This window comes from Anas acuta, chromosome 21 (assembly GCF_963932015.1).
Source record: "Anas acuta chromosome 21, bAnaAcu1.1, whole genome shotgun sequence".
Taxonomy (NCBI): domain Eukaryota; kingdom Metazoa; phylum Chordata; class Aves; order Anseriformes; family Anatidae; genus Anas; species Anas acuta.
In genome coordinates, this window is record NC_088999.1 from 1,824,585 (window position 1) to 1,966,342 (window position 141,758).

Consider the following 141,758-nt stretch of genomic DNA (forward strand, 5'->3'; position numbering starts at 1 on the left):
TTTGCAAGACCGCTTGCTGTTCCATTTCTCCTAAAACAAAGGCGACAAATAACACTCATTTATATCTGAAAACAACCCAGGTGTGCTTGTGCAGAGCTTTCCTCTGTTCCTGACCCAGTTTCTTCTGCTCTTCCTGGCTGAAACAAATAAATCTTGTTACCCCTACACGCTCAGTCAGTATATCACAGGTTGTATAGCTTGCAGCTGTTCTCACTGTATCTGTGCCGAGGTGTGGGTAGCTCAGCATGCAGGTGTTGTCTGTCTTTTCACACCTTCATTTCCTTTGAGCTCTTTATTCTTTCATGTCTTTCATAATGTTGGACTCTTCTCAGCAAGGATTCAAGTTTATAACCTGCTCATACATAACAGCCTGCCTTATCTGCAGGCATGGAGTGGAGTTTGCAGGAATGTTTAACAAAATGAGCTGGAAGTATTAGTGTGACTGCAGCTCAGCAGGAAAGCACACTAAAATCCTTTGACTGAACTTGAGGGTTTCTTCTCTAATAACTCATTTTGTGCAGGGAAATGTTATAAATTTAGGCAGAAATTAGAAGCTTAAGTATGTGAATATTTCTTCATTGACAGTTAAGCAAAGACAGTATAAAAATTAGCTGTGAAGTGGCCTCTAAATGAAAAACCCACTTACAGCTACATCAGCTAGTAGGAATAGAGTGTAAATGATTTTATTTCAAGGAAGCAGAGAGTTGTATTTCTGGAGTTTTGACTGAATTAAATAGAAGTTCAAATTATCTGAGAACTGAATTAACTGGAAGTCACTCTATTTCTCACACTTTTCATACAGATGAATAACCCAATCATGTAAAACCTCATAGAGCACTTACAGCAGGATTTTGCTCCCTTTAAGACTATACGAACAAGGAATGATGTGTCTTTTTCCATGCAGTCCACTTTGAGAGATTTCACACTCCTTACATGATACACTAATTACCAACCAATGAAGGTAGCATACATGTATATGCATTCAGAAAGGAATTGAAATTCCTTAGCTTCTTGCCTCTTCTAAATTAGAAACTAAAGGGTAGAGGAAGAAGAGGAGACCACTTGCAGAGTTAGGCTCAAAATGTTTGTGTCCATAAAAATCAGGGTAAGAGAATGGAAGACGTTTCAGACTGGCGTGTCTTTGAAATGACTACATTGTGGAGCAGCTATCATCCTTCACATGGGATAAAGAAATGCCACCCTGATAGTGCCAAGCTCTTCATGGGGTCTTCTGCTCTGTTCTAATTTCTGTTCTAATATACCTGCTACCCAACATAGCCAGATGTTTTGCAGATACTCAGGATATTGATGAGAAGGTGTTAGATCTGGTAGCTCAAACCCCATCCAGATCCTAAACAACCACAGCAGTTCATATCACATCCTACATGTATTCCTGTTACCAGCACGCAGCCAGAAATGCTGGTAGAGGCAAAGCCTCTTGTTAGAGTTCTTTGACTTTGGGCACCGACCACAAAAGCCCAAGCTGACACTGACCCCATGGATCTCCCACCTCAGCTGTTTGCAGGATGTATCTCCAACCTGCAGTTGATCTGGGCAGAGCCCAGGCTCAGCTGCTTCTGTGAGCTTTCCTTGCAAGCTCAGTTTTATTCCTGTAACAGTCCGTTCAAGAATCTCCCAAGAGCAGTCTTTCTGTCTCGGAGTTCAGCGCCAACATGAATTTCCTTCATTCTTTCTGGAGTCTTACTTTCCGCTTTCCTTTCTCCTTCCTCTTTCCTTCCTCTTTACCTCTTTTCTCTCCCTGCCTGGCTTGCTTGGAAAAGATTTACAAAAGCATTACTGTGTGATCTGGTCTTTCTCAGCCATCCATGCGGGCCTGAAAACTCTTCTGTCATTTGAATTCTCACACCCTCTGATCATGCTGGTGTCCTCTCATGCCAGTTCCTCCATTTCTTTTGCACTTTATCAGCAGAACTCCTTCTGCATGTGCTGAGCTGTGCTCAGCTGTCCTCCAGCCAAGGTCAGGTCCCCATTTCGCACACATTGCTGTGTTAGTAGTATATTCTCTCCTGCTGACAGTCACATATGCTCTGCTCCTAAAATGGAAGAAGGATGCTACTTTTTTTTTCCAAGTCAAAGGAACCTGAGGGAAAGTGACGCTTCAGTGAGAATCTGTGTCATCTGTTCTCTGCACGAGAGAGTGATCCTGTCAGATTTATGTTGTGGACTGAAACATGGACATCTGATCTCACCCCTTAACTCTGCCAGAAATCTTATATGACTTTCAGCAAAGTCTCTACCAGAAATCTTACTTGGCTTTCAGCTGAAGTTTGAGTCTTCATCCCTAGACCACCATCTTCAAAGAGGCAGGCCACAAAATTTTGGGAGAACCCAACTTTCTCTCAGTACTGCTTGACTGATACCCTGAAAAGTATTTCTTATACATTGACACCTGTTTGCAGCTCTAAGCCTTTCCCTACACTGTTGGGAAAAAGCAGCTCCTTGGATAGAGCTGAATCCTGCACTGAGGTGAGACTGCTCCCAGAGGAATGGGAACTCTCAGTGTTCTCCAGTTATCCAAAAATCGCCTTTGCTACCAGGCAGATAGCGAGACAGGGAATTTAATCATTACAATGCAAACACTGTCAGTACCAGTTTAAAGATGGGTACAGAAATAATTAAATTTGCCACCAGAGCTTTAAATTAACTCTACGTGTGTTGTTTCCTGTGGTCAGCTGGGACCCTTACACAACCATGTGTCTATTCTAGACAGAATCATAGAATAACAGAACATCCAGGTTGGAAGGGACCCACAGGGATCATCAAGTCCAACTCCTAGGTCCCAAAAAGACCACAAAAAAAAAAAAAAAAATTCAGACCACATGTCTGAGAGTGTTGTCCAAACACTTATTGAACTTCGGCAGGCTCGGTGCCATGACCACTTCCCTGGGGATCCTGTTCCATTTCCCAACCACCCTCTCGGTGAAGAACCTTTTCCTGATATCCAGCCTGACCCTCCCCTGTCCCAGCTCCATGCCGTTCCCTTGGGTCCTGTTGCTGTCCCCAGAGAGCAGAGCTCAGCGCCTGCCCCTCTGCTCCCTGTGAGGGAGCTGCAGGCCGCCATGAGGCCTCCCCTCAGCCTGCTCTGCTCTGGGCTGAACACAACAAGGGACCTCAACCGCTCCTCATATATCTTCCCCTCTAGACCCTTCACTGTCTTCATAGCCCTCCTTTGGATACTTTCTAAGTCTTATATCTTTCTTATACTCTAACTCTTATAACTTTCTTTCTTTCTTGGCACCCAAAACTGCACACAGTACTTGAGGTGAGGCCGCACCAGCGCAGAGCAGAGCAGGACGATCCCTTCCCGTGGCCAGCTAGCAGTACTGTGATTGATGCACCCCAGGGTATGGTTGGCCCTCAGCTGCCAAGGCACACTGCTGGCTCATGTTCAGCTTGCTCTTGACCAAAACCCCCAGATCCCTTTCTGCAGGGCTGCTCTACAGTATCTCAGGCTCAGGTCTGTACGTATAACCAGGGTTGCCCCTTCCCAGGTGCAGAATCCAGCACTTGGTCTTGTTAAACTTCACACTGTTGGTGATTGCCCTGCTCTCTAATTTGTCTAGACCTCTCTGCAAGGAATCACCACCCTCAATGGAGTCAACAGCTTCACCCAATTTGGTATTATCTGCAAACTTGCTCAGAAAACCGTCGAGTCCTTCATCCAAATAGTTTATGAAAATATTGAAGAGGACTGGTCATAAAATAGAGCCCTGGGGAACCCCACTAGTGACAGGTCACCAGCCTGATATAACCCCATTTACAAGAACCCTCTGGGCCCAATCCGTCAGCCAATTTTTCATCCATCTTATTGTGCTTTTATCTAATTGTATTCTGGTCATTTTGTCCAGAAGAATGCTGTGAAAGACAGTATCAAAAGCTCTACTGAAATCCAGAAAAATTACATCAACTGGCTTCCTTTGGTCAACTAGCTGGGTGATCTTGTCATAGAAGGAAATTAAGTTTGTTAGACATGACCTTCCCCTAATGAACCCATGCTGCCTCTGACCAATGACTGCATTGTCCTTTAGGTGTTTTTCAATAACTCCCAGAATAATCTTATCCATAATTCTACCAGGCACTGAAGTGAGACTGACAGGCCTGTAATTGCCAGGATCTTCTTTCTTGCCCTTCTTGAAAATTGGGACCACATTTGCTAGCATCCAGTCAACTGGGGCCCGTCTGGATTCCCAAGACCATTATTAATAAATTAATAATAATTGAGAGGGGTCCTGCAATTACATCAACCAGCTCTCCGAGTACTCTGGGATGAATCCCATCAGTCCCAGTGGACTTGTATGCATCCAGGTGGAGCAGCAAATGCACACAAATTCAGGGTTAACTGGGAGTTTATCGTTCCCGCAGTCACGGTCCTCCAACTCAGGGCAGTGGGGGTCCCAGAGCCCATCACTGGTGTTAAAGACAGAGGCAAAAAATACATTAAACATCTCTGATTCGTCTATGTCCCTGTTTGTGAGGTGTCCATCCTCATCAAGTATCAGACCAATGTTTGTTCTGGTCCTCCTTTTCTCATAAACATACTTTAAAAAGTGTTCTTTATCATATCCCACACTGCTGGCAAGCTTCAACTCCTATTGAGCTTTGGCCACATGGATTCTCCCTAAAAAGGCTAGCAGCATCCCTGTAGTCCTCCCATGTCATCTGACCTCCCTTCCAGTGACCATACATTTTCTTTTTCCTCCTAAGCTCCCAGCCTTCTGCCCCTCCTTCTTGACTTCCAACACTTTGGAATTGCCTGTTCCCATGCTCTTAGGAGGTGGTGCTTAAAAACCGACCAGCACTGTTGGACCCCAATGTCTTTAAAAGCAGTTTCCCAAGGGACCTTACTAACCAGTTCCATGAGCAGTCTTAAGTCTGCTCTCCCAAATCCAGGGTTGAAGTTTCGGTGGCAGAAGATTTTGAATTTTACTACCTCATGGTCACTGTGGTCAAGGTAGCCACCTATCATCACTTCACCTACCAGACCCTCCCCACTTACAAGTAACAGGTCCAGGAGGGCACCTTTCCTAGCTGGTTCTCTTAGTACCTATACCAAGAAGTTATTATCAAGGTGCTTCAGGAATCTCCTGGACTGCTTGTCTCAGCTGTGTGATATCCCCAGCTGAAATCTTGCACGTTGTAGTCCCCCATAAAAACAAGGGCATGATGGTAGCTAAAACATTCTTAGGGGAAAAATGAGCTGGGGTATATCTCAATTCAAGGAAATATGTTACAGAGAATTACATTTACTCTTTTCTCTGACTTTTCTATTGGGGTTATGAACTGTTTGGGAAAGAGGTCACCTTTCAGTGTGTGCCTGCACAGTACCTCAAATCTTCCTTTGGGCCTGGGCACATTTGGCTAGTACAAACAGTAGACACTAAAATAAACACCAGTCACAGTGTTTATGTATTGTGCATTGCAAACAATGAGACCAAAGCCTGTTTTGCCTCTTGGCATGTCACTGCTTTGCTGAATGTTCCTGCCCTGCCATGCAGATATCATGCTTCAGGATTTCTAAAGCTGACTCTTCACTAAGCAATGACATTATCTCCTGCAGCACTGAGCCCCTGTGTTCTGTGGCCAGCAATGACCTTTTTGTCCCCATGCAGAAGGTACCATCAAAGCAAATTCTGGTCATTATCAAATACCTGGACAGATGAGCTCGCCTGTACTCTACCACAACGGCAAGACATTCATGACTGACAAATGCACAAGTTGCAGGGATGGCTTGTGTTCACATGTGGAACACCCTGCATCCCAGGGTGAAGACATCTCCATGAATCTCCTGGCAGATCTTTCACCTAGCTCTGTCACCTCTCATTACCAAGCCTCTTCTTCAAAATATTCATTACCATAACAATGCCTGATGAGCAGCTCTGTGAGATAATTTTACACCAGCTACCTGTTGTTATTAGGAAGAAAGGGACTGATTAGTCTCCTTAGACAATGAGAACAGAAGTAGTTACGTGATCTTCCTTGACAGCAGATAAAATTTAAGTAAAGTCTAGAAAAGACAAAACCAACAGTCAGTGCACCAGGATTTGGACATCAGCCTGAGAGGCATCAGAGAAATCTCAGAGATGGAAAGGTGACAGCATTAAATTGGCAGATATAAATGACTGTATGAAAATGGAACAGGCTAAAACCATTAAAGGCAGATGATTTGGGACATAATACAACCTGCATGTTGACTGGAGGTGGGAAGTCTCTTTTCTCTATACCTTTCTTTTTCTTGAATGACTCACTACAAAGCTCTTGTACCAGCTTTCCCCGGTCACTAATAGGCAACTTACTGAACTAGAGGACTGGCACATCTGTCACAGCATTTTGGATTATTAGGGAACTTAAATTGCATGGTTCATGTACAAGGACCAGGCAACTCTCCTGGGAGCTGACGTCATTAAGTTTTGCTCAGTCATGCAGGTAGAGAAGAAACTCTTGATAATCCTGCCTCTTGTCCTTGCATGCCTCTGTAATAGATTGCCTGGCAGCTGGCCTTACCTCTCTACCTCTCTGGAGTGCGTGAGCTGGAAACCCAGAACACTGAGGAGCCAAGTACACCCCTTAGGCTTCACATGTTCTACCTGGTTCCTCTCAGATCACAAGTGTCCAGCAAAGCACTCACCAGCACCCCTCAGAGAAGGGAACCTCATTTTTTCAAAGGAAAGCGTAGCATTCAGGGTCTGTGAGTGGAACTTCTCTGTGCATTAAATCTGCTGCAAACACAACAGCCTACAGACTGTGCCCTTGCCAGGCTGGCCAAAGAGTGACCAACAGCTCAATGAGCATCCATTGCCCCTCGAACAGCAATCTGGCTTTGGCAGATCTCAGTTTGCATATATAGGATACGCAAACTGAATATAAGATATGCAAACCTAATTGGAACAAGACAGTGCAGGATCAGGCACCCAGCTGGCCAGTCTCATGGGTGGAGCCTCATCTCTTTGTTTCTCCATGTAGGAAGGATGCAGGCTCACAGAGAGAGAGCAAGTCACCAGCTGTCAGTAATGAAAACATGCAGCTTTAATGCCCTTTTAATTGTAGATCTCAAAAGATCATCTCTAGAGGGTCAGAGTTCTCAACACTGTCTTACATGGGAGAAACTGAGGCACAGAATGGTGACATGACCCCTCCCACCCCAGGAGGCTGCTACTGGGGTGAGGACAAGGAGCTGGTCTCAGTTCTGCACTCTGTCCAACGGCAGAAGAGGTTTCATCGTGCAGAGCTGAGAGCTTTAAGCCCTAATACATGCTGCCTTCTGCAGTCACAGAACTGTTTCTTCCCACCCACACCCCTCTCTGGTGATGTGCTGCCCTCTTCTCAGACAGTCCTGCTCACTTGTAAGGTCATCGTCCTCTAACCAAAGCACTTTTTTTCCTAGCATGGACTAGCGAGGACTCAGCACCCCAGCGGGCTCACTTCTTGCTTTCCTGGAAAGGTATTTTCTTCATGGAGAAAAAGAATTGGATAGGCAGAGGCTTGAAAGTGAAGAAACCCCACCTGAAATAACCGAGAAGGGATCTTACCAGGAACTGACCAGAAGGGATAACAGTTCCCCAGTCCCTGCAGGATGGAGGAAACATACAGACCCCGTGAGCCCCAGGGTGCTGGCAGGTGCCGCCTGCCATTCTCAGGGCACACGCGGTGCCCCTGCGCTTGGTGCCGAGGTAGCTCGGCCCTGGTTCTTTGTTACTTCAGAAACTCTTTTACTGTTCAATCCTACCATCTAGTGGACATTTCTTGCAGTACACTACGGATCTTCTACAAACAGCTCTTAATCATACATTATTTTACATCCTTTGTAAGCTCTGCCCAAACTCCTTTGTTACCCACGGTACCAGATGTGGTTACTTTGCGTTTTGGAGAGCACCTGATCAAATTTAGACCAGAAGTTTAGAAAGTTTCACCTCAGTAAAGAAGATGAAGACTTTACACAAGGCCCGTATCAATTCTGCACGTGGAAAACTAAGGGAGTGGTACACAAGGCCCAAGGGGAACCTCCTGACATGGAGAACTGGGGATAGACCCTTGCTGGCCAAACCAATGATTTGTAAATGGAGATTTTTTACCCAAGTCAAATTCTGTACAGTCTGCTTGCCACTTTCCAATGAGAGCATAACCCCTGCTAAGTTTACAAACAATAAAACATCAGATAAAACCCAGGGGTGAGCACAGAGTGGAAACCAAAAGAGCTCTACTGTGTTTCACTGGCTGATCACTGCAATGGCTTTGGTCCACATCTTGATGGGAACTGGTCAAGAGAAACTAAAAAAAACAAACCAAAACAACAACAACAACAACAAAACAGGATTTTTACAGTCTTCTCTGGAGAAGAAGAGTGTCATAACTCAGGATGTATGCACCTCCTTTTTTGAGAGAGCTGCCTCTGCCACCACTGAAGCCTTTTGGTAGATGTTTGGATCACAGTAGTGTTAGGAATGTTTTAACAATTCGTGTCAGCAAAGAACAGTCCTGTCTGCCTCTGGGTCCTGCACTGGCAATTTAATTCTTGAACCACAGATGCAGTGTGTCCCAGTCTCCCCCTCATTCTAGTCAATTTATCAAGTCTTCAGAAAATACTCCTCAGATTTATGAACCTGTTTGCCTTTGTTATTCCGGACTTCTATTTCTAACAGTTACAGCTTTTTTTTTTGTCTTCTTGGAGATTAACTTAACACTGCTATAGGTGTGACTGTCCCTGTGAATGGCTGGTGAAGAATGTTTTAATTACTGGTGAAGCGTCAATAAGAAAGCTATTTGTGTTTGTATGAAGTCTTTGATATCTGAGGGTTTCAGAACAACTGATAACAACTAGTGACTGTTATGGGATACTCTGATATCTGGCCAGGTGGCCAAGAGATTAAGAAGAAGAAAAAAAGAAGCTGAAGGACGGCTGGGAGACAAGACCTGCAGGGGATGTTCTATAAACTTGATACGGTGCCAAAGGAGTACAAAGGGGAAGGACGAGAAAAAAAAACTTGGAGAGGAAGACTATGAGCCTTCAGCATGAAAGACCCCTAGAGACCCCCAGAGGGACCACCAGAGACTGATGTGCATGCTCCAGTAGGAGGGACTGGACCCCGGAAGCTAATTATAATAACCTGTTTTTCTTAGAAGTAGTAATGAATATGTATTAGTGTAGGAGCATAAAAATCAGCTACTTGATGTAACTGGTGTGCGTCCTGGTGGAGCGGAGACTCCCGGTGCACGCAGTGCTGTTTGCTTACCTCTATTCTTTTAATAAATCCTATTTTTCTATTTAATCCTATTTTGAAGATTGAGCCATTTCTAACAGTAGGAACTATTTCACTACAGTTTCAGCAGCCACAGAGTAAGAACTGAGGGCGCATCTGGAAAAGTGCAGATGGCAGTCACTCCTGTGTCTTGATATTATGCTGCTTACAACATTCTTCATTAAAAAACAGACAAGAATGGTTTCCACAGGTACTACAGATGTGCAGAGCACTTCATCAGCATGTGAGCTGCTCCATCTTGCCAACAGACTGTGCACGCCTCCAATGGAAGCATTTAGAAACATTCTTGCATGGCATTTCAGATTGCTTCTTGTGGTTTGCAGTGTATAGCAGTGCTCATGCCTCATAAACCAGCTGGATCTGTACCAATTACTGCTTTCTGCAGACGTTGCTTTGGTGTGCTCTGCACAGCACAGAGGAGAGCAAAGGGGTGGAGTAGGTGCACCTCGTGTATGTGTGCTAATGCTGTGTAAATCTTCATTCTGGTGCATGGCTGGGTGCTGCCGATGCTTTCCTGTCTGGGAGGGTGCATGAGGGTAACTGCTTTACTTTTTTTTTTTTTTTTTTTTTTGTAAAGTTTTCAAACTGCATGGCACGGTCAAAAATATGTATACAAGAAATTTATAAATGTGCAATAAGGACAAACAGCAAGGTTTTAAAATAAAAGTAAAGGGCATTTGATTTCAAATGACTCAGAGGGTTTGGCTCACCCCAGGTATTATCTCAGGCTCTTAGAGACAGATCAGGGCTGCCTCTGAGCTCAGGCAGAGCAGCTGGCAGAGTACTGGGGTGACAGAAAGGACAGGAAGCAAGTGTCCAGCCTGTCTCTGTCCAGACTTCTGTTGCAAAGTCCTCTGCTGCCACCAAGGAAGAGGTCAGGGTGGATGGGGTTCCAGCTCTGGCTGCAGGAGGCAGCTGCACTGTCAACAACGCAGCATCAGCAGCAAGTATTTCCAGGCTTCTCCATCTTAGCCCTGAGCCTTTCCCTCCCAGGACAGAGGCAGGCTTAATCCTGTCCCCTCCATCAGCAGCAGGCATACAGGCAGGTTGGCAGCAGCCACCAAGGATGAAGAGGAGGCACCTCCGGGGGCACTGGTGGGGAAGTGGTGGGTGGGGTGGTTCAGCTCAGGCAGGCAGCTGAGCAGGGCATGAAGTCACTCCGTGGGGCCAAAGGAGAGTGGTGGAAACAGGGTAAGAGAGGATTATGGTTGGATAGGGTTGTACTGTTCCCTTCTCCCATAGGCGGCTAGATAAGGTATTCTCACCCACATCATTGCCTCCTTAGTCACATGGAAGGCAGCACTCAGAGGAGCATAACCTCAAACCCACCCAACAAGACACATCTGAGGTGATAAATGTGAATTCCAGACATGTGGGCAATACTCAGTACTGATTACAGTGAAGACAAAATGTTTTCTCTGCATGGCCAGCCAATGTTGGGCTGGCAGTGAGCTCAATTGGCTGCCAGACTCTCCTCAACAGGGTCTCTGCCAGGCTCTTGGATAACCCATCAGTGCCAGGAACACTTTGGTGCAGGGCAGCCTTAGCTGCTTCTTTGACTAGTCATGGCAAAGAAGAGTTACTGGCCTGAGATGATAACTCACTGGCAAAATCTTGCCGCAACAGATCACGTTTTGATCTTCAGGAGTGACCACGCTAAGAGCAGGTTGCAGAGGTCCCAACAGCACTAACCACGCTACCAGAGAACTAGGCACCTGGATGTCAGCCCTCCCTTCTTGGGGCTGCGCATGAGGCACACACCTCTCCACTGCCTGTAACAGGAGCACTAATAAACAACTAGCTCAGTGGAAAACATCCATGCTGCAGGCACTGCATGCCATGTCAGGCATGTGTAATTCCATCTGTGCTTGCTTGTTGTTATGAAAGTCAAGTTTGTTTCAGTAGTCACATTCAAACACAGCCTTGCAGATCCCACACCACCCAGGAATGGTACCACATACATGTAGGTGAAGGGTGCTTCCCTCTTCTTGAATGGAACTGGAACCAAGAAATATGGCAAAGCCACAGCTGAAACACATTGTTTTGGCAGCAAGATCTCAGAATACAGGGCAACAGTGGGATTCAGGTTAGTAGAAGACTGGCTCACACCTGAAGATGTAAGATAACTAGCTCTGCATGGGTCATAAACAGTGATCCTTCTTAGTGAATGCAGAAATTAGGGACTACAAAGGCAGAGCCACAGTGAGAAGGCACAACAGTCCCATCAGCTCGAGGGAGACAAACCTTTGAGATGGCAGGGACAACACCATGAGGTGCACGCACAGTGGTTACCTTACAGAATCACAGAATCACAGAATTTCTAGGTTGGAAGAGACCTCAAGATCATCGAGTCCAACCTCTGACCTAACGCTAACAGTCCCCACTAAACCATATCCCTAAGCTCTACATCTAAATGTCTTTTAAAGACTTCCAGGGATGGTGACTCCACCACTTCCCTGGGCAGCCTGTTCCAGTGTCTAACAACCCTTTCGGTAAAGAAGTTCTTCCTAACATCCAACCTAAAACTCCCCTGGCGCAACTTAAGCCCATTCCCCCTCGTCCTGTCACCAGGCACGTGGGAGAACAGGCCAACCCCCACCTCTCTACAGCCTCCTTTGAGGTACCTGTAGAGAGCGATAAGGTCGCCCCTGAGCCTTCTTTTCTCCAGGCTGAACAAGCCCAGCTCCTTCAGCCGCTCCTCGTAGGACTTGTTCTCCAGGCCCCTCACCAGCTTCGTCGCCCTTCTCTGGACCCGCTCAAGCACCTCGATGTCCTTCTTGTAGCGAGGGGCCCAAAACTGAACACAGTACTCGAGGTGCGGCCTCACCAGAGCCGAGTACAGGGGGACGATCACCTCCCTAGCCCTGCTGGTCACACTGTTTCTTATGCAAGCCAGGATGCTGTTAGCCTTTTTGGCCACCTGAGCACACTGCTGGCTCATATTCAGCCGACTGTCAACGATCACTCCCAGGTCCTTCTCCGCCTGGCAGCTCAGAATATGGCATTGATATCACCGGGTAGTCCCTGTGTAACCTGGGAATGGCCATAGTGCAAACAAGGGGCAGCAGGAGGGAGGGAGTGTCTTCCCCAGAAAGTGTTTTCCTCGTCTGAGCCTCCGTGATGCCAGCTCCCCCGCAAGGCTCTTGGTAAACACCAGCAAGGAGGGACAGTTTCAACATCAGATTTTCAGAATTCCAATCCCAAATCTTGTAGGGATGGGAATGGCCCCTTCATGGTGGAACCACCCCGATTGCACAACCCAACCCTGGACAGAGCTGACACCTGCAGCTCTGTGGCAATAAAAAGGCGAGGGAGCCCTGCGAGGAGCACAGCCGCCCATCCGCCTGCTGCAGAGATGGTGCCGACGACCTCCCTCCTGCTGCTGCTCGGCCTGGCCCTGCTGGCCCCCGGCCTCTCTGCTGACCAGGTAAGGGGATGGGTGTTGCAGGAAGAACAGCCGAAAGCACGACAGACACCAGCAGAGTCAGATCATGCTCCATTTTATTGCCCGAATAGCCTAACTTTTATAGTGAACTTTACAGGGGAGGACAGTGTTTCACACAAGATTATTGGTCAAAAGCACTCAGACAAACAACTACAAGAAAACAACCCCCTTGTGATTAGCAGTCACATAGACCTTGTCCTTGAAGCCAGCTACTGGTAACAATATTTTTCTGAATTCCGCAATTGGGCGATGTGGGAACACTGTCATGGGAACTTCTCATAGTTGCCCTGGTAGTTTGGTTTGCTCAGTTACAGCAAGCCATGGGATTTTTGCTGTTTCAAAAATCCCTCAACAATTCCCCCCCTTTTTTTTTCTTTTTTTTTTTTTTTTTTTGAGCAAACCACACCCAATATAACATTTTTGCAAGTAACCCTTTAACCACATTTATCACAATACCACATGCAATGATGATTGACACCACAGCAAAGAGAATCCTTAATCCCTCTTTGACTAATCCCAGTAACCATCTATGCATTGTTTCAAACAAATCAGTGAACCATTGATTGAAAGGATTGATACCATATTGAATCTTTCTCATGTGCTCCTTCAGGAAAGTGATGGATTTGTGAATTGACTCATTATGATCAAAAAGGTTTAAACAGTATGTTCCCTTAAAGTCCTCACACCCATTCCTTTGAGCCAAAAGCAAGATGTCAATAGCAGCTTGATCCTGTAAAAGCAGATGTCGCAGACCATTTTGATCCGGTAACATCTCCTCAAGCATCTCTGTCGTGGCATAGGCTTGCTTCTCGGCCCAGCATACCAATTTTTCTAAGTTGTTACGTGCGGCCGCAGATGCTACTCCAGGCACTAAAATTACCAGTGCTGCTCTAGCTGCAACCCCACACAATTCAACATTATCATTGCAATCCGGTGCAAGCAATGCCCATTTACGTCTGGTGATCTCACGCAACTGTAACAAGCTAGGAGCAAATACAATGAGTTTATCTAAGTAACATGGACATCTGATAGCATTTGCAGGGATACCTTGCCAGGCCCTATCCCCACAAATCAGAAAAACATCAGGAGGTAAGGCCAAAGCTGTACAATTGTTCCAAACACTGTAGTTGTTACCCCTTGTCTCCATGCTGTAAAACCCTAAACCCTGCTTAGCAGCGTCATTGTAATCACAGGTGTTATTTGTATTTCTATACCGGTATGGCCCTTTCCAGGTTCCTGTAGCAGGATTCATCTGATAGCCACGGCTGCATTCACATTTGTAGCCACCTCTCAGGTTGATACAGATTTGACTACAGATACCAGGGTTTTGGCATTCATCAGTATCTCCACAGTTTCTCTTGTCTACTAACTCAAACCCAGCTGGACAGTCACATTCATTTACGATGCATTCCTTCAGGGGCTCATCACCCCAGTCCTTGCAGTCTCTCTGCTGGTTACACACTTTATTGATATCTATGCATTCTCCACTTCTGCACTTGAATTTGCCAGGTCCAGAGCACTGAATAACATTGTTACAGTTTGCTTCATCAGTGCCATCCAGACAGTCTCTCACACCACTGCACTGCCTACTCCCATGGGCACAGTTCCCATCTTCACATCTGAACTGGTCTGGCCTGCAGGTCTGAGAAGAGCAGTTAATTTCATCACTTCCATCCTTGCAATCAGGATCTCTGTCACAGTCTTTTTCACCATCACATTTCCAGGACACTGGGATACACTGGGTTGACTGAGGACCACAGCTGATTTCATTTACCTGGCATGTTCTCATATGACACAGATCAGCACTCTCATCAGACCCATTTTCACAGTCCAGATCCCCCTCACACTGCCATCTGTTTGGCACACACTGACCACTGTTGCACACAAAGTCAGATTCAGCACACGTCTTCTTCACACAAGCCCTCTCATCACTGCCATCTGAGCAGTCTTCACATTTTGCACTAGCACTGTCGGCAGCAGTGCACAGGCAGGCGAGGGCGAGCAGCAGACAGAGTGCCCCGCAGCATGGCAGCGCCCGCCGCCACCCCACACCTGTGTCACTTATACTACTCCTATTACCCGTGCTGTCAGTGTCAGTGTCCTGGTACCGTTTCTGTCTTTGTCGCCCCTTACGCTCCCCCTTTTCTTTTTGCCACTGACCATTCACCACAAATGGATGAGACACATGATTACTAGTTAGGAAAGAGAGTGTAACGTCTGCTATACGACTGCAGGCAGTGCCAGCTGCAACCCTAGAAGCTGTTTGTGAACGAGCCTGCCGGTGGTCATTTGGCAGTGTAATCTGCGTCTCTGCACTCCTGCCCCGCAGTAGAGCTAAGTCGTCATTAGTAATCCGTAGAATGTGGCAACCCCACGGAATGTTATCCAGAAACATAGTTATAACACCGATCTGGGGACGAATAGTCTTTTTTGCATTGCAAGATAAACCTCTTATAAAAAGAATGCCAGAGAGAAGCAGCACAGCCGCCGCTGCCTCCATGGTTATGTCAGACAGGCTGCAGGGTCCTGATGTCCGCCCCTCTGCTCTGTGCCGACTCGCCACACGGTGAGGGTCGGCTGCCGTTGTCCACTGACACCTCTGGTCTCCCGTAGCAACTCGATCTCGGATGTTCCCGCATCGCACCGCGATTACTTCAATTTCACATGTTTTCTGCGGCTCCGTTTCCCGCGTCTCTCCGCGATTGCGTTTCCCGCATCCTGCCGCAATTGCGTTTCCCGCGTCTCTCCGCGATTCCTTTTTCCGTTTCCCGCGTCCCGCCACGATTCCTTTTTCCGCGTCCCGCCGCGACTCCGTTGTTCAGGTCGCTGTGTAGAATGTTTCAATGTCTCTCAGGTGTTCCGGCGTCCGCCAGCTCTGTCCTTGTCTCTCGGAGTTGGCCGTAGCCCTGCAGCGTCAGTCAGTGCTCTCTCCGTGCGATGGTCGGCTTGCCGTGTGCCTCGGCTCTCCCGGCGCCGCTCCTGTGTCCCGGTGCCGCTCCTGTGTCCCGGCCTCAGCCTGTTCGGGTCTCAGCCTGTTCGGGCGCCATATGTTGCAGGAAGAACGGCCGAAAGCACGACAGACACCAGCAGAGTCAGATCATGCTCCATTTTATTGCCCGAATAGCCTAACTTTTATAGAGAACTTAACAGGGGCGGACAGTGTTTCACACAAGATTATTGGTCAAAAGCACTCAGACAAACAACTACAAGAAAACAACCCCACCTGCAAGAAAACAACCCCCTTGTGATTAGCAGTCACATAGACTTGTCCTTGAAGCCAGCTACTGATAACAATATTTTTCTGAATTCCTCAATTGGAATGGCCCATTCATGGTGGAAGCATCCCGATTGCACAACCCAACCCTGGACAGAGCTGGCACCTGCAGTCCCGTGGCAATAAAAAGGCGAGGGAGCCCTGTGGAGGAATGGTTAAGTGAAGTAGGACATGTGGATGTTGAGCAGTTGGGACACAATGGGCTAGTGAAGTACCGTACTCAACTCACATGAGCCTGGGCACGTACGCAGCTGGCTGAGAGACAATCAGGCTCAAGGACACGATGCCCTGCCAATCAGGCTCAAGGACATGATGCCCTTGGGCGAACGGGGAAAGTCCCTAAGGCGGGACAGGGAGCTAAAAGAAGGAGGACCAGACTGAAAAGCCCGGGAAGTGTTAACCAATCCTGAGCTTAGTTTCTGCAATATGTATGAGTTGATTATGTTCGAACTAGATAAAAGGCGACTGAGCTATCCATTAAAGTTGAAGTTCACTGTTCACTCGTATTGAGCGTCTGGGTCTTCCTTCCGTCGGCAACAAATTGGCGCCCGAACAGGGACCAGTCTGAACGAGATTTGGACACTGCTGGCAGTGATCTAGGGCCACGGTTGGACGGAATAAGGGAAGCCGGTCCTGCAACGCAGCCCAGGAAGTGGAAGGAACAAGAATCCCCGCACCCGCGTCAGGAAGGTGAAAGGGACGTGGAGTCCTCGCACCCGGGAGTGGATCCCGCCGGTCGCGCGTCACCGAGGTCTGCAGCTCGGAAGGTGAAAGGGAGTCCCCGCACCCGGGATGAGCCTATATAGGGTCCCGCCGGAAAAGCGCCGCCGAGGTCTTTGCAAAGGCTGCAACCGATGTATATAAAGGTATGAAAAGACAAGCGGCGTATTATTTGCTCAAATGCTTTTTAGAAAAGCGGAGCATTTTAGATATAGATTGTATTTGCCAGAAATGCTTTTTAGAAAAGCGGAGCATTTTAGTTATAGATTGTAAACTGTCCTACTGGCTGAGGGTCTTCACCGCGACCGCGTTGTTTTCGCTGTGGGATCGCGGGACGTGTGAGGCGAGGGTGCGGGGTGGGGTCGGTGTGGTGTCGGGGCTGCCGCTCCAGTGCACGTGGCGCAGCGCCCTGTCGGCATGGTGCGTCGGGGGACGGCCGGAGCAGCGGGAAGGACCGCCCCGCGACGACACGAAAAGCGGCATTTACCACAGCGGCCGGAACGGCACCGTTTACCTCCGACCAGCCACCGGAGGGAGCCTCGGCTTGGACTTGGCAACAGCAGTAGATGTAACGCTATTGGACTCTAAACCCACCAGGGTAAGGACAGGAGTTACGGGACCAGTTATTGTCAATGTTGATCCTGTGGGAGCTTTATTGATTGGAAGATTGTCTGCTACCTTGAATGGATTACAAATATTGGTTGGACTTATAGATAAAGACTATTTTGGGGAAATACAGATTATGGTTTCTGCAATGTTCACCGAGGACTCGGAGCATTTGGCTCCACAGGAAAAGTAGCGTTATTAACGCTTGGCATGCAGCGGAGACCACGACAGAAAATCACAGTATGTTTAAAGGATGAGAAACTGCAAATTGAGGACCACTGTAGCAGGAGTAGGAGGTATGACTATTGCTTGTCTATCACCAGTACTGCAATGGACAATAGGTAACAAAGTTGTAAAATGCAGTGTATCTGTCTTACCGTTGCCAGATGGAGTACAAACACTGATAGGGAGAGACATTCTTGCGCTTACGTCAGACCACCATTTATAGGTATGACCATTGCTTGGACTTTCCCAATCCCACTAAAATGGAAAACTGATGAACCTGTGTGGGTTGAGCAGTGGCCGCTAAAACGGGAAAGTCTAGTACATGCTCCCGATGCCGGAGCCGGTGAAAGCTGCCCTGCTGCAGGGGGCCACCGAGTGCCTCATCCTGCTGGATCGCTGCTCTGCGGGGCAGGTGAAGATCCTGCTGGAGGGCGTCTACAGCAGCTGCGAGGAGAGCTGCGTGCGGGACTGCCTCAGGCTGAACATCGCCTGGCGCTGCGGCGCCTGTACGCCAGGAGCCTGCCTGCCTTCGTGCAGAGGATGGGCATCCTGGTGGTGCGGCACCTGAAGAGGCTGACACCTGCGAGCGGTTAATAATCAAATGTGTGCCATGGGAGCACTGCAACCTGGTCTACCTAATCCTGCTATGATACCAGAGGGTTGGCATTTATTGATTGTGGATCTGAAAGACTGTTTTTTCGCCGCAACAGCTACTGAAGCACCACTGTCACCCTTTTGCAGAGCTCGGGAGGCTCATGCTATTTTTCACCAGAACGCTAAGGGACTTGTGCGGGCTTACAAACTGTCTAGAGCTGATGCGCAGGCGATAGTAAAAGCTTGCCCAATGTGTAGTCATTACAATTCGGGTGTGGGAATCGGAATCGGAACAAACACGAGAGGGATTAAAACCAACGAAGTGTGGCAAATGGACGTCACTCATGTCACAGCATTTGGCAGATTGAGATATCTGCATGTAACGATAGACACTTATAGTCACATGATTTGGGCTACACCACAGCCTGGGGAAAAAGTTCGGGATGTACGATGTCATCTTGCCAGTTGTTTCGCAGTAATGGGAGTACCACAAACTATAAAGACAGATAATGGTCCAGCCTATGTTAGTGGGCCACTTAAGCGATTTATGGAACTGTGGGACATTAAGCATATAACTGGTATTCCACATTCGCCAACTGGTCAAGCTATAGTAGAAAGGGCTAATGGAACAGTTAAGCAGTACTTGGAAAAGTTTAAAGACATTACAGATGTTAGAGAGAGGGTGGATAAAACTTTATTTGTTCTCAATCATTTGTGTGTATTTGGAGATGATGAGGAACCACCTGCGACACGTCATTACATTAAGTCTGAAAATGATAATAAATGTATTATGAGAGTACTGTACCGAGATATGAAAACGGGATAATGGCTGGGGCCTGCTGACGTGATTTATATGGGGCGAGGTTATGTGTGTACCTCTTCCCCTACAGGGCCAACCTGGGTGCCTAGTCGATGTGTTAAACCAGCCATTGAAGAAAAGTCATCAAGTATGAATAACAGCAACCATGGCTGATCTAACGGCACAAGGGATTCTAGTTGCGTTATCTTTGACAATGACGGTTGGACGTAATAGTGCCATCCTAAGCAAAATCAATCCTCAAACCAATATGTGGGTCACTTGGGCAAATCAAACCGGACAAAGTTCATTTTGCCTATTCCTCGCTTCTGCGTCTGATCCTTTCGTTGAAATGGTTAAGGGATCATACGCAAAAAATTGTAGTACAAGATAGTTGGTTTGAAGGTTGGTTTAAATCTGTTTTTGGGAACATGGGTGGATGGTTTTTCTTAGTCAAAGAGGGACTTCGTTTTCTACTTATAGTTATATTGATTATAGTTGCTGCACGTATAATCTTTAACTGCCTAACTAAGAAACTAGAGCAACTCACAGAGAGGGTATTTGTTGTGCAAAATAAAAACGGGGGAATTGTGGAGGAATGGTTAAGTGAAATAGGACATGTGGATGTTGAGCAGTTGGGACACAATGGGCTAGTGAAGTACCGTACTCAACTCACATGAGCCTGGGCACGTACGCAGCTGGCTGAGAGACAATCAGGCTCAAGGACACGATGCCCTGCCAATCAGGCTCAAGGACATGATGCCCTTGGGCGATCGGGGAAAGTCCCTAAGGCGGGACAGGGAGCTAAAAGAAGGAGGACCAGACTGAAAAGCCCGGGAAGTGTTAGCCAATCCTGAGCTTAGTTTCTGCAATATGTATGAGTTGATTATGTTCGAACTAGATAAAAGGCGACTGAGCTATCCATTAAAGTTGAAGTTCACTGTTCACTCATATTGAGTGTCTGGGTCTTCCTTCCGTCGACAACAGAGCCCTGCGAGGAGCACAGCCGCCCGTCCACCTGCTGCAGAGATGGTGCTGACGACCTCCCTCCTGCTGCTGCTCAGCCTGGCCCTGCTGGCCCCCGGCCTCTCTGCTGAGCAGGTAAGGGGATGGGGATGGGTTTGGGGATGGGGATGGGTAGTGGGACTGTGCCCCTGGGGGCCTCCTTGCCTGCCTCCTGCCCGGTGCTGAGTCCCCTGTGCCCCAGTGCGTGCTGACTGGATGGTGGATCAATGACCTGGGCTCCGACATGACCATCGGGGCTCTGAGCAGCAATGGTGAGTTCACCGGCACCTTCCACACGGCTGTGATGACCCCGACAAAAGATATCAAAGCATCACCTCTGGTGGGAATCCAGCACACCAAGACCCAGCCCACTTTTGGCTTCACTGTCAACTGGAATTATACAGGTACGTCTCCTCTCCTTGTGGTGTCCCCGGTGCTCCCATCCACTCCCTGTGCTTTCTCCTTCCGCTCTACCCTCCCCTGTGGTGCCCTGATGCTCGGCAGCCCTGCCCTGTGCCAGCCTTGAGGCTCTTCTGCCCTTCATGCAGCATCCCCTCGGGCTCCCTACCTTTGGTGTCCCCAGAGCTCCCCCATCCCCTCCCATATCCCCATTGGTCCCCCATTCCTGCCCCCAGAGCCTCGCCACCTCTGGGTGAGGAATCTCCTCTTACCACCTATCTAAATCTCTCCCCTCTTAGCTTCAAGCCGTTCCCCTTGTCCTATCCCTCCAGCCCCTGACAAAGGGGTGCCCACGAGAGCAGAGCAGAGGGGGACAATTCCCTCCTTCGTCCTGCTGCCCACCCTATGTTGGTGCAGCCCAGGACACGGGGCAGCGAGCACGCATTGCTGGCCCATGTCCCACTTCTCGTCAGCCAACACCCCCAGGCCCTTCTCCTCGGGGCTGCTCTCAGTGCATTCCCCACCCAGCGTGTGTCTGTGGAGTTCCCGAAGTTCCTGAGTGCGCCAGAGGGCAGGGACAGCCTGAGCGAGCTGTCCCCAGGGCCAAGGAGCCCAGACCCAGCCACGCTCCCCTCACCTGCCCTTCCCCGCAGAGTCCACCACTGTCTTCACGGGCCAGTGCTTCGTGGACACAGAGGGCAAGGAGATCCTGAAGGTCACGTGGCTCCTGCAGTCACACGTCAACAGCATCAAAGACAACTGGAAAGCCACCAAGTGAGTCCGGGGCAGAGGCACGGGGCCTGGGCAGAGACATGGTGGCCCCGTGCCTCCTGCCTGACGTCTCCTGCTCTGTCCCCACAGGGTCGGCGCCGACACCTTCACCCGCCGGGCAGAAGTGATGGAGTGAGGCTGGCCCCGTGGGTGTCCCAAGGCTGGCCACTGGCTTCTAGAGGCCTTGTGGCACCTGAAGGGGGCTACAGGAGAGCTGGGGTGGGACTCTGTGCTGGGGGGTGATAGGACAACGGGGAATGGCTTTAAACTATAATAAGGGGGATTTAGATTAGATACATGCATTCGTAAGAAATTCTTCACTCAGAGGTGGTGAGGCCCTGTCCCAGGCTGCCCAGAGAAGCTGTGGCTGCCCCATCCCTGGCAGTGCTCAAGGCCAGGCTGCATGGGGCTGGGGGCAGCCTGGGCTGATGGGAGGTGTCCCTGCCCATGGCAGGGGGTTGGAGTTGGGTGGTGTGTAAGGTCCCTTCCAACCCAGAACACTCTGTGGCTCTGTGATTGCGTGACAACACCTGGGCATGGCCAATGCCCCTGCCTCTCCTCACAATAAAGCTTTACTGCAAACACCTCTGGCTCCTGTCACCTCCTGTCCCTTTGGGCTATGTGTGAGCCCTGGCTCCTGTGTCCCCCCGTGGCATCCCACTGCCTCTCCCATCACCTGTCCCCAGGCCCTGATGCCCACCTCGTGGCACGGTGGCACCAGCAGTGGCACCCATGTCACGGCGTCCCCTGTGCCACCACAGGGGACACATCAGCAGCCAACTTCACAGCACCCAACACCCCAGCACCCAACTTACCATCACCCAACTTCTCAGCACCCATCACCTCAGTGCCCTATGGCTCAGCACCCAATATCTCAGTACCCAACTCCTCAGCACCCAACTCCTGTGATGGTTTCACTCGGGTGGGCAGCTGAGCTCCACCACAACACCTCTCTCACTCCCCCTCCTCAAAGGCAAAGGGGGAGAAAATATGATATAAAGGGCTCAAGGGTTAAGATAAGGACCGGAAGATCACTCAAAAATTGTAGTGCAAACCAGACTCAGCACAGGGAGACAGTAAGATTTATTGCCTATTAGTAACAAGCTAGAGAAGTGAGAAGCAAAGGAAAGAAACCAAAAGCACCTCCTCCCCCATCCACCCTCTTCCACCTCCTCCCCCCGAGCGGCGCAGGGGAATGAAGGAACGGGGCTTATGGTCAGTCTACAGCACTTCTTCTCCGCCGCTCCTTCTCGGTCACTCTCATCCCCTGTGCTGTGGGGTCCCTCCCACGGGATGCAGTCCTTGATGAACTGATCTGTACTCGAGGTGCGGCCTCACCAGAGCCGAGTACAGGGGGACGATCACCTCCCTAGCCCTGATGGTCACACTGTTTCTGATACAAGCCAGGATGTCGTTGGCCTTCTTGGCCACCTGAGCACACTGCTGGCTCATATTCAGCCGACTGTCCACCATCACTCCCAGGTCCTCTGCCTGGCAGCTCTCCAACCACTCATCTCCCAGCCTGTAGCTCTGCTTGGGGTTATTGCGCCCCAGGTGCAGGACCCGGCACTTGGCCTTGTTGAACTTCATGCAGTTGACCTCAGCCCATTGGTGCAGCCTATCCAGATCCTCCTGCAGAGCTTTCCTACCCTCGAGCAGATCGACACATGCGCATAGCTTGGTGTCATCTGCAAACTTACTGAGGGTGCACTCAATGCCCTCGTCCAGATCATCGATGAAGATATTAAAGAGGACCGGCCCCAGCACCGAGCCCTGGGGAACGCCACTAGTGACTGGCCTCCAACTGGACTTGACTCCATTTACCATGACTCTTTGGGCCCGGCTATCCAGCCAGTTTCTAACCCAACGAAGCGTGCGCCAGTCCAAGCCTAGGGCAGCCAGTTTCTTGAGGAGAATGCTGTGGGAGACGGTGTCAAAAGCCTTGCTGAAGTCAAGGTAGACCACATCCACAGCCTTTCCCTTGTCCACCCAGCGCGTCACTTTGTCATAGAAGATCAGGTTCGTCAAGCAGGATCTGCCTTCCATAAACCCATGCTGACTGGGCCTGATCGCCTGCTTGCCCTGCAAGTGCTGTGTGATGACTCTCAAGAGGATCTGCTCCATGAGCTTCCCTGGTACTGAGGTCAAACTGAGAGGCCTGTAGTTTCCCGGGTCTGCCCTCCGGCCCTTCTTGTAGATGGGCGTCACATTTGCTAGCCGCCAGTCAACTGGGACCCCCCCCTCCCCCGATAGCCAGGACTGCTGATAAATGATGGATAGTGGCTTGGCCAGCTCCTCTGCCAGTTCTCTCAGTACCCTTGGGTGGATCCCATCCGGCCCCATCGACTTGTGCACATCCAAGTGCCGTACCAGGTCACCAACCTGGTCTTCATGGATGGTGAGGGCCACATCCTCACTACAGAATCACAGAATCTCTAGGTTGGAAGAGACCTCAAGATCATCGAGTCCAACCTCTAACCTAACACTAACAGTACCCACTAAACCATATCCCTAAGCTCTACATCTAAACGTCTTTTGAAGACTTCCAGGGATGGTGACTCCACCACCTCCCTGGGCAGCCCGTTCCAGTGCCTAACAACCCTTTCAGTAAAGAAATTCTTCCTAACATCTAACCTAAAACTCCCCTGGCGTAACTTTAGCCCATTCCCCCTCGTCCTGTCACCAGGCACATGGGAGAACAGGCCAACCCCCACCTCGCTACAGCCTCCTTTAATGTACTTATACAGAGCAATAAGGTCACCCCTGAGCCTCCTCTTCTCCAGGCTGAACAAGCCCAGCTCCTTCAGCCGCTCCTCATAGGACTTGCTCTCCAGGCCCCTCACCAGGTTCGTCACCCTTCTTTGGACCCGCTCAAGCACCTCGATGTCCTTCTTGTAGCGAGGGGCCCAAAACTGAACACAGTACTCGAGGTGCGGCCTCACCAGAGCCGAGTACAGGAGTACTACGAACATCACCTGTTCACATCTGTCCCTCAGCACCTCTGCCAAGGTGTCTGCCTGAAAGACTCACCTTCTTTCACCACACTAAGCTGACTTCACACACCAAAGGAATGCACATGTCACCAGCATGTGACATTTTGCCCTAACATGGCAAATAAAACTCCAATGCCTGCTTAAAAATGATCATACACATCTCTCTTCTTCAACTCATTATTCTGTCTTATAGTCTTTGAGTATCACAGCAACCTCACAGGCCTCCTTTTGCTTGTAGATCAGGGCTTGCATCTCACAAACATTATAATTAGGCAAAATCAACATTTCTGTGGAATTCTAAGGCAGCCAAAGAAAAAAATGTAAAAACAAAGATGAATGCAGTGAACTTGCTAAGAAAGCCCTCACCTGAAAAAATGTTAAATGTGCCTTTGAAAGGAAATACAAACCCTGATTCCCATAATCAGGATGATAGCATACTATTATTATAACAATAGTAAGTAATAAAATTACATATTATATAATATATTACTATAGTGTAATATTATATCAACTCTAATAACAAACCTTTTCCTGCATGAACACACACCTAAATAATAAGGAAGTTCAAATGAATATTTGAGGATTCTAATACATTCTTTCCTCACATAATTACTGCAATACATTAGCATTCATCAGGACTATGCCAATCATCTGAACAAAATGCTTTCGAATTAATTTGATCTGCTGTGAATCAAATCCTGTTAAACAGAGTAGATCCATTTTATCGCATTCACAATCTGTATTTTACTGGGAGAGACTCAAGACCAAGACATTGTAAAGCCAAAACAGTGAAATACCACCACCATTGTTGCCTCACTTTGCCTGCAAAAGGTCCAGGCAATCTTACATAATTTGAGATTTAACTTTTCTGGGTCGCTGCAATTCCACACCATTTAATATTCACAAATAGCTCCCAGTGAGTTCACTTATCTCTTAAGCACCACTGGATATCCAACCCCTGAGGCCTTAATTAGGCACTGATGAAAAGATTCATGCATCTAAAAGTAGAAGCTTGCATTTAGGTTACAGACACCTCTGAAAGTAAGGGCCTACCTTCACTCCTAAAGCAGTTGCTCCAGTCAGATGTCTGATGCTCACTCAAGAAATAGAAAAAGCTGAGATGCTCAGCCCCAGCCCCGGAACAACCCGGCCTCCCCGTGCCTTACCAGATGCTCTCAGCCAATGTATGTGTGGTACACACACACACAGATATACGTACGCATGCATCCTTTCCTGCATTTCTGCATACTGTCACCCCTTCATCACACCTACCACTAGCCTCACCTTAAAAAAAGATGTTGGAAACTAATGCTCTTCTTGTTTTAAGCTAGCTGAGTAACAGATGAAAGCAACAAAAGCCCTTCATGAAGAAGCAAAACAGCACAGTCAGGCAATTCTAACAGCAAATGCTTCTCAGAGGAATCGCCATCAAGGGCACCAGAGGCTGCATTACTGTGCGCTGTCACTGCCCACCTGCAGCAAGTGGAAACAGCCTGCCCCTGGGGGAGGCAAGAGGCGGCTTTGCCCACAGAACTGACAATGTGCAGGAGAACATGTCCATGGGGAAACATTCTGGCAGACCAGATGCAGACTTTGAGTGCAAGACCAATGACGGCAGAGTACGATGGCACACGTTTCCATGGCAGACATATAACCGAAAGCAAGAAAACACTGGAACCACTCCCCACACCATCTCCAAACTCCCAGCAGGGTCTGTGCAGTCACCTCCCCCAGCCAGGAACACTCCTCAGCAGCTTCCAATGGCATGGCCAACAGGCAAACATCACCAGCATGTTCCTACCCTTTCTGATTCCTACCCACGTCCAGCTGATCACCCCATCAGTGGCCCTACCCTGTTTCTACATCCCCTCAGGCACTACCCCCAGGCAAAGTCACCAGTCTGCAAGGGACTGGGTGACACTGCCAGATGCCGTGAGGTGCCTCATCTCTCAGGATCTTCACCAGAAGGCCAGAGATCGGCCACACCATCTCTTTCACACAGCAGCCTGAGGATGGTCCTGGATTAAACCACGGAGACAATGACAATTACAGCACAAGAATCTGCCTGGCTTTCCTTCATGGCTCCTTCCCCTCTTTTCTGTCATTGGCGTCTGGTATAATTAGGCACAATTATTTTGGGGAAAAGTCTACAACTTGGGCATGTTAACTGCAAGCAATAGCAATACATTTATCTGTGTGATTGTATACACAAAGTTCTCTATGTGCACTACACCCACCAAAATGTCAGTGAGCTCTTCAGAGGCCAAACCCTAATTGCAAGGATGGGGCATGACAGAGAAAGGAAACACAGAGAAAAACTGAAGGAGATAAAAAGTTTGAGGCAGCGTTTGGTAATATGACATAACCACGAGATGTAGTCATTTGTTTCTTACAATGGTACTTCCATGTAAGCAGTGACAGTTGCCGCACACAAGACAACTGATTAAGGCATACACAGAACAGCTCTGTAACTATGACTAAGAATGTCTAGGATAATTTATGACCAGATAAAATTGAGCAAGCAGGAAGCAGAAAAAAACGCGTGGAAAATCAAGCAGCATCCTGACACCACAGCAGGCTGCTCTGCTCGACCATCAGGAGAAATCCACCACCAGACCCCACCCGCCAGCCAACAGCGGGCTGGGGACAACACGCGGGGCTGCTCGGGCACCGCCAGGCTCGGTGCTGGTGGCGGTGGCAGGGGGCAGGGGGCGCTTGCACCCGGCTCTCCCCGCGTCAACGGCCCCGTGCCCGCGGGCCGGGCCCTGCGCTGGGGCGGCCGTTAGCAGGCCCCGCCCCGTCAGGGCTAAAGCGCGGCTCCCCTCACCTCCCCCCCCTCCCCCCCGCCTCACTGCGCAGGCGCCCGAGGGAGGCCCGCGCTTGCGCCCCGCCGCGCGCCGGCCTCATGCGCCTCAGCAGCTCGCCGGCTGGCAGCGGCTCGGCGCGCGCGCGCACCCCCGCCCGCTCCGTTCTGCGCTCCCCGCCCCGCCACGCGCCCTCCGCGCGCCGCCGCTGCTGCAGCCACTGCACCTCCTGCTGCTGCTGCTGCCGCCGCGAGGGCCGGGCGGGAACAGGTGAGGGGCGGCGGGGTGGGGAGGGGGCGCGCGGCGGGCGCGAGCGGGCGGGACCACGCGGGCAGGCGCGGGGGAGGCGGGGGGGGGGAGGCCGGATGGCGGGGGGGGGGGGGGATGAGGGGGGGGGGGGGGCCGCGCCCTGCGGCGGGAACGGGGATGGGGGGGGGAGCCTGAGGGACAGCGGGGGGGGGGGGGGGGGCGGGTGACGGGATGGGGGTGACGGGGCCGGGATGGGGGTGACGGGGCCGGGATGGGGGTGACGGGGCCGGGATGGGGGTGACGGGGCCGGGGGGCTGCAGGCGCTGAGGGCACAGGGCCGGGGTCTCGCAGCGGGGCTGGCGCTGCCTCGCCGGGCACCGCGGCCCCCGCTGAGGCTGTGAGGCGTCGCAGGCCGGCGGGCAGATGAAGTACATCCTGGTGACGGGCGGCGTGATCTCGGGCATCGGCAAGGGGATCATCGCCAGCAGCATCGGCACCATCCTCAAGTCCAGCGGGCTGCACGTCACCTCCATCAAGATCGACCCCTACATCAACATCGACGCGGGCACCTTCTCCCCCTACGAGCATGGTGAGCGGCGCCCGGGGCTTCGGGTGGCTCCTGGGGCTGGTACCTGCGGGCAGAGCCCTGCCATGAGGCAGCCTGCAGCAGAGATGTTCTCCTAGTGGCTTTGGGCTCCGGTCTGTTGTTGCTGCAAATGAAGCTGGTAGCTGGTAAATGGGTCCAGTCGTCAGTGCGTTAGTCTTCTTTGTTGGACAAGGCTTCTAGTTTTATGAGCTGCTCCTGAATTTGCTGTAGCAACCAAAGAAGGTGTTACCCTGTGTTGGATTCTTTAGCTGTCACATGCAAAATCAGCAAGTTGCTGATGCGGACTGTGTATGCGATGGTGGTGTTTGTGCCTTTCTGTGTCCTGCAGGTGAGGTGTTTGTGCTAGATGACGGAGGGGAGGTGGACCTGGACCTCGGTAACTACGAGCGCTTCCTTGATATCCGACTCACCAAAGACAACAATCTGACTACTGGGAAGATTTACCAGTATGTCATCAACAAGGAGAGGAAGGGAGACTATCTCGGCAAAACTGTCCAAGGTGATGTGAAGCTTTGTTTCTGGTGTTTAGATATATATTCCATATTTCTGTACTGGTGAGATGCTTTTGAATTCCATCTCAATTTGAGGTCTTTTTTTCTGATCTATGCTGTCTTTGTGACTTTTTGATTTGAGAAGGCATGCTGGTGCAAATTTTGGGGTGCATGCCAAAGTTTACCTGTAACCCCCCCCTCAAAACCTTACAGTGCTTGGGAGCATACTGCCTGTTGTATGACCTATATCCTGGGCTTGGATCCAACTTTCTAACAGCCAGTCCTAAACATGAACAGACGACAGACCAATATATCTGTGGATTATCTGTTAGCTTGTTAAGACTGTTACTGTTGTTGATAACTCATTTAAATAATACTGTTATGTTTTTAGAAGACCTGAAGGATCTTTGAGGATTAGATCATTCTTCTCTTTTTAAGCATCCTCCACAGCTGCTTTGGATAAAGATTTTTATAGCCGGTTTAAAACAGGCTAACTTTCTGCTTAGTACATAGAACGGTATTTACTGGAAGCTTCCATCTTAAACAGGAACATTGTTTACATATGTTTAAATTGAAGCAGGATTACATTTCCTGCCAAAGCACCTCTCTTGAAAATCACAGCCAAGAATAGCCATTTCAAAAACGCATACTTCTTTAAAGACATGTATCGGTGCTGATGTGATAGGGGAAGCACTGGCTAGTTATTGTCAGTAATTTGGACTGTAACGTGATAGGTTGTGATTTTAACCCTTTCCATGGTTTCTTCTTCAGTTGTTCCCCATATCACAGATGCTATACAAGAATGGGTAATGAGGCAGGCACGGATTCCTGTAGATGAAGATGGTATTGAACCCCAAGTTTGCGTGATTGAGGTTTGTAGCTCTTAAAACATAGCTTTTTTTTCTGTATGGAATAAACTGAACTATACATGCGTTTTGTTTAATAAAACTTTAATTTTCAGTAATATTTGACTTTGCATGTTGAGATGGTTAAAAAATCTCCCTTGTTAGCCTCACTTTAATCTTCTGGTTGCTCTGTGTCTGAATCCATATTCAGAAGGCTTAGGTCGTGGACAGTTATATTTTTGAAGTCCTTTGCTCTCTAGAATAATCCAAATTAGTTTATGGAATGAATTTTAGCTCTCGTAATTTTATACATCGAAGTTTGAGTTAACAGTGCTGTGCCCTCATCGTACTTGGTGGATAGAGGAAGGGTAGTAAAGTGACCCTCTGGTGACAAGTACTTGTCTCTCCTTAGCAGTAACAGGACCCTCGGAGTGACTACCTCCAGCATAGACCTAGAAAAATGAATTGCACGAGTCAGTAGTGATGAACCCTGTTCTGTTGCCTGCACATTGTATGTGTCATCCTGCTGCCAGAGGAGACAGAATAGGGCTAAGCCTCTGAGGTGGTGCCGCTGAGTTGGCTGGCAGGATATGCTGATACAGGAGAGAAAGCGTTTGTCAGAGTGCCCAGGTCACGGTGACTTAGGACTCCTCCTAAAGCTTGAGTGCCAATTTCTGTCACAGGATTTGCAGCTATGGATCCTGAAGTACCTAGGAAGCACTGTCTGACAGAGCTCAGGAGTTTGTCACTGCTCCAGAGGATGCCTTGTGTTTCTTTATCTGCATGTGTGCAAAAACACTGTATAGTCACTTAAACTAACAGAAATTTTGCTTCTTTGTGCCACCTAATGTTCATAAATGATAATTCAGAAGATCTGTGATAGTAGCCCAATGGCGTTTTAACACTTAAATCTTTTCCCTAAAGAGAGAGTAAAGGCAAAGCTAATGTCCCTGGAGATGTGCTGTCTATGTGAGAAGCTGTTTTTCTCGTGGATTTTTGACTTTGGGGTAAATCACGAAGGTAGAATAATAGTTGGGGTACAATGGAGACTGAGGAAGTAGTACGTACAACTGGCAAATATTGTTGTTTTTCATATTGATGTTTTGGTGTTGATGCTCCTTAGGGAATTAGAGGGAGGTGCTGGGGAGGTATTTAGATGTCCTTTATGTGTTGGTACCCTTTAGCATACCTATATAGTAGAGTTTTGATGTTAACTTTAATTCCAAATGCCTTTGTCTTTTTTTAGCTTGGTGGAACAGTAGGTGATATTGAAAGCATGCCTTTCATTGAAGCTTTCCGTCAGTTCCAGTTCAAAGCCAGAAGAGAGAATTTTTGTAACATTCATGTCAGTCTAGTTCCACAGGTAAGGAACTAAAATGCGAGGTGGTCAGCTGCTTCTTTGGATCCAAAACTTGATTTATAAATAGTTGTTTCTGATGTGCTGTATCTAAAGACACTGTATTTCTATTTCTGTATATAGAAACTTCTGGAAGAAATGCAGAGAATATAAGGTTACATATTTTTATGAGGTTCACAAGAACAGAACAGAATTTTTTCAAAGTGTGTAAACATGTAATAAATAGTTGGGAGTTGCAGCAAACTCAGTTGTCATCTTTTAACTGCTGTTTTTCTCTATGGAATCATCTAGCTTTGGCAGATAAATTTGCTGTCTAGTGCTGAAAACTTCCCAATTTTCTTGATTTATGTTGTCTTTCACTTCTGCAAAGCTCTCATAAAATTCAGTGTTAGAGCCAGACCTCATAGCCATTTCATTTTAAAATGATCATATTCCAAGTTATTCCTACACTTTGTTATTTGTTACTGTATGTCTTTTTCCCGATATGTCCAATATCTGTAGTTCATGAAATAAGTTGGGTTACTTTTGTAATTTGAATACATAATACTGTGATTTGAAATACAATCTGTGTTTTCATCTTTAACAGCAGCCAGATGTGACAGTTTTTAAATGCTGTATGATAGTCTTAGTGGCAGTTGCCCTTGGTTCAAAAATTCACTGAATAAGGTCTTAAGAAGCAGTGCTATTAAAAGAATCAGTTAATTAGAAATCACAAATTAAAACAAAATGTCCTTATATTTCAAGTAGATGCTGCAAACTCCAGTTAATACTAAAAGCAAATGAAGGTACTTTATGCCATGTAACCTGATCTGTATTATCTGCCCTGGATTTGAATGCAATTTACAATTTTTACCACTCAAAAACCTCTATTTCAAGAATCAGTGCTGAAAAAATGTCTTCTATGGTAATGGAAGTATGCATAAGTATTTATTGTTTAGGATCTGGATTTGACAGAGTAACTCAGTTGCGTTACAAGGGTGCAGATCAGTCTTCGTTCTCTCTTCTCAATCTTACCTTCCCTTTCTGGCTGGGCTAGGTGATTTAGGGGGAGAAAATCAGAAATTTGAATTGCTAGGTATTTGGAGGGAACAGTGAATAAAAAAACGGAGACTCTGCGCTCTCGTTTTCCACAGTAATATGCATGTCTTCCTACTGTACAGACTTGATCTCTGGTTTCTGCTGGTTGATTTCAGTCAAAGTTTGGGTCAAAGTTTTATGAGACAAAAAGGGTGGAGAGTCCCCAGTAACGTGAGTAATTTCTACAAATCATCAGAAATTAATGTAACAAATTCTGTTCTTTGACCAGCCAAGCTCTACAGGAGAGCAGAAGACCAAACCCACCCAAAACAGTGTTCGTGAACTCAGAGGCCTTGGTCTCTCGCCAGACCTGGTAAGGTTTGCTGCATGGCTTTGAATTTGAAAATGCAGTACTGGCACGTTGCAACAGCAACCTAGTCTAAATAAGTTGAGTTCTTGCATATTGGTAACTAAGCTGTTTTTTGTTTTTTGTTTTTTTCCCAGTCACAGAGACATTGCAGAAAGACTTTTTTTTTTTGTTAGAGGTTTGTTATGTGAATGTCTGAGTAGTCTGCTGCTTCAGAACCTTAATGGTGCTGTTCTGTTAGATTGTTTGCAGGTGCTCTACTCCTTTGGATACCTCAGTAAAAGAAAAGATTTCCATGTTCTGTCATGTTGAACCAGAACAGGTAAAGAAAGGTTGCTGTCTACTTTGTTTATTGCAAGTAGTAATAAATATTGTAGCTGTTTGTCAAATGCTGAGCGAAGTTTTACCTGAGCATAGAGCTGTTGTTCTAGCTCTCTCTGTAATAGCTGCATAATTCATTTACTTCTTTGTCTTACCTACGTTCCCTTGCAACTGTTACAATTGTCCTTTTTGTGTCCGCATCTATTTTTTATAAGGTAAATATGCTTAGGCGTAGACAATTCTGTGGAATCCAAGGTATTTTCTGAATAGCTTTTTTATACCTTGTTTATCCTTCAACATTCCTTCTGTAAATACAGAAGAATGAGATTTTTATCAGTGTTTAGAAGCAAAAGGGTAGTTGCCCAAAATTGTGTTAAAAGGATACGTGCATTTTTGTACACTAGTTCTGTGATAGTATTCTTCTGCCCGTGGTTGCATATGGAGAAATTACAAAGAAAAGTTTAAATGGTATTTGAGAGGAGCATTGTTTACTTGAATTTTATGTGGTATGCAAAAATTCCATGTTAGCCTGATTTTTGTTGTGCTGAGCATAATCTGCATAGCATAGTCTGAGTTCGACTTTGGAAAATAATCAGATAGTCTGGAGGGTGCTTATTAGTGCTTTCAGTTCCAGCCAGAGCTTGAAAAAGTGTGTCTTTTTATGAAACAAGGATTATCACTGCACATTTTCAGGCTCTGTCAAGTCTTCTTTTTAAGTTCCTATACAAGATCAAAGGGAGTCTTGAGGTTTCAGGTGTTATATTCAGAATTAGCTGGTGATAATATTGAGGTGTCAGCAGTATGATACCCACCTCTTGTTTTCTAACCTGCTGTTGGTCAGGAATTTTAAGTAAATACCCCATGTCAGCCACTTTCTTGGAAGTTTAATGCAATTTTATGTAGTTGTTTCTCTAACTGCAGTTGTACTTGAATTGAGAAGTAGATATTACTGCCTACAAAGGAAGAAAACTGCAGTTTAGTTTTGCTGGTGAAGTGTTGAACTTTGCTTTCATGGGAGTTGGGAGAAATGAGGATTTAAAAATAGTTGTCATATTTTTGATCCTTAATAAAGTACAGTCTCCGTGATGGTCAGGTGGCCATTGTTTAGAGATGTCTTTCCTTTTCTGCTGAAGCCTTCTTCAGTGAATTCAACTGTTGAAGTCTGTATTCCTCACCAGTCTTAGAATTCTTTGTTCTGTAGCTGTTTAATTCCAAGTCTGATGAAGGACTGAAAATGATTACTTTATTGAGCCCACAGTGTTCCCTGGACTTTAGTCAAACTTGGAGCCCTGGTTAAGAATGACAATGGTGGGCAGATCCAGTCATGCTGGGGGCTGTAGTTCTAGAAATATGAAGTCTTTCCTTCCCCAGAGCTGGAGACCTCTGCTTAGGAGGAGAAACTCACCTCTTGACTTCTTTTTTTGAATTGTGTTACACACTTGCGTAACTTCCATAGCAGCTGACTGTCATAATGCTGGGTCATCATGCCACAGCCCTTCCTCAGGCTGCAGTGAGTCGCAATACCTGGGAAGTGGTGAAGGATAACCTTTTTAAGTATAGGGAAACTACTATTAAGATGTTCATGTGGTATGTTATTCAATGCATGTTATTTCTTGCATGTTTAAGTAGTCAAAGGGTTTTTTTCTAGAGATGGAAGTTCTTTCAATAGTCATCTAAAAATAATTTGACAGGCATGCTTAAATCTGTTCTAATGACATTCATATTTTATGAACAGGTTATCTGTGTTCATGATGTCTCTTCTATATACCGGGTTCCTCTGTTGTTAGAGGAGCAGGGAGTTGTTGACTACTTCAGACACAGGCTTGATCTTCCCATTGGGAGACAGCCCAGGAGGATGCTTATGAAGTGGAAGGAAATGGCTGACAGGTGAGCTGCACCGCTGCGTGAAGTGAGACTTAAGAATCTCAATAAGTTTCTCTACTTCATTGTTGGTTGTTAGGTTATGAGTGTTACTACATATTCAGCCAGTGTTCTGAAGTGCTCAAGCTTTTTCCTCTTTTTTTTTCTTTACTACAAAAGTACATTTTCTTTCTAGATGTTTAACCATTTGGAAAAAAATATAAATCTTCAGTTAGAGAGTCTTTTAAGATACATTGAGTTCCTTACATTGTGATGTTAGTGTACTGCCTATGTCAGAACCATTTTGAAGTACTTAATGTGAATGGCTCAGCCCTCCCCCCCAAAAACAGCAGTGTTGTTACATAGCATTGAAATCCTTTTGTAGGCATACACAGGAGTCATCAGGAATGTCAGTTAAAAAAAAAAAAAGTGCGTGCTTTCAAGCGAGTGAAACAGCTGTTCTGTAACTGTTCCATCTGAGACTCCTAGAACACTTTTTTTTTTCGTGTGGGGACTACAGTGCATCTTCTTTTAGAAATAGTGAATTGAGTCTTTTCAGTCAGCATTCAGGCCCTTTCTGAAGCCGTATATATGGCTGTCTTTATAAGAAATTAATTTTCAAGATCTAGATTCTTCTCCTTAAAACACGCGTGACCAATGTAAAGAACGTTTCACTTTGACAGGGAAAGGCCTCAGTAAATGACTTAGTTAAAGGTACTTAATTCTGAAATACACTGTTTAAACGGAATCTCTTAGTTGTAATCAAGAATGCTGTGTAAATCACGTGCTGCCAGAGGCTGGGGACAGAAAGTGTAGGCAGCACAACTCAGGATTCTAGAAGTCATTTCTTTATTTCTGGCTGCTGAAGTGAACTCAGTCAGAAGCAGCGTGGGAAGATGCAGTACAGTATAAACATATGCAGAATTGTGCTTTGATCCTCTCTTCTGATAGTTTACTGCTGACTTCTTGGATATAATAGAACTTCCCGAAAAGACAGTTTGTATCTGTTCAAAATGGCTTTGTACCACAAGGAGAGACAAGTTAATTTATACATAACTTTATGCAAGCTTTTGCTCTCGTGTTGGTGTTCTTTCTTCCATTCTTGCTTTGATGTTTTTTAGGTTGTCTTTGTTACGGAAGGTCATCTCTTTCACAGTTGGTTTATCTCTAGTCTGACAGACCCCAAGAGCCTAGCTCTTTAAATTACTTGAAAAGCTGAATAGAATATAAATAATTCTTGTCCCATTTTCTCTTATTGGTGAAATAACACCAGCGTTTTGATTTTTCTTTAGGTATGACCGTCTCCTTGAAACATGTTCCATTGCACTAGTTGGCAAATACACCAAGTTTTCAGATTCCTACGCATCTGTCATTAAGGCACTGGAACATTCTGCACTGGCTATCAACCATAAACTTGACATCAAGGTGTGTGTGTGCATGCAAGTCAATTTCCCCTTTCATTCTTACAGTGCTACACATCTTAGTTGTTAGGCTTAAAGGGAGAGTTGGTCCAGCCAGTGAACTTTAAAACTGTTACTGGATTATAGCATCTGTTGTCAGGCATAAAACAGCTTTAAAGCAAACCAGCCTTTCATCCTGAGAGTTATGCAAGGCGTCAGTGTTGATGGGAAGTCCTGAGTGCACAGTGTTGCATGTTGAACTATGGCAGAGCTCTAGATGTATTTAAAGAGGGCAATATTTGCTTTAATTTCTAGCAGTTTTCGAAAGTGATCCTTTTTTAGGGTTGTTGCTGTTAACCTTGTACTGACAGCCTTTATGATGCTTCTCCCTCATTCTTTTATTGAGGTTTTAATGCTGGACTGGCTCCACAGATGCTTCTAATAGTCTTGATCAGCCAAATGTTCTGAAAAGGTTAAAATGTGTATCTGTTGTCAGAAATTGAACTTATTTAATTAAAGTTTTTTTAAAGGTGCAGTGGATTCATGATGCCATTGAGTCGTGGAAATAGCTGCTTTTTTTTTTTTTTTTTTTACAACAGCACCATTCTACATTTGTCTTACTTTCACCTCTGCTGATTTTTTAGGAGTGGTGAAAGGCAAATACTGTGTGTGTTCATCCATGGGCAGTTCCTAGTAACTGTATTTGTATGGTTCAGAAGGGTAATGGATTCTGTGTGTGTTGTGCATCTAGACCTTATATTAATGAGAACTAGAAGATTTCATGTTTGTATTTTTTGTGGCAGTACCTCATAATCCTTTTTGGGATTTATTTTCCTCAGTATATTGACTCTGCTGACTTGGAGCCAGCAACCCTCCAGGAAGAACCTGTCCGATACCATGAAGCATGGCAGAAACTATGTGGTGCTCAGTAAGATTCTTGTACTCTGTCCATTTCTTTGGAGCGTGTCTGGTAAACTTGCTACTTCTGACACTTAGGGAATGTCTCACCATAGGCCTTTTTCTTAGGCAGTGTACCAGCACACTCTTGAAGCTGCCCCAAAGATCTCTCAAGGAAACTAAGGATAAGATAGAGTAGAATTACTTTGAAAAAAAATAAAAATGAAAAATGAGGGAGTTTGTGAAAGGCAGCATTAGGGAAAATTGTTATGGACATAAGGATTTGCACAGACTTAGCAGGGAAATGGGGTGAAAGGAAATGAGGAAATGGGATAGATACTGGCAAAGGTTTGGAAAACCAAAGAGAGGAAATACATAAATGTGGTATTCAGTTCTTTAAGAAGAAGATATAGGTAATGTGTTCAGCTCTGGAGCCACCTAGAATGATCATCTTGGTGGCTTCCTTTGGACTCAGAAGGCTGGAGCACCTCTCTTGTGAAGACAGACTGAGGGAGCTGGGGTTGTTCAGCCTGGAGAAGAGAAGGCTCCAGGGAGACTTCACAGTGGCCTGACAGTGCCTAAAGGAGGCTGCAGGAAAGCTGAGGAGGAGCTCTTTGTCAGGGAGTGTGGTGATAGGACAAGGGATAATGGGTCTAAACTAAAACAAGAAAGGTTTAGATTATATATCAGGAAGAAATTCTTTACTATGTGCGTGGTGGTGCACTGGAACAGGTTGCTCAGAGAAGCTGTAGATGCCCCATCCCTGGAGGTTTTCAAGGCCAGGTTAGATGGGGCTTTGGGCAACCTGGTCTGGTGGGAGATGACTCTGCCCATGGCAGAGGGGTTGGAATTAGATGATCTTTAAGGTCCCTTCCAAGTTGAACCATTCTGATTCTACGAAAAAGTGTTACAATGCAGAGAAATACCAAGAGTTAGCCAGGAAGCTCTTGTTAGAAAACAAGAACCAGTGGGGCTTGTTAGTCCTGAAGGAAGCAGGCTTTGGGTTATACTGATAGAACAAAGAAGCTCCTGCAGAATTGAGTTTCTTTGTGCCTGGGGTTAGGACAACGTGACTGCAGCCAGTGGCTTCCTTGGCATGGGCCAGGGTGGATGATGCATTTGCAAACGGGTGTTTGTTGCGGAGTGTGTGAATCATCCAGTGTGAACTACTTGAGTATTGTAACCTGTGTTATATTTGGGATTCCTTGGAAGGTAAAATGTGCATTTATAAAATGTTACCCCCCAAATATTTTATGACACCTCATATGAAGTCAGACAGAAGCTGTGCTGCAGACAGGCTTTGCCACTTAAGGCACTTTAAAGCCCTTTTCAGTAGTGAATTCTTGCAAGATGTATAGGAGAGAGTGGCACGTGGTTGCTGGGAGCCATGCTGGTGAGTCACATGTGAAAAGAATCTTCTCACTCTCATGCAGCGGAGTCCTGGTTCCTGGTGGATTTGGTGTTCGTGGGACAGAAGGCAAAATTCAAGCTATTTCTTGGGCAAGAAAACAGAAAAAACCCTTCTTAGGTGAGAAACATTTTTCATCCATTAAAAGAAATAAGAAAATTAAATAAAAGCTTAACTGGACTGCAGCAAGAGCTTTGTGGATTTTCACGAGTGTTTAGAATATACAGTTTTGAAGATAATTGGCTGAAGGAAAGCGGTAGTCTGTGCTCAGGTTAATGGGGTAATAAAGTCATCATCTTCAGTTAGCTCTGAAGTAGTCAGAGTTGGTTGGGATGTGATGACAAAATATCCGCGATGAGGGGGGGTTATGAGTTTCAGAGCATGGCTGTGGTATCTTGGCACCTGGAAACAAAGAAATGTGTGAATGCTTTTAAACTAACTGGGCATAGTGCGAGACTGGAGATGTCATGTGAGCAGTGGATGGGGTGTGAGGTGTGGAGGTAAAATGTGTCAAAACAGTCTGGTACAGGGTGAACAACCCCTTAAATCCAAATCCCAGTCAGGGGTGTGTCTCTTCCAAGTTTTCCTCTGACTCTGGACTGCTCTGTGAAGGAGTGTGCGCTTTGCCCAGCAAAGCTTTTGCTTCTGTGAATATAGGCTCAGTGGTCCCTTGTCCTGACTTGATCTGTATTCTGTCTTTCCTTCTGCAGGCGTTTGTTTGGGAATGCAGTTAGCAGTCGTGGAGTTTGCACGCAGTGTTCTTGGTTGGCAAGGTAATTGCACAAAGCCTTTCCAGGGCTTTGGATATTTTATTTTGGTTGGTTTGTTGGGTAATACCTGTAACTATATTTTTCACTGGTAGGTAGATTAAAATTTATTTTTTTCTAGGCTTATAGAAAAATTCCTCTCCTCCTTTGCTAACTCAAAAAAGAAATAATCTCCTTATCTTACTAAAGTAAAGCTCAGTGCTGGAATGCTTTTAACAACAGAAAAATTTCTATTGCTTGGAGTGAGGTTCAGCTCCTGATTAAGACACGTAAGTGGAGTTGTGCTCACGTGTGCTGGACAGCCTAATTCCCATTATAGCCATTCATTGGCAATGAAGACCAGAACACAATTCAGCTGACCAGGCAGTTACACCTACTTCAGTGATTTGAATTGTTTTCTGGGCTCCACTGCTTGAGTGGACTTGGTTCCTGTTTTAAAAGAAGTTTTGACAGGAAGTAGTGTCTCAGACTGATTCTGAATTTTGGTAGTAGTGAAGGGGTGGAGGGGGCAGTCGTGGGGATGTGTTCTTCAGAGTATTTCTTCCTTCCCACTCCCTAGCTTTATTTAAAATATTCAGAACCGTTGTATTTTTCCTGAATGACCCTTGCTTTCAGCACTGAGTGCACTAGCATTAGTTGCCCTACCTCTGGGCAGAAATTCATATCTAACGTAGCTGACAGAGTACTGTGTTTTTGCTGTCTGGGGCTGAAATGACAGCTCTGTGCAGGGAGAGGGTCTCAGCAAAGCTAAGGCTGCTGCTTGCCAGAAGGGTGGGGATGGGATGCAGTTGTACCTGGGGGAGGTGCATGCCATGGTGAGCGGAACTTTGTGTTTCTAATCAATTAATGTAACATTGCAGATGCTAACTCAACAGAATTTGACCCCAAAACCACTCATCCAGTGGTGAGTATGTAGTGACTTGCTTGTAGTATCCTTACTGTGTTAGACTTGTCTGTACACACCTGTTCATATAGATAAAGCCTTGGATTATTATGTCTTATGGCTTTTTTAAGTCTGCTTTTCATCACTTCCTAATCTGAACAACAAATGTTTTCTAGCTAACTGTATGACAGTTGCCACTTTTTAAAATATTATAGTGCTTGTTAATGGTGCAACAGTGGGATATATATATGTGTGTATAGTATAATTGTTCTTCTTCGTAAAATGAAATGTTTCCTAAGAGACGAAAGGAAAAAATGCCCTTCTTAAAGGGCAGTTTAAAAGCTATCTGAAATCAAAGAGTAAACAGTAAAGATTTGGTGATATCCAGGTCCAGTCGAATTTGGATATCACCAAATTTGATTATGATCTCAGAAATCAGCATAGGCAAAGATAAATTCCTTAGAACATTTGTAGACAGATTTCCGAACGTGTGTTTCTCAGACTGCAGACCACATATGTGTCATCCAGGGTCCCATCATAAAGGCTGGCTTCTGCTATGATTTTAAAACACTACTCAGAAGGAAAGGTTTTTCTAAAAACAAGCTTATGGAGTTATATGAAGTATAACTGATGCTGATTTCAGATTTTTGTTTCTGTGAAATTGATTTGCTTAACATTTAGTTCAGTAAATAGCACAGTATTATTATCGTGGGATCTGTGTGGGCTTTGACTTGGACCATTTCCTATGCTGGAGCTTCCCAAATATCCCCAAGCCTTCTATATGTTCTCTGTACAGCCTTTACTAGAATAACTGCTAATTAATCAAGTTCTGTGGGTTGATTTAGTTGTTTTCTGTATTGATGTTGATTTCTTTTTTCCTGTTAGTGTTTCAGAGTGTGCCTGGGACTGAGCATCCCTCAGTCTCACTTCCTGCTCTGAATGCTTTTCCCAGGTCATAGATATGCCAGAACATAATCCTGGGCAAATGGGTGGAACTATGAGGCTTGGCAAGAGAAGAACACTCTTCCAAACGAAGAATTCAATCATGAGTAAGGCTTGTTTTATCTTTCAGGTTTGGAAGTGTTTCCTGGGAATAAGATGCCTATATAGTGGGTATAGGGAAGTAAGATCTGGGAATGTTAAAGCATTCCTTGAACTTATTTCCATTAGTGAAATGGAGATCAATCAATTTGGTCCCCTCTAGAAGTGGTTCATGACAGTAAATGCTAATCATGTGAGCCTGTCAAAACTTGGCATCAGGTGAACTGTTTGGCATTTATTTAAGACATTGACTTTTTTTTTTGGTGTAGGGAAGCTGTATGGGGATCATGATTTCTTGGAAGAGAGACACAGACACAGGTTTGAGGTAAAAATGCTATTGTGGGTGTTGAGCTTTTCCGTATAATCCAGGCACAAGAAATCATGGGTTTTCTTGCTTCTGGTCTTCTAGGTCAATCCAGAACTGAAAAAATGTTTTGAAGAGCAGGGTTTGAAATTTGTAGGCCAAGATGAGGAAGGAGAGCGAATGGAAGTGGTTGAGTTGGAAGGTGAGTATTTAAGCAATGAGACTATGAGCCTCAGTATCTCTGAGGGAAACTGAAGGTAATCAAGCAGGCCAGTCCAGGCTCCCTCAGAACAATTCTGTCCATAGAATGACATGCTGAGTTACATGAGGAAAAACAAAAAACCACACACACACACACAAAAAAAAAAAAAACACAACACAAAACAAAACAAAAAAAACAGCGCCATGGGCCTGTCCATTTAGGAACAATAGACAGAGATAGAAAGATACTGATCACATTTAAGCCATGGTGTTGGGGAGGAAGTGTTTTCAGTGACAGTTCAGGCATAGACTTAGAGACTTCTCATTAATGTTTCCTGTTTCTTTCTTGTAGAGCATCCATTCTTTGTGGGTGTTCAGTATCACCCTGAATTCCTCTCTAGACCAATTAAGCCATCTCCTCCATACTTTGGCCTTCTGTTGGCATCTTCAGGAAGACTCGCACATTATCTGCAAAAGGGCTGCAGGCTCTCACCCAGGTAGGTTAAAGGAAGATTCTCATAAGGAAGATTCTCATGCAGCAGTGCTTCCTCCTACAGGGTAAACTGGAGGCTCTTGTTCACACAGAGTGCGGCTTTGCTGGTCTGTGAGGTGCTGGGAGTGCTTAGAATCACAGAATAATTTAGGTTGGAAAAGATTTCCAAGATCATCAAGTCAAACTGTTAACCTAGCACTGCCAAGTCTACCACTAAACCATGTCCCTAAGCACTGCATCTACACATCTTTTGAATAACTTCAGGGATAGTTACTCAACTACTTTGCTGGGCAGCCTGTTCCAACCCTTTCATTGAAGAAATTTTTGCTAATATCCAACCAAAACCTTCCCTGGCACAGCTTTCGGCCATTTCCTCTTGTCCTATCCCTTGTTGTTTGGGAAAAGGTGCTTGCAGTACCTATTCTTCACACTCTTAGTTGAAACCTGTTGTCTTGTATTTTAATATTGACTGTAGTGCCATAGAGCTGCACTTGTCCCACAGTGAGGTCCCATCTTCAGGAAAAGTAATTCTGGAGTGTCCTGTTGGGAATCAGATCTTTGAGGAAACTCAGTTGGGCCTGCTTTTCTAGATGATTGGAGACCTCACAGGGTTTTCTGCATGTTTCTTGTACAAGTCCTAGGTACAGGTTGATCCTTGAGAAACTTGTTTCCATTGATGGTTTAAAGAACGGTCCCAGGTTGTTGTAGCTTTGTGGTTTTTTTCTGCTGCATTAAGCTTTTTTTTAGTTTGCAAAACAACTAATGTTTTGGTTAGATTACAACTGTGCATTTACTTTATTCTGTTGCTTCTGACTGCCCTGCAGTTCTGCTCAGTAGCCACGGCAGTGTGCAGCAAATAAATACCACTTCGGTAGTGACCCTTTTCTCCTTATAAAGAAGGACGTGCTTTCGTAGTAGGAATGCTAACACACACTAAACCACAGTAGCAACAACCAAAAACACCTCAACAATACCAGAGAGAGAACACAAAATTTATTAAACAAAAGCAATGCAAAAAGGAAAGCATTGGCGTTTCTGGGTTGAGCTGCAGTGCAGCTGTACCCACAGGAATTCCTGCGCCAATCTCTAGGGAGTGGCTGTCAGTTGTGCTCTGACTGATCTGCCATAAAGAGAGTTTGTGTTACGATGCCTCATTTCAGTGCTCCATGGGTTGAAAGATATTTTAATCACCTGCTTTTGCATGTGAAGTTTGAAGTGGCTCCTCACAGGAGAGGAGTTTGAAGTTTCTTCTGTATTGGAGCATCCTAAGTTGTTGTTACCTGCTGTAGGAGTTTTTTGTGATTATGTTAACAAATTGTTTCATATTGGGCATTTAATCTAAAAAGATTTGTAGCAGTTATAGTCCAGCCTTTATTCCTGTGTTGTTGTAACTGTTACGGAGTGTTCAGGTAAGTCTCATCATTGCATATATGTGAAGCTTGCAACTAACACCAAAGGAGGGAACAGTCTGTACACTTGAGAGTGTAATGACTCTTCAGGTGGGCTTAGGCAGGAGGAGTGGCCCAAGAGAGCTGTATGAAATTTAGCAAGGACAGATGTATCTGGGAAGGATAAACCCCTTGCAGTAATGCAGGCTGGGGACTGAGGATCTGGGGAGCAGTTCTGCTTGAATGTTGCTGCAAGTCCTGGTGAACAGCAAGCCGAACATAAGCCACCAGGGTTCAGTGTGCCCCGGCAGCATAGAAAACATGAACAATGTTCTGGGCTGTATAAATAAGAGATAAAGCCAGTACATGGACAAAAGTGTTTGTCTCTTTACTCAACATTTCTTAGACCATGCCTAGAATGCTTTATAAAGTTTTGGGCCCCCAGTACAAGTAAGATGTTGATAGACTGGAGGGAGTTCAGTGGAGGGCTACCAAATAAGATCGGGAGGCTGGAGTGCTTGCTAGTTGAGGAGAAGCTGAGGGAGTTGGGCTTGTTCAGCCTGGAAGAATTATTTTGTTTATGGGGACTTCATGGGGGACCTAATAGGAGCCTACCAGTACTTATGAGAAAGTTTTTAAGAAGATGAAAATCGGATTTTTACAGAAGTGCATGATGGAAAGATGAGAAACAATCGACACAAATTGAATCTGTTTTCCACCTTCAGATTGTTCAAGCATTTGTGCAGGTTGCCCAGTAAGGATTGTGCAGTCCTCACTCTTGGAGAACATCAAAATGTGACTGGATAGATCCTGAGCAATTGTCTCTGGTGTGATAGCTGATCCTGCTGTCTGTCCTGAGAGCCCTTCCAGTCTGAATTATTTTGTGATTCTGAAAAAGTTCTTTCATGGATTAGAGACAATCAGCTGTTACTGGGAAGATGAACATAATGGATCATCGATGGTTACCCAGTCTTCTTTTGATTGAATTTAATTTAGATTAGCTTGGTCTTAAAATGTTTCTCTCTATAGATAGATGTGGTTTGATTTATTTATATATATATACATTTATATTATAATATTCTATAATACATATATTTGTTATTCTAGGAAATTTTGCATGCTTTGCTTTTTGTACTAAGCCAACAGTACAAGACCACACTAATTCCTGATGCACATCTAGGTTTATGAAGCACTTTTGCTCTGTAAAATAAAATCTTCCTGAATTCTCTAGGGACACGTACAGTGACAGAAGTGGCAGCAGCTCGCCTGACTCAGAGATAACAGAGCTGAAGTTTCCATCGTTCAATCACGACTGATTCCCGGTAACTTTTAATGATATTAACCTCTTCCCTTATGGAAGAAAAAATCGTTGCCCAGTCTGTCCTAGTGTTTCACGTCAGTTAGTTGAAAACTGGCATGCTGCAAAAAGTGCCGGTGCTTACACGTGTTCTAGCTGTGTGGAGGGATGCGTAATACCTCGTGTCTGTGTAACAGATGTGGGTGTATATTTCCCTGGCAAACTGACAAATAATAAAGTACAAAAATAAATGTGGGAACTTAGGAATGACTTCAAATAAAGAAACAAAGCACAAATACAGCACACCTTGCTGAAAATGGAAGCATGGCCAACCAAGGGGTTACTGGATTTAGAAGGCTTGGTATTTTGAGAGCATAATCTCACCTTTGCCAAAAAAACATACTTGAAATATCCATTCTTCCCTACTTCATGAGACAGCAAATTTCTCTGTTAAAATTGGATTTGTATGTGTGTATAAAAATAAAATCTAAGTTTTGGAGGAGGGGCAGTAAACCCTAGCTTTCAAACTTCAGCAGCAAATAAATAAATAAATTAGAACACTTCAAACCTTAATTTCCAATGTTAACTGCGGAGTGGAAATGAGGGTTAGCCCATGAAATCTAGCACAGAAGTACTTCCCCCATCCCCAGTCGTCTTACTGGGCCTTTGTAGTACTAAAGTTAGAGTCGCTTGGGCGTTGGGTTGTTCCAGATCTGATGCCATGGCAAACTATGAGCTGAAGAAACCCTCTCTAAAGTTCAGAAGCTTTGGCTCACTAAGAGTATCAAGCAAGCTCCATGACATGCCTAGTACTGGGTGCAGAACTGATACCTGGTAACTTGGAGGCCTTCCCCAAAATAAAGTTGTAGGGAAAGTCAAATTGGCCAATGTGATGCACGTCCTGTCCAGCTGACTGAACTGCTGGTTCAAGTCTCAGCTCAACTCTGTTAATAACTGCAACAAAATTAAGGTTTTCCTTTTGGTACAGGCAGTGAGTGGGCAATGCTGCTCATCCAGGGCTGGGAAGGGGGAGAGGTTAATGCTTAGCCTCATAGTGCTCATTCCCAAAGTTTTATTTAAATGCTGACTTCTAGAATAAAGTTCATAGAATGGCTCAGGTTGGAAGGGACCTTAAAGATCATTTAGTTCCAGCCCCCCTGCTATGGGCAGGGAATAACTCCAAGGTTGCTTTCTTGGAGATATAATGTAGTGGTTTTAAAACTGCCACAATGCCCCTGTGAACTAAAAGACCTCTATTTTAAGACTCAGATTTCAGTGTGCTATGCAATTTCAGTCTATCAACTGTTACTAATTAATTCTTCTATTTCTTTATTTCCTTCTCCAGATGTGTCTTCACTGAAGAGAAGAGCCCTCATTAGATTTTTTCCAGGCATTCTTACAGCAATAGCTTGAACACTGTCAGCTTTGGGCTTTCTTAAGTTATATTGTTTTTTTTTCTTTTTTTTTTTTTCTTTTTTTCAATTCCGTTATGAAATCCTGTCTATTTCCTCAACTTTTCTGTCTTGTTTTTCTGTATAGATTCTGATTATTTCTGGAAGAGAGCTCATCACAGCACATGCACCTCTAGGCTTTTTTCAGTTAGCACCATCTTGGAGATAAAAAGGAAATCTGAGTATGAGATTTGATGTATTGGGGAGAATCTAGTTGCATATGTCCTTCCTAATGCATGGTAATGCTGGCATGAGTTTATATCTTGGACACTGGTGGTTGTGTTGCTTTCTCCAGCCTTTCTGCTCCCAAAGCAGTGTTTATTACTTGTGAAATAATGTGTATGATTCTGGATTTGGAGACTCGGTTCTTGTGCTGTGCTGCAGAGGATGGGTCTGTTAAGCTTTATGCAGTCTTTTTCTGGGAGGGAGGCGGGGGGATGCTTTGTTTATTTTTCCAATAGTATTTAAAAATGTTTGGCACTGGTGGTCTTGGTGCATTCATTGCCGGCAATGAACTTTTAACCGGGAAAATCTTCCTGGAATAGAAGAGTTAATCTGGAACATGATCTGCTCTAACTGTGACAAGTCACTCTGCAGGGATGCAATTAACTTGGATCATGTGAAAAAAAAAGCAAAACTGTCAGGAAAGCCCATCATTGCTTGAAACGAGGTGTAACTGTTGGCCCTTTCTATGCCAGTGTTTACTGGTGCTGCTTCTTGGGCTGGGAAACTTCAACTCCTTGCATCAAGGGGGAGGTACAGAACAGAAAGTGAACTACTTTCAGATGCTGCCTTTAAAAGCTCCCGTTGTCGTTTACCTTGGACTGAACAGTTCATGGTACTTTTTCTTTGATTTGTAGTGGAGCCTTCCTTTGCCTTTTTTATACGGCGGAGCCATGTGTCCCGCACTCAATGCAATACAGAAGTGCTATTTCCTGAGGGAGGGGTTTAGCAACTTGCCTACAGTGTTACTTGATGTAGTTTGTAGAAGTGTGCTGTCCTATGATGGTGAGCTCAGCTTTGCAGTCTTGGGGTGGGAAATGCACTCTTTTTTTTTTCTTTTTTTTTTTTTTTCCTGCCTCTTGCTGCAGTGTAAGCAACACAGTTTTTGGTCTCTGATAATTTAGAAGAAAGGAAGAAAGTTACTCAGTTGTCTGAAGTGTCATATATTCAGAAAACTTCAGTTCATTAAAGTTTGGGGAAAGCTGTATGTCTCAAGCCTGGCTGACTACTAACTCTTGTGTTATCTGGTGCCAAACTTTATTAAGCACTGTTCTGTCATCTTAAGTGACCTTTTCCAAATTCCCTCTTGCTTTATTCCTTAATTATTTCAAATATACATTGTAAATCTTCTTTTAGCCAGAAAAGCTTTAAGCGTTCTCTGTGTGTGTCACTTACAACATCTCTTGCCAACTGAGATGCTCTCTGTTCTGAGCAAAATGCCAGTCATAAAATGGCTGACTCTAGCAGTGTAAGGTCACTTGTTACCTGTAGCACAACTTCCTGTTCTTTTTCCTGAAATATCTTTATTTTGGCCAAAATTGTGCAACTGACTTCGTCATTAAATGAGTATTTGTAATAAAATAACTAGGCAAATGCTTGCTATATTACTTCTGTAACTCGGAGAAAAAGGATGTAAATGTAATATTGTCTACCTTACAATTTTTTTCTAGCTTGCATTGGCTAATTAGCCTCACAGTGGTTTTAAGACATATGTTTTTGAAGTTCATTCCTCATCTGTCTTTGCTCCAGCCCTGCTCAGGCCCTGGTGCAAGCTTCAGACCTGGGCTGCAGGCTTGGGGCCTGGGTGAGTTGTAGCAGCAATTTCATTTTTTTGAGTTGTTGGAGCCCTGTGATCAGCTCTGGGGTCCCCAGCACAAGGACACAGACCTATTAGAGCAAGTCCAGAGGAGGCCACAAACATGATCAAGGGGCCGGAGCACCTCTCCTGTGAAGGCAAGCTGAGGGAGCTGGGAGAAGAGAAGGCTCAGGGGCAGACCTTACAGCAGCCTTCCAGTACCTAAAGGGAGCTGCAGGACAGCTGGGGAGGGACTCTTTGTCAGGGGGTGTGGTGATAGGACAAGGGTGAATGGCTTTAAACTGAAAGAGTTGGTTTCCATTAGATAACAAGAAAATTCTTCACCGTGAGCGTAGTGAGGCCCTGGCCCAGGCTGTCCAGAGAAGCTGTGGATGTCCCACCCCTGGAAGTGCTCAAGGCCAGGGTGGATGCAGCTTTGAGCAACCTCGATGTCATTGCCCATGGCAGAGCCCCCAGCCCATGCTGCACACCCTGTGTCCCTCCCAGACGCTGCTCCTGGACCCTCAGCACCAGGTGGGCCTGCAGCAGCCTCTCCTGCTGGCCCTGCAGCCTTCCCAGCCTCTGCCTGCCTGCAGGGGCCCTTCTTGCTCTGGGATGGTTTTGTGCCTGTTTTATGGAGTGCAGCAGGATTCCCCCAGAGGTCTGGCAGAGAGGAGATGAGTGTGGTGCTGCTGTGGGGCTTAGCAGGTAGCGGGACAGCTTGTCCTTTCTTGCAGAGCAAACCCTGGCCAGTGCCTCACCCTGGGGAGCAAGGGACCCCGAGTCCACTCCAGTGCTCCATGGCCCCTGCCCAGTGCTCCCACCCATGAGCTCCCAGCACAGAGCAGGACTGTGACCCTCCGGGAGCTCATGGGGTCTGTGCCCAGCTCATGGGGGAACAGTGCAGTGCCCTGATAAAGGTAACGTGCTCCAGGCGGGGCTGGGCCCTGAGAGCAACCTGCTCCTGGAGCAGGAACTGGAAACGCAGGGGCTGGGCAAGTGGTGAACTGCCCACTGCAGGAGAGGGTCAGGTGCGAGACAGCTGAGGGACTTGAAGGTGCACAAATCCATGGGTCCTGGTGAGATACATCCGTGGGTCATGAGGGATTTGGCAGATGTAGTTGCTGAGCCACTGTCCCTCATATTTGGAAAATCATGGCACTGACAGTTCCCACTGACTCAGATCATGCCTGACAAATCTGGTGGCCTTCTATGATGGGGTTACAGCCTTGGTGTGGATAGGGGAAGATCTGACATCATCTACCTGGATTTGTGCAAAGCATTTGACACGGTTCTGTACAACGTACTTGTCTCCAACTTGGGGAGCCATGGATTTGATGGATGGACCACTCCGTGGGTAAGGAACCAGATGGATGGTTGCACTAAAGGGTTGTGGGCAACTGCTCCATGTCCAGGTGGAGATCAGGAACAAGTGGTGCTCCTCAGGGGTCAGTTCTGGGACCAGCACTATTTAACATCTTTGTTGGTGACACAGTGAAACTGAGTGCACCCTCAGCAGGTTTGCAGGTCACACTGAGCTGTGTCATGCAGTCGACACACCAGAGCGAAAGGGTGGATGCCAGCCAGAGGGACCTGGGCAGGCCCGAGAGGTGGGCCTGTGTGAACCTCATGGGGTTCAGCAAGGCCAAGTGCAAGGGGCAATCCCAAACATGGATCCCAGGCTGTGCAATGAGGGGATAGAGAGCAGCCCTGCAGAGCATAGGGTGGATACAAAACTTGACATGAGTCAGCAACGTGTGCCTGCAGCCCAGGCGGCCAGTCATGTCCTGGGCTGCACAAAAAGTGTGGCCAGCAGTGCAGGGAGATTCTTTCCCTTTGCTCTGCTCTCATGAGACCTCACCTGGAGCCCTGTGTTCAGCTGAGGGGCCCCCACCACAGGAAAGACATCATAGAGCTGGTTGGTTAAGTCCAGCAGAGACCACAAAGATGCTCAGAGGGCTGCTCAGAGGCTGGAACACCTCTCATGTGAAGACAGGCTGAGGGAGTTGGGGTTGTTCAGCTTGGAGAAAACTCCAGGGAGACCTCACAGAGGCCTTCTAGTACCTAAAGGGGGCTACAGGAAAACTCTTGGTTAGGGACTGCAGTGAGAGGACAAAGGGGAATGAAGATAGGTGGAAATTCTTTACTGTGAGGGTGGTAAGGCTGGGTGGGAGCTGTGGGTGCTCCATCCCTGGCAGTGCCCAAGGCCAGGCTGGATGGGGCTGGGGGCAGCCTGGGCTGCTGGGAGGGGTCCCTGCTCATGGCAGGGGATTGGAATTGGTCTCTAAGGTCCTTTCCAGTCCAAGCCACTCCGTGAGTCTATGCCAGAGGGCCCTGGGTTGGCTCCAGAAAGGCAGTGCCACCCATGGGGTCATAAAGCGCCTCCAACCTCTCAGAAGTGGTGCAGGACCTGCTGTACCCCCTCCCCCCCCCAGCAGTGCCTGTGGGGCAGCCAGGGATCTGTCCGTCTGTCCTGCCCCACTGCCTGACCCCATTCCCATAGCGCCCAGGCTTGCCCCCACAGCAGGTACCTGTGGAAATGCTGACAGGGGCCCAGCTATGCACCCCCCCCTCCTCCACCCCCAGTGCACACACAACCAGCAGTGAGGAAACGTATTTCGTTATTCTTTTATTTATAAAGAAATCAACATAAAATAAGTGCAGAGGAAAGCACTGGCTGACCCCGCATGGGGACCTGTCAGCAGCGGGCCAGCGGGATCAGAATCGGATACAAACGAGGGGCATCCCAGGGCCAGTGCTGGGAGTGACGGGGCTCCGTGAAGTGACCAGAGTCCCACCTCCCTCTGAAGACACTGGTGCAGGAGCAGGGAGTGCAGCAGAGACCTTGCTGTACAACAAAAAGCCTTTTTATTTAGGGCTTGCGGCTTATATTTTTTTTTGCAACTTTCCCCTTAGGGGTAAACCTGACCCAGTGCAAGAGACTGGAGAAGAGACCGGCTTGCCACGGGGACCCTTCCTGCTGCTGCCCAGGGCCCTTGAGGGTTGCAGGGAAGGGTTTGTGAGACGTTCTCTGTATGAAAAGAGGGTGACCTAATGGCAGAAGTGCTTGCAATGGAGATCCCCGTCCCCCCTTTGGTCATTGCAGGAAGGAAGCGCCTGTGCACCGGCTGCACGGCAGCGCTCCCCGGTCAGCCCTGCCCCAGGGCAGGAGACGCAGCAGGGACCCAGCGGCCCGGGCCTGGCTCCCTGGGGATGCAGCTTTGGCACAAGCGGGCAGCCTCCGCTCGGGTACTTCTCCTGCAACTGCAGTAACCATCTGGGACAGAGGATTACCGCTCAAGTGCCATCAAAAATAAATACATTAGACTGTCTGAAACAAACAGGTGCCCCCGGGCAGGGCAAAACCCTCACAGGAAGAGCAACGCAAGGGCTGGTCACCAGACCGGGATCCTCTGCCTTGCCAGACCCGACAGCCTCTCGCCAATGCCGAGCTGGGACGGAGCGAGACACAAGAGGACCAGGAGGGTCCCTGGGAAGACGAACCTTTGCACCTCTGACTAAACCAAGAGCTGCAAGTTCAACAACAGGTACAAAAACATTTTAAACAGAAAACTCCTTATTAAAAAAAAAAAAAAAAAAAAGAGAAGAGAAGAGAAAGAAAAGCGGGAGAGAAGGATCAGTCGAGTCCTACAGCATCCAGCCAGCCTTCAATGCTGACCCAGATGTGTCCTTGCCACGGGTACGCTAGACCCAGACACGCTCCTTGGCTCTCCCGTGGCTCACTCCATCTCCTTGGCCGCATGGCGTCCCCAGCTTCCCCAGTCAGAAATAAATACGAAGGCCTTCCTCACCAGCCTGGCGGCCCCAGCACATGGAAGGCCAGGAGGGGAGGGGCAGGCAGTGCTTGGGCCGTGAGGGTGCCCCGGAGGGGGCAGATGGGCTCTTGTGGAAGACGGGGAGCGGGGTGGTTGCTGCTCTAAGCCAGCCGCCATGCTATGAGGGCCGAGTGCGGTCGCAGGCACTGTCCCTCTCACAGGCTGCCCACGGGGGCACAGCAAAGCGCAAAGCGTCCGAGGGGGCCGGGCACCACGGGCCACCTGGGGCAGGCGAGGCCGGGAGAACAGGGCCAGCTGGGTGCTCCTGCAGCACAGCGAGAGGGAGAGGAGCCAGCACAAGTCCTGTCCTGAGGTCTCTGCCACTGCTCCTGCCCAGAGCAGCTCCTCAGTCCCAGAACAGTGGGACTGGGAGCCTGCAGAGTGGCACCAGCTCGGTGCTCGGACGTCCACGACGTGCTGGGTGCGGAGCCCAGGGCCAGCCGCGTGCCGGCCTCCTTGCCAAGGCCTGCGGGGCCTGGCTGCCGGGGGCAGGGGCGGACGGCTGGTCCCTGCAGCAGGTTGGGGTCGGAGAGGCGTCCGTCGGCAGCGTGGATGGGTGTGTGTGCATGCGTACCTGTCTGCAGGTGAGTGCGGGTGTGGGTGGCCAGGAGCAGAGCTTCCAGGATCTGTCCTGCCAAGCGTCCTCTCAGAACTTGCCTTGCTTTAGCTTGTCAATGTGGTAGGTTAGCTTTAGGGCTGGCCCCAGCTTCAGCCCCATGTACTTCATCATCATGTCGCTCCGCAGCAAGAGCAGCGCTTTCCCGTCGATCTCCTGCAAGGAGGAGAAACAGCACCTGTCAGAGCCCTGTTCAGCCCTCCAGCCTCCCAGTATCCCAGCTGCCCAGGGAAACTCACAAACCAATGGACAAGCGAGGAGTGCCTTCTGGCACTGGCTGCTGCTGGCACCTCAGGACAGGCAGGATTTTGTTCTCATGGCTCATTCATGTTTGCGTTTGTCAAGCGTGAACTGTTGCTCAAGCAGCCCAGCAAGCTGTACTGCTGGCAGGTCCCTGCCCAAACCCTGCCTGTTAGCCAGGCTGTGCTCACAACACTGACGGCTGAAACAGCACAGTTAGCACAGCGCATCGTTCAACAGCAAAGGAGGCGGCTTGTACGTAGCCTCCGCATCCTGGTGTGGGCATCCTGCCCCCAGCCCTGCCTGTGGCACAGGGGACATGGCCAGGACGCCACATGGTGGTGGCACACCTGCTGGACCCATGCTGTGGGGCAGCGAACGCACAGGAGCTGTGCTGAGCTGGTGGTCAGAACCCCCTGAGCGGAGCGGCCATGCTTGGGAGCAGCCTCTCACTCAAGGGCATTGCTGCCTTGGTGCAGGGAAAATGTCCTGGGAAAGGATGTGCCCTGAGAGCCATCCTACTGCCACGCACGCTGCAAACTAGACTTCATCATGTGAAAAATGGCCATGGTGAAGTCAAGGCTGGAGTAACGAGGCAAGAGACAGAAATCTGTAAACCCAAAGAGAAGGCCACAATGTGCAAAGTTGTCTGGAGTCTCTAAACAAATACCCTGCAGCTGGCAGGGAAGTGGAGCATCTCACCTCCAGAAGGCCTGGTCTCAGCAGCATGGCTTACAGAAGTACCTCCTGCCTCAGAGCAGAGCCAGACATGCCCCTCGCAGAGGCTCAAGAGGGAAGGGATCATGAAGCTTGAAGAAACTGGGGAGCAGCTTTGCACTTAGCGTCTGCTAGCAGATGTTTTTCAGGCTGTCATCCCTTGCAGCACTCTTTTCCTTGGCTCAGAGCTTTGCAGTGGACAAGTTGCCATGAAGAAAATGTTTACTACTGCATTTACTTTTAGTAAATATCACAGCCTCTGACAATAGAAAACTCTGTCCTGTGTTGACACTCAGCTAGGTCTCACATCTAGCAAGATCTCCTGTACTGGATTTGTTCTGTTCTTCCTTTCCTGAAGTGAAAACTAAGCGCTTCCTCAGGACTGCCAGCACCAGGGGCTGTAATCCGTTAGTGGAGAGCTGAACACTCTTGCATAATTAAAATATTTTTCAATTACTGGTGATTCTAAAATAGAACTCATTAAGGAAAAAAAAAAAAAGAGCAAAGAGCGCGTGTCTCAGCCTAGCACATGCCACACTTGCCTCTCCTCCTGCCTGGGGAAGGGCTCTGTACAGCCCCAGCTTGCAAAATCCCCACAGACCTGCATGGAGGTCTGACTCCAGCTGCACCACGAACACAGACGTGAGCAAGCTCAGCACAGAAAGCCACGCTCAGGAGACACCGAGTGTGGGCTCCCCTTCCTGCAACGAGCCCTGAGGCAGCGAGGGGGGGAGATGCTTCCCCCGGCTGGCACACGAGCTGCGCCGCCTCCAGCTCACAGCAAGGACTTCCTCCCACTGCTTTTCTGACTTCACAGGCACTACCAGGCAGTGAACTGAAGGAAAAGGTAGAGGACAGACGAACTGGCAGGAACCAAGACATGAAGGTGACAAAATTTTTGTAGATTTCTTTGTACAAATTCCATGCAATATCTGCAGCTATTTTGCACTTAAAGGTATGAATGAAAATCAGAGCCTTAGAAGACCCCTTTTTATTGGAGTCTAACTGCAATTCACAGAGTGAATTCCACTTGGAACATGTTTCTTGCCAGAAGAAATTTGCTATGAAGTGAATTTTAGGATTCCAGGATGAAGAGTTTTGTGTGTTTTTGGTGCTACAATTCAAATCCAGCTTCAAGATGAGCTCTCTGCACGCACAAAGGCAGCATCACTGCAGCTTTAACCGGGCTGAGACATCTTCCCCTCCGCGATTTCTGAGTGAGAAGATCCCAATCCCAGACGTGATTCAAGTACGATTTTTAAGATATTTTCCTCAGCACAAAACTAGTGTGAAGTGCTGCCATTCTGACTCCCCCAGACTTTCCTCATCAGGAATATGTTCCCCACCCATATATAATACACACATACACACATGTGCATACACACACACACAGACATACTTACATGTTTTCGAAAGAGGTCAGCGTGGGGTCCCAGCTGTGGATCTGCTTCTCGAATGAACTGCATCACCTCCTCCACTGTCCAGGACGAGGGGTCTCGGCTGTTCAGCCGCGAGACATCCCGAGATCCAAGGTATCTGTCTGAACCTGGGGGTGTAATTTGCGAGACAGCAGCAGTTACTCCAAGTGTGACCGCAGCAGCGTTGCAGCAGACATTCACCCTAAGCTACCATTCAGTCTCCTCTTTCAAAGCACTGGCAGAGACAACGTGAAGGGCACAACCACGCCATACATGAGAGAGTCCTGAGGCACAGGGCTAGCACCAAAGGACTTTCTCTCTCCTTATGCCTTACTTCTGGGGCAGCCTTCTATATCTAGCCCTGTTACTCACCCTAAAACCCCACTTCCCATTGCCCTCGCCCTTCAGATGAGGCTTGCTCCACATTCTCACTCTTCTTTGCCAAGCTGCTGTTTCCCTGCTTTGCAGACAATTCTCCACTCCCACTCCTCTCCCTGAGCACTGCTCCTGCCCTCCCCCCTGCCCAGAACACCACCTTTAGCAGTTGTAACACGGCAAAGTTACTCTACATTTTCATCAGCTGCATTTTCTGTTGGACTGAGCCCACGTTCAGAATTCTGTTGCCTTGAAACACTGCCTGAGCTAACACAATCCTGCTCTCAAAGCGCTGGCCTGGCACAGCCAGTTGTTTCAACTCCCGTGCCTGTATGCACAGATGGGGGGGAAGCAGACAGATCGCGGCATCAGCAGCCTGAGCTTTATAGAATCTTTTACTGACACCATGCACACGAAATTACAACTTTTTCTTGCAAACACCTGGATTTGATACGTGATTTACTGCAATTAACAGCTCTCCTGATGCTATTCCTCTACACAAGCACCGTTTGTGCATCCACCCATCCTCCTGGCCACCCCCGCCAGCTCCCACCCTAACCAGACAGTTCCCATCGCACTGACCGCTCCCCAGCCATCCTCGCTGACACCCAGTTACCGCTCTGACAGCCCCTGCCCATGCTCACAAATTCATCTCCTGCCTGCTCCTTCCTGTCCACTGCCTTCCACGTCCCAGCTGGTCACCAAGCCACAGAGCTGACCCTGCGAGCACCTCCTGGCCGTATTTCCACCCACCCATCTGCCACGTCTCTAGAACTACTGTTAAACCTAACAGACTACCTGTTTAACAGTGTAGAGGCCAGTCTCTGGTACTTGCTGAAGTTAGAAAGATGTAACTGCAGTTAGAAAAGCCCTTTATTGCCAGATTTACAATCGGAGGGCTGGCTTCTTAACTCTCTTACCCCCAGAGCTAAGCCTACGCAAGGCAGAGGTACTGCCCTGAGTGAGGCTAGAGGGTTGGTGCAGGTGCCTGTATCCTTGCAGGCGATAGTCTCTGGAGCTCCTGCTGTGGCTGGATGAATTGACAGAGTTCAAGGCAGAGTCCATGGGGTCCAGGCGAGGCTCCAAGGGCCCTGGGAGGCCATCTCCCAGAACAAAGGTTTCACCTGGAACGCACCAAGCTGCAATCAGTGCACATGAATGCCACGCAGCCCCACGTCACGGCTCAAGAGCAGTGAGCAGAGCCGCGGCAAGGCAGCACCATGCAGGGTGTACACGCGGCTGCAGGAGCAGGTGTCACACTGCTGCACTGAGGGGCTCCTCCAAAGTACCCAAAAACTGCAATATGCACGGCTAAAGCACTGCAGCCCGGTGTTTGCCTGGCAAGCTCCAGTCCAACCAGGGAGCAGCGGTAACGGTTGATACCCAGATTTGAGCAACAGCTACTCTGCTAATGCCACCACCAGCTCCAGGTTGCATTCCTGCAGCCTCTTACTGCTTCCACGACTGCTTTGAGCTGGGAGAGGAAGCTCCCTGCATTTCAGACTCAAGGCCCACACATCATGGGCATCAGTGTGCAAGGGAACGGCCTGGGCCATTGGGACTGTGGGGGTATTTAGCCAGACTCATGCCTTGGAGTGGACAGCAGCACACACAGAGCAGGAGGGAGCAGCAGGCTCCTCCGAGCAGCTCACCTGCCCCATCATGGCCAGCAGTGGCATGGGGCAGCACCCAAAAGTGGGGTGCTGGGGATCAGCTGTGCACCCCTCCTGCCTTGCGGCTGGGCCCTTCAGTGCACAATGAAGCTGGTGACCAGCACCCGTCGCTGGGGCAGGACAGAAGGCTCTCCCCAGGCAGGGGTCCAACTGCCTGCTTGGCCTCCTCACCAGCCCTTCCAGGGTGGGGAATGGAGAAAGCTGCCCTGGATGATGTTCCACTGAGATCTGCGTACCAGCAAGCGAACCTCTGGGCAAGATTTCCCTTTGCTCTTACACTGGGATGGTTACATCCTAGGACCACGTGTTTGTAGGTTTTACTATGGCACAATGCAACCTAATCTCAGTCCAGGTGGAGCTGGTGCTTTATGAATCATCCTCAAATTCTTGGGTTCTTTATCATGAAAAACCTGGCAAGTTTGCACAGCTGGAGAGGAAAGTGTCTCCTACAAGGCGTGGTGCCTGTGTACATGTACTCCTCTGGGCTGTGCCACTGTGCCTGGCTGGAAACTGCAGCACCTTCACCAGCACCCACCCAAACGCTGCAGCAGGCTGCGAGGAAGGGGAAGCCTTGGGAGCTGCTCCAGCAGGAGAAAATCCAGCACAACTGGTGCTGAAGTGGGATGGTGGTGCGGGTGCTGAGCTGGCGTCACAGCCCATGAAACCCAAAAGTTCTGCCCAGGCATTTCTGCTAAGCTGACGCTTTTATGCTCCAGAGAAGGGAGATGCAGCTTGCCTGAGCCCAAACCCAAGTGCTCCAGAGTCTGGGCCCTGCCAACCTTCTCCTGGAAGCAACTTACTTTCTTTGGTTCCTATGAACTCCAAGGCTATTCTGTGAAGTGGGATCCTCTGTTTTTGGTGCTGTTGCTGTCTGTATTTGAGCAGAGAACCCAGGGGCAAGCTCAGCTGGGGGTGGGCAGACCTCAGCTTGCCAGCCAGCACCTCCTTATGTTGTAAGATACAAACACCCCTTTTTGCCTGGCTGCTCAGCAGTCCAGTGAAGCAGGTGTGAGCTTATCACCTTCATAAATGCAATGCTCCATCTTGTGAGTTTTGCTGCTCTGCATTTGAGGCACTTCTGCATTTATTTGCTCTTAGGCCACTGTGATGTTCTTAGAAACCAACAGCACATCCTTAAGGAGCAGAACCAGTGCTCATGTAAAGACTGATACTCTCTGGGTGATGTTTGCTGGCTGGCGTGCCAGCAGTTTCCCATGTGGGAAGATGTGTTTTCACTTGCTCTCTGTGAATCAGACAAGGGGTTCTGATTCATGACTGTTCCTGAATAACTCTGCACTCCTCCGTCACTCCTGTTCCACACTGGAACAGCACAAAACTGGGTGCAAACCCAGCACTGAGCTGGCTGCCTGCTCCCAAGGCAGACTGAGACTCCCTGTCCTGAGCCCAGACACGCAGTGGATGCGATTTGCACCACTGGCTCTTCATAGGAGCCCCTTCGCAGAAGCTACCTTGGGTTTCCTCTCCAACATCAGGACAGTTTTTCTTGAAACACAAATCACTTCCCATTTCATACACACTTCTTGGAACATCTGTGCAAAGGGTGACGTCTGACTCCTGGAACGTGCGGTGGCGTGAGAGCAGCTGGGGGGCACAGCCTGCCGCACCGCTCTGCGTGCCTTGTGGCAGGACAGGGGCAGGCGCGGCAGAGACATGGCACAGGCAGGGGTCTGTGCAGCTCAGCTCCAGCCTCCAGGGAAACACGACTCCCTCTGCGAGTGACGCACAGCCTCAGCTTGCCAGGAAGCCCCAGATGTGCTGGGTCAGGCAGAAGTGCGTGTCCAACTGCTAATGACGACACCGAAGCTCATGCAGAGGGATGTTTGTCAGCAGAATTTCAGAGCTCGGCTGGAGAAGGCTGCAGCTTGGGAGGCTGGAAGACCACATGCATAGGTTCGTGTCGGTGCAATGCTAAGGATCCAGAACTCACCCTCAAAACATATTTAACTCAACAATTAACACGCTGTCATTATTCTCATGTGAATGCTCTGTGATGCGTTCTTCAAATATGTGATCATGTTCTCACACGTGCTCATGATCAAACATCCGAACAAGAGCATGCAGCCACACAACTTGGGAGCACTGCTTTTTTGCCTAGAATTAAAGCTGCACACTCATCCTCAGGTTCCCTGTCTCAGGGTTGGTGAGTGCTTGGTTGTGCTGTAAATACTGCAGCAGAGCTGGAGGCTTCTTGGTAGGGTCAGTGCAAGAGAGGTCTCGAACTTTCTTAAAAATACAAACACACAGGGAGCTGCTTACACAAATGATACCGTCAGAGATGGGAAAGGGAAACAAAGCAAAGGGAAAATTTTGACTAGCTCTGTGAATCAGCTACAGCAGAAGACAACATGCTTCTGCAGGTGGCAGCGCACAGACTGCTTTCAGGCACACACACTATCCAGAATCCTTCTGCCCTTGATAACTAGTTTTTGGAGGGAGGAGGAGGTGGTTAATTCTTAGGCAGATTTCTTATATGAACTGCTAGTTTTAAATACAGGCTTGCTTTTGGAGCATTGTAGGAAAACATGCCACAATTAGTGGTGGAGAGGCAGGGAGCAGATAATTAAAGTTTAATTAAACAAATAATGCTATAGATTCAAGAGTGCAGTTTTACTGCTAAAACACAGTTTGGCCACAAGCACAAATCTGATTTGCACAACTACTAAACACCCACTGTTTCCAACAAATGATAGCCTTTCAAAAGGGGGTCCCCACTGTGCTGGAACTGCAGCTTTTTAGCAAAAAGCTACATTAATAGCACTGAGTGTAAGAAGAAAAACAATATATGAAGAGATCCCCTTCTTGTCTTTCTGCCTTCCTGTCAAGGGCACAATGAATGGAGACTTCCCCCTGCTACTCACTGCTGTCAGTTTGGCAAACTAGAAATAGCTCAGGTGCTGCAGTGTGCCACACCATGAGCAGACACCTCCTCGCTCAGGCAATACACCTATCTGAGTACTTCGGGCTCAAGTTCTTAAAAAACATTCTCTGAAATGCAAATATCCCTGCTTCTGCTTAAATTTCATAGTGGATGAGGTGGAACGGGCCATGAGATGATTGCCTGCAGGATAAAATTGAATTTCTCAAAGGGATTTAGAATTGTACCTTGTTTCTCTCTGCCCTGTATATCTCCTGCTTGAACCAAGAATGGACCAAGACCAAGTTTCTGTAGGAAGTTCACAAACCACGAGAATCGCCACCTTCACATGAAGGCACACAGTCTGCACACTTGTCTCTACTTTTACAGAAGAGGCTGCAATAATCTGGGCATCTAGATGGCACGCCACATTCAAAAGCCAAAAGATACCTGAATACACTCTGAAGCAGACTGAGATTCAACCTTCCAGACAACCTAACTAGGTTCCTACTCAGAATTACTTGTTACAGAATCCCTTTGACTGACAATACAGAGAGTCTGTGATACCACCTAAGCAAGGCACCTTAATTTTAGAGCCCCCCCAAGAACAGCAAGGCACTGCCCAGACAGTAGGAGCTGATGCACTTTGCTAATGGTTACCCGTGTACAGTGGCTGATGGATTAGAGGACACCAAGAAGAATGTGTACCAAGAGGTGATAGAGGGATTGGGTTCTAGGGAACAACTTTCAACTTGTCAGTATACATGGGACAGTCCCACAGTCACCTTGTTCTTCACATCAGCTATGTGACAAATCCGCAGTTTTGATCGATTTAGGTACTAAGGCCATTTGAACCTGTCCATCACAGGGTGCAAGTTCAGATCAGCTGTGACTGGAAGAGCACAGAGCATGGTGAGGCACGAAGACTAAGCTGCACCAGAGTGCACAGGAGGCTGCTGACTCTCAAATCTGGGATCAACAGCCCAAGCCCAGCAAACTCAGCAACAACTGCGGAAACAGTGACTCTAGCAGAACAGCAACAGAGCACGAAGCAACTGAACTAAGAGTCCAGCTAACAGACTCCAGCAATTTTTCAGGAACTTATTACAAAGAACTGAGACTAACCACTTGACAGATTTTGCCATCAATTAAAGGGCTTTAGGAAAGCTGTACCTCCACTCTGCATTATGGAGCATTTATAGTTCAGAACAAAAGGGAAGGTGGAAGCATATTTACTGAGGACTCCTCACGCTCACAGTCCTCCAGCTACCCAGACCCCCTGGAAGCCCACGACCTGCACATGCAAGTGAAACCTATGGACCACGTACCAAAGAGGTTATTTCTGCAATTACTTTTGAGAACGTGGCAGAGCACATCTGCATCAGTTATTTGGCTGATGGTGCAGGCAGCAGCAGTGCTGCAGGAGGTTTGGTTTAGCTGGTGAAGCACACGGTAGTGAAATGTGCCGTGTTATTTAGTGAGGGTTGTGAGGAACACGATGGGATCCTGGGAAAGGGCACTAGTTCCCAGCCAGACAGCTGCACATCAGCATCTGTAGAAAACACTGCAGCAAACAAACCATCATGGAAAAAAATCAGGGGGAGATTGACTGAAGCAACTGGACAGTTTTATGACCTTTAATACCATATATAGCAATGGAAGCTAAAATATAGGTAATTAAACCCCAGGTTTTATGGTATTAGCTGATTGCTATCAGGGTTAGAAGGAATTCTGCGTGCATTCCACACGTCTTGCACAACTGCTTGGGCTACCTGCCTCAGTGTACAACAGTTTCTTCTTCTCTCTGAAACACCACGCACCGACCCATGCCAAAAGAGACAAAGCAAAGCAGACTTCCTAAGCCCACAGCTTGGGCTGGCATTGCAGTGAGGTTCTGCTGCATCTGTTACAAGTTGCTATAAACAGCCAGCTTTGGGAAGAGACACTGTGCTCACCTTCCAAAGGGTGACGGTCATTCTTTGGTAACTTGGGGGAGAGAGGAGCACTGTATGGAGGGGAATCTTGGGAATATCGCTTTGTACCCCGGCCTGGTCCCTGCAGAGTGCCGTCTAACGAACTGCTTCTGTCTAGGAAAAGAGAACAAGCCCTATTTAGGAGTGGAGATTTTCTGGGAAATTCAGCCCTGCCAGAGTCACTTGCGACTCTTGTGCACCACCAGTCTGGTAACAGCCTGCTGGAACTGCAACCCAGCTACAGCTGTCAGCGCTTACCGTTCTGTACTTTGCTTTGTGAGTTTCACAGAGAAAAAGGGTGGGGATGAACCTAACAAGGATCTGTAGCCATTTTTTGCCATGCTTCACCCCAAAAGGCACCTTTGATCAGCTTCATTTAATTTTTTCTCCTTCTGGCTCATCTCCCACATGATTCCTCCTCCACCCCAGTCTCTTCACCTTTTGGGCACTTGCAGCCCTCAGACAATTTGCAGACACTCTATGCCACAGGCACCACTTGATTAAGCTGTACTTGAATTTTCAGTCTTTCCCTGAACGGCACCCCCAGCGCCACAGCTGTCCCTGCCACTCTTCCACCCCAGCGGTGGGGTTACAGGGTGCCAAGACCCAGCCACCCGGCACCGCAGGCACCGGGCCAGGCCGCGAGGCATCCCTCACAGATGGAAATGCTGAGCACACAACGTCACTGCACGGATGGACACAGAGAATGGGACTGCTCACACGGACAGGACAGCAGCAACGACAGCGGTACGGCTGGTGGCGACCTTGCCCCGTGCGGGCACAGCGCGGGGTACGGCCAGCACCAGGCGATGCGTGCCAGCCTGCAGCGGGCACCCTGCACCAAGGGGTGAAATGCTGGGAGACGAATGCCAGGAGCCAGACGAGAGCCTGCAGCACCTCGAGCCACTGGTGCGGGATGGATGGGAGGGGACTGGAGGGGTGACAAATACGGCGAGGAGTGGGTAGGAGCAGACACCAACGGAGATGTGTTACACCAAACAAAGACACAAAGGAAAGGATGGGTGGGAAGCATCAGGCAGTCACAGCTGAGTTGGCTAACAAGAAACACGAAGGTAGATAAAAGCACTTGTTTTATCAAAATCCTTTTGGGAAAGGAAAGAAGCTGCTTTTACTGAGGCCCCTGGACTCCCTACAACTATGGTCAAAAACCACCGAAATACTATTAGAAAGATTAGCACTGTCCTCAGGACAGTTCCCCATAAGAAACATTCACTGCCCAGACAGAGATGAGAAACAAACGCTCTTAGTAATGTCTTCGGATATTTTTAAATGTAGAATAGGATGCATTTCTTCACCAAACAGTCACAGAACCGCAACAAAAGGTGATTTTTTTAAAGGTTTTATCTTTTATCTTTTTTTTTTTTTTTGGGGGGGGGGCAGGTATATTTAAGAATTTTTGATTGTAAAAGTAATACAAACACACAGAAGGTCAGGTTGTTGAAAATAATCCAGGGAAAATTAGAAAGTAAGTCAATGCAAATTAAAGGAAGGATAAACCAAAGCAGGTCTGCAGTCAGGGTTTCTCAGTTTAAATGGCCATTTTTAAGAAAATACGGAAATAAATAGGCACACACAGCTGCATGCTGTGGATCATCAGGAGAAAAAGAAAATGCCCTTAGTTAAAGGATGCCTTAAACCTCTTGAATGTGTATTATCAGTGAGGGAAAGAGCTGGCAGGAAAGGAGCCCACATCTAACTGGAGAGGGATCACTTAGAGAAGGATGCTGAGAACATGCAGATCATTTACAGGAAATGAAAGGGACCTGCTCAGCCAGGAGATGTACGCCTCAGAGGACAGCACGTACAGGGACGATGTGAACTTTGAGCTGTCTTCTGACAATGCAAAGGAAAAGACAGCACTATGTCCTCCACTGCAAAAGTAACAAGTGTGTGGGTACAGAGCTAGAGGACGTCATGCAGAAAGGTAAAGACTGGGAAAAAAGCTTGTCCTTGTCTGCAAATTATGGATCAGCTTTGGGGAATATTTCACCTCCCTAACTTGGAAAGTTTGTGGGGAGGGAGTACATCTGACCATGCCAGCATTTGTGCTGCCAGGAGGGGCTGTGTTGCAGTCAGGCTCTGCTCAGCTCGTCCCATCAAAGCGGCCCCTTCAGGACACTGTAACTTGCCCTGGCTGCACTGCTGCTTCCTCCCTGTCTGCAGAGCATGGCTACGCAACGAGCCTCAGCGGAGATGTGCTTGGGACATCCACCTGAATCCAGACATACCAGAGCCACCTTCTGCTTTGCTTCCAATTGCAGCAATGTTGAACACTGGGACAAAGGCCAAATGCTAACAGAAATGGGACAGGAATGAAAACACACACCATTGACTAAGAAGGAAAAATCAAATAACCAAATTTACTCAAGCTGGGGGGGGGAGGGGCATAAGGGCGCAGGAGGAAGCAGAAATAAAACAAAAGAGAAGGTGCATGGGTCTGCATCAGTGACTTCAAACAAAACTCAGTGATGAACTGCTCAGCAGGACTGGAAATTCAGCGCTAGCATTTAAAAAGGAAGGGGAAAAACGATATAGGCAACTGAATGCTTATGTATGACCTCAGCAGTACTGCAAGGCTTCTCAGAGGTTCAGAAGGGAGGGTAAGTATAACATTGCACTTACACACAGCACATACTGCAGTAGGCACTTATCAGAGGTGACTAACCCAACAGCTTCTGTATCATGGGAAAATATCTCATTTATCAGACAACGGAAGCATGGTCAATCTCATTTACCTAGAATTCAGCAAGGCATTGCTCATACAAGACCAACATTCAATATTTTATAGTAGCTTTGGCACAGATCTTAGAAATTCACTGATGAAATCTGCTGATGTCTTCCTAAGTTGGGCCAGACAAGACAGTATTTGATTAGCAAAAAAAAAATAAAGAACAGAGTACCAGACAGGAGGTAAGTTCAGATGCAAAACGCAGATGTGTATGTGACACATTAACCTGCAAGCTGTGAACCTGCAGCTGACAATGACGGATGGCAAGAACAGGGTACATGACCAGCATGGGACACTCATCACCTGCTACAAGGACGCAGCAATGAAAAGTGGCTGCTTGTGAAGACGGTGGTGCCAGTGCTGTGGCACCAGGCCCTCACCAGATCTTCCCCAGAGTGCTGGGTAGCACCCTGGTCACCTCACTGAAGTCTGACCCCAAGCAACACTACGTGAGGAGAGCAGAGAGCGTTTCTTACTAGCACAGATGGAAGGCGAGCTCCCCTGCGGGATACAACTGCTTTCTAACGGCCTCCAGAAGGAGGGGAACTAAGTCAAGCTAAAAGACGATGTTAAGACGAGACGACACAATTACCAAGTAGCCCAAGAATAAATTTGGACTAGAAACTAATTCCCAACTAATTAAAAACAGAGCTCCAGAGTTAATCGAAGCAATGCTGTGGTGTCCATAATAACAGGATCCCAACTCACTGGTCCAGAGGGTTCATCCCGTCCGTGTTTTCGGATAGCTCCAGATCAGACCTACCTGCTCACAGTATTTCCCAGCCCACTTCTATTCCTATCAACAATAATCAACTTTCCATTTTCTTGCAAATCCACAGTTTCCTGATGTGTAACTCGATCCATTCCTGCTGCCTTCTGTGGCTAGGACCTACAGAGACTGCGTGCCACGTCGCAACTCCATGGCAACACAGCCTGACCTACAGCTGCTGCAGGCTTCTTCTGCCCCAAGCACACCCACGAGCCCCCCAGCACACCGACGGCGGTGCTCGTGTCACGGTTACGGGCATTTGTTCTGGGAACCGAGACCAGTTCCCACCAGTGACTGTTTTCTGGAAGAACTGGCCTGCTCAGGCACATGACTGCCTGAGCCACAGGAAACAAAGCAAGACACACGGAGCTGGAGGTGAGTCCATGGCAGCCTTCTCACTCGGTTTGATTTAAGCAAATATAAAACCACATCCTCATTCTTCCATGACCAGCACTAAGCTCTAAACATTATTGGTACTGTTTCTTTGCCCTCACCAGAAATCACTGTAATGCACAGATGTTTATCATCTTTCAGGCGCTTAAGAGAGGTGTCAGATCCCTGAGACATCACCGTGAACTAGAGGACTAGGGGTTATCACTTCTCTAGACTGTGGTTAATCTTTAATCCCGGCAAACACTCTAACAAAGAGCTCCCAGTGGGCAGATCTCAGGACTGTGCCACGTTTGGTGCTTGCCTGTACTTCCCCCACTTTTCCTCCCACTTTCCTGCCCTGCCAGGCAGCCCTGCCCTTGGTGCAGACACCCGTGACATCCCACGGCAGCTACCAGCCCCATGTGGGCTACAGGACCCTCTCCACCCACACCTGCTGCCATGCCCAGACACAGGACCCTCTTCCTCACATTCTGGCTTTGCTCTAGTTCATGACGAGAAGGTAGATCCACACAGGAACATGGAAACATTTCTTCTAATTGGGGGTCAGCTAGAGGGGTAACCTCTAGTTCCAGCAACTAGTCCAGCCGCTCCATTACCTGCCACAGCAGCCAACCAGCCTCCTACAGCTCTCCTTACACCACAGCAAGAATCCCTGCTCCTGGCCCTGCACAGCTCCAACTTGCAGGCAGCTGCTCAGCGCCAGAGGAAGCAGAGGACACTCACCCGAGACCCTCATGCTCTGAGCACTGTTGCCATTCCCCTCCCCAGACACGTGTGCTTTGAACACCAGCCTGGCCATGCCACCCAGCTGGTTTCACCATCCTCACTGATGGCTCCTGGAAGCACAGGAGTGAGAGGGCAGCAGGAGAGAGCAGAGAGGCAGGGGAGCAGAGCACAGAGAGCAGAGCACAATGCACGAAGCACTAAAGCACCAGGTGCCTAAGCCTCACACTTTTCAATCTTCCCTTAAGCAGTTTTTCCTAAGACCTTATCCTTTTCCATTAGAAATTCTTCTTGCTCTTTATGTAAGAGCCATAATTATCCAAAGGATTAACTCTGAAAGACCTCAAATGGTACAACAGTTATTCACTGGCTTGGAGAGTGAAGGATGCATAACAGGAGAGCAGATCAGCACGAGACATTTGTCAACCATGTAACGAGGGTGTAGATAGCATCTATCCTCTTCACAAGCAGAGCTCATACAGGATTAGCTCCCCCAGAGCCCCACAGCCAGCCCTGGGAGGCAGCTGTCGCCCCGGGGTTGCTGCCACCACATAGCACTTGTAGGGAAAACTACTGCTTTTCTTGTTTCCCAGTGCTTTCATTTAAAAGCAGTTTTGCAGCCTGATGATTTGCATCGTGGCATGAGCTATCTTGCCAGGGGTGTGCTGCTTCAACGCAGTGGAGCATTAGCCTCGCCAAGAAAAACAAAGCCACCTTTGCCTCGGATAGCTGCAGCGTGTTTCCATCCCCGAGCAGGCTGAGCTTCCGCTGAGGGCTGGACTGCTGGCAGCAGATTTGTAGCCACGCTGGAAACTGCTCAGGTAGGATTTAATTAAATTCCTAATTACAGTTTACCTACTACTTGTTATCACTCTTCCATTTCTTATGCAAAGGCTTTCACTAATTCCTAGCTGGATGAAGTCACTCTAATCAGATTACAGGAAGCGGGAAGGACCGGGGGACGAGGAGAGGAGGGAAGACAGGGAGACAGCACGGATGAACGGAAACCTACAGGCAGAGATGGAAATCGGACTGACAGGCAGAAAATAAGGCAACTTGAATGCTAAGCGAAAAAGAGCCCTGTGGGCATGTGAATGACACTGCTGCGATGCGATGAACCCTGCAGAGAGGGCTCGGAAACACGCTCCTGCCTCCTGAGTTAACGATAAAATCTGGGTTAAGGCGCGGAGCACCTGGGGTCCCTACAGCGCCGCCCCCGCCCCAACTCCTACCTGGTAGATACCTGTCGTGGTCGTACTCGTGTGAGCGCTGCATGTGGCTGTTCTGAGTGAAAGGCTGGTTCCCAAAGAGGTTGTCACTGCGGAGATTGTGGCAGAGCTTCTCCAGGAAGCGGAGGACGTAGGTGATACTGTTTACTGCTGGCAGGTTCAGAGTGTGCTGTTCCCGATCAAACACAGCTGGAGACAGAAACAAACAGAGCCCAACACGTAAACCCCCAGCAAAGGCAGGAGACTACGCCCAGGGCTGCACAGCCAGCTTCTGTATCTCAGCATCACTGGTCTAGACTAGAGCAAACAAAAGCCACTGCCTTCCGCTGGCTGGGCGCTGGCGAGCTCGCCTCCCTGGGACAGGCTAAAACCAGCCTGCTGCACCCGCTGTCAGGACCAGGCTGCACGGCTGCGAAGCCGCGGTACCGGGAGCGGAAAGGTGCTCAAGGAGGGGCCTGCACTCCCGCCATCCGGGTCAACTGGGGCTTAAGAGTAAAATTAAAACTCGGGGGTAGGGGAAGAGAAGCTTCGCGGTACTGCTTTTCCTTCCACTAGGAGTTGTGCAAGGCCCTCCGTTCCGTCCCCTGCTGGGGTCCAGGCAGTGCCGGAGGTGCCGCACAGCGCTCCCCAGGCTCGCAGCAGCAGCTGGGCCTGGAGGACAAGCTACTGCTCTGCTCTGCAGCAGCCGCTAGCTGTTGCTTCACTGACACAGATTTCTGGCAAGAAAGAGAAGACAGAAATCTTCTGTCTGCCCCTGGCCCATGACTGTACCAAGCTTCAGGAGAGACATCTTCCAGCGACTGAATTCTTGCAATGACATCTCTGAAGGCAAAGTGCTGCAGGCCAGTTCTCACCTGAGATGACCTCTCCCCCGTGGCCTTGTTTTAAGAAGGAGAAGACAGTTTTCTGATGATAAGCGCAATCAATGCAGGCCTGCACTGCTTGCTGAAGGACAACAGAAGCTCGAGCTGGTCCAAAATGATCCGGCAGCTGCTGAACTTTCTTCTTGTCTAGGTGGGGCCCAGTGCTGCCGTTCTTGTTCAAGTAAATGCAAACTGCCAAGATGAGAAACGTGTTTGCCATTAACCCACTCAAGAAATCAAGAAACAGATGCCTAAAATCCAGCCTGAGGGATAGAGATGCCCAGGTTTTAAGACTGTAAAATCACTCACAAAGTGTGAGCGAATCCATCACCTGCCTGCCTGCAACCTAACGACAGAGACACTTTTAGGGGGGAATGACCTCTAACGCCTTCCTGCCTCATCATGCTCACCTTTCACACTGCTGCTATTACTCCTGTGCTTTCCCCAGTGCTCAGGCTCCCAAAGGCAGGCTGCAGTGTGGTTCCTGGGCCAGAAAGGTAAAGTGGCTGAGATGTTCAAAGGAAATGAAGGAATGCAGCCCCAACTCTGGGGGGAAACTGGGTTCTTTGGGTTCCTCTGAAAATTGCATTCTGGGGAAACAGAGGGCTCTACCCATATCCAGTGTCTGAACATATAAAACCCATCTTTGCATTAGACTTTCCTGCCCAGGTTCACCTTTGGCTGTATCTCAGTCGTAGCAGAGCACATGCTTTGCACTGGCTGCTTCTATTCCTCCCCTGCTCCCTCTTGTCCCTGCTTGTCTGGCTGAAGCTGAACAGCCCATGGCCACTGCTGCTCAGCAGGAGCTGTTCTGCACCTTGCTCTCTTCAGCAGCTGTGCCTGGAATAGTTTTGGAGAGCCCATACTATGAACTCCTGAGTGCAGCTGCTCACAGTACTGCCTCTAGGCTGTATGGGCCACACGAAGTGCACTTTGAGGGCTTTGGAGTCACTAACATGCAGGTGACAACTCAGGGAAAGGGATCTCTGCATTTGTCAGATGGACTTGCAATCCTCCTATGGCTTCATATTTCCAGTATGGATAAATGAACAGCTGGTCTGAGCTCACGTGCCTCTTTTCCTCCTGACACACTCTGAGTTAGGCCAGCCTTTGTTTGTGGAATCTTAAGGTTTGCTGGTTTGTGTGTTTGTGAAGAAATGGGAGTGCTGCGGCGTGCCACCTCCTGACTGCTGCAGCTCCTAACTGTGCAATCTTTTCGAGGATGCAGTTCGAGACCCTTACCTGTGGGAGCCTGCATGGCAGAGCTGGGGATTGTAGCAGCGTCCTGGGGCACAGTGCTTGTGTCTGGTTCTGGGGTACTGGTTGTTGGAGAGGTGGGTGCTGGGTTCAGCAATGTCCTAGGTTTCCTCTGCAGAAAAAGATGAGGATATTTCTCCTTTTATCCCTGCTCTCCTATACCACCCATGATCACTACACTCTCTTCTCTGCATCCAACAAACAAGGCACTGTGGAACATGACATACTTCTGATGGCGATGACGGGGAGTTTCAAGAACCTACTTAATCAATGTGTACATTCTAGAAACCACGATCCTCCAAAAAATAACAAGCCTGAGATCCGCCACCTCTGCTTGACTTGACTCTGCTTGACTAGCTACACATGATGGACAGAAGAGCTTATTCCACCATTTGGCCAACCTGTCATGATCATAGCATTTGCCGTGCTACTTCACAGCTAATGCAGCTCCAAAGACATGGTTTCTTGATGGAAATGATCTTTAGGACACAGACATTCTCTACAACTCTGAGGCTGGACTCGGAGGGATATTCCCAGCCCCACACACCCCTCTGGTCTCCTACTTGCTGCAGTCACACAGCCAGAGGCTGAGACAAACGTGCACAAATACACGCATGCACCATCCCATGGCAGAACTTGCAGCACCTGCTTTTCACCCGCCTGCATCAGCATCAGCTTTTACCTTACTGCCAGGCTTTGGGCCTCTCTTTCTGGGGAATTTCAAAGGCTCCACTGACTTGGAGGGTGTAGGCATGGGGTGATGGATTAGCGCTTTGGTCGTTCGACCACGCTTCTTCCCTGTTTTGCGACGCCTTTGCCCTTGTTGATGCCCCAAAACAGTCTTTGTGCTACTGTGCATGCTAGGTTTCTCCGAGTTTACTTCGGAGGCAGGTAAAGGGCTCTTTGGAATCACAACTGAAATAAAAAGAGAAAAAGCAAATATAATTAAATCAGGCGAGAATGAAAACAAGAGCAGCCTCCATCTTTAAACAGTGTCATATGGAAAAACCTGGAGTAGTCACAGTCCCCTGAGTGGAGGCTACTGCTCTCCATGCCAGAGTAAAAACCAAACGCACCGATCCGGGGTTCAGCACCTGAGCTGTGGGGCGCTGTGGCTTAGCCTGGGCAGGCTGAGCTCTGGAAGGATCGCACTTCCAGCCATACCTTCTTCCTGAAAACAACTGGCACTTAAAGCTCTTCCATCTGCAAGTGGAGACCTGCCAGAGATCAGGTAAGATGCTCCAAAAGCATTCCTAGGGGAAGGATCAGTCAAGACCTGCCTGACAGTACAGAGCCAGGGCTGTGCTGGAAATCCCCTTTCTCGAGAGGCTGAGGTCAGATTTGCTCTGTCCCTAAATTACCAGTGAACTGCAGGGGAAGGCATCACTATGTCCTTGATTCCTGCAAGGACGACTGCTCCCAGCCCAAAGCAGTATCTCCTATCTCAGTTACTTCAGCTCCTCTCAGGTACTGCCAGAGGTGAGAGATGAGACAGTATCTGGCTGCAGACAGCACATGGTCCTATCCTTCTTAGCTTCTCAAGCTTTCCACGACAAAACCAGGTTTTTCTGGTGTATTTCCCCCAAATCCCCTGCATTTGGTCATTCATCTTTCCCAAGCCCCACTAAAGGCTGGAGATGAGCTGGCCCAGTTCAGCAGACCAATGCCTCTTTAAACTTCTGCTACAAGAAAACAACACAGCCCTTCTGTATTTTGAAAACTGCACGGCGACATTTATGATGTCTCATTTCTCAGATCTGGAAACCTCACTGTGTGTTCAACATGGGGGCTGTGACTTCAAAAAAAAACCCAACAACTTCCACCTTTTGACGTGGGGTGCGTTATAGTTAAGAAGAAAACCTTGGCAAGGAAAGCAGAGATTCATAGAAGAGCGATACCAGGATGGCAAGCGGCACCAGCAGTGACAACTGTGGGTGCATAAGGAGAATGTAAGGTTCTCGAATGAGAGCTTTACAAGCAATCACTCTAAGCAAGGACAAAGAAAGCCCTTCCTGCCGACACCTCAGGAGCAGCTAACAGCTGCGTCCCAGGTTTCAGGGGTCTGGAGAGGATCCCTGGGCTGCGGGGTGGCAGCAGCAAGGCAGGAACAGGAGCCCCGGCAGCCCCAGGGCAGGGAGCTGTTAACTGCTTCGCTGCGGTGTGGCTGCTGGGGAGGGTCTGCGTACGGCTCCATCAGCGGCTGCTGGCTTCGGCCTTACACAAATGAGCCCCTGGAAGTGGAGGATCCTGCTCTGCTCCTCCGGTCTGACTGTGCTTCATTCACCAGCTTCCACGCTGGAGGCCTCCCCTGAGAGCAGACCTGTGCCTGGCTGCCAGCTCCCGGACACCCACAAACTGTACATTCAGCTCAAAAACAGGGAGTTTTGCTGCCTCGCTGGGCAGGACCAGGAGACCTCCCACGTGCCAGGCATGTCTCTGGTCCGTGCTGCCACCAGGACACCAGCCTCCAGGAACTAGCCCCACTCTGCTCTTCAGGTGAGCAGGGCAAGAGTTACAATGCCCTCAACTTCTTTTCTTTTATTTTATTTTTAATCTTTATCTCCTTGCCTTTGTGCACGACATGCACTAGGGCTGTGTGTTGGATTCTGCTGATAAGCTCGCAGTCATTGAGTGATTTACCTAAGATTTACCTCATTTCCGAACTAACATCATCTTGTGCCAGGTGGATACAGAGAGTGGTGGCAGAAACAGAGTCGAGGGATTTTGCTGCTCTGTGTCTAAGATAATAACATCAACAACAGTGCTACTTCTCTGGCAAGGAAAGGAATGTAATACACAAATGCTTGTTACTGTGTCACCCACCGAGCTGCGTGAGCAGAGAGGAGCAGCAGGGCCAGGTATCCTCGGCCAAATCGCTGCGCCTCCAGCCTTACATCTGCACAGCTGACTTCAGCCAACGAGTGTTTGTGTAAAGGGATTTACTAGAACCCTGTCAGTTGATAGAGCACGGATAAACATGGGTAAAGAACTCAGTACTTTAAAGAAACTTCCAAACATCAAAGTGATGTGTAAAACAAAGTGGGAGGCATTTTGTTTGCACTCTGCAGCAACACTAAGTGTCCGAACAAAGCTGTGCCATAGCGAGGTTTCGCGAAGTTTCAAGAGAAATTGTGGATTCTACAGACAAGCTGTGAAGCAACCTGAGTTACCAGTAAAAAAAAAAAAAAGAAAAACAAAAACAAAAAACACACCACAAAAACAGAAATAATAAGTTTGGAAAGTTAGGATGCCATGAACAGCTGCTGAACTGCACCCTCCCCAGCTTGAACCGCATCTCAGAGAAACCCCAGTGCCAGGGAAAATGCAACTGACGTCAGGCAGACTCCCCGTTTGCATGCTTTCACTACAGAATTTTGTAATAAAAAGTCATTTTTTGGGGGTAGAATAAATGCTAGAAAGTTCCATTGTCCACTTCAGTCACAAAGATATTAAAAGTAACATTAATTTAATGTTCAGCTTTACCACTCACTGCTTTCTTTTTAGGGAAATAAAAGCCCCTTACACGGTACGTGCAGAGCACACGGCAATTTCTTTCAGCCACAGCAGAGGAGATTGCACTGAGGCTGCTGCCATGACAGCCCATCCTTGCCACCGCCCTGTGCTAATTCATTTCATAAAAAAACACCAGCCTGTGCTAATTCATGTCTCTTGTCCCTGCCAGACGTACTGAGCCACACACCATCAGCTTTTGAAGAAGGAGACAGCAGCTACTCGGGGAGATCTGTGCTGTACCAAAAACCACAGGGCTCCGGCTGCTCGTGCTGCTTGAGCCCTTGCGGTGACCTGCTGTCTCCTAAGGGAGCCTAAGGTTTTTCGGTATGTGCCTGCAAACTTTCCTCCAGGATTTCAGCCCCCGATGGTACAAGGATGGGGTGAGGATTGAGGTGGGAGCTGCTTGTCCTGCAGCTGCAAACCACTGCCCACATACCCTTACCTGCCAGAAGCTGCAGTTTTTGGGTCTCATTCAGCCGGTGGTGGTGCCAGCCCAAATGTGAGCAGCTGCCAGGGCCATCCCCATCTCCTGTCCCTTGTCCCTCATGCTCACCTTCACCCTGTGGTGTGCCATCAGGAGAGCCAAATTTTCTTAAAGCTACTTGAGGCCCTCTTCAAAAATCAAGTTTGCTGTCACTGAGAAATGCAACCTCTGCCTCAGGGCTTTGGTGCTCATATGGGCCCTGAGTAACCGAGCACAGCTCCAAAGCTGGCCTTGCTTTAGGCATGGACACAGGCCTCCAATGGTCCCTTCCAACCCACATCATTCTCTGAACTCATGGTTAATCCTTTCAGCCCGTTACTGGAACGGAGAACTAAAGAGAGCAATTTTTCTGCTGCTTCAGCTCACTGAGCTGTCTTGCTTTGGGTTGTACAGGCACCAGGACCTGGAGGGATGGAACCGCTCCTTTGGGGCTGGTATGGGAGCAATTTGCCTGCAATGAGGATCATCACCCTGCAGATGCAGGATCAAAGACTGCTGAACTCGGAGGCAAAGAAAAGACTGACATCACTAATTGGTTTATTAACCATCAAAGGATTAGTTTAAAAAGAAGTCCCAAGCTTCCTGCAGAAACAAAGAGACTTGACAGAGAATTCAAGACTATTTCCTAATGCCAAAATATCCCCTGCCAGTCAGCACATGGCTGCAGCAGTACCTGCAGCTACACACCACAGTTACTCAAACTGTTATTTACTGGACACTCTATAAAACATAAGTTGCTGCCCACACTTTGAGGTTTTGCTAATCATACTAGAAAGCAGCATTTGTCACTCATCAGCTTCTCAGGCTTGTCTGAGCTTGAAGACGACAAATTTATGTCTTTGTGGTAAGAATAACAAAGCCAACACATGTAATAAAATGTGGAACAGAAGGGTTTAGGATGGAGAAGAGTTCCCTACCTTTCTGTCCATTACACCAGCTAATTACCAGTTTGCATTTTACTAACAGTCGCCAGACCACAAAACCTGACATCTCCATTTTATGTGCTAAGGGCTCCTGAAGTCGGATGCAGCTGTAGGTCACGTACCCTCCCTCTGGGTATAGCAGTAGTGACCACTGGGGTGTAAAGCAGGCGGTTTACGAGAAGACTGAAAATGACGTTTGTATCCAGTGTAAAGCATCTATGAGGAACACCCTGTAGGGCACACCCAACTGCTGTTTTTTTTTTTTTGTGCTCCAGCTTCAGCACTGTGTGGTCAGAAGCACGAAGCAAAGATACGGGTTACAGAGACACATTTAAGGTAAGCGCGATTGCCAACACCCTGCTGAGAACTGGCTGAATCCTCTGGATGCAGCCATCCAAACCCAGACTTCCTGACAAGAACCAGCACTTAGTGCCTGTCTGAGAGCAAGATGTGCAAACTTCAAACCTCTGTGATTCTTCTTGAAGCAGAGGCTGTTATTATTGTCCACCACAAGCGCGTGCAGGAGCTAAACCCGGGCTCCAGGAGGGCTCCAGGTTTGACACGTCCCCAGCTCTCAGCAGCTGGGCAGCCAGAGCAGAGGGGCAAGGGGCAGAGCGCAGCTGGGAGACGCAGGTGTCCTGGAGCACAGCAAACGTGCATTGTCCTCCAGATCCTGGAATTTAGAAGTCAGAATCCAATTATTCGCATGATCTAATATTTCCTGCAGGGACTCCAGCTTGAAATGGCTGTTTGACCTAAGGCTGAGAGACCAGAGGATGTACCTAACACAGCAGTACAACAAGAGGATCCAAGCGCTGCATGATTCAGCATGTTCTAGATGTTCTCATGATCAGTTATCTTAATTCTCAAAGATGCTTTTTTTTTTTTTATATATATATATATATATCCCCTAAACCACAAAATTTGTCTAGTTTCAGTTTTTGACTACTGAGGCTTGCTGGGAGCTATGAGGTGCTTTATTCAATGTCCCCCTCCCGGATCTGACTTGCCAGTGGTGACACAGCAGCATGCACAAAAACGGAAAACCATTCACCCTAAATCTGTCTCTGTGCTATTAGTCCTGATGATCAGGACATTCGTCACTCTCACATGTATTTTTGGGCAAGGCAAGCACATGAAGAAGAGTGGTTACTAAAAACCAAAGCAATGCTGTACCCAAGACGGGCTATGAACACTCACCACGACAGTGTCCCATTTCTTAAAGGCTTCGAAACCTACAAGTTCTGCGAGAGTTGCAGTTTTCTTATTTTAATTGTCTGCATGTGCTTTGATGAGCACTGTGCACTCTGGATGCCACCACACATCCCACCGGTGCAAGCTGTGGCCTTTTTTTGGTTGCTTTATTTTTGTAAAGACATCTACAAAAAAGTCACACAAGTCACAGTGATGCTGGTATTAACTATTTGCTTTTTGCACAAGTCTTGCATTTACAGCTCTCAAAGCTGCATTCCTGTGCGTCTCCAACCACTCTGGTAATTACTCGCAGCACCTTCCCAAGGCACTGTGGTGAGGGATTTACAAACCCCTCAGCAGCAGTCACTGCGCCTTGTGATGCATCTCAGACAGCTGGAGGGACAGGCACTCCTCGAGTGCCAGACCAGTACTGCAGAACATCCCAAGTGCCCTACCTCTAAGTAAAACCATGCATGGATGTATGAAAAAGAACAACTCAAGACTGCAGTTGGCTCTTCTGGAACTGAAGAGCAGAAAAACCCAGTTCTGGACCCACAGGGTCTGCTTATGCAAATCCAAACCCAGAGCTCACAACCCAGCTCTGCACCACCAAGGCTTCCCCTCTGTGCACCACAGTCGGCTCCTTTCACCCTAACACTTGCCAAACCCAAGGAGGCAGTTTTAATGAAGCATGAAGTTTATTGGGCTAAAACATTTCCCCAAAAGAAAACGGAGGTTTTATCTGAAAACACAGCCCTCAAGATGAGTCCAAGCAACCTGGGCAGTCAGTACAGTGTCTGTGCCAGAAACCTAGACTCACAAACCTGGGAAGGTGTGAAAGGGAGAGCAAGCACATGGATGGATGTGACACAGCCTGCCTCCCTTTCCACAAAGCCACATTATTCACCAAAGGATTTATAAGAGAGAAAGAGCCATGGGATAAGAGGGAAGGTTTCTGTAGGGCTAAATCACTGCTTAGAAGAGGTAGGGGCAAATGGTTATTCTCACCAGGTAAGGGAGGTGAGGAAGTTTTCTAACAGTTCATGCTTTCCAGGGCAGACACCGCAGCTCACGAGCAAGCTCCAGACAGCCCAGGACACTGAGAGCCAGGGCAACAGAGCGGCAGGTGACCTTGGTGACAACAGGTACAAAGCAGTGAGCGAGGGGAAAACCACTCCTTTCAGGTACAAAATGATGGGCTCTGAGGTGCGTGGTGCTCACTCAGGAGAGAGAACTTGGGCTGCAGGACCCATCACACAAGAACATCAGCTTTGGGCACAGCAGCAGCTAAAAAGAGACAGGACAAAGACTCAGCTTTGAGTGGCAGACGGCAGATCAGGACGGCTGGATGTCATGGTAGAAACCAACTGAATAGAAATCCTTATTACGCTTAAAAAAAAAAAAGGCAAAAAGCCACCAAACCTGCCGATGATCCCTGGATTCTCTTTTCCAATATTTCAGCTGCTCTGGGGATGTCCTCAGCCAGGGCTCAGCTCTGCCTTGCCCCTGCCAGGGCACCCCGAGCCTGCCCCCGCTGATCCGGGTAAGCAAACCCCCATCAGACGGAGCGTTTTGAAGAGTCCCGTCTTTGGGACTTCCCCGCTAAGCATACGAAGACATCTTTTAATGTTTGTAATCGGTTCCTAGTAACTTTTCAGAGACAGTGATTTTTAATACACATCCCAATTCCTTCTCTGCTACGCAACTACATGATTACACATTTTCAGTCTATCCAGGGCCTTTCAAACACCACGGCACTGAGTGGTGACTTACAGTTACACCTCTGGGTACAGCACAGATCCCCTCCTGGAGCCCATAAGGGCAGTCTGGTGGGAGCGCTGCCTGCCTGCTCTGCAAGGTAAGGTCCCCTCTTGCTGGCTGGAAGAAGCTGGCTGAGATGTCAGCTCTACCTGGCAGGCAGACTCATGAGGCTGAGCAAAGGACAAAGCTTGAGGACCACGGAGCTCACCTGCAAGGGCGGGACAGACAAAGCAACCAGGAGGGAGCGAGCAGTGTGTACCCCGCAGGCAGGGACGTGGGCTTCACAGCCGCTGCTTCGTGCACCAAGAACCCAGAAGCGGGCTGAGGCAGGGACATCGGTCAGCGATGCTCTCCCACTTCCCCATTTTCCTGGATCCCCTGGTAGCAGCTAGTCATGTAGCAGTTCCTGGTGCTTTTAAACAACATAAACATACATGTGCAGATATTCCTGAACATGGGGGTGCGGTGCTTTGAGAGCTGGCACAACAAGTGTTACGGATGTGCAGCATAATAGACTTATTCATCAAGATGCCCTGGGGGTCAGCACGGTCCCTGTTCTGCTGATGGCAAAATAAACAGAGATAAGCGACTGGCTCATGATCAGACACAAAGACAGTGACAGCGCTGTGAAGGGTGAGGATGTCCAAATTGTTGTCCTCAGCAAAAGTCATTTTCAGTTTAGTGCTGAGCACACGGATTAGTTCCAAAAGCCAGGTCTCCATTTCTCCCCAGTACAGGAAAGAAATGAGCTGTTTTGCATCCAACTGGGTAGCATTATAAAACAAATGGGTAAACTGAGTCATGCATTACTATTTTTTAAAAATAAACCGCAAAGGCTAGCATTCGGGTAAGGAAAAAAAGGCATCATGCCTGCCACCACTGACAAAGCCACACAAGTTTCTCCCCAAAGAGCATCTCGTAAGCTCCTAAGCTCTCGGCACGTTAGCTGTGGAGCATCTGCACAATCGATAACAGACGTCTCTCGCTGCCAGTTACACGGCTGCAGCTTGTAGCAGCAGCGCAATGCTCCTTCAGCCCCTCTTCTCCCTGCCATCCCCTCTTCCTGCTCCCTGATGGCACAGTGAAGGAGCAGAAAGACCATGCTGGGAACAGAACCGGCCCAGGGATTTACACTGCAGAGAAAAATGGTAGGTTTGGACAGCAGGGCTAGACTTCCCATTGGCTCAAGGGATTTATCTTGTAGATCTGGATTGCACAGGAAGTCCTCAACAAAATTACAGCCCTCTCTGAGACAGCACTGTAATTTACACTATAGAGAGTATCCTCGTCAACCTTGGAAACATACTCGTTTGTACAAGCCAGTGTCCAGCAAGATGTGCAGCCCCTGCATAGAGCTCACAAAGCTGTTGGCCTTGGCTTGCACTCTTTGTGCTGGCATGGGGTTTTATTTCTCCAGTGCTCACACCGCTTAATTCTGGGCCCCATTCTGCAAGGCCGATCAGAAGCTGCTGCTTGGCTGGCACAGCCCAGAGCACAGGGGCCACCAAACTCAGCCAGTCTGGAGCACAGGTCCTCCTTCAAGCCCAACCACCAAGTCAGAGAACAAGGACCCCACAGGGAATATGGTTCAAATGCAAAGGACAAGCAAATGCCACATTTGTCTACAACCACCCTCTCCATAACTGAAGTCAGCAGTTTTCCCCCAAGCTCCATCCTGGTACCTCTTACCACAAATAAAGTGGCTGCAACACAGCATGGACTCTTCTTTGTTATAACCCCTTTAATAGCCTTACTTTCTCCAGCCCACGGCAAAAAGAAACCTCTTGTAACGGTGAGTTCCTTTAATCAGCAACAATGGAATTAAAACAGAAAGAGTCTGAACTATAAAAGGGTGATGGGAACCAAGCCAGCTCCAGCATGAGAAAACATCAGCAGAGTTGACCCTCAGACTCCTGATCGAAGGGAGACACTAGCAGGTAAGGGACAACACTCAGGATCAACCAGGATGCTCCAGGAGAAACATCAATGCCATTTATTTATTGTCAAAACGAGACCAAAACCAAGTCAAAATCTGAACTTCAATACTCAAGCTTAATTTGATTACCCTGAAGCCAGTTCAGCCAGTGGAGATTGTTTCCTGACAGCACCCACGGGCCCACGGTGAGTACTCCAGCAGCAACTGCAAGAGCTCAGCTGGAGCCACTGGAGTTGCTCAGTGGATGGTGCATGAGAGGAGTCGGCACTTTCAGTCCTGACACAGACACCCACACCAAACAACCTCACTTCCACACCCCGGGAGAACCATCTCAGTGCAGCGCCACTGGGCTGAATGCCCTGAGGACGGCCAGCAGCCTTCTCAGTACGTACCCAGAGCAGGCTGCCAAAAGCATCGGGGATGACTGACCCATGTCTGGTCCACGCAGCAGTCCTCAAGGAAGTCACAGAGCCACGGTCTTAGGATGCGACCAACCTGCAGACAAGTAAGGCTTCAGCACGTGCAAGCACAGCCACGCCAGCCTGAGCAGGACAGAGGTCAGCAGTCCCAGATTTACAGCCTGCAGGAAGCTTGCAGCAGCGTGGCTATGCTGCTATTAATATCCAATGAGCTCAAGGACATTCCTTGAGTTAAAATAGGTGGCATGAGAAGCCACCACAGTCAGTCTACTAACTGATTGTGTCTATTGCCTCTGGGAGTTGATTATCATCTCGTTTCCAAAACCCCATGTTGAGAATCAAAACGCCTCTGTTCTTTTAGAGTCTCTTAGAGTATTCAGGCTATTGAGAACCGTTCCTGGGGTTTCTGCTTGTTCTGATCTTCTCTGAGGCTCTTTTTTTAGCTTTGGCTTCCTGGTTAAATATTAGCAGAACACCTTCAACATCTCAGAGCACAAAGAACAAGGAGACTGCTACTGGGTGCAGTTTATTCCACCTTTTGTTCTTTATTAAAGCTGCTCAGAAGTCATAAAAATACCAAGATCAAGAGGAGAACTGACAGGCTGCAAAAGGTCTAATCTTTTTAACAAGTTGGGCTGTATATTCAGTATGAAGCTCCCGGATTCAATAAAAATGCACGCTGTGGCAATGTAGCCCTGTTTACCAAAGCCTGATCTGCGCTCAACATTTCCAACTTCTCCGAACAACAGGGAGGAAACAAAGAGAAGAAACTACTCAGTAGGTCATGAGGTAACGTAATGTTCCTGCTCCCATTGTGTCACTGCGAAAAATCCTACCAAGATTCAGGTATCCTTGGATCAGGCCCATTTCTCCTGCATGCTCGTGGGCTGCTCCGTTCACAACTGTCCCACCAACTGCGTGCAGCCTCAATAAGCCTTTGGGAGAAAAATCTGGTCAGATCACGCTGCTTCCTCCAGCACTTGTCCGCATCAGAAACAGCACCTCTATTGGGGACCAAGCTGCGGTCACCAACAGCTGGCACCTGCGGGCTGGTGACAGGCAGAAAATAGACTCGGAGCACTAAATCCTCAACGTGAAGCCTCGAAGGGCATCCAAGCTCAGCATCTTCCATGTCCCAGTACAGAGCTTAACTCAAACTCAAACTCTTCTGTGGCTGCTGCTCCAGGAACGCTGGACTCCTGTCCCTGCCGGGGGAAAGTGAGGCAGCTCAGGGTGCGCCTGGCCCACCCGTGGGGGAGCAGGAGTGTGCTTGGAGATGAGCGTCCCCACTCACACCAGCCGTGCTTTGCTTTCTTCCCGTCCTGAATCATCACAGAGCACGTGTGCTGGAAGCCCTGGGGTTGAAGCAAATCCAGAATGACGGACTCCAGGAGCCATCCTGACATGTTCGGCCATGACTGCATTCAGGCTGTGCGACTTAATTTTTAACAGGCTTAAATCTGAACTTGAACAGATACCTGAGCAGTAAAAGGCCTCTGTCCTCTTCCGATTCCCTGCTCTGTGCCATCACCAGTTTTTCAGGACCCTGTAAAAAAGCACCAGAAGCAGACCGAGATTGCTTCACTACTCCTGTTCGAAGATCCCACCGCCCTGATCTCACAGTACACACCAGCACCTTGCAGTTCCAGTACCAGCACCGCTGACCAGCTTCAGGACGATGCAGCATCGCTTCCTCAGGCCCTAAAGTCTTCTGGGCCCGGGTGACACAATCCGGAGGGTTTGGGCAGAGAATTTGCACCAAACAGAGGCTACAGGAGGTCTCTTTCATCGTACAGTACCAAAGGTGAGTGAGAGGACACGAGCCCGGTGTGTCCCAGGTCAGACCAGGCTCTGCAGAAGCTGAAGCACTGCAGGGAGCTCAATGGGAAATGGGGCTCTCCTTGCTGCCCTCCTGAAGGTGTAAAACCTACTGAACTGAGCACACTTGAGGCCTGTTTAACTCTGCTTCCAAACCTGTCAGTGACGATGGTTAGGCAAAGACATCAGCAGCTCCTGAGCCAGACCCTGCATTTAGACCAGCAGATGTAAAAGCCCTCAAATTTGTCTGGCTCCCTCCCCAGAACGTGCAGACCTCCAGCCTACACAAGCACCATGCACAGCCCAACACCGCATCCCACCCGCACAAGTAGCGTTACAAAGTCCCGGCAGGAGGGGAGCAACAAGCCCAGCTTCATTTGTCCCAGGAGAGGAAGGTTTCCAGCAGTGATGCTCCCGCAGAACCATCCTCTGGTGATGCAGAGACTCCTGGAGATTTTAGAGGTCTGGTTTAGGCCAAAAGGCAGGAAGGAAAGGGGAAGGAAACATCCTAAACAGCATCCAAACTCTGTGGGTTACGAAGAATTTTAGAATAAAATGCACGAGGAAAATTCACGCTGCGACATTGATATTAAGGACAGGCTAGGGGGCAGTGGAAACTCAGGTCAGCTCTTGCAAGTCCCAGCACATCACAGGGTAACACCAGGCGTCCGATGCTGTGGCTCCCCCTGAGCCACAGACCTGCAGCTTCGTGCAGCAGGAGGAGAGCGCAGCTCACCCTCCCGATGAGCGCCCAGACCTCTACCCCAGCACGGATTCCAGCACACATGGCCCAGCCCAGCTGGGTTTATGGATAAACCCCATGATTTTGTGCTCCGAACGGGTCAAGGGTGGTGCTTGGCAGTTCCCAACAGTGGTCTCGAAGGCAGCATCTGCAGGTACCCGGCTGTGTGTCCACAAGGCTTGCGGCTGCAGGGCCGAACGCTGAGCTTCTGTGCGCAACCCCTCTGGGTGCCGGCACGTAGCTGCACCAGAGCGAGGCCCCAGCCACCCCACCGACTGGAGGCCCCTTGCCCTGCCGTTCTCTGCACCAGCTTCCTGAGCCTGGCTTCGCACCAGCCTGAGGTATAAGCTCCAGACCCCAAAGTGACAGCAGTCGGCATCCTCGCATCTCCTCCCAGCAGCAAAGCAGAGGAGCTGACCCGAGCGTCACCCTGCCAGCTGCTCCCGACAGGCACTGCCACCCACCTGCGTGCTCCCTTCCCAAAGGAGGAAGAGAAACCAAGCAACACCAAAAATAAAGAGAAGTCATAAAACAAGTATTACCTTTGCCCGTGGGCAGAAAATCTAGCATCTGATGATCATCTTCCTTTGAAGACACCAAGTAGTTAATAAATAAATGGCACGGCAGCAAGGGTGGCAAGAGAAGGACGTCACGAGCTCCGTGTGTTGTGCCTCCAGCCTCGCACTGCTGCGAGCACGGTGGGATGCAGCACGCGGCAAATGCAGGAGCGTCCGTGAGCTTTGCTTCAAAATACTCCCGTGGCGGCTAGGTAAAACTATTAACTTTTGCTTGGAAGTGCTCGCAAGCCAGCCAAACCCATGGGGAGGGAGCCGCGTGCCGACAGCGAGCAGCAGAGACCCAGGCAGGGCAGGCGAGCGCCTGCGGCAGGGCCCGGTGCTCGCTCTGCAGCTCCCCGCCGGCCGGCTGAGCCCCGCAGCGGCACTCCCCGAGCCCGAGGCCCCGCTGCCAGCTGGGCTCCTGCCAAGGCAGCAGCTCCACTCCTCCAAATTCCAGCCCAGGCTGCTCCAGCTCCTGCCCGCCCGGCCTTAACGCTTTCACTGCTGCTGCCTCGGGCGCCCAGCACAGCATCGCCTCTCCTACGGGGATCCGGGAGGGCGTAAGGAGGTGTAAGGGACCCACCTGCACCAAGCGCAGCCCCTGAAGGAGACATTACCCACAGGGAGGAGAGGCGCACAGACCTTCCGAGTTTCGGATTTGACAGCAATGCTCACGGCCGTGGGCAGGATGCTGCAGGCGGCGGTGCCCTGCATCCTGCTGGGAGGGTTACAGCATCTCCCTGCCCTCCAGCAGGGATGTGCCACTGCATAAAAGGATGAGCAGACTTCAGGGGTGCTGTTACCGCAGAGGAGGGGTGTGTGTGCACGGGTGCGTGGGGAAGGTCCCAGTCCAGGTACAGCTCACACCTGGATTTCTCAGGACCTGGCACGTTAGATGCTTTTCAAGAAAACTTTTCAAGTTTTCAAAACTTTCTCAAGACTGTCCCTGCCCTGGCCCCTTCCCGCAGCGGTGCTGCTTGGGCTAATGTGTATAGCTCCCAGTGCTGAGCTATCACCAGGGCTCCTGAGGGTCCTGTGCATGCCTCATGCTGTCTGAAGTGAATCACAGTTCCAATTCCCAACACTGCAGCATGAGAACCACAACAACACATGCATTTCCTTGAAATGTAAAGCTAGCACTAATGAATACAAGAGTTCTGCATGTTTCCTTATGCAACGACCCAAATCTTGCAGAAAATCTCAGATTCCTCCTCTCACAATCAGCGTGTACAGAAAGCAAATCCTGGTCCCACCTGTCCAGTCCCCTCTTCCCAGCCTGCTACCCGGCCTCCTCCTTTGACACGAGGCAGAGGAAGGAGCATCACCTGCTTGGGTGAATAGCTCAGAGGCAGAAGTTTCCTGACAGAGGACCTGGCAAGACCCCTGCTTGGTTTTGCTTTCTTCAGGGGTTTACAACCCTCCATTTCACAAACCACTTCAGAAAGGAGAACGACTCCTCGTGGAACCTCTTCCCATGTGTGCTTCACTGACTACAAAGCACTGAACTTTCCTCTAGTCTGATCAGTTGTGAAAAGCTGATTTTCCCATAGATGAAAGCAGCAGACACTCTCTGCCAGACCATGCTTTGGCTGATGGGGGATTTCCCCTATACCCACCTCCCTGCTGAGGGCAGGTGCCCTGGAAATGACAGTCATTAGGCAGCCTCTTATCTCATTCTTCTTTCTTCCAGTGATTTTTATCACAGCCTGGTATTTCCCTCTTCAATCTGCTTTGCCCTGATCCTTAGCAGCTGCACCGCGGTTTGTGGGCATCTCTCCCACTCTCTTTCTCCCCAGACATGACTTAAAGTAACTAAGCAACAACCCTCATTCTTTAGGTTGATCTTGAGTATTGATTTTCTGTCCTGTTTATAATGAAGAGGAACTCTCCAAATCAGCTTTCCAAATCTGCACTCTACTGATGCCACTGACCTGAGAGCAGAATTGTTTCTTTGCCCTGCTGAAGAGCAGCAAAAGCTTGTTACTCGCACACTCCCCGAGGAGTATGAAGTTCAGAAAATGGAAAGTGCATGCCAAAAGTTTTTCCAGAAGTATTATGTGGTATATGTATTTTGCTTCTTCAGTCTCTGCTTCTTCCCAGTTTACATTGCCACCTGATATTCCAGCAGTCCACAGCCTGGCACTCTGATCACGTGCGATCACTTAAACCTCCAAGCTCATGGCTTGAGAAACATGCTATCTCCTGCCTCTTATCTGCCACAATATTTGTCAAGTCTCTATGTGACTCATATTTGAATTATTCCTTCTCTACCCAACAAACCTTCAGGGTCTTCTACTGAAAAACTCTGCATCTTGACTTCTACTGAAATGATCTGCATGTAGTGGATTTTCGCCATGCTTTTGTGTGCTGCTAACCTTAAAGCTGGAGAAACAATCATTTTTACCTGTGTTTCACCCTGGAACTCTGGTGCCACCATGAAACAGGAAAGTCCAAAGCCTTTGCAGGAAGTTTGGGTTAAATGCCCCATTCAACTTTAACTCAGCTGCTTTATGTACATGCTCCATGACAGATTAATATTTCTCTACAATGAGTGTTTCATTCTTTATGAATGGATGTACAAACAGTTCTTCCAGAAACAGCCAAAAAAAAAAAAAAAAAAAGACTTATAAACCTGTGAGGTGAATCTACAAGTCACCATTATCCCCTGTGCAAAGTGGGTGCAGAAAATGCCATTAACACAGTCTGCCCTGAGAGCAGAGGTCAAACCAGCACTGCATCTGACAGCGAGCCCACCCACACCTTACGTTCCTAACAGCCCAGGCTGGGCAGGTAAGGGCGAACGAGCACGTGTGTAACATGAAAATCCACTGAAGGTGCCATGCACCAAGTGTGAGGGGTGATGGGGCAGACTGGGGATTCCTGCCCAAGAGACAACTGGGGGTGCCTGCTTGGCGTGGTGGGGAGGTCCCTTTGGGATGGGCAGGGGGACCTGATTTCCCCGGCTGCTGTCATGGAGGGCCCAAGGTGTACGGGACGAGCTCTGCTGTGCTTTGCCTTGCCCCTCCATCCAAAAAGACCCCACCTCCACCCTTACCCCGCTCCGGCTGCCCTGTGTCAGTACCTCATGGCTGTGGGTCACCCACAGCGTGCCTGGCAGAGCCCCGTCCCTGGGCTGTGCTGTACAGAGGCAGCCTGAAGCTGGGCACTGCAGGCACTTGGCTGCCTGGGCATGGCCCAGCGCTCCCAGTGGTCTGCCAGCACGTCCTGATGGTGCTGCTATTGCCAATGCTGCAACCACCAGGCTGGCGAGGCGAGGGCCGTTCCTCCGCGCTGCCTGGGCTCCCTTTGCTCCCTCCCTCCGCACACCCATGCCCTCTGGAAAGCTCCCTGGGAGCGGCTGGCCCGGCCCCAGAAGCACCAGAGCCCTCGAAGCCGCCCCACTGAGCAAACACGGGTGGGAGTGGGAGGCCTGAAGGAGGAGGGATGTGCCTCGGAGAAAGCCCGCTCTCCTCCACCTCTGCTGGCAACCACCAGAAGAGACAGATTAGAGCTGAATTAAGTTGCCAGCATTAAACAAACACGCCTGTTCTCTTTGAAGTTCTGCTTCCCTTTAACATGAGCTCATTTCTCTTTGTTCAGCCCTAGGAAGCCACGAGCTCCGATGGAGTTAACTCTTTGCAGGGCTCCTCAGCTCTGCCAAGCACTCGCTGCATCTCACCCCGCTCGCACCCATTGAGACGGCCGGGCCCTTGTGGGAGCAGAGCCCGGCGTAGGCGCAGTCATACCGAGGGTCCTGGCCGTGGCTCTCCCTGCTGGGAAGGGCCCCCCCTCGGTTCAGCAGGAAGCTTTACTGCAACGGTTCCTGGAGCTAAAGGAAATGGGGATGCCTCTGCGGTGAAGCCTCCTCCAGGCCTGCCAAGAGCAGCACTCACAGGCCCCGGGGGAGCTGAGGTCAGCCCTCCTGCAAGGCTGGGTGGAGGGGAAAATGAACAAGGGAGGAATTGAGATTGGGAAAGAGGAAGAAAGTTCCCAGAAGTCCCTTCTTTTGGTTTAATCCCACAAAGTGGAAATTGGAAAGTTTGGGACAGGAAAGGATGGGGATGAAGGAAAATCTTGCCACAGAGAGGAAAGTAAAATACCACAAAGCCAATGCCGATCCCAACTCTATGGTGCTTTTGCATGGCTCACACAACCTCTGCCAGTCCCTGCTGCTGCCGCAGCAACTGAAATACCTGTCAAAGACAGCAGAGATCTGCCTGAAAGCACGTGTTCTGGCTGGAAGCGTGGAGATGTGCCTTCTGCTCACTGTTTCTGTACATGAGCAGGAACCACGGAGTCCCTGCAGGTTGAGCAAATACACGAGGGAAAACTGGGACAGGCCGGCAAGGAGGAACAAGCGTTTCTTAGAGGGCACCCGGCCACCACAGGGCTGCTCCAGGGCTGGGGGGTCCTGGGCACTCTTCCCTGGCACAGAGAGGGGTGAGGCAGAGCTCTCCACCCCTGGCTGCACAAAAGCTCCTACCTGCCACCAACACGTCCCTGCCCCTGGTGTGGTGCCTGAGGAGCACCTCGGGGACACCGGGCAGGAGCCCCCAGCCCCAGGTCAGGAGCGAGGGAGAGGCTGGGAACACCACGGCTGGACACGGGCATCCAAGATAAGCAGCCGTAGCATGATAAGTGCCTCCCAGCCTAACAGAAACCATTCCTGGCTGGGGGGAGCTCACAGCACAGCCTGCAGGCCACCATGTGAGGCGAGCCCAGGCCACGTGCCCAGACACTGGCCCTGCAGCACCAACAGGCCTGGTGCCACCACAGGGCCGCAGGACAGCACCAGCCTGATGGACTAGCACAAACCCTGGATTTTCAAAAGGAACTGTCTCATCGGAGAAACGCCTTTCCTAAGTAATCCTTCAGCTCGGGCAGGGAGGTTCCTCTCCTGCTTTTAATTTCACTGCCAGGCATGCGCTGGACTCGCCAGCCAGCAAATGCTAGAGGGACCTGCACGGGGACAGTGCCAGCTCCTGTGTTCCCAAATAACTCTCACACTTGCAAGCTAGACACATGGCTGAAACTCTCAACAGCCAGTGTTCAGGCATCACCAAGGCAGAAAGCTCCCCAGTACCATCCCTAACCAACCATCACAGCTCTCGGAACACAGCGGGCACTGCCTGACCCAGACCCGCTTTTTCCAGCAGAGACTGCAGCAAACGGCACAGCAAGATAGCACTGTCAGAAGTACGAACTGGCACAGTCCGGCTACTTAAAGACAGATAATTCTCTCATTATTTCCTTATTATATCTCCAAATATCCCAGTTCCTGTGGGAAAAGGTCTCTGTGTGTTCTAGGGACACAGGAAAGACTGAGGAAATTCCTGAAGAGGAACAGAACATGACACAGCATTGCCTTCCCTCCAAACAGCCACCATGCTGCCCGTCTTTCCAGATGGCTGCTGCCTAGCACCTTGATGCCAGGCTGCCTGTTACACTGCCAACAGATATGATCATCTGTACCTTCACCACACATGAAATTGCGATAAGAAAGCCTGAGACGGCACCCAGATGTCCTTGCTGCTAGCTTCTGCCTGTTTTGCTGCCCTTGGAGAGCTGAGTGGATGAGGAAGACAGCAAAACAACAACATGGACCTTACCTTTTGTTCCAGGAGGCTGCAGATTATCTCCAGTCAGCGAGCACCAGCCTACGGGAAAGATGTCCCGGGAATCATATCGGCACCAGTAATCGAAGGCACCTCTCCAGCCATCAAATGTTATGAGGACCTCAGAACCTCTCACCTCCCCAATGGTGGCCGGGCAGATGAAGTGAGGGTTCTTCCTGTCCACTGCCTCCAGCTTCATACCTGTCTTGAAGAAGTTTTGGGATGGAGATGGTGGTTCCTACAAGGAGAAGTTGAAAATATTCTCAGCGAATGCCAGTGCCTCCCCAGATCAGGGCTGCCTTCTCCATCAGCACTCACCTCCACAAGCAGATGGAGAAGGGAGCTAGTGGGACAGATCTGAACCCCGATGAGATGTGCACGAGTTGGCCTAGCTACGCAGCCATGTGCCTTTACATTCATGAGGCAACAAAGTCTATTACTGACTGCTCTATCATCACCAGGCGGCTGGACCAAATCCAGACTGCGCTACATTAACACTGCACCCTGTGACAACTCTGTCATGCATGACAGAAAACAAAGCTCTGAAGAAAAGAGCCTCTGCAGGATACTCTCACTTTGTATCTCAACCAGAGCAGGAAAAGCTGAGATGTGACAGTCTCTTTCCATCATTCTTTCTCCACCTTCAGCTTTGCTAGATATATGAGAAGCCCGTCAGCCATCCTTATCTGGGGCTTGCTCTGCCTGGTCTTTTACAAAGAGATACAGTAAAAGCACCCCAACCACCCCATATGATGGCATACGCCTCCCAGACTGGTCTCTGTCCCTCTCTCTTCGCTAAGCGGATGAGAATACAAACTGAGAAATCATACTTGCACTGTTGCTTCACAAGCAACACAAGGTAGCTGCATCCCTTGCAAGCTCTGGTACATTAAAAAGCTTCAGGGAGAGGTGCTGACTTATATAGAGAATTGGAGAAGCACCCGCTGCCCAGGTGAAAACAAGCACATCTCTCAAGCCCCAGCATTGCAGTCCAGCTTCCCAGTAGACCACAGTCTGCACCCTGACCCCTGCTCAATGCAGCAGCAGAGGGTACGGATGTGTCCCTAGGGAAGCAACATGTGGCAGCACCTGGCCATGTGTTCAGCTCCTCTGGGACCGAAGGACCATGAGAAACTGTCTGTGATTCTGATGCTCTGCAGCAGAGGGGACACACCAGAAAGACGTCTTCACAAACAGTAAGGTACCTTGTGAAAAATCCGGACAGGAGCCATCTCTGCTCCATTCAGAGTCTTCAGAAGGAACATGGGCCAAGAGGAGGCATTCAGCCGGAAGCCTGCAGAGAAGGGAGCAGAGATGGACGTAAGGCTGGGAGGTCACTGGATCCAGCCACACATGCCTGTCCTGACAGGAGCTTTGCAGCGGGCACGTGTTGTGATCCCACACCACCCTCCTCTGAAAGCAGGAGTCAGGCTTGACCTTTTCCAGATACTCCAAACGCAAAACATTATGTTGCTGAAAAGAAACATCTGGAAATGGATGTTTGACTGCAATTTTCACTTATCATAACAAAAGTCTGTACATTGACCATACAGGCATTGTGCGTAGCACTGGTGCTGGCAGCTTCAGTGATCCTGCTACGGGGGAGACATGAATCAGCAAGTGCTCAGGCTATGAAATGTCTGCCTCAGGAGGGAATCTCAGCTTCTGGGTGGCCCCCTCCACCTTTCAGGAGTGAGCTGCCAGCAAGCTGACCTGAAGAAATAAAGAGGCTGTGACTTGGCTAGGAAACGGACTTAACCATTTAACCAAACAGAAAGGATGGCAACTTTTGGCTCAATACCTTCTGTGAAAGAAGCAACAGGAAGAGGCATATGGGAAGAAAAACGCAAATTCTCATGCTCTGAGTCAATGGACTGAACACAACTGCACAACAGCTCTGTGTCCACTGGTCAGCTCTGTTCTTTCTACACCCTTTGTTATAAGGCCTGCTCTCTAGAAAGGCTTGTGGTATTAATCCCAGAGGTGACAGAGCCCAACACGCTGTCTTCTTTGAAAAAGTGCACACACAAAAAAAAAATCAGTGAGAAAGTAGAAGCAAATGATGAAAACCATCGCAGAATCTGGCATGCAGGAGCCCTGCGCATGTAGTGTCCCACTGAAGATGACAATGGGATACCTGAATGTACAGAAAACACAGACCTGGAAAGTATGAGCACAAAGATCATCTCCAGATATCACACAACACGATCTTTGCTAAATGCAAGGCTGTACCTTCCTGCATTGGCAGTTTCTGCTGTTCAGCTGAACATGGCATTGCACTTTCTGTATTTGTGGTATTTTGAAGGTAACGCTGGGAGTGGACCTACAGGGAAAGCATCCCACAATGATAAATGTGGCAAAGTTTTGCAAGAGCTCAAACACCAGAACACAACCAGCTCAATAAAAACCACTCTGGTTGAGAGAGCTAAGCTCCTGGGGGGGGGGGGGGAGCAAAAATGACCTTTGGGTAATGGAGTTACAATTACCTTTGGGGTAGTATGAATTATCCACGTACAGGAGAGCAGCAGCTTATGTATGCACACAGAAAACACCACAAGGAACACGTAAGTTCCTCACCTCGTTTTCTGGGATCTTGTACTCTGCAGGCAGAAAGGACAACTGCATTGCTAGCTACTTGTTACTGGTGTTCATGCTGGGCACAAGAGAAGTACTCTCATCTGGACCAGGGTTAAGCAGGTGACACAAAACAGAGCTGGACACAGACTTCTTCCACTGAGTACTAACCTAACCTGCTCCTCTGGCACGGACAATCAGTTTTGTTCCGTGACTCAATTATGTTTATTGCCATCTGCTGGCAAAACTCAAAAAAGGCACAGGAGGAACCCACCCCTCTCAGGGAGGACAGGCACCTGTGTTTGCTGGGCAGACCGCACCAGAGGTGTGAATGGCACCCTGGGACCTGGGTTTCAAAGAGACGTCTGAAAATGGACAGCAGCATGCATTAAGGTGACATGAAAAACTGCAGCTTTAATGTTAATAGCTGCAGCAGGTTCTGTCTGTAGTAAATATGAAGGGAAAGAGTGCAGTGCAACTTGCGTACACATGGCATTGTCTGGAGTGACACGGCAAAACGTGCACTTACTGATGTTTTTTCCTTCAGAAAGGTCAGTCCCAAGTGTCCCATTGCAATTTATACTCTACTTCCACCAAAGCTCACAAATGATGCTCCAGAAAAAAATAAAAATACTTCTAACTCAAGGTATTCTATTGAAGGCTTCTTCCATCACTATAGATCGGCTTGATATTATCTGGGGGTGTGCTAATTCAGGAAGTGTTTTATGAAGACGCTGCAATAATAATTGGCAGCAGAATGCAAAAGCAGGTTAATCCTGCTGTTTAATTAAGAAAGAACCAGCAAATCAACTCGTTATTCAGCATTGTCAAAAAAGAAGATGCGTGTTTAACTGGAGATGACACTGGCAGAACTCTTCGACTATTCAGGTTATTTATAAAGCTGTAGCTGAGTAAAATTAAATAAACAAACAGATGAAATATTGCAACTGTCCCTTCATTCTACACAGGACTTAAATCACTGGCAGCCTTTTCAGACATCATCGTGTTTTCCCATCTGATGGTCTCCAGCTAACCTGCTATTGCTTCTAAGGCACCTGGGCACAAATACACTTAGACAGCAAGAATGAAAATTTAAATGCTTTTGAAATCACAGTGTCAGGACTAGCAGTGATACAGTAGATGCCTCAGCCCTAATTGCTCTCTTGGTTATTCTCTACATCAAGATTTAGAGTTCCCCAGCAAAGCATCTCTACCAGGATGTCAGTACAGCGCTCTGCTCTAAGGGGAGGTGCTAGGGACATGCTGCTGGACGGCAGCTGTTTTCTGTTAAACACAGCTTTGACATGACAGCAATTGCAAGCAGGATCAGAAGACTGCAGCAACAGGCAACGGCCTGTAATCAGGCCTTGGCTAGAGCTATGTGCCAGCACTGCCCCTCTGACTGTGGGGTGTCTCCCAGAAAAAAAACAACAGCCTGGATATATCTTGTTCGTGTGCTGGCTCAGGAAAGGTCATCAATAACTCTGCCTTCACTGCTCCTGCACACACCCCCGGGTGATCAGAACTTCTGGAGGCCCCTCCTTTGCTTCTGTATCCTCTGGGAAACTTAAGTGTCTCTCAGACTCTTTCCCACAAATGGCTGGAAAATGTGTTTCTCCTTTGAGGTGCAACAGGGAGAGCTTCAGAAGGCATGAGAGCATGGTCAGCATGTGCCAAGCCCATGCTTAAGCTGCAAGCTGCTCACTTGCAAGCGAGCTATCAGCTCATCTAAGTGCCAAAAACACTTTAATACACACTCCAACGCATCTCCCCATCCATGACACAATGTGCACGTGGAAATACAAACCTGGTGTGGAATACATCTGATTAACAGCCCAAGCTAACTGGGCTAGTCTACATCACTGTGGTAGGCATGGGCAGTCTGCGGGTCTCTGTCCCAAGCACAGAAATGTTAAAAAACAAAAAGGTTTTTCCCCACAGATGATGTAGGTGCTTGCTGGACAGTTGAACTTCAGCTCACCCAGTGGAGGCTGCAGCATCCCTCCATTCTTCTCACAGTTTCCTATGGGCTGGATTTCGGCAGAGTCCACCAGCCGCCAGAAGTCATTCTTGTTATCGCTGCCATCGAGACGCAGGCGGAGGCGAGCGCCTGTCAGACCCACCACCGTGGCAATGCAAGTGGAGGTGGTGTTCCTGGGGTCCTGGGCTTCTAGTTTCATACTGATCTTGAATTCGTTTGCAGGTGGCGTGTACGACTGCAAAGAGAAGGACGGGGACCCAGTTAGAGCCAGGATTTCCAATACAGGTACCACCTCAGTCCAAAAGCTGAAGCCCGAGGATGATGAAATTTGTTTCTACCAAAGACTGACAGGAGATATTCCTCTGCGCTGCTGCCCCTCTGTTGGGACTGATGTGCGCCATGCCAGTTCTCTCCTGTATCCCCTGTATTCAACACAACCACCTCTGTACTCAAAGCACCCAATGCCCAGGGGGCTGCTATTCCATTCCTACAGAACTGGTGAATTCTGTGGGAAATCTTGCTGGACGGGATCCAACAGAACCTGTATCACATCCTACTCAAAACATTTTCTCCAAGGGCCTGTGCTCAGCAGAGAAAAAATTGTTCTTGTGTCCCCATCCATTCACAGCTGAGACTTAAATCTTCTGTGCTATGTTAACATTTGCAGTGCCTAAACATATCTTTTTCATCTCTGCTTCAGCACACTATGATTTCTATTAAGGCTCTGTTTTATCCTTAACCTCTTCCTTGCCAAAAAAGGGGCCATCCCAGGCACAAAACTCCTGGGCTGCAAATGACCCATCTTCCTTGGATTTCTTGTTTTCATTCATCCTCTTACCTGCTTGAAGCAATGGGCAGGAGCTGGGATGGCACATGTCTCTTTCAGGTATTTCTCCCAGGTGAAGTGACCTAAGGAAAAAAAAAAAAAGAATGGGGGTCATTCAAATAGGATCTGATGAACAAAAAGCTCAGAAAAGAGATAGCTGGAGTCCTAGAGCCAGCAGTTCTCCACTTCTCACAGAGGAGGTGCTCACAGGCAACATGTTTTCACCATGATCCTCTGATGTTTGTGACCACAGAAGATTTACAACTGCAGCTGACAGGCAGAACAAAGCATGGCGCTGCCTCCGGCACCGTGCTGCCTCTGTGCTGCTGATGGAGGGTCTCAGAAAGCAAGGATAACAGCCCACATCGTCACATAAAATACCCAGCACAGATGGGAATCCGTGGAGTCCACTAGACAACTGCCCCTTAAGAATCATTCATTAGACACTGCTCTGCCTGGGGATTAAGCACAGTCACTAGGGGCAAAGAGCTAAAAGCAGCCCAGACCAACAGAAACCTTGCAAGGTGCTGACTCCGTGGTTCTCCCGTCCAGTATGCCCACAGCCTGCCCTGCCAACCAGCAGCTCCCAGCAGGTACCAGCCCACCTACAGAAATAATTAGCAGACAGGTAAGTTTATCGATTAATTCCCTGATATGGGCACGAAGCCCACGGCTTGGGCAGGATGGAAACAGGATTTCTCAGGACAGGGATTTACGGAGCAGAGCAGCCCCCATCCAACAGCAAAGCCCCTTCCCCCGAGCGTTGCTTTTATCACGCCTGCACCGCTCCTCATGTACAGCAGCGATGGTGAAAGCAATATGGCATCCAGGGAAACCTGTTATTAAATGAGGAATTAAAAGCTCCCATGATCCAAGCAAATCATGACTTCTGCCATTTAAGCTGAGCAGCTGGGAAAGGATCCTTCCAGCATGACATTAGCTTGTATTCATCCCAACGGCTCCCAGGAGACCGCTGTTTTCAAGTCATTTCAAGAGCATTGGTGGCAGCACAATTAAAGAGCGGCTACCGCTTCCCCTATTCATGTCAAGTTTTTAATCAGTCTGTTTTCAAAACAAAAGCTACATTAAGAGCCATTTCAGCTACTGCAGAGCATACCACACCTCTGAAAATCCGGGCGCTGGGGTCAGCACACATTGCTTCAGTTCTGCCTCATGTGCACAGAAGCCTTAGGGGCATGATAATCCACCAGCTTCAAATAAGTAAAAGAAACACTGCTTTCTTGCCACCTTCATGCTGATAACTAGCACTCTTCTAAATACAGTGGTAAAGAACAGAAAAAATACAGTTTCACTGCCACAGTGGCTGAATGCATTGCTTTTACACGCTCTGACAGCAGCTCTCCATCCCATCAGCTGGCACGCGTTTCCTTTCAGCCAGCGGTCTCACATGGGGGTGAATGAAGAAATTAAGTTTCACTGCAGCGGTGCTCTCACAAACAGGATTTTTTGGGGCTTAATTGAAGATATGATCTTTAACTCTATGAAACTCTTTGCATGAATAATGTGTAGTAAGTATACAGCCACAGCAAACCCAGACGGAGGACTCCAAGCCCAGCAGTCCTGCCATGAAGCACTGTGCTGCTCTCCATCCGTGAGTTTGGTTCCTGATCTGGGCTTGTCTCAGACCAGCCTGACCCTTTGGAGCCCGTGTCCATAGAGCACCCAGTGATCACACCAGGACGAGGAGCGCAAGCCTCAGGGCCTCAGCAAGCCTCCTAAAAAGCATCAGCTGCTTTTGACAATTTTATTTAGAAAAAAAAAAAAATACAGCTCATCCTCCCCTCAGCTGGTTTCAATCCCTCACTATTAAAACTAGTTCTGGTTTTAATCCTTCCACTTTTCACTTACTCCGGACCAAGTGAGGCCATTTGCTCTCTGCAACAGCTCACACTGCAGTCGAGATCAATGCTGTAAAATTCCTGCAGGAGCAGTAAATTTCGGAGACAGCTGTGTGCCTCTAAAAATAGTGTTTGGACATGGAACTTATTTGAGATTAATTCTAGAGCCTGTTGGGACTCAACCGCCATATGAAGACACACACAGCAGAACTGCAGCTACTAACAGCTCACATTTCTGATGACTTCTTTTGCAAAGAAAAGGAGGAGCAGCAGAAAGACCCTGAACCCCAACAAAAAGACAGAGGATATACAGCGGAGTTAAACCTGCCTTCCTTCTCTGCTTACAATGGGTAATTTCTTTCCGTAAAAACAGCACAACAATCAGAATTAGAGGCTGCACGTCTGTTCCAGCATTACTCATAAAACGGGACAGAAAACGTATACTGAGTTAGAGGGCACCACCTCTGCCTCAGCACAGCTCCCTTCGCAGAATGCTGGAATGGTTTTAAATGATTTCAGGAAAAATGTTTAGCTCATGATACAATGCTTTTCAACTGGGAATTTCAAAGTGCTTTAAAACATAACCAAATATGATCAACTTCAACCTAACAATGCAGGAAGAGGAAAATGGCACAACACAACAAAAGTTGGGCTTTTACAACAAAGGGAAAGCTGACAGTAAAACAGAAAAAAGGAGGAGATTCTTCAAGCTTTTTTAACCAGGGAGCAGAGAATGAGCCCTGACACACATCAATAAACCGGGTGTCTCGCCGTGGGGGGACAGGGTGTTTTTGTCTTCTTATTTGGCCTGGGCAGACAGCACTGCTTAATATTTTCTGAGTGTTGGTCAAAAAACACTGGTGGCTTCTCTCCAGCTCCCAGTAAGCGGCTTTGCTTCATGCAAAACCAGCACTTCATTCTGGTGACAGGGCAGGGGTGCCAAGGACAGAACTGTCTGCAGGGACTGACAGCCTCTCTTGCCCCGAAAAGCAAAGGGGAGTGCTTGCTCCCCTGCGTGCTGCCAGCTTCCAGCACTATCTGCAAGATGCTCTCCTGGTCCAACAATCACCCTCTGTTTTCCCTCGTCTCTGCCTCCCCTTTTGCCACTCTGCTGCAGAGCACACCATACCCCTACAGACTGGAGGGATCATTTGTTTGGCCAGACCGTGTTCCTCAGTAAAACATACATCAAATCTTCTTTTCAGGCAGAAACAAGAGAAGGACACTTAATGAGAAACACCACGTCGCTGTAATTACAGTTGTGAGCTAAACAAAAGCCAAGGATTATAAACCTGTGTAGCTCCCTGTAAGTCGGCTGTGAAAATGCCTATTAAGGACAACTGCCTGTCACTTTTGCTTGCCTTTGGAAAGTGCCTTACAGTGTGCTAATGCCAAAGAAAGATATTACTTGCAGGCAGTGCACCAGATTGGGGCTCTGATGTCTTAACATTCAAAAATATTTACTACAAACAAAACACTCCACACACCCAAGGGGTCAAACTACAGTAGTTGTGAACAATGCAACTCTGCACCCTTGTGTTTGTATTCTCATCATGTTGCATTTAATGTTGATCTGTTGCCCAGAATTTAAATGGAGTTTCTGTTTATATCTTTAACCGAGTCTGGTTTGGGCTCCATTAGCATTTCAGCTCCCAAGGGGTCATCAATCCCACTGAAATGATACATGTGTGTTTCAGGTCACATCTGTGAAGGAGAGCGTGCCCTACCCAGATCAAGGCATCCCATTAAGGTCTGCAGCCCATATGTGTGTCTGCTAACTAGCATCAAGGCAGCACATGAAAGCAGCACAGTCGGAGCCAACTCAGAACAAAAAGTAGCAGAGCATCGGCTGTGCTCGCAGATCCAAAGGTGACAGTGGCTGTCCCCAACAACAGGGTGCAGCTTTCTGAGGGGCCAGCTCTCCCAGTGCGATGGCACAGCTCCTGCACCTCCCACCCGCGTTACTTTCCAGGCACTCTGCTCCGCTGGCAGTCCGGCCGCACGGTCTCCATCAGTAACAGCTACAGCTGATAACACGATACTGCTTACTCACTGCCTCGCTCACAAGAAATGCAAGGATGTGTGAGCCAAAACTAATAGATTTCAAACACCAACATGTTGTCTGCTTTGCTGCTTCTCAGAGGTGTTCCCACTCAATTTTAGCTTTGAGCAGAAATCCCTCCAGCCTGGACGGCAGGGTGCTTCGTGCCAGAGAGCTGCTGCAGTTTCACACCCCTTGCCGTGCAGCCAAGCTCCGTGCAGGCGGTAAGTGATTCTCTGATCAGAGTTTCTTGAAGGGGGCTGATGTCTGATCTCTGCTGTTATGCCATGTGCCCACTGAGCGCACGCACACAGAAGCATGTCTGCAGTAGTTCCTCCTTAGCTCTGAAACCCTGAGATGCAGTGAGGTGTGGAGACTGGTGTGCACGAGTACTGATGGGAGCGCACACCCCTGAATTTCACAGAAAGCTCCATCTCAAGTTGCACTTGCCTCTGAACAGCAGCCAGCCCTCTGGCATCTGCAAACAGTGCAGCAAAAAGGAAAAAGTAGTGCAGCACCTAATGCCCTGTGGGGACACTATGCAGAGCGCGTGGGAGCTGTGACAGCACCCTGTAATGTCACCTGGAGCTCTGCGCGGGGTGACACAGGGCCCAGGACTTTATCTGAGATGTTAAAGAACTGCCTCCCCTTGGAAAAGGACCTTCCTAAACTGTGATCTGCGGGACTTCAGTACAAGGTAGGTAAGGACAGGTCAGATGCCCCAAAGGAGAATGGTGAGGTCAGCCACCACCCTGAATCAGGGTCTGGGACAGCCAAGCCCCAAGGCACTGCAACCACTCTGGTCCTCACAGGGGCTCTCAGAAACACAGGAGTGCCTTCCACAAGGCAAACACAAGCTTCCTGTTAGAAGTGGTTCAGCTGTTCAGCCCAGGAAACCATTTAGCTTCTTGTTGCTCTGTACTTGGTGGGAAATATGGACATCACCTTCCTAAGATAAATATAAGTAAAATACAAGTCTTGCATACGCTCCATAAAACTGGAAGTTACCTGCATCCCTACCAGCAGACAGCAGGAGCTGGCAGTTTCCTGAACAACCCGCAGGTGCCCTGCATGGGAGCACATCGGCCCTGCCCAAAGGGACACCCCGCTGCCTCTGTGCCAGGCTGCCTCGCTGGGCTCCTGACCACAGGCATCAGCCGCTGCCGTGAATGCCAAGAGAAGTTCATGCAGAAGTAAGAAGCTCTCTACATCCTGGACACGTGTAAAAACGTGGCAGAGCCACCCATTTGGCATGCACGGATGGGCAGGAAGAAACAGCTATTCGATCCTGCCTGATTTCAGAATGAGCTGCCTTAGCCGAGTGCTTGCCCTGACATCTTCTCAGCAATTGCTGACTGTGGTCAGAGTTAAACACATGAGGACTGCCCAAAAGCAGTTTTTAATCTGTAAACTAACTTGGCACACTGTAGTTTCCCAGATCCAAGCCAACTCCATAAGCTTTTAGAAAGAAAAGGAAGAGAAAGGGAAGCATGCTGTCTTACCTTGGTACTGGGAGGGAGACTCTGACGGGCGGCTGTACTTGTGCTTTTTACCATCTTTCCAGTCTATGGCTGAGACAAGAAATAAAGCATTCATGTCAGTGAGGGAAGCCAGCTAATGCTCTCTTCAACACTAGCAGCTCGCATCATCTGCTTTGCAGGCATGGGCCACCTCAAAGGAGAGAAATGACCTCCCTGTTCTTGCTGACACACAGCCAGGTAACACACGTTATGCCCAGAGCAGGGAGATTTTGTCCGAATCTCCTTCCTCCACACAGCTCAGAAGACCGGACACCAGGCCTCTGCACTGCAGCCTCTGCCTAGTCCTCACCAACCAATATTCTTCTGCCACGGCAAGCAAAAAGGTGAAAAACAGCAAACTGATAGACCTTCATCATTTAAAGTACACGAAGAGCTATCAAGGCTCCAGAGAAACAAAAGCCAGAGCCACTAAAAGCGGCTGGCATGCATGCCATGCACCCCAACGGGGAGCCTGAATCGCAGCTCACTCATTGCCTCTGGGTTGCTGCGGCCAGCCACGAGTGCACAAAGGCACACAGGGAGCAAAAGCCTCGGCACTCTCCAGTGCTGGGGCTCATCAGCACTTCTCCCAGCGGCTGCACAGTGCCCCGACAGGGACAGCATCAGGCTCCACGGCATCCTCCTCACAGGCCAGAGCAGCAACGTAGCCCTAGCTCTGATGGACATCTCGTCAGAGCTGTCTTCATCATGAGAGCTTTGGGCAAAAGAAGTTCTCAAGACTGCTCTGGAAGACAGATTCAGCCAGAAACAGGCGATGCTCATCCCCTCTGGCAGCCCTCAGCCAGACAGAGGGATGCCAGAGCAGCGTGCCATGGCAGAGCCTGCACCGAGTGAGCGGCCCATCGTGGGCTCCTCCGTGTGCTGCTGGCTGATGGATGTGCACCCACGAGCACTTTTAGCTGCTACAGTCCTGCTCATTTATTTTACAAGGCATTTCGTAGGCTACTATAAGCAAAACCAACCAACCAAAAAAAAAGAATTTGGGAATTTGGTAGTGCTCTAGAAAATTTGTCCCCGTGAAAAGCAACTACTTGTGAAAGAACAAAAAAGAAAACAGAAAAAGCACAGAAAAAGTTTTGAAATCTTGGAGAAGCAGCTGAAAGAGGCAGGCCATGAGCTGCTGCTAAGTGGATAATCTTAAGGTGTTTAAAATTGCTTTTGGACCATTATTTTAGCAGTCTTCTCTTCATGACATGTTCTTTTCAGTAAAATGCACAGGAAGACTTACTATAGATTTCATCCCTTAAAGGATCAAGAGGGCCATATGCAGTATGGCCACAGGACCATTAGAAACAGACCAGCCAGAGTCTCCTCAGAGAGAGGCAAACGAATGAAAAAGCTGGAAGGAAACCCTTCCTAAAACTGCATTCCCTTCCAAGACAGTATCCTGCTTATCTCCTGATGAGAACAAGGAAAAAGGACACAAGGTATACATGCAACAAACAGAAAAGCCTCCATGATGAGAAACACTCTGCTCAGGATAGCTCTGTAGCAGCCTCTCTGTGCTCGGAGCTGCCTATTGCCATGTTCTGCAGGTGAAGTTATGTTTTATTGTTAACCTTTACCACGCAAAATCCTCATTAAGCAGACTGCAAAAGCAGAAAAAGAGGAAAAATGCAAGAATTTCTGGAGGCAAATCAAAAAAAAAAAAAAAAGGCAAAAAGTTCAGTGCCTTACTGGAAAAGCAGGTAAGTAGGACAGCAGCCCATCTGCACACAATACAGGTGTTGCTTCTGCAGCACACGGCAGAGCGCTCGCAGCACAGGTCACGCTGCCTGGCGGCACCCTGCTCCACGAGGCAGAGAGGACAAGCTGTGTGCGGGGCTAAATTCAGGCAGCCAGGTCCGCGGCCGTGCTGCTGACTAATCAACCTGCCTCTTCTATTGCCAAGCCCTCCAGCTGCCTCGCAGCATGCTCTCCCCATTCCCCGCTTCCCTTCATTTATTTTCACTTCATTAAAGGACAAGCAGCGTTAGGAAGAGGATAATGCTTCTGTAAGATGAACCACCAGAGAAGCAAAGGAGACGTTTAAAAAAAAATAAAGGAAGGAGAGAAATTGAGCATAGAAATCTCCTGTGATAAGCCTTGTGTGCATGCAGCAGATGTGAACAAAGGACTGCGGAGGATGCACTCTCCTCTGCTGCGCTCCCTTCCCCCACGCTCTGAAGCGCATGTGATGAGATCACTCCCGTCAAATGCACATGTATGGAACAACACTAAAGGAAATCAATATTATTTTTTAAGCACGAGGTCCAGGCGGCTCAGCTGCAGGCAGCCTGCTTGACAGGGCCCTTCTCATCTGGGGGAGCGGGACACGGGGAGTGGGCGTGTGGCTGTCCTGAGCACCTCGCCGCAGCTGCGGGCAAGGGGACGAGAGACCGAGGCTGCGAGAGGTAAGTGCCTGTAATGAATTTCATCTCCACGAGGTAGGCTGGTCTTTGGTTTCATGCCTCATTAGAAGGGGGAGGCTTGTGCCAGCAGAGCAGCAGTTTGCCTCACGCTGGGAGCACGAGCAGATGGTGCGTGCAGCAGCTCCGCGAGCAGCGTCCCGCCTGCCATCATGCCCCAGCACCGCGGGGGTGTGCAGGGCCACCAGGGCTCCCCCGGTGCCCAACCCTCTGCTCCCCGACCGCTGCTGCAGGAAGATGAGGAAGGAAGAGGCCGGTGGGGCTGCCAGGTGGGCTCCACCACTGCAGGGACCCCTGGGGCCAGCCCGGGCATCCTGGGGGCTGCCACAGCCACGCTGGCTCCTGGTAGGGAACTGATGGAAGCATTCCCTGCACACTGCCAGAGATGAGAAACTCCCTCGTCAGAGCTTTGTTTGCACCTACAACCAGCACGTTCCCCCACCCTCCCCAAGGCTGGCCACCTGGTCTGCTGTGCTCCGTCCTCTGGTCTGAGCAGCTCGCTAACGGGCCTTTGTCTGTGCCAAGCATCACCGCTCACCTTTTTGAGGGCCTGGTTTCCGCATTATATCACCTGCTGCTGTCCTTATCCTGGGACTGGCTTGATTTTAGATAACTGAAGATGTCTAGGATAAAAGAAATAAACATGAGAAAATTCCCCATTTCTGGAGCATACAATCATCTGCAACATTAACTAATTACACAGCGGGGAGAAAATAGATGCTCTTTCACCCCAGGTTGCACAAACACCTCCTACTGAATACAGACAATTCATTTCAAGCCCACTGAAACTAAAAGCCTTTCTCCAATACGTGGAGAGCTTCAAATTTATGGTAGTGGGAGCAGCATAAATAAGCAAGAAGAGCATATGCCAGTCTCTGTGCTAACTATACAGCAGGTCCCAAGTGTGCACATGGAAGGGGGGCTGCTCTTGCTCACTAACAAAGGGAGGCAAAGCTGGAATTTATGAAAGAAAACACATGGAAACATAACATTAACTCTGGCAAAGCAGCACCGCAATCCCCAGCTCGCCACTTGCAATTCAAATTGCTCACAGCAGTTCTGGGTAATAAGGATGAGAAATTGGACAATGACCCAGGAAATATTTTTGCTATTACTACTGCAACGATTGTCCAAGTTGCATTGTATTTTTTTCCTGATTGGAGGAAAACTGGCCAGACTGTCCCCGACAAAAAAAAAAACTACAAACATTTGCATTCTTGTTAAAAGCAAGTGTTACTGGAGATGGGAGCCATTAGGTGTGCTCTGGACATGCACGGAGGCCACTGCTCCCACACAGCCACTGCGCAGGGCAGCGCCTCCCAAATGCAGCAAGCCCCAGCCCTGGCAAACCCCGCCAGAAAATATCTAAATGAATGGCTAAGCCACAAACAAGCCCTTAGGAAAGCTAGTAAAAGCATGTTTTGACACTACACTAACTAATTAAAGATTAATTGTGTCAATATAATTCCATTTTGTTCACAGTGGGGCAGTCAGGCTGTAAGAGGAAGCCGTACCAGGACGCTATGCTGAGTTTCCTGCTTACAGGGCTTTTTACAGATCCAGACAGACTACAAGTTTTGATTTTGAAAAACAGCCTTTTTCCACATCTAATAGAAAGCTAAACTCTTAATTTCTCTACAAACGTTGCAAACTACAGTCTTTAGGTGCGGTGCTGGCAACATTGAGCAAAACTCTGAAATAAGACTAAGGGAAAAAAAAAAGTGAATAGCTGATTTTTAATCTAAAGCAAAAGGTACACAGTAGTCTCTTATTGCCTCTCTCATAAATAGTGTGTGTGTTTGTGCATACTTATGAAAAGAGTAAAGTTTCTTTCCCTTCTAATGCCTGAAAGCAATCAACATGTGAAAGCGTATTTACAACTTTTAATGCTTTTTTTTTCATAATTTTCATCTGTCATTTTTATTAAAAGCTAGCAGTCACAGCAGGAAAAGTCCTCCAGCCATAAACCCCAGGGCGCGAGGTGTTACATAAAGGCAGCAGACAAGCATTCCCCATCTCTGGCTCTGCACCACTGATGTCTGCTTGGCTCCTGTGGACCTGGACTTTCTGCAGCACCTAATGCTGCCCATAAATCTCACCCACTTGGCGCTGGACCACCCATTCTGCACCACTCAGACGGCTTTTGAAAAGCTGCTTCAGCCTCAGTACTTCAGAGCCCTACCCGGCAGGGATGTGTAACCCTTCCCTGCAGGAACACTTGCAGGAGAAATTCATGAGTGTGTACAAGATGTTCAGACACCATTTGTGGAAGACCAAAGCTCAGCAGGCAAGATGAAATAACTCCACACTTGGTCCTTGCTCAGACAGTAAGGAGAGAGACCCAACAATTTGTAAAGCATGAAGACAACTGCCGAGACCCTCAGCCGACACCGTACGTAGCTTCCTGGTAAGATCTCATGTCGTGGAAGAGAATGAGATGTAAATGTTGAGTTGGGGAAAAATCAAGGCAAAATCCCGAAGTTTTTTCCAACCTGAAATAGGCTATAATCTTATTTTGCTGTTATCTAGTCAGAAGAGAGGTAGAATCACCCCCACAGTCTTTAGCAAGCCTGAAACACCCCTGTGAAGAAGACAGACTTCAGCTGAGACAGAAGAAAGTGAATGTCAGAATGGGCAAGTTAATGGGCAGGGTAGGAAGAAACGTGGTACGGATGTACATGTATGTGGTCTTTTACACTGTTCAGGAATCCAAGACTGAGAAAATCCTACAGTAATAAACAGCAGAAGCTACAACGCGGTATCCAAAGGGGGAAACTTGGCTGCTCACACAGACAGGAGTTTTCTTAAAGGCATTAGAAAAAAGACACCTGAGGAGAACCTGTTGGCTGGGTCAGTGTCACTGAGGGGACAATCCCACTTTTGAAGCAGGTGAAGCAGCTGAGATTTAGACAGCCCAGCACATGCTGTAACGCTTCGTCTCCAGACCCTGCCACTTCTACAAAAATGCATACCAGAATTAAAACTCCCTTCATTGTCAAAACCTGTATTTCTCATACTTGTGGCTATCAAGGTAATCTTGCAACCACAGATCACAGTTTTATGTGGTGCTGGTTTCCAGAATTCACGCCCTGAAAGGACATATCAAGGTACAAACTCGTTTAAATGGGATGCTACCTTAAAACTTTAGTAGACCAACTTATTTGCTGTCTTTTGTAGTAGACAAGGTGCCTTTTTCACAGTTCCAAACAACTTCCACTCACCAAGATATCAAAAGTGCCAACGGCTCCACTGAACTGTCATGAGCTCTAGTTCCCCATCATTCCTACAAGACAGCAAAGTCAGTACAAATACTGCAGCATATCAAAACCTGGAAGCACAGAGACAAAATGAAAAAGTTTGCATTTAATTGCAGAAAGGCTAGGTTACCAGCTGCATTATTCATGTTCATATTTAATTCATTTAAGACATCCAAATTTAAATTTAAAGGCAGCTGCAACAAACATTCCCACTTGCCATAGCAAAGCAGCGTAGAGCTTGACACAATTTAAGTTCAGCTTGCAACGAGTACACAGGACCGCAGCTGTTAAACACCTTTGATATCAGTAAGATCACATCAACTGAGTTGATATAAACTAGTTCAGCTTTTGTAAAATGAAACTATCACACAAAGAAGGATTTAAAAGACTAGATCTGATTAGTAATAAAAAGGAGAGAGACCTCCAGAGAGGCATATAAAATAATGAACGGCATGAAAGTAGTGAATTGGGGACTCCAAATTATCCTTTCCACATTGCGGCAGGCCAAATCTATAATCTATAAAAAAATAACAAGTATGTACCCGGGAGAAGGAATTGTTGTTTATTGGAAACTAACAGACATACAACTTCCTCATGGAGGACGTTATCAAGACAAGGAAATCAGTAACATTAAAAAAGGGCCCAGACATTCAAAGCAAAAAAGCATTTCTAACTATGTGAAAGTCTGAACCGCACAGGCTGTTGGTACTCACGCTTCACTCCAAAGCTGACCAGTCAAATCCTGCCCAGCACACGACTGCATTACTGCTGCCCTTCGCAAGGAGAAGCTGTGCCCGTGCCTTCCCACCTGGCTGCCGACACCTGGCCACAGGCAGCACACCAGGCACAGCTCTGCCACCTTCCCGCTGCCCCCGGAATTGTTTGCATCAAGATGTACACCTCGGGTGTATTTTACTTTTCTTTTTCCTGTTCTTCTCTATGTCAGTGTTGCAGAAAGATGTGTAAAAATAAAGGCAGCAGCTAGGAAGCTGGGAAGGATATCCCAGGGCTCTGGTTCAGGCTGTCGCTTGCTCAGCACACACACTGTGCAGTCCTCATCCTAAGCGTTGTTGAACAGCTCCTTAATCTAATTAAGTTCTGCCCCCCCAACCACTGCTCTTACCAAAAAATCTGATCATCCCTAAGGGGAGGATGATTCAATTTACCTGTGCCAGATTGCAAGGGACCTCAAGGGCTGTGGGCAGCCTGCTCTGTGATATTCTTGCACTAAACGTTGCAATTGTGATGTCAGTAAAACAAGAAGTAAAAAAAATGTGGATGGAAGGTACTGTCACAGCTATACAGACTTCATAAAATGCATGTAATCTCTTTATCTACAAAGCCTCTGTTCCTTTAGAGTGCATAATTATGAAAGGAGTTATAGCTGAGATTCTTAGTGCCTCTTCTAGGCACTTCTTTATTCCACTAAACGCACCACTTGCATCTGAATTATTTCCTAGGGTTGTTTGGACTTCCTATTATATGAGGAAGATTATGGTGAACCTTGGGATGGAAGCCAAGTCAGTTCACAGTGCTACCATGTTTGATTGAAGGGGTAACTGAAGGCTTGTTGACAGCGTGCCAAGCTTCAGACCTCTCTGGACAATGCAGTTGCCAGCAGGCAAGATGTTTTCAGAGAGAAGAGGAAGAAAACTACCAACAGTGAAGCTGAAAAATGGTTTTAGTAGGGTGGATACATACCCCACAGCTTAAGGTCATGAAGAAAAGAAAACTCTGCATATTGCCAGAGGACTGTGAGAATGACGCTTCTTGGAGATCCCATGGGACAGCTACAAGAGAGTCCCGAGGGCTTCTCATAATGCAAAATGCCTGCAGTCACCGATCCCCCCTGCCAAAAGCTCGGCTCTTGAGCACCACAACAGGCCCAGCTGGTAAAAACCCCCTCCTCACAACCTCTGCCTCCACTGATTGTTCTGCAGGGGAATCCTTCCATCAAACATTATTTACGTGCCCACAGCGAGGGGCTATCACCGAGGAGCTCTCCCGCGGCGGTGCCAGGGCAGTGCTCCCCGCGGCACCGGCTCCTGCTCCAGCCCAGCTGCCCCACATGCACACTGCGGCCAGATTCCTCCAAACCTGGCCAGGAAACCAGGCACGGAGACCTGATCAGCAGACATGTACAACCATGTATATAACCATGCCAGCCTGCTCCATTACTATCACTTTTTTTTTTTTTTTAAACCAATTTTAATTTCTAAGTGGAGAAAAGCACTTCCAGCCTCCTTGGAAAATGAGAGCATGCGATCTATAGCACTTCTTTCCTCTTCCAGTTTCCCACCAGACTTAGCTCCTCAGGTTTCTGCCTGACCTGCAGACACCACAAGTTTTGCTGGTCTAAAACCATCAAGGAGCAGACGGCTCCAGCCCATGAACACCAGCCTCCAAGGAGCCAGCAACAGCCAGTAATGGGTACTGAAATGCAGCAACGTGCACATGCTTGTGCTGGACCAGGAAGGAAAGCTCTCAAGAGGGAATAGCTGCAAATTTTTAAGAGGTGAGCCAGAATTTATCTTCTTCCACCTCCTTATCATCATCCTCCTGGACAAGCCTGGAGTTTTATTTCTTCTTGTCTGTGCAAAGCTGCCTTTTGGCAGCAGTGAGCGCAGGCTGATGGAGCGACAGTACCTCTGGGAGCATCTCCCCTTGTTAAGTCTCAAGGGTCCTTATGCTTCATGCTAGGAAATTTCTCAAAGAAACACTGTAACAATGAATGTCAGTATTTCCATCTGGAGTACTGATCCCTTTGTGTGATCTGAAATACCCGATGGCTGCAAACCATTACTTCTCTTTTTACCAGGAGGATTTTGTGTCATTTCCAACATCTCTCTCTCTCTCTGGAACTAATTTTATCTTTCTACCATGTAAGAAGTGGACTGATAAACTCCAGACCTCACGACTGGCTCTTCAGAAACACATTCTTGTGAAAGATGTTAAGATACTGAGGTGTCTCGAAGATGTGATCACAAGCAATACACTTCTCTAGCCCCGAGCCAAATCTCAGGGGAGAACATGTTTTAAGAGAGAAAAGAACATGTAAAAAACTTGGATAGGCCGTGTTTCTACAATGAAAATATCAACTTTATGACTTCCTCCTGAACACCTTCAGGTTGGAGGGGAGAGGAGATAGGTCAGCCTCCTGGAAAATGCCAGCTAGATCACCAGACACTGCTGAGGCGAGTTCAAGGGAAAGCCAACAGCTCAGGATGGGGGTGAAAGCCAGAGACCGCTGCAAGGAATCACTCACCGCCACGAGGGAGGCTGCAGGACTTACCACCTCTCAAGACTGTGGAGGAAATGAAATAAAACCTTGCAGGATTCCAATAATGTTCTCTCTCTCTCTCAAAAAAAAGACCCAACAGGGTGGGCCTTGGCTCAAAATAGAAACATCTTGCCTTGTGTCACTGTGAACAGACCTTGCTTTCCATGAAGTTTCAAAAGGTTGCAATAAAATCTACACTTTCTGTACGCTCCAGGAACAGGATATCCAGGCTGCGAAGCAGAGGGAGAAAAGAACTTAAACAAACAAACAAAAACAACCAAAAAAAAAAAAACACCAACAAACAGCCAGTTTAGGAAGTCTGGCTTGAGACTGCTAATAGGAAGCCCCTATAAACCACGTTTCATCTTCTCACACACTTTTCTACTGATGAGCTGGGAGTTAGAGCTGGCCTGTTGCGCATCTGCCATTTCGATGGAAATGGGAGTGAGAAAGCTGGCCCTTCAAATCCTCCTGAGAACGGGTGCAGGATCCGACCACTGCAAGAAATGCACACATTAAACCTAGAAAAATTAGAACTCTTTTGCTTTAAGCTGGGTTTTGCTTTGCTTCTTAAAGAAAACAAACACAACAAAATGGTGCAAGATCTAAGCATTCGCCCCCCCAGGCCCAGCAAAGTCAAGCAGCACGGCCTGAGGCCTGCAGCAAAGCCCTGGGCTGAGGAGGCCGGGAATGGCCCACCACAAAGGTGCCTGTACGGAGCAGACTTAAGCTAATCATACAGAACCAATCCCTCTCATTAGGGCTGGGTTAACGAAGCTTCATTACGTTCCTGAGTTACTCCAGCAGATGCCTTTGTTGCTGGTCCTGCTGCTGGCTTTCAGCCTCTGCCTCACCACTGTTCCTCCTTGGATGGGGAAGGCTTCAGGCACAGCAGTCAGCAAGGCCGTCGAGAGCGTGGCTCACCATAAATCTCCCTAAGGAGCTTTGGGAAAACTGGAGGTCTCTGTTTCTTGGTGTTAAGTGGAGATTTCTGAGCCACACCGCCACCATTCCTGCAGCATCTCTCCCAGATGTGCTGTGACAGAAGCCATCGCTGGGGGCAGGCCTTTTGGAGCGGTGAGGCCCCTTTTACACACAGAGCACCGAAGGACTTAAAACGTGCTGCATGGGAAGAACGTGCCAAAGCAGGGAATTGAACCTGCCCCGCCTGCCCTAGGCTAATGTTTCTGCCACTGAGCCATCTGGGCTGTAATTATTTGGTGTCAGTAGGACTCACACAGCCCCAAGTCACTCATCTGCCCCTAGGAGAGTGCTGGCTGGGAGACAGCAGCGGGAGCTGCCTTGAGCAACGTGCCAGCACACCCAGCCCAGCCCTTGGGGTCACCTTGAAGCAGACAGGAGAAGTTACCAGGCGTGTGTGTGCTCTGCAGTCCCCGACACCAGCCGTGTTATGGACACATCCTGACACCCTACAGGCAGAGAGCCCCACCGGGGAGCGGTGCAGAGCAGGGCGCACACCGACACGCTCTGTGGCAAAGGCACAGGGGCTGAACTAAGTACAGAAAGTTTTGCAGCAATGTGGCTATTTTAATCTGCACTGAGCTGTGTGCCAAATCCAAAAACTATTAATGAAAGCAGATGGCTTACAGAAGACCTTCAGATGGGATTCTGCCCATGACCATTACAAAGTCACCCCCTACAAAAGCATACAACAGGATGCTTCAAGGTCTTTAAATAAGACCTTAAACAGGAGCACGTAAAAAAAGAAGTGCAGCGTTTCCATATCACTGTCATCTGGCTGTAACATGGGCACAAACTTCTCTCACCAGGCTCAAGCAGCCTGTCCTGTAGAGAATTGTGGCAGCTTTTCCAGAGGGCAGTTACGCTCAGACTGCAGGTGGCAGCAGAAACGTGCCCCACCACGCACTCTCTTCATAAGCCTATGTTTATCACCCATTATATATACTCTACAAAACCCTGATGATTAGCTTTAGACTTATTCTATCCTGGGTCATATCTTACTTAAAAACTAAGCTCCTTATGGGATGGGAGAAACAGGAAGAAAGGATCAGGTGGATAAATACATCCATGATTTGTAATACTAATTAATGAAATGAATGTACCTTAGCTCCATAGAGACAATATATGCCCATGCCCCTAGCAAGCAGAAGCAGAAAGGTCTGACTTCCAGTTGTGTCTCTGCTGGAAGCGTCACCATTGATTGTGCAATGATACTGCAAGCTGGATACGAAAATTCTTGGAAGAAGATTTTGCATTAACTAATTCTCATAACACAAGTTTGATAAAGTCTCAGCATAATATTCTCAGGAAACAGTAAGCAGGAAAAGGAAGGTTGAGGGGGAATTAAAAAAATATGAAAAGGATGATAATTAGTGGGGGACAACAGAAGTGGCAGTGAGGAGAGCCTTGGAAGGAGAGGGGAAGCAAATGACCCAATCCCCACATCAGCTTCCAACTTCCAAGTACTCCGGCCCAGAGCAGGATGCTCCCCAGGGCCAGGTACACAGGGCCAGGTGTTTCCACCGAAACTGCAGAGAGGGAAACGGGAGTTCAGGGAGCAGATGAGAGCCAACCAGCCCTGATGGCAAGGGGCAAAACCACTGCTCTCTCTAGGGAGCTGAGGTACTGCAGGCATGTGGGAAGACAATGCTTACATAAACCTAGAGCTGCCTTTTCCTGTCTTCTGCTTTACTTTTGTAACTGATGCTAATAGTTAAATTGAGTGCTTAGCAATAACCCTTGGGAAAATGCACAGGCTGAAAACCTGCTCCTGTAAGCATGGCTCGGCACCACAGCAGCCTCTCAGGTGCTCTCATCCCTCACCCAGCCCTAGGCAGTGCCATTCCCCAGGGCTCAGAAATGCCCCAAGGTCTCCACATCAAGCTGCAGAGCGAGATGATGAGCCCAGCTCTTCCCCCTAGCCCTAATCCTTCTGTGCGAATGGGCAGCAGGATTGAACAAGCTCTAATTGCTCAGCCCTGCCTGCAAAAGGCGAGAGAAAAACCCTCCCGCATCCTCACGGTGCAGAGCACTGCTGCACAAATCCAGGTGTGCTCCTGCAGAAGGGAGTCAGCGCAGGTCAGCCAGCCCTGGGCAGACGGATGGACGGACAGACAGCGGACAGAGGGAGAGGCCAAGGCCATGCCACTGCTCCCCCTGCCCAGCAGCAGGGCAGCGGAGCGTGGGGAGCTTGCAGAAACGCACCACGACCCGAGGCAGCAGCGCACAAGGGCAGGAAGCGAGCCTCTTTGTTTTATTTCTCGCTCGTGTAGAGAGAGATTAATTCATCTATTTCGTAGGAAAAGGAGAGGAAATTGCAGCAGTGCAACATGTCAAGAGAGACCAGAAGAGCCAGGCTCACTGAGGATGTGTATTAATTACTGCTTTCTATTTTTATCCTGTGTATAACTCCGGTCTCATCTGTGACTGAAGGAGCTAAAATCCCAGGAGTCAAAACTGTAAATCTACTGAAATAGGTGAAATATCCTCTACAAGCTGCAAACTCTGGAAATAAAGGAATTCTAACAAATCCTCATCAAAACTTCTGTAAATTTTAATAAGAAAAGAAAGAGCAATCTAGCAGTACAGAGAAATGTTATCCCCAGAGAATTACTCCCAGAGAGGAAAATTCACTAGCCGGTTCCTGCAAGAAACCCTGAACAGATTGCTTTTGATTATGTAAAGAAAAAGTTGCTACATTCCTGAACGGCCAAGAGTTTGGAAAACAAAAAGTATATTGCAAGGCCTTCCACTGTCCTCTGTACAAGACACCATTAAATCTCTTATTTTGGCAATAACATGTACATACGGTAGACGCCAATGTAAAAAAAAAAATCATGACCACAAGGAACCAAAAGTCCATCCTGCAGCTATGAAAGTATGTTCAGAGTCTGCCAAACAGCTAATGAAAAAAACGCACTCTTACAGAGTATCTGCTAGACATTAAACTACCTGCTGGACATTTTGTACAGCTTATAAAGCCATAAAATATCACAGGGCATTTACAGATTTTCCAGCTGACAACAATATGAAATAACTGAACAGACCCAGACCGAGTCCTCTGGTGAGGCGCAGTGGATAGCAGTGAGTGTATACGGCCACAAACAGAAATCGTGCCAGCAGCACACAAGATGAGAGCGAAGCTCAGAGTAATGGAAAGCGAGCCAAGACAACAAAGCCATCCCTCAGCCTCGCTGTAATCCCTGAACAATAGCAGGACGGCCCAGCCGTACGCTGCGGGGGCTTGGGCGATGCCAGAGCAGAGCCCGTCCCTGCTGCACCGCCGAGCACCAGAGAGCTGCGACCCCGGCATCAGCCAGCGGGCTCCTGCCGTGCTGGGGACACGCGGCACCATGCAGTCAGCCCAAAACCCTGTCAGGGACTGCTGAACTGACAGCGTGGTGCTCACCTCCAGGGATGTGTGACAAGGCAGCAGAACTGCTCAGCTGCCGCGGCTTATTGCTCTCTGGGGAGGGAGACAGGCTGCAGGCGGGCAGTGAGCCGGGACCTACCTGGTTGGAGTTGGCAACTACTGGCCATCAATCACCAAAACCTTCTGGGTTGTACCACACCAACTGCATGCGACAGAACCTGCAGGAGACACCCTATTACAGGACAGAAAGCTGTACACAAACCTGTGCACAAGGACAGAAACACAGAGCAGGGCACCAAGAACCTGAAGGGCACTGTGAACTTTGTTCTCTAGGGAGCAAGGTAGGAGCCAAGCATTACACTGTTTCCGAGCTGGTAAGAGCCACTAAGACTAAATTAACAAAAAACCTAATGTCTGGGGGCAGAGCACACATGCTGCTTTAGCTGCTCTACAGCAGTGCCGGGCACTTCAGGGCCAGCTGCTGGCACAGAGCCCGCGACCACCCCTGCCACGGAAAGGCCACCGGCACCGAGCTCTCACCACAGCCCCGGACATGCAGAGCAAGTGTACGCACGCACAGACAGGCATTGCTGGTCAGGCAGTAGCAAACTTGCTCTAGGTCCATGCAACAGTGAACAGTTTCCCCAAGGGATTCTGTGAAATGGAAAGTAAATTGGAGTTTTAATACACAAGACTGAATACTACAGTGCTGACTCTAGGAGCTGGCAGATTGGAGGGTGAGGGCACCGTAAAGGAGTTGCACGTGTCTGTTGCCTCTCCTTATAGGAGTGCAGGAGCAGCCACACGTTCCCAGCACAAAAACAACACCTGGGTAAAGACACAAGCCCCAGAGATAACTGATGGCAGAAAACACAGCAAGGAAGCAGAATAACTGAGGTACAGAAATCTTACAGAACCACAGAATATTCTGAGCAGGAAGGAACCTGGGAGCCCAGGGCAACCCAGCCTGGCTTTGCAAGGCAGAAATTCTCATCCTGGGTGCCTCATTCCTTTTCCTCCCTTTCTGAATAAATCACAGCCTATTGCAATTGTAGACCTCTCCCTGAAATGCATCATAACGATTTTATCAACAAATGAAATGAAAAAGTTATGGTAATGCCTTGAAGATATTGCAAACACCCATCTTAGCATGGAAAGCAATAGGAAATTAGCTGCAGATCATGAACTTCTATAGCAAATGCGTATTTCATAAAATGCTCAACCACAGGCAAAGGAGACAAAACCCAGCCCTGTGACAGATAACAATATTCCGCTCCTTCCTTCTCAGCAACAGTTTTATCAGCAGCTTTTAATGCCATCCTGTTGGTTTTTATGAAATGTATTACTAACAAAAAACTTTGTATGGTGTTTGAGATGTGCATTTTTCTATAGAAGTAAGAGACAACTGGGGAATTCATGATGCACAAATTCAGTAAAACATTTTTCACCTCAAGCACCGCTTTCCCACTGACACCAGCGCTGATGACGGTCTGCAAGTCATGGCCAACACGGCACAGGAGGCAGGACCAGGGCTCCCCGAGTGTCACACACATGTAGTTAAACACAGAGCAGCACACAAGAGCCAGCAGACACTCGAACACTGCTGCAAAAGGCAGAAAGAAGGACCAAGCCCTAGACATATGATCGCTTTTGAATTTAGAGAATCTTTCTTCCCTTTGGCAGCCTGGCAGGGAGAAGGTGAAATGTCAAAACAAAGAGGTCAAAACACAGCCTTAGTGGTCTGATACCAAGCAAGGCTTCTTAATCATTGAATAGTCTGGCATTGGAGTGGGTTGCTGAAGCAACTCTGAATCACCAGTATTGAAAATCTTTAAGAACAGCTTAGAGAAACCTCTAGGAAACACTACGTGTGGGTAAATCCTTCAAGGTCACTTCTAGAAACACTGGAATAACCAAGCCTGTTATTGGCGTGTACATCTGATCGCACAAGCAGTGCAGCATTTTGATGGACTGTAATGTCTTTTTTTTTTAAATTTGCCACAACAAGACAAAAAAAACACAACTCAGCATGTAAAAAGCGGCAGCCTCTGGGCTGCGGGAACATTAACTCGACTTATTTTTAGAAAGTGGAATTGGTGCAACTTCCTCCTCTGTCCACATCAGAATTCATCAGCTTTTCTGCCAGCTTGCTGTGCCTCCCCGCGGGTAACGCTCCTCGCGTGCCAGGCAGAACCTTCTCCTGCCTCCCGTGCACAGCACGGGCAAGGCCAGAGGGAGGGACGGCCGTTTGAGAGAGGTTCGGCAGACACCTGGCTGCGCAGGACCTGCTGCACAGCACCGGGAGCCAGAGCAGAGCCCGGCCTCTGGCCTAGGAGCAGCTCTGTGCGTCCCCGTCCCTTGCTGCCCATGTGCTTCCCGGCCAAGCCTCCCGTGGAGGCCGCTCGCTGGCCTCCCTTGGGTTCCCCCTCGGCCTCTCCCTCGGGCTGCAGGCCGCAGGGCCGTGGGCAGGGCCGGCGCTGGCAGGCAGCCCGGGAGGCTCTGCACCGCCACGGCTGCCAGCGGCCAGGAGGTAGCGGCGGCCCCCGTCTGCGGAGACGCAGCTGGATGCGCGTCCCGCTGCCTTGAACGCAGGGTTAGTGCTGGGGGAGGAGGCAGAGGCTTATTTGGAGCAGGGGAGGAAAGGAGAGGCCCAGAAAGAGGGGATAAGGTGCGGCTGTCGCGCATGGAGGGGTCAGGAAGGACAAAAGCTGGTGCCCAGCTGGCACTTGCGGAGGCACCGCGGGACTCCCTGATGCAGGCAGGCAGTGTACAAGGCAGCCAGGAGATGTGGCAGAAACAGCACCGCTTACACCGTGCCCATCCGTGGTGGGCTGGAGTGATGCCAGTTTTCTGACCTGCACAGCACCCCATGAGCACCGAACTGAGAGAAACAGCACAACTGCAGCTCCCGCAGGGATGCAGTCCTTGCTGGAAAGCAGCTGTTCTTCATAGCAGGACCTTTCCCCAGAGCCAAACGTCAGCAGCACACGGGGGGAAGCCAGAGGCGTTGCTCCACGTCCACCCTCAGCATGCCTGACCAAACTGCATGAAGCGTAGCTCCCGCAGCGCCTGGACCAATCTCGCTCCCCTGACGAGGAAGGGACCCGACGCAGCCTCTGGCACAACGCTGGCAGAGCCGAGGAGTGGGAGAAGTTGTCTTTTTCTCAATGGGCAAAAGCGGCGTTTCACAAATTTCCACTGGCATCTACTCCTACGGTTTCCGTTGTTAAAAACAAAACCAAGCCGCGGGGAGGTTTCTGGGCTGTTCGCATTGTGTCAGCCTGGAACACACAGCTGCAGCTGGGTAACTGGGAGCACATCAGCTGGGGGAGGTATCTCCAGGAGGAGGTGGGCTTCTGGCTGGTGCTAATACTGTTTGATTTACAGCACACACACATAAAAAATTTCTGAGCGAGAAATGGAGCACGGTGTATGTATTTCAGAGGCGCAAGCACAGTGCCAGGGAAAACAACGAGCCCTGTGCTGAACTCTCACACCAGCTCCCTCGTGCTGGCAATGGCCATTTTGACTCAGCTGCAGCCTCCTCACCACCACCGAGCAGCTTCCAGCCAGACAGGGGAGCCGCAAGGACAACTTCCCTCTCCCGATGAAGTCAGGTCTCAGGGCTCATCTGCAGCTCTGTAGGACATCACCCACCCGCACGGCCTCTGGGATGAGGCTGCCATGCAAATAGCAGTGGCAGCAGAACAGGATGGTCATCTTTTCCTTCCATTCACGGCCAAATCCTTGAACTTTTGCTCAGGATGAGTCTGCATTAAACCGCAAGACTATGCAAAAGGAAAGCTGAGGCATATATTCTGCTCAAATCCCTGTTACAGCCACAGAAACATTTGGTAGGTGTCTGAAGGAACCCTGCTGGCTGCAATGCCATATATCACGGCATCTAAATCTGCCAGAGGTCATCTGTCAGAAACCTTTGTAAAAGAGCTCAGCACTGTGCTGTTCTTTTAAAGTAATTTAAGGCAGAGAGAGATTGCTGGGAATTAAAGTTTTCAGCACAAGGTAGGCAGCAGCGATGCCTCTGCTCTGAACTCTCCTTCAGCTTGGTGACACTTCAGTGGCTTGACACTGCCAGCTCAGGCCACTAGACACGAATGAGTCTCCTTTGATCCATGAACAAGCCAAACAAAAACTGGTGATAAAGAGACAGAAGACCTCACGTGCTTCCCACTACTTTCAGATTTGCATTATCACTTCAAACACTGAGCAAGAATTTAGGGAAGTCTTCACAGTGAGATATTTTTTAAGCTTGGAAATAAAGGACTTCTTTATGAATACATTAAAAAACACACAACACCTTGCCTTTAGAACTAGGTCCTGCCATCTTTGGGATAAAACATTGCTCACGTCCCATGGCTTGGAGTGCACATGCTGCACCAGGGTGTATGGCAGGGGTGAAGGAGGTTCGGAGTTACAGTCTCATTGCACCCAGAGACTTCTTGTGGGGATGTTTTTTACCTTGAGATGTTTCTGTCTTATGTAGGAGATTAACAACCTTGCAAAAGAAGGTGGGAGCTGCAGCTACTGCTCTGTCCTCAGCGCGTCTTGCTTCATTTCCCATGGACCTCTCCTGGTCATCTTATGGGGAAAGCTTTTAAACAGAAAAGGGCAACTCAACGACTCAAAATCCGCTTGTCCCATTGCAAACTGAATTTCAATTTCAGTTTCAGTCAAGAAAAAAGAGAGACAGGGGGCTAGATGCAAGCATAATGGCTTTAAGGGAACCAAACATGCCGAGTTTCAACTTACACCAGCAGTGAGCCCACACTGCTAGCATCCTACTCCAGATTTTGCAAATAGGAGTTTGCAGAGCAAGCCAAGTCTTTTGCCACAAACAGCACAGTTCAGCGTGCAAATATGCAAACATCTGATCTGCCTTCCTTTTGCACATAATGGTACTTAGACATACCTGAAATGCGATAGTTTGGGCCCGCTCATTATTACTGCTCCACAGAAGCTCAGCTAATACAGCCCTGCTTAGCCCAGCCTGACCACAGCATCACATGAAAAGCACGGATGGACAGCGGAGTGCAGAGAAGGGCAGAGATCAGCAGAGCAGAAAACAAGTCCATATGAAAAGAGAACAGAAAGGGAGCTACATCAGCTTAGGAAGAGAGAGCAAAGTCTTTGAATACTTCGAATATATCTGCAGAGATGTTGGGAGTACAGTGTTCTCCACGTGCCCTGCTGACCATAAAAGCAGGCACAGGCTTAAAGCACAATACGGAGATTTATCTTAAACAGCATCAAAATCTCTCTAATAGCAAGGATGCTTGAGTGTTGCACCTGTACAGGATGTGCAACGGCCAGCAGGAAAAGCCTTAAAGGAAGAAACGTTAACCAGGAGGGGTTTTAGATCTGTACCGGATCTTACTCTGAATTGGGAAAGAACTACATGATCCCCTGAGGTTCTCTCTGGGCACACTGTGCCTGAGGCTATGACACAAAGCGTTATGGATTCCTTTAAATTAAATATAAGGCAAGGACACAACCCCTGGAGCACTGACACCCTAGTTTGAAATACAGCCAGTTGATGAATAATATCAGCATTTTACACCCTAACATCACCTTTCATTTAAAGACACCAAATGTGCTGCAAAATCCATCAAGGTTCCAGGCAAGTGACTCAGAGTTAAATATTGCTAAAATTTTATACACAGGAAAAACAAGGTAGAGGAGACAGACTGACCTGAACTGAGGCTCAAAACTTGCAGGGATGCCACTCACATGCCTGCTCTAGATTCTACATTTACTTTCTCTTAATTAGCTAATCACCTGATTTATTTAATACCAAATATTTGACTAAAAAGCGGATTATCAAGACATAGATGTGTCATTTCCTCAGATGTAAATGCTAAAGCAGGAGCACCTTGGGTCAACTTCTGTCTCTCAAATCACACTTCAACCTTTACTAAAATAAAGATCTGAAATAGCACAGCCGTGTGTATTTCCATCTCGCCCACTGTAAAAGTCTCTTCCTATTTCCGTCTGCATTTTCATACCATCTACTGGGCAGACCCTGAACTACCCGACCACGCAGCACAGACCCTCCCAGCAGCTCGTCCCAAGTGCCGGCTGCCCACAGGCTGGGCTCCATCCCCTACAGCAGCGCCGAGTTACCAGCTGCTGCTGGTGACAGCTCTGAAGCACAAGGGAGGTATGAAACTATCACCCTGTATGCCAAATATTTCCAGAATGTGTGCTGGGACACCTCACCCTGGGCAGCTAACGTCCGAGAGCAACACCTGAAAGGGAAGAGGCCGGCAGAGAGGAGGAGAGGAGGCAGCTGTCCCTCTGCCAGCAGCTCGGCACAGGCAGCCGCACGCCGTTACTCCAGCAATTGAAGTGATACGGGAGAGCGTTTTCCCCAATATTACTGGCTGCTGGAGAGGAGCTGCCACATGGCTGTTCTCAGCCACTCAGAGCACAGTGTTTACTATAAACAACAACAGTAAACAGAAATGGAGTCAAAAATCAAAGCTGGGTACCCTGGAGCTGGGTCTCTGCATTCTTATTTTATCCATGGAGATAATTAAGTTCAGTATAGAGCTGCTGAACCTAAAACGGCCAAGGCCAAAGCCGATGTTACTGAGCATACCCAAAATACAGGCCACAGACTTGGATTTATTATCTCTGCCTTCAGTCATCAAGACTCCAAACTGCTGCCACGGTTTTACACCGGAGCTTCAAAGAGCGTGTGGATTGAACCTGAGCGATGTGCGGTAGAAGCCAGCCTGACACCGTATTTATTTTTAAACATCTTAATATGCATGAAAAGCTCGATTTTGCTCGAATCCCAGCTCCGCTCAAACCCTTGGTTCAGAGGGGCTACGAAGGAGAAGCAGATGCTCCCCCGGGGACAGTAATTGCGGGATGTCTCTGGCCAGTCCCTGGGGCTGCCCTTCAGCCCTCGCCAGCAGTGTCCCAGGGGCAGGTCTGTGCGCGATGCCCGCTCCTGCTCCCAGCTCTGTCCTTGTCCATCTCCGCACCACGGGCTCGCTGCTGTCCTCCAGGGCTTGCGGCCAGGGGCAGGCAGCACCGCGGGCTGGCAGCGGGAGCCTGCGGCACCTCCAGCAGCACGTCCCCGTGTCCCCGCTCCCTTTTCATACCCGGGGTGTCAGCGGGCAGCACACAGCACCGGGGCGGGCCAGGGGCTCGGGCAGCCTGCTGAAAGCACTCACGGGCCGTCGGGGGCCGATGCGAGGCACCGCAAAGCGCTGCGGGAACAGCTCGGGACCCGAATCCCCCTGCACTTAACGGGGCCCCCTCGCCCAGCCCTGCCCGGAGCCAGCTCAGGGCGCAACAAAGCCCCGAGCTCCCGGGGCTACTCCGCGGGCAGCCGGCCCCGGGCCCGACTAGGGGCAGGAGCGGGGCCGGGCCCCCAAGGGCACCAACAGGTGGCGGCGGGGCCGGGCAGGGCCGGGCCGGGCCGGGCAGCGCGGGGGGGCCGGGCCGGGGCGCTGCCAGGCCGGGGCGCTGCGGGCCAGGCGGCGCTGGGGCCGCGCTGACAGCCGGGCTCCGCTCCGCGCTGCTCCGCGCCGGGCCCGGCCGCGCCCCCCGGGCTGCCCCCGCGGGCGGCGTTGGGGCCGCGCTGCCTTCGCCCACCCCGCGGGCAGCGCCGTGCCCGGAGCCCCGCGGGCGGTGCCGGCCGGGCCGTGCCCAGCGCCGCGCCTCCCGGCCGGGCCGGGCCGAGCCGAGCCGAGCCGAGCCGGGCCGGGCTGGGCCGGGCCGCGCCGTGCCCGTCCCCCGCCGCCCCCTCACCTGCGCGGCCGCCGGGCGCTGCTGCTCAGTCCCTCGCCGCCGCCATGTTTCCGATGCGCAGTGAAGGCGGGGAGCGGGGGAGGGAGCGCGGCGGCCGCCGGCCCGGCCCGGCCCAGCGCCGCCCCCTGCCGCCGGGACAGCGCCGCGCGGGGGCTGCGGGGCCGCGGGGGGCCCGGCCCGGCCCGGGCCGCACGGAGGGGAGGCCCCCAGCGGGGCCCGGCGCTGCGCGGCCTCCGCTGCCTCCCCCCGCCCCTCCCGCTCCCCGTGCCCCGGGCCCGCTGCACGCAGGTGTTGGCCGGGCCCGGGGCCTGACCCCCGGCTCTCCCCTCGGCCCCCCGCGGACACGCCGCGGGTGTGGGGGGCTGCGGGGCACCCGCGGGGACCTCGCGTCCTAACCCGGCCGTGGGACGAGCGGGAGAGGGGCCCCAGGGGCCGCCGCGCTCCCCCTCGGCAGCTGGAGCCATGCTCCTGTCCAGCCTGCTGCTGCTTCGTGGCGGTGCTTGGAGATGTGTCCCGCACACAGCTCACACCCGGCCAGTGGTGCCGTTGGATAAGGGGCATCTCGTTCCCCCCACACCCCCAAACTTTCTCTCTGGGCCCCCAGATGCCCCCCCGGCCTCCTGTCCTGACCAGGCCCTCGCCCTGCATGCAGCCCTGCAGCCACGTTGCAGGTGGGGACAGCACAGAGGGATCCCAGCGCCCCAAACTTCCCTGCCCCCAGCCAGAGGGCACCTCAAGCCACCGCTGTACTCAGTGCAGAGAGCGCAGAATACGGTACGGGAGGTGCTCAGTACCTTCATGGCATCCTTCATGGCTTGCAGACCAACCCTTGTGCAAGCCAACCCCCACCAGAGGTGGACGTGCCCTGTCCTGCAGTGCAAGCAGAGCCTACAGTACCCTGAACCATCCCCTAGCATCCCTCAGCTAGAGAAAACTCAGTCCGACACACGGCTACTCTAAGGGCCACCTTTGTCCCCTTTCCCCCTGTGCACCAACACAGCCACAGCCACCTCCACCCACAGCAGAGCCCCCCCCCGCTCACGCCTGCCTCTGTCCTGTCCCCAGGTCTCTGTGCCCCACAGGGTGGGCAGGCAGCAGAAGCCCCGGTGCAGCCAGAAGGCAGCAGCACACCATGGTCCTGGAGCCAGGTTCCCAGCTGAGGGTGCCATTTCCCTCTTGTTCTGCACAAATGTTCTGGCTGCTGGGTTGGCCATGCTGAGGACCCTGCTTCCATTGCAAGATACTGCAACTGAACAAAGCCATTCATCTTAATTATCAACTAGATCGTGCTGCAGCTAGTTACAGAGCAAGAGATTGTGTCCTCTCTCTGTGTGCTGGCTTGCCTGAAAAACACCAACACGTATATTGCATTCTGGAGATCCAGTTATCTTATCAGAGCTGCTCGAGTCAATGGTCAGTGAGTGTAAAGGACTGCTGCTGGGTAATTGTGACTTCTTACAATACAAATATTTCACTGAGAATATGGAGACATCACTTTGGAGTGACTCATGGACATATGTGACAAGCCTTCTCAAGAAAAAAGCACCTGAATGCTTTCCAAAGTGCACGTAGTGACATGACGAACATCTGAGTCTCTCCCTGACTGTTCTCTTGTGCTGTGGGATTACATGGAAACTCATGAATTTTAGCTCAAAACCAAAGCAAAAGATCAGAAGGAAGCATCCTTGGTGCAGATGGAGCCTGGCTGTGTTTGGAAAGGTTGTGCCTGATAGATCTCTGCCCAGTGAGGAGCCACTGTCCTCAGGGAGAGCTCTCTTGTGCCTGAGACTAGAATTACCCACCCCTGTCTGTCAGGTATCATGTCCCACAGCTTAAGGCCAGTTAACACTTGAAACAGCTGAGACGCAGCTGGAGCCAGCACAGTAGGAGAGAGTGAGACTAAGGCAGAGGGTAGGTTCATCATCACCTGAACCACAGCAAGTGCTCTGCAGCCTACTGGGATGGGATGGGATGGGATGGGATGGGATGGGATGGGATGGGATGGGATGGGATGGGATGGGATGGGATGGGATGGGATGGGATGGGATGGGATGGGATGGGATGGGATGGGAAGCAGGTTGCTGCTACATTGGCAGCAGGGATGTGAGTGCCCCTGGGAATGTGCGGTTGTCAGCGTGCATTTTCAGCCAAAGGATTTGGCCAAACCTTCTGCCAGGCAGTATGACCTCCGCCCTGCTGCAGTGCAGTGTCAGCAACCTGCTCCTCACCCGGGCACTAGTCCTGGCAGCACCAAAGGCTTCCTGCTGGTAGCTTTGTCATGTGCAGTGAAGGGAAGATGAAGCCATTTACTGCTTTCTGTCAAATCTGTGATGCTCTTTGTCCTGGCCTGGAAGTCACGCTGATGCTGAGCAGAGAGGAACCCAGTAAAAAGCCAGGGGCTCTGGTGGTGCAGAACGAGGGGGAATCGTCACACCGCTGCCCCCGGGGGCACCCTTGCAGGAAGGTATGAACTGTCTTGGCCCACTCGTTGTGCTCTTCTCTTTTCCTTTGAGGCAGCTAATGCCATTCCCTGCGTTGTGAAGGCTGCAGGTAGAACTGGATGGCTGACCTCCAACTACTGGAGGCAAGAGACAACACAACGGAGGTGCTGATGCTGTCCTGTCTCAAATGCTGGCTCAGTCCACTCAGTCCAGCCTCTGCAAGGTTTAGGATCCTGCCCAAGGCCAAAAGAGCTTCTGGCTGGCCAGTAGCTAACTCCTGGGGTCCAGCAACTAATTCACAGCTCTTCTATCCCCTTCTCAAAGAAAGAAAGGAAAAAAAAAAAGGTTAGTATCCCCATAACAAAATACAACCTGTATTTGCCTGCTTCTCCCCCCACAAAAAATGGCAAATAAGGATATACACTTCTCCAAACAGGGCAGGATTTCTAAGGTCAGGGGAGAAAACTCTTCTAGAGAGAGTTGTTCCAGAACTGCTGTTGGGAAGTTTCTCATGCTCTTTGCTGGAGTCTTTTCCACAACTGCTGAAGATGAGCCGTGGACTGAAAAGCCTGTTCCTAAAATTTTCCCACTGAGGGAATGGGCACTTGGAAATGCTGGTGAGTGGTTTTGTTTTAACCAATACACAGAGTACTGTGTCATGGCAGTACAGCACAGGGATATGTTCCTTTCCATATCGGGCTTCACGGTGCTCCCTGTCAACATGGCATCTGAGCACCTTCCGTATAAAATCAGAAGTATCAGTGCTCCTCATGGGTTTCATCAGCTCTGGTATTTCCTCATTTCTACAATAATCGGGATTTCATGAATGGAATAAATGCGCAAGAGCTAAGGGCTGCAAGATGGAGGCAGGAGAGAAATTTCCCCATTGACTTTAATTTGGAATTAGCAGCAGCAGAGTTCTGAAGGATTTACATATGACATCCATATGAGCACCACAGGAATTCAGTTTGATTAATATTACAATGGAAATGAGCTGCAGAAACGGTTTGCCATTTATTATGAAGTGTTGCCAAAAAAGCTCCAGCACATTTGCAGTCTGCTTTGGGCCAGCTCCTGGAGGCTGCCAGCATCACCAACAACTGAGGATGGGCACTGATGTCCTAGTGCCTGTGGTGCTGGACTCGCTGGTGGCAGCAGCTTCTGAGAGAGAGGATGTATGTTAATGTAGTGCAATAAAGAAGAAGAAATACATCTGCTGTCTGCGCTTCTCCCCTCTCCTCCTCCCTCGTTAGTGCCTCTCAGCTCTCTGGGACCAACTTTCCTACCAGGCTGGTTCCACTCTGCTGACCTTGAGTCTGGCATGGATGATAAAAATATAGACCATATTCTGCTAGGAAAACAAAAAACAAAAAACAAAAAACAAAGAAATGTTGGTGTCTCATGGTTCATGACCTTATTTTCCGCAATCTGGTATTTAATAAAAAGTTGAATACAGGGCACAGGGAAGGAAATCTAAGGAAACATGTGCAGTGCTATCCTGGCTGTCCTGATTCATTGCTCGACCTGACAGCTCCCTCCAGGAGGGGAGGAGATCCCCCAGGCCTCAGAAGGGCAGAAGGAGAGGTTATTTACAGAGCCACAGGCAGCAGCAGGTCACCCTGCAGCACCTCCTGTGCATCCTCCTTCCCAAAGCAGGCTCATACTGAGAGCAGCCATTGAATTTCACTAGGGTTGTTTTCCCAAAAGGGTCCGGGTTTGCTCTGAAGGCATCACGGGACAAGGAATCATCTTTGCGATCACAAGGAAACTCTTCTGGTGGTGTGAAATTGCCTGGCATCCTGTTCAGGCGTCTGCGGGCAGCTCTGCCTCTCCTTGCCAGATTACAGAGTGACCTTTACAAGAAGGCTGCACACTGCAAACCCACCCCTTTCGATCTCTTTCTGAGGCAAAACAGTGAATTTCCTTATTATGGCACATTTCTCTTTCTCCCATTTCTGATGTCTCCTTTCCTGCCTTGCCCACAGCCTTTAAAAAAGGTGGACACCGAGCCTGGGTGCCAAGGTCCGTGTCACCGTGCCACGCTCGGGGCTCACACCTCCTCTTCCCACCCGCTCCTTGCTGGCACAGTGCCCATGCCTTGCACCCTGTGCTTGGGGCTTGCCTGGTTTGTACCTGTCATTACTGTGATATCAAACTAGCCAGCCCAAAATGATTTGATTTCCTGCTTTTGCAGTGGCTCCGCATCAGCACCCTTCTGATCTCAGCAGTAGTTCAAAAGCCCTCTGTGTGCCTCCCTCTCCTCTTTGGGAGTTATTCTGTTTGGGCACTCCAGGACTAAGTGTAAAGATAAGTCTGTTTGGAGCATATGTTATTTAAACCTCTCGGCTAATAGCAGGCTTGCAAGTACCTCACCAGCCTTACATATTACAAGAAAAAAAGATCCAGTTTCTGCACAAGCAGAACTCTGAAAGTTATTGAACACCTGATCTGTTACCTCTGTTAATAAATTCTGCATCTATTCAGCAACTCATATGCGTTTGAATTCCCTTGTTCTGGCCTTATTTTAAACACTTCCTACTGTTGCTCTTTAATCCCACCAGCCACAAACAGTCCACTTAATACCCTGTTTGCACCCTTCACAAATTACTGCACGTCTTAACCCGAGCCGACCCCTCACCCTCCCACTGGGACTCGAGCATCGTCTTTGCCCCACACACAGGAGAGTGATGCTCTGCCCTGGGACGCACCCCGCTGTGGGGGCCGTGCTCAGCGGGGCAGCTGCCAGCTTGCATTGGGGCAGGGCCAGGAGGAAGGCAGGGCATTTTCTCCCATTTTTTCCCATCTGTCATTTTCCCCCAAACAATGCTTGCTTTGCTTTTCAAGTTGTCGTGGAAAATTTCAAGCAAAAGATTCTCCTTTTCAGAATTGTAACTATCTATGGGAATGAGGAAACAGTTCAGGTTGTTGATTCAATTTAATCCATCTTTTCTTTAACTGCTCTTCATATTTATGGCATGTCTTAAATTTAGGGCCATCTTGCACTCATTTAACCTGGAGAGGATGTTTAGATTACATGTTGGGAAGAATTTCTTCATGGAAAGGGTGGGTAGGCATTGGAGCAGGCTGCTCAGGGCAGTGGCGGAGTCACCATTCCTGGGGATATTTAAGAAATGTGTGGATGTAGTGCTTAGGGATGTGGCTTTGTGCTGGACTCAGTAGTCTTAGCTGATGGTTGGACTTGATGATATTATGCACCTTTTCCAACTGAAATGGATCTATGATGCTATGACTTCATATTTTTTTGTGTTTGTTTGCCATTACTGCCATTTGACACATACCTATTGATTTGAGATCATCAATTTGCTGGTTTTTATTTGTTTATTATTTATTTATTTCCCCCACTTTTCCCATTGGATGGGATAGGATTTCTGCTGTTGCTCTGCTCCCAGAATTGATATCACTCCGAGTATCTCAGGAAAGTCCCTCCAGGAAGCCCCCATCTCCATACACTTTTTCTGGCCAGGTTTTTCCTCCCCCGGCACTCAGCCAGTAGCTTGCAGCTCCTTCAAAGCCACAAGCCCCAGCAGCGCTGGCTGGGGTCACCCCCCCGTGCCTTTAGCTCCAGCCAGGGAATGGTGACAGCCGACAGCCGATAACCAGCAGCCCCGTCCTGTTCTGAGCATGGCATTTGTGTTGGTGCCTTCCTGCTCTCCGCACAATAGAGCATTCCCTTCAGAATAGAGGAGTTTGTTCATTATTTTACATTAATTTAAAGAATACAGGACCAACAAACCAGAATGTAGGCTCCACAGTGGCTGAAGGTTTTGCGCGCCTTTTTGGGAAGCTTTTCTTTGTAAATCTGGCAGCATTCACCCACGTCCTGCCCCAGCCCCGCTGGGTGTCCTTGGAGACGCTGTCACTTTGCAGTGAGCGGGGCGCAGGCGCGGTGTCTGATAACGCTGAATATTTTCGAATCAATGTGCTGGAAAGCCTCAGCCTGGGGCTCTCAGGGGAATTAGCTGGGAAGCTGGCTGAGTCATGAATGGTGAGATTTAGCAAGTCTCGAAAACTTGGAGAATCCCGAGAGACTGGGGGATTACAAAATCATCGTGATGGTTTGAGAAAGGAAAGCCACGAACCCAGATCAAACAGCGGGAAGAATAATTTGAGTTTCTATGGCTAAGTGTTGGCTAAACACTGTAATTAATGGCTTTTGGCATGGAAAGTCAGCCTTGCTACACAAACTCCTGGTCTTTGCTGTGAGAGACTGGGGCTGGTCAAAGCATCCGTGCAGGCCCATGCAGTTTTCAGCAGGAGCCTTGGCAGCACCATGCAGACTGGCAGAGTACAGGTCAATGTGAAACAGTCCCACCAAGAAAATCAGTAAATGCTTCGAACTGGCAATGTAAGCGAGGGATAACAGGCTGTGTTAGCTGTCTCTGGCTTCGTGATAGGTCTCCTCACCATCAGCAGCTCCTTGAGATGAAGGGTGATGCTGCTCCTGCTGGACTGGAAACTGGAAGCAGAGAGCAATGTGGTCATTTTATTAAAGATGTAGAGGACAACCACAAAATCTACGGTAATGTCTGCAGATGACATTAGGACCAAGCAGGACAGGTCACTGCTACTAAATGATCAGGTTTGTTGGTTTAAACAGTCACAGCCCAGCCACTGTGTTTGAAGAGGCATCCGCAGGACCGCACCTGGGAGCCAGGAGCGCATGCTCCTCGGAGCAGGAGATCCTGTCTCACAAAGCATCATTCAGAGCGGCTTGAGAGTCATTGTGTGCATCCACGTGATGTTGGATGTATGAAAGGGGAGTAGCAAGAAGTCAGGAGTGACCTAGATCCTTCACACCGCATCGGAAAAGCTATTACAGGAACACCGCAGCAGCTCTGCTGTCAGCCTCTGACGAAGCCTGCAGGAGCAAAAAAAAAAAGGTTGGAAGAAATCTACAAAAGTCTTCCAGGGGCTGAAAAGCATCCTTCTGACTCAAGGTCAAGGAGCTCTTCACACGACACAGCACGCTGAAGGATCTTCTGGCGAGCAGCTGGCTGCTGCGGTGCGATGCGGGGGCTGCAATAGGAGCAGGGCGATGCAGAGCAGGAACAGCCACCAGTGCCCAGGGTGGCCTGGCCAGGGCCTGGAGCCAGGCATCTCCCTATTGCAGTGGTCTGAGTGATGTTTGGGGGCTTACCACTTCATTGCTGACCCTGGTGGAAAGCGGGAATTCTTGCACTATAGCAGCAATTGTATTTAAACACCTTGCTCTGAGCTTCTGCTTTTATCTGCAGAAAGACCTATCATGCCCGGGGGGTCATCTTTGTAGATCCCACCCGATCTGGTGGCCCTGATGGTCCCTTTTTGCTGGTCCCTTTCTACTGGTCCCTGCCCATGGCAGGGGGGTTGGAACCAGGTGATATTTAAGGTCCCTTCCAAGCCAAACCATTCTATGATTTATGAAATATTGAGCCTCGCCACGGTCTTTGGGCTTAGTGGAGCATATTGGGGTGAGACCATGACCTTTGTCAGACAGAAGTTGCAATAACTGGTCTCTAATAGCTATGCTGACTTTAAGGTTTGCAGTCCCTTGGTGGGTGCAATAGCTGCTCAGCCATTTACCTCTAAGTCCCTCTAATTAAATAAAATGGTTTGCCGTTTTCACGGAGTGTGTCAGCCAGGCTGGCAGATCACAGCCACTTTTCCTGCTTTGCTGCAGCAGTGCTGGGTCCTGCTGTGGGTAAATTCCATAACTGGTGATGATGGAAAAGCAGGGGCCAGTCCTGCGGGGCTGCCAGCACTGCCCTCCCTGTGCTGGGAAGCCCTGCCTGCATGCACCTTGCTCCTGCAGCACCAGTGGTGTGGCAGCAGTGCACCGCTGAGCCTGCCCCCACACTGCATCGATGTCTGGTAACCTCTTCTAGCCCAAATCTGCCTTTTCCTTGTCACCGCTTGTGACAGATCCTCAGATGTGTGCTCCACTTGTAGCTGGTTAGGAAAAATTGCTTCAGTGAGTTAATTTGTGCAATTTGTTCATTCGGGTTACTGCCAGGCGGCTGGGCTCTGCAGGGACACAGCTCTGGGCTGGCAGCCATGGGCGTTGGGGCTCCTGGGCCAGGCTCGTAGGGGTGTTTTACAGGGCACCAAGTTGTTTTCTGCAAGAAATGCTACCTGCTTATTTCCTGCCCATCTATATTTATTAGGATGCAGAGATTACGTTAAGGAGGGGGGGGGGAGGGGGGTGTTCCTCTGCAATGCTGCTTGCCAATGGTGTACAGGAAGGGTTCAGGACATGAACTCGTTGTGAATCAGGCTGTGCAGTGTGGCGATGGAGCAGTTTTGCCTTTAAAAGCGGACCGCCTGCCCTGGCTGCTGCCTGCTGTGTCACCCCCTGTGCGCCTCCTGCAGCACCAGGCGCTGCCTGCACCCACCCTGCCTGCACCACCCTGTGCTGCCTTCCCTGCGCAGGGCCCACGGTGCCCTGTGCCTCCTCCAGCATGCCCTGACTGCAGCACGGTTCATCGCCTGCCTTGTGCACTGCCAGCAGCACCCTGCACTGCCCACATTCTGCACTGCCCGCTGCCAGCCCTGTGCACCGCCTGTGCTGTGCCCTGCACCACCAGCAGCACCTCACAACCTGCTGCTTTGTGCCCTGCACTGCCGGTGCCGTGTGTCACCTGCAGCACCCTGCAGCGCCTGCACGGCGCATCGCCTGGTGCACTGCATACTGTCCATGGTGCTGTGCGCTGCTGCAGCACTGTGCATTGCCCACAGCACCATGCACCACCTCCCTTCATACCCTGCACTTCCTGCAGCGACAGGGACCGCCTGCAGCACTGTGCAGTGCTTGTTCTCTGCACCACCTTATCCTGCACTCCTGCGTCCTGCACTGTGCACGGTCGGCAGCAGTGCACCACCTGCGCTGTGCACCGCCCGCAGTGTCACACCTGGCCTGCACCCCGTGCTGCCTGCAGCCTCTTGCACTGCCCACAGGAGACTGCACCACCTGCAGGGCCATGCATGCCATGCTCTGTGTGCTGCCTGGAGCATCACGTACCACCTGCAGCATCCCGTACTGCCTCTGTGATGTGTACCTCTTATTCTGTGCACCTCCTGCAGTGCCATGGACTGTCTTTACTGTGCACTGCGTGCCTTGAGCGTCACTTGCAGCCCTGTGCTCCAGCTGTGTCGTGCAGCACCTGCAGCACCAGGCACCACACTTCTGTACCATGCCTTAGCTGGCACCATCCTGGCTGTGAACCACCCTGCAGCACATGCACTGCCTGCACCATGCACTGTCCCGTGTCTGTCACCCTGTGTGCCATGTGCTGCCTGCAGCACTGGCATGGCTCTGCTCCGTGTGCCGCCCTGCATCAGGCGCCTGCATCATCACTGCCTGCACCAGGCACTGCCTGCAGCGGCGTGCTGAGCTCTGAACCATGCCCCCCTTTCCATGCCATGCCCTGCTTTGCCCTGCTTTTGCCCTTTGCTCCCTGCATTTGGGTGCTCAGCCCCCGTGTTCTGCTGGAGATGTTCTGCAGGGAGCTGGGATCCTTGGGTGCAGGGGCATTTTGGCACGAGCATGGGCTGCAAGGAAAACACCATCTCTGCATCTTGATTTGCAAATCAAGAATCATGACCTGGAGGCGTTGGGAGTGAAGAGCTTCACCTTTTTCCTGAAAAGCTGGTATCTGTCAGAAAATACTGGATATCAGCCCTCCTGTGCTTTGTGCTGGCACTGGTGGCCAGGCTGGGTGCTGCTGAAGCACTGCTGAATGAGAGCCCTGGTGCTGGCACACATCAGCCCAGCAGGAGCAGGAGGCTGTGCTCTGCCCCGGGGCCCTGGGTGCCTTTTAAGACCAGCTCCCTCGTTAGGCTGTGTAATTACAGCATCCTACTGCTTCTGTGAGCCTGCGACCCACAGGCCATGAGTACAGCTGCGTAATGTCATCTGATCTAATTCACAGAGCCCAGGCCCGCTGCCTTTGGTAGCAAATGGGTCTGGGGAGGGAGTGCCAGGCTGCACCCCGTGTCCCAGGGGCAGCCGAGGGCGGCGTGATGCGAGGGGCGCTTCGAGGCATCCGCGGTCCTCCCCCAGCTCTGTGATTACCCTGAGCTCCTCTGAGCCTTTGAGAAATGCAGCCAAAGACTTTCCCCCTCAGCAGGAACTGGCTTTCCTGAGCTCACGGGGAGCTGGGCATGCTAATTTGCCTCTCCCAGAAAATTAATTGAATTGCAGATATGCACTGATGTTAGAGGATTCCGGAAATAAGCTAGAAAAGGGTTTCCTGGCAATGTGCTACAGGATTTTCTTTGTTAACATTTCGTAGGGAACCAACTGTAACTCAGACATCCCTGCAATTGGCTTCACTGCTTATTGCCGTGTCACCAACCGTGCAGCAGGCGTGGGAGCTGCGGGGTGCAAGCACGGAGCCTCGCAGCCGGGGCTGGCCTGCAGGAGGAAGGAGGCCGGGCAGTGCCTGCACCTTAAGCTCCTGCTCTTGTTCTCCAATTATTTGGCAAAATAAGCCTAATGGACAGGAAGTGAGGGTGCCCTGGTGTGAAGGAAGCACAACCCCACCAGCGTGTGGCAGCTCAGGGCAGGGACCGTCCCCTGCTGGCGGGTGCAGAGCTGGGGAGGTGAAATGTTTTCTGAGAGCTGCAAATTGAGCGTGGCAAGAGATATGAGAGCTTGTCTGAGCGCTGAGGAGACAACCTGGGGGAATTTTAGCAAGAGAGGAGCAACAAGCCCGTCAAATATCCTAGACAAAGTGATCTACAGTTGTGTAAGCTCGTACCAGGATGCTGAAGGCATGTGGGAAAGATATCTATGAGGCAGAACTGAGATACAGCGACGCATGGGACAACTGCAGTGAGACACGCGAGTCTAAAAGATGAAAGAAACGCGGTACTCGAGAGAGAGAGAAAGAGAGAGGGGAAAACAGGCACAAGATGGAAGCCTCATAGGTGCCAGGTGCCGTGGTTCTTCATCTGCTTTCCAAGGTGGGGACATGGCTTGGAAGCACAGCGGCTCAAACAAAGGCTCCTCTGGCAGCCTGTTGCAGGAGGAGGTCAAAGAGCCTGGAGAATCTCAGGTTTTTATGTTTCCATTTTGAAGATATTGGAAATAAAGCGGAGAATTTTGGGGTCTTGCTTTTATCTGCTTCAGTGTGCTGTGTTTCAGTGGCAAGGCACAGAATGGGGAAAAGGAGGAGAAAATGCTTAGAAGGGAAAGGGAAAACAATGTATGAAACATTGGGTAGGAAAACCCTGTGTGTTTTCAAACCAATTAAATTAGTGGTATCAAAGTTTTAAAAAGGATTGCTATTTTCCCTTACAGCTAAAGCATCCTTCAAAGGCCTGGCCTTGCCCTCTTAGTCCCAGTGAAGGAAAGGCAGACGGAAGCGGGTGGAGAGCAGACAGAGGGGACGTGGGGGTGCAGGGCTGGGTAAGGGGTCAGCTGTGTCCGGCTGTGCCCGCCTGGTGCCCGGCCTCGGGGTTCAGGGATGGTCCAAGGGATGCCGAGGGCTCGATGCCATGCCCTGTCCCGCTGTGCAGGTGGCCACACATGGTGGGACAGCGCTGGCCCGGGGCTGCCCTCACTGCGGCACCCAGGACACAGCCCTGCCATGGGCGATGCCACCAGGCACCCGGAGGCAAGGAGAGGCTGCGGGGTGCCGTGGTCAGCCCGAGCCCCCCACGGGGCAGCAGCTGGCTCTGCCCCCCCCATCACAGCAGCACCGCGGGGTGTTCGTGGGCCTCTGCTCCCCTGTGCCAGGTGCCCGGGTAGGGGCCAGGGGCTGCACAGATGTGGGGCTTCTGGAAGCCAGAAGGGTCTGTGCTCTTTGGGTCTGGAGTGTGATGAAGCATTCCAGGGCGCTTTTTGGGCATAAACAGAGCACAACGGTTTGGCAGCTCTGGTAGAGGCAGCAAGGCTCCAAGGCTCTTGTGACGGTCGCTGCCACCCCCCCCCCACAGCTCCAAAGCACACAGCTGGGACCAGCCCTGGCAGCATGCTGACACCCAGGCGGGTGCTGACCTGGCACAACTGGGTGCTGTAAAACCTAACCCCAGCGAGGTCATCCCATGCCTGTCCTTACCGGTGCCAGCGCCCCAGGCCCCTTGGTGCTGCGTGGCGGTGGCAGAGCCCCTGCAGACAGCGGGGTTCGTCCAGAGCCCCCCAGACCCTGCACTGACCACACTGTGCTCAGGTGCGCCAGCTCCCGTGGCTGCAGCGGTGCCACGCTTGCTGACCTTGTTTCACCAGGTGCTTTCTTTTAATCTTGGAGGAAATAAAAACCCAACTTGCTGTTTTCCTGCATTATTCAAGGTGCGCTCCATCCCTTTCATGTCTGAGGTAGCTTTTCTTAAAGCTGCGTTTTCCCTTAGCTCTGTTTTAGTCCCCTCGGCTCCTTGGTGCCCGTGCTCCTCCCTGGCCAGGCACGCCGAGCAGCAGCGATGGCCTCGTGCTGCTGCTGCTGGTGAGAGCAGGGCTCTGGTGGGCCTCCGCCTCCCTCCTCAGGTGCAACAGCCTGGGGAGGGGGCTGTGCTGGCTGTCAGGGCTGTGTGAAGCTGAGGCTGGTTTTGACTGCAGAGCCTAGGACACGGCCATATTAAAAGCCAGGGAAAAGAAAGGGTTTGGAAGGCTTATTCTGACACGAGGATAAGGTTGTTTTTTTTTAGGAAACAAAGCAGTTTGTTTGAGTCTTTGGTGCTGGCTGATTTTCAGTGCCCAAGAGAGGGAAACTGAGGCAGCATGAGGATTTGGGCAGATCCCTGCTATCCTGCCCATCAGTCCCACCAGGTGCCAAGGCTCTCTGGAGCCACTCCAAGCTCTGAGCAGTGCTGTTGCTTCTTGATTTGCACATTTTATGGCAGAAAGGCTGGTTGGGACATCCAGAATGGACACCTGTGTGTAAATGCCCCGGCTACTGCAGCCCATGCCAACAGCAGCATCCACGCACTGCCTCGAGGGCAGGCTGTCCTTCGGGGTACATGAACGAGGGCTTTTGGGGCTGCCAGAGCCTGCTGTGCACCGCAGCCCTGCCCTTGAGAGCTCCTGTGTGGGACTGGGTGAGGGGCCTGATCCTTCCTCTGGCCATCCATGGGGGCCTCTTCCCTTGCAGCGCTCACCCGCAAGGTGAGATGTCTCCAAGTTGCACACGCTTGATCGTGGCACAAATTATTTGTGGCCATTGTTGGAAAGTGTTGTTCATGGGAGAAGAGCAAACGGCTTCTCCTCCCCAGTGCAGGCATTTTTACAGCCAGCTGAAACCACAAGAAACATGGACAGGAATTCAGGCTGTTGGAGGTGGAAAGAGAAACAGCTTCCAAGAGCTGATACAAAAAAAAAAAAGCTTGCAATGTCTGTTCTTTCAGAACCAGAAGAAGGACTAACTGCCATGCCAGCTTTGTCTTTCATTACTCACTGCATGGCGGAGGGGACAGGGCAGGAGGAAGACTGACAGACAGACAGACAGACAGACAGACTGACCTCTGCGACGTGCGGCAGGGACCCGGGGTCAGTGCCCACAGCGCGCCTTGGCTGCCCGGGAGGGGAGGGCTGCAGCCAGCCCCGGCTCTGCAAACCTCGTTGGAGATCATGGAAAGCTTGCTCTGAACTGGAGCAGCAGAACCTGAGCTGGCTCAGGCTCCATCCTCAACTTCAAGCACCGCTGGGGGGTAAACCTGCACCCTGCTAGCCCCAAGCTGGAGGGCACCTCTGTGCCCAGATGAGTGCCCCCCCCCCCCTTCAGGTTAATTGGGTGTAGGAGATTGATAGGATCTGCTTTATAGCTGCTACCGTCCTGATGCGTATAATTAAACCATCAGCAGTTTAAGAAACTGCTGCAGCTAATGCCAGAGACCACTGACATCCATTTTTTTGTATGTTCGTAACTGTCTGAAACATCCAGCTGAGATTCCCATGTGCTGCCTGTGCCAGAGGATGAGCTGTTTTGGAAAAACCAAAGGAAAATTACCATGATACTTCTGAGGCTACAAGGAGGGAGGTATTATTTCCCCACTGTTTATAAACAACTTTTTGTGCTTTAAACAAAACAAAACAAAAAATAATTCAGCTCCACAGCTGGAAAAGCACACGGGGGGATGCTGGAGGTCATCAGTGATGCCACCCTCTCTGCAGGGCCATGGATAGCTTGGCACCAGGGCACTTCGTGGGCTGTGCTGAGGGGCTCAGCATGGCCAGGGGCTTGGTTCTCCCAGCAGCTCTGCAGCTCTGCACTGACACCTGGAGTTCACCCTTTGGGTAGGTGACAGCTGTGAAATCGGAAGGCCCTGAGAAACCAGGGCCATGGAGGTGGCACGGTGACCTGTGCCTGGGGAAGGTGAGCGCAGTGCCCCTGTGCAGCCAGGACACTGATGGAAAGCTGGGAGCTTGCAGAAATGGTCCCTGAGAGGGTGCACAGCCACGGGGCTGCAAGTCCGGTATGGCACAGAGCTGCTCCGGCCGTGCTGGAGATGTGTTTCTAAGATGTGCTGCAATTACAGCCTGGAGAACTGTGCTTTCCTGATGGGCAAAAAAGGTTCCTCTCTCGATTGGTTTCCTGAAATACGAGAGCAGCTCAGGCAGTGTTTGGGGCTCTGCGGCTCCTGCCAAGCTGCTGAAACTCCTGGCAGCGACCTGCGGGATGCTCTGCCTGTCTCCAGCTCCACTGAGCCGGCGCTGGGAGCCCGGGCTCCTCCGCTGCCCAGCGCTTGCCAGGCTGGCAGATGGGCACCCGCGGCTTCCAGGCTCGCTGCGTCCTCAGCAGCTTGCCACGCGGGCTGCTGCAGAGCGGGGATTGCCAAACTGCTCCACAGCTCGCCAGCCGCACCGCCGGGCTGGCAGGAACCTCCTGCCCCCCGCTGCCCGCCTGCCAGGCTGCCGTGCCCAAACCCCGGGGAGCCCTGGCCCAAGGCTGCAGTGCCCTGGAGGGGTGCTCAGCAGCTGGGACCACCAGGACCCCCACGCCTGCCTGGCCGGCGGCTGTACAGCAGGATGGCAGCGAGTGCTGGGAGCCCCATCAGTGAAATCCCATCTGTGGCACTCAGTGCCTGGTGGCTCCTGGCTCTCCCCCTGCTCCCCGTGCCACTGAGGCAGGGACGCTGCTGTCCTCTTCCAGAGGAGCCCCCTAGGGAGGGAGCATGGGGAGGGGGTTTGGGAGGCTCTGCGGCTCTGTGCCAAGCTCCTGATGGGTGCCCTGTCTCCTCCAGAGCTCTCCCATCACCATGCTGGGAGCACGGCCCCCGCATTCATCCTCTGGTTGCATGAGGGTTCTCCAGGCTCCCCCGCCTGCCGTGCCTCTGCAGCAGGGACAGGCCTGGTCTGAGGCTGCTCGAGGAGATTAATGGGTCTCTTTCCATGCACACCCTCGCCCCCGAAAGCACGGGGGCCGAAAGTCTGCCAGGCAATTACATCCAGGAACATAAGCAAGTTATTGAAAAGCTTTGCTGGCAGAAACATCAGGATCTAATTTCAGCGTGAGTGAAAATATTATTCTCCAGTGTGAGGGGAGAAGTGATGAAAGAACAAGAGGCTTTTTGAGATGAGCCGGGAACACCAAGTTACACCAGGACAAAGGTTGAGCAGCGATTTCCCAAAGCCCAAACTTCCTGCAAAAGAAGTTTCAGTTGTGATTAAACCATTTCCAGGAGCTTCCCTCTGGTCCAGGGTATGATTTGTGGTCCCAAGAAACTGCAGAGGGCCTTAGCCAAGGTTGGAGCAGGCGCTGGTTGTGTCTGGGAACTTGCAGGGTTTGAGGGGCTGGGGCCGTGGTTTTGGGTAGGCGCTGTGGGTACAGCCTCATCTGCTGGAGGTTCAGGAGGGAGAGCGGTGTGTGCCCCCTGCCCTGGGGAGGGCACAGCCCTGCCTTCACCCACTGCAGGGGGCTTCTCGTCCCCCCCGTGCCCACACACGAGCCGCTGCAGGCGTGTGGCTGCCGTCCCCGTCTGGGCTGCACGGCAGACGTCGCGTCCTGCCACACGGCGGGCCCCTTCCCAGCACTGATCCTCTCTGGCGCTCCCGGCCGCCGGTACAATGCCGCCTTTCAAAGCCCCGTGCCCAGGAGAGCGGGGAAGATCACACACATCGCGGGGAAAGGCTGGGGGTGCGCAGAAGGACGTTTGTCTCCCTGAGCTAGGCTTTGGTTGCTCACGAGCTGCCTGCCTTTCATGTGCTTTCAAAGGCAGCACTGATGTCTGGAGACGCAGCTCTTTCAAATTACAGAACTTCTCTGGCTGCCTTCACTGTGCTGAGAGCCGCAACGCCGGGCAGAGCTGCAGGGGGAGAGGCGCTCAGATGGAGGCACACGCCACGGCCAGCCACGCACGCACAGGCGGGCGCTCGGCGACACGAGCGCTCACACAGCGCGGCTCTGAGCAGGGGCTGGAGCCAGAGGTCTCCAGAGGTTGCTTCCAGCGTCAGCCTTTCTGTGGTTCTGCCAATGGTTTGTGATTTGGCAGGAAAAAAAAACAAAAAACAAAAAACAAAACAACAAACTGGCAACACACAGAGCTCAGCTCGGGCTCTTGTTGTGGTGTCAGCCAGCATGGGGACGCAGTGCGATGGGCTGAGCCTTCCCTGAGGCTGCCCTGGGCAGGACCCATGGTGCTGGTGTGGGGCTGTGTGGGCAGTGCCAGCCCAGCTGTCCTACAGGGTACAAGGGTGGGGAAAGAGGGAAGCGAGTGTGGCTCACAGCACTTCTCCTCCATGCCCAGCACGTGGGACATCTACTCCAAGACCTCCCCAGCACCTTGCATATGGTGTGCATGGTGCAGCTGGCGTGCGGAGCTGCAGTTCCTGCTTCTGAGCCAAGAGCAGAGGAGGTGAATATCCCAGGGATGCCCTGGGGATGATCCAAGCCTTTGCTGCCATTGTATTCTCCAGCCCCACAGCTGCTGCCCACCAGCCCCCCGTGCCATCAGTGAGACCTAGAGAGAGCTGGGGACTGAGCTTGGCTCCCACCGAGCAGCCGCCAGAGGCAGCCAGGCTCTCCCTGCCTGGACCCGGTGCCTGTGCCATGGAGGATGCACGGGCAGGATGCAGCTGGTGCCAGCCCAGAATGAGGCCAGCAGGGCTGCTCCCCCCGCCCCACCGCTCTGGATCTGTGGGGCAGCAGCTGGGGGAGGCAAGATGTGGGCATAGGATCCCTCCTCCCTCTCCCCCCTTCCCAGCAGGTCACACGTCACAGGAGACAGCACAGGGTAAAAGAAGCACGTAGTGGGAGGATCATCCTTGGGCTGGGGTGCAGGGAAGAGACGTGCAAGTGCCCAAGCAAGCTTGTACCAGGAGCCAGTAGCCCCTTCCCCTGGGGTGACATTTGGCAAAAAAACAGGGAGCCCAGTTCCTGCACTTTGGGTACTCTTCACCCAGGATTTTATTTCTAAGGAGAGAGGACTGGAGCCAGCAGTGGACACAGCAGGACAGAACCGGGGCTGTCCCGGGCACCAGGGTGCTGGGCCCCCATCTCGTGGCTCTCAGCACCCAGGGGAGGTTTGGGGAGGGGAGGGCTTGGTGGCTCAGGTCACCTGCGCCTGCTGCCTCCTCCTGCCAGTCCAGCCCAGGCACCGGACTGGTGGCCACTGGGAGGGGAGGGTGAACGAGAAACACTTCAGGGGCAAGACATCTCCCCTTTCCCCCTCTCCGACTGCTCCCCCTGCCCTCCCATCCCTCTCGTGGCTGCACCCATCCACTTCACGTTTGCTCCTGAAGCTGGGGTCGTGGCAGCAGTGGGTGCTGGGCCATGCGGGAGGGGTGGCACCGACCCCCTCAGCTGCCCTCAGCACCCTCAGCCCCTCGCTGGGCATGGGGCTGGGTCGGGGCAGTGCGAGCAAGGTGCGACCGGGGGGTGCCCAGGGGATGGGGCCGGGCCTGGGGGAGCCCAGGGGGATCCGCAGCCCCGGGGGCCAACCCCTTCTCCAGGGATCGTCCGTTCCCCAGGAACGTGGCTGGGGCCGGAGGGGGTCCCGCAGAGCGCTGGGCGCTGGGGGTCCCCTGCCCCACGGCCGAGGGGGGGACACGGGGAGGCTGGAGGCTGCCGGGGGGGACAGGTCGGGACCGCACCCCGGCCCCGGCTCCCCCCGAGCCCCCTCCGGCCCCCCCAGCTCCGGAGGTGCGGAACGGCCCCGTTTCCGTGGCAACCGAGCGGCTCCCGCCGGCGGCGGCGTCCCCAGCAGAGGGCAGTGGGCGCCCGTGGATGCGCCGCGGCCGGGGGGCGGCGGGGCTCGGCCGGGGGGGCTCGGCCGGGGGGAGACTCAGCTGGGGATGCTCAGCCGTGGGGGACAGCCCTCGCCCCCGGCCCTTTGCAGCCGGCGGTGGGAAGGGGCTCCGCGGTGGGTGCCCCCCTCCTGCCGGTGGGCGCGCACCCGGCTCGCCCGGGGCCGTTCTCCGCCGCCGGGGCCGGGGGCGTCCGGGGCTGAGCCGCCCCCTCCCGGCCTGCTGGACCCCCCGCAGTGAGACCCAGACCTCGAGCCCTGCTGCCCCCCGCGGGCCTTCCTTAAAGCCCCCTGTAGGGCACTGGAGCGGTTATTTCAAGGGAAACGGGTTCAGCCTGAGCCTGGATGGCCGCCCTCTGCCCGGGGTGCTCGTTCCTGCTGGTTGTGCTCCCAGGGGGGCTGCTCGGGCCGTTGGAGCAGGGCCAGTTCCTCCCGTGGTGGGGCAAAGCCCCCTCTTGGCTCCCCGAATGCCTCTCCAGCCCCGTCCGCCTTGGCACTGAAGCCATCTGAACTGGTGCCAAATGCACATCACCACCATCAGTCACATCGCTAAGACAAGCCCTTTATTTACATATTTTATAGCATTAAACATGCACCGCAGCCCACACACCGCACCACAGGGGCTTTCTGTCCCCTCAGCAGCAACTCCTCAGCTTGGCAGGGCCTCAGCTGGCTCTCCCCTGGGTGACCCATCCTCTCCAAAGGATCACCAGTGGGATCCCTCATCCTGGGTGCTACAAGGCTGCCCGATGAGTGGTGGATCCCGCTGCTCCCAGGGAGGCCTGCTTTGCTCTAACAGCAGAATGGCCAGAAGCTTTTCCTGCTTTTGGTCCTGAGCCTTTATATGATTCCGTGCTCAAACTTTCTACCCCTGCCTGCTTTGTCAGGACTGGCTGCACCATCTCCAGTCCCATCGTCTCCCAGTGCCTACGTCCTGGGATGGTGACGTGTTTGGGGGCACGGTGGAAGCTGGGGCATCTCTGCAGCACCTTGTCATCCATGGACATGGTCTGCCTGAATGGGGAAATTTGGTGATGGGTGTTTTATCCAAATCCTGTGTGCATTTGCAAGAGTCAGAGGGAAAGTGTGTACAGATTTCAGTCCTCATTTGAATGCAGATCAGCGCCCCAGCATTCCCAGGCTGAGAAGGAGTTTTCCCCGGTCCCTTGCATGGCTCTGTAGCCTCAGGCACACAAGCACAACAAGAAACATCTGTCCTTCTTTCATGCAATCAGTTTCAATCACTAATAATTATCTCTCCTCTTCCTTTTTCCTCCTCTGCTGGCTGCTGTCCTAGTGCAGCGTGGCACTGCTGGAGACCAGGTATCCACCTGCTCTGTGCCAGGGCTCGCGCAGCGCGGGCAGACCGTGCCCTGCTCCTTTCTCTGGCCAGGCTTGGCCAGGCTTGGCCAGGGCTCTGCCTCGCTTGCCAGACTCTGCAGTCCTGGGGATTTTGTTGAAAACCCCAGCTCTTCTTGGAAGTGATGGGAGGATCTCAGCTTTCCTTACTGGATAAAAGCAGTGTTCTGATTCTATGATGGGGAAGAAAGCTGTGAATACAAACAGACAAAGCAAAGGCACCAACATCTTTCTTATCATAAGGCAATTTCCTGGTTTTGGGGGGCCTGGTCAGGGTAACGCATCCCTTAGAGCCACTGTTCATCTTCTCCCCTGGAGCAAGCAGGGAAGTGAGGATGGTTTCTTAACACTGCAAGAAAACACAACCCTCAAACACATCATCCTTGCTGCTGGAGGGTTTGGGGTGAACGCCCTGCTGGCAGGGTCCCCCTGTTGCTTAGGGACAAATTTGGGTGTCAGCAGACTGCGGGGAGCCAGCAGGGATGGGGCTGGTGCCTGGGGAGCAGCGGGCTCCAAAGTCCTGCAGCTGGGCTCCAGCCATGCGAGGCTGTGGTGCACAAGTGGCGGTGCAGCAGGGTGCTGTTGGTGTGGCTGGCGAGGCAAGGCATCGGGCTAGATCTGGGCTTGTTTTAAACACTGGCAACTGGTGAGCTCCTGGCTCCGAATACCTGTGAAGATGAGACATATATATATTTACACATCTGTCATTAACCTAAAAATAAAATCAAGTGACAGATTACCTGCTGTGGGTTTTCATGGAAATTCAGGGGTCTGAGTGCTTGCAGAGAATAGAAAAAGACTGATCAGCCCTGCAGGTCTCCAGGGAGCTGCTCCATGCCCAGCTGGCACAGCACGGGGTGATGCTGCGAAATGGGCGTTGTGGAAGAAGCCATGAGGACGCCTACTCCATCCTTGGGCACTCAGCACTGAGAGCAGGACAGGGGTAGCATGCAGGTCTCTCACAACAGCTTTTGGAGCAGTTTTCCTGCTGCTTACGGGAGGAGCCTTGGGGATCCCTGTCCTCAGCACCTCCTCTTCTCCTGCAAATGGCTTTATACCCCACAGGGCTTCCCACAAAAAAGACAAGGGTCACCCAGTTTATGGGCTTCTGGGCCATGTAGGCTGACTTCTCACCACCTAAGTGGCCACAAGATGTCCTGGCAGCACAGCTCCCCAGGAGCTTCTCATGGTGGCAGGTGGTGAGATTTCAGTTTTTCTTTTCCATCCGCTGCCTCACTCCATTTGCAAGATGAGAACAGGCCCCGCCACCTCCGTCCTGCTGTGACCCTTCAGGGGCTGTCATCCTCTGCAGGAGGGAGGCTGGCAGGGAGGAGGGGGCTTACCCTCAGCCCCTTTTCAGAGCTGCTCTCTGCCAGAGTGTACAGTGGTGTGCGGTCTTCCTTGAGCAGGTGAGTCAGTGACCACCCCTGAAATCATCACTTTTGGTCTTTAGATCGGAGCATCTTGTCCGCTACAGGGAGGGGACGTGGCAGGGAGGTGCCCCCCATGTGCTCTGAGCTCCCTGGGGGCAGTGTTTGCCCAAGCACTTCCAGCACCATGCTGTATGCACGACGTCTGGGCGTCCCTCCGTGTCCATCAGCTCAGACGACCACCGGCATCGCTACGGACATTGCTCCTACCTCATCAGGGAGCTTCACCTCTCACTGGAAATTACGAGATGAGCAGATCATGAGCTGCTGTGGTGGCTGAAGGTGAAAGCTGCACAGAGACGTGGGGATCTCTGCCTTTTTCACTTACTGCAGGCTTTTATATCTGCAATTTTGCACTGGCATCCTGAGGGAAGGCCCCTGAGTCACACAGCATCCCTGCCCACCCCCCGAGACAACCCCCCACCCTACTGC

At 49.9% G+C, this 141,758-nt stretch overlaps 3 protein-coding genes across 14 annotated transcripts; 2 read left to right on the plus strand and 1 right to left on the minus strand.

Annotated features, from left to right (window-relative positions):
- Positions 1 to 12,540: 12,540 nt before the first annotated feature.
- On the plus strand, positions 12,541 to 21,694 carry LOC137843200 (avidin-like). Of its 2 annotated transcripts, none has more exons than XM_068658168.1 (4): positions 12,541 to 12,702; positions 20,143 to 20,344; positions 20,993 to 21,113; positions 21,201 to 21,694. In XM_068658168.1, exons 1-4 carry the CDS (start codon positions 12,631 to 12,633, stop codon positions 21,244 to 21,246), a joined length of 441 nt encoding a protein of 146 aa, XP_068514269.1. In that variant the 5' UTR covers positions 12,541 to 12,630; the 3' UTR covers positions 21,247 to 21,694. The 2 variants fall into 2 exon arrangements, with proteins under 2 accessions (XP_068514269.1, XP_068514270.1); XM_068658169.1 differs by lacking the exon at positions 12,541 to 12,702 and adding an exon at positions 19,928 to 20,036.
- A 5,274-nt stretch (positions 21,695 to 26,968) lies between these two features.
- On the plus strand, positions 26,969 to 47,147 carry CTPS1 (CTP synthase 1). The gene is made up of 19 exons (XM_068657791.1): positions 26,969 to 27,177; positions 27,568 to 27,745; positions 28,092 to 28,262; positions 29,026 to 29,126; positions 30,346 to 30,462; positions 31,763 to 31,846; positions 32,082 to 32,162; positions 33,897 to 34,048; positions 35,314 to 35,446; positions 36,261 to 36,349; positions 37,752 to 37,846; positions 38,437 to 38,499; positions 39,354 to 39,397; positions 40,329 to 40,425; positions 40,687 to 40,742; positions 40,827 to 40,923; positions 41,275 to 41,419; positions 44,035 to 44,125; positions 45,446 to 47,147. Exons 2-18 carry the CDS (start codon positions 27,580 to 27,582, stop codon positions 44,117 to 44,119), a joined length of 1,776 nt encoding a protein of 591 aa, XP_068513892.1. The 5' UTR covers positions 26,969 to 27,177; positions 27,568 to 27,579; the 3' UTR covers positions 44,120 to 44,125; positions 45,446 to 47,147.
- Positions 47,148 to 49,965: 2,818 nt separating this feature from the next.
- On the minus strand, positions 49,966 to 120,064 carry SCMH1 (Scm polycomb group protein homolog 1). 11 transcript variants are annotated; one of them, XM_068658158.1, is made up of 16 exons: positions 119,921 to 120,021; positions 104,469 to 104,530; positions 101,786 to 101,870; positions 98,801 to 98,869; positions 93,411 to 93,481; positions 92,573 to 92,807; positions 89,223 to 89,311; positions 88,012 to 88,255; positions 69,738 to 69,970; positions 69,041 to 69,167; positions 67,790 to 67,990; positions 66,939 to 67,124; positions 61,055 to 61,186; positions 55,472 to 55,675; positions 54,162 to 54,304; positions 49,966 to 51,957 (listed from the first exon to the last, which is right to left on the minus strand). In XM_068658158.1, exons 3-16 carry the CDS (start codon positions 101,808 to 101,810, stop codon positions 51,832 to 51,834), a joined length of 2,085 nt encoding a protein of 694 aa, XP_068514259.1. In that variant the 5' UTR covers positions 101,811 to 101,870; positions 104,469 to 104,530; positions 119,921 to 120,021; the 3' UTR covers positions 49,966 to 51,831. The 11 variants fall into 11 exon arrangements, 10 of the variants coding, with proteins under 10 accessions (XP_068514259.1, XP_068514260.1, XP_068514258.1 ...); XM_068658159.1 differs by having other exon boundaries at positions 104,469 to 104,575; positions 119,921 to 119,990; XM_068658157.1 differs by lacking the exon at positions 104,469 to 104,530 and having other exon boundaries at positions 119,921 to 120,063.
- Between the last annotated feature and the right edge of the window lie 21,694 nt (positions 120,065 to 141,758).

Bases quoted from the DNA above. Each gene is read 5' to 3' on its own strand.
- CTPS1 (XM_068657791.1), top strand. From the start codon at position 27,580: ATGAAGTACATCCTGGTGACGGGCGGCGTGATCTCGGGCATCGGCAAG. The intron at 39,398-40,328 runs GTGAGTATGTAG...TGCTTTTCCCAG, and splicing joins CCAAAACCACTCATCCAGTG to GTCATAGATATGCCAGAACA. The intron at 40,924-41,274 runs GTGAGTATTTAA...TCTTTCTTGTAG, and splicing joins GGAAGTGGTTGAGTTGGAAG to AGCATCCATTCTTTGTGGGT.
- SCMH1 (XM_068658157.1), bottom strand. From the start codon at position 101,810: ATGCGGAAACCAGGCCCTCAAAAAG. The intron at 98,870-101,785 runs GTGAGCGGTGAT...TTCTTGTCTCAG, and splicing joins GAAACCAGGCCCTCAAAAAG to CCATAGACTGGAAAGATGGT. The intron at 69,168-69,737 runs GTAAAAGCTGAT...CTTTTTCTGCAG, and splicing joins GCCCAAAGCCTGGCAGTAAG to AGGAAACCTAGGACATTGCT.
- LOC137843200 (XM_068658168.1), top strand. From the start codon at position 12,631: ATGGTGCCGACGACCTCCCTCCTGCTGCTGCTCGGCCTGGCCCTGCTG. The intron at 12,703-20,142 runs GTAAGGGGATGG...CCTGTGCCCCAG, and splicing joins CCGGCCTCTCTGCTGACCAG to TGCGTGCTGACTGGATGGTG. The intron at 20,345-20,992 runs GTACGTCTCCTC...CCTTCCCCGCAG, and splicing joins TGTCAACTGGAATTATACAG to AGTCCACCACTGTCTTCACG.